At 35.1% G+C, this 144,179-nt stretch overlaps 1 protein-coding gene and 1 pseudogene across 3 annotated transcripts; one reads left to right on the top strand and one right to left on the bottom strand.

Annotated features, from left to right (window-relative positions):
* The first annotated feature begins 66,840 nt into the window (after positions 1 to 66,840).
* On the top strand, positions 66,841 to 88,108 carry LOC149843146 (protein CYTOSOLIC ABA RECEPTOR KINASE 5-like). 2 transcript variants are annotated; one of them, XM_089999618.1, is made up of 8 exons: positions 66,841 to 66,945; positions 67,814 to 67,995; positions 86,073 to 86,311; positions 86,461 to 86,587; positions 86,670 to 86,943; positions 87,134 to 87,266; positions 87,358 to 87,444; positions 87,680 to 88,108. In XM_089999618.1, exons 2-8 carry the CDS (start codon positions 67,902 to 67,904, stop codon positions 87,821 to 87,823), a joined length of 1,098 nt encoding a protein of 365 aa, XP_089855744.1. In that variant the 5' UTR covers positions 66,841 to 66,945; positions 67,814 to 67,901; the 3' UTR covers positions 87,824 to 88,108. The 2 variants fall into 2 exon arrangements, with proteins under 2 accessions (XP_089855744.1, XP_089855745.1); XM_089999619.1 differs by lacking the exon at positions 66,841 to 66,945 and having other exon boundaries at positions 67,620 to 67,995.
* Positions 88,109 to 104,880: 16,772 nt separating this feature from the next.
* On the bottom strand, positions 104,881 to 121,932 carry LOC149843145 (small ribosomal subunit protein uS15-like; annotated as a pseudogene). Its single transcript, XR_016431117.1, has 7 exons — positions 121,666 to 121,932; positions 110,104 to 110,308; positions 109,901 to 110,005; positions 109,633 to 109,705; positions 108,747 to 108,885; positions 108,456 to 108,646; positions 104,881 to 105,274 (listed from the first exon to the last, which is right to left on the bottom strand). The product of XR_016431117.1 is annotated as a small ribosomal subunit protein uS15-like (transcript).
* Between the last annotated feature and the right edge of the window lie 22,247 nt (positions 121,933 to 144,179).

The following is a 144,179-nucleotide window of genomic DNA, read 5'->3' as shown; positions in this document are numbered from 1 at the left end:
GAGAGAGAGAGAGAGAGAGAGAGAGAGAGAGAGAGAGAGAGAGATGGTAGGGGGCAGCTGCCAGAAGTTTTTTTTTCTCAAATTTGACATTGTAGATGTGTTTTACATATTTGATTTTATAGGAATGAACTCTTTGATGGTTTTACTTAGACACATGGATAGGTTTTTATAAGGTTTGAAAATTGATGGTGTATAATTTTTCTAAATGTTCAAGCTGAAAAAATCATGTTTTTCTAGAAAAAATATGATTCAAATGTTGTTTTCAGTGCATCTACTATTGAATATATCTCCAAGGTCAGATTTGTGAAAAACACCCTAAAAAATCCTATTAGGAGCTTACCAAAGTGGGGAGCCTACCACAAGCAAACAAGAGATTTCTTGTTATTTTTTATAAATTTGACCCTATTGATGGGTTCAACATGGTCGATTTGCTAGAAAACAACACTAAGATTATGTTTTTTTAAAGAAAAAATGTGAATTCTTCAACTCGAACATTTATGAATACTTACATAATGTGATTGTACAACCTAAAACTTATTTTTAGTTGAACAAACTACATATATCATATCCATAGTGCTTGGGTCTTCTATTGTCATGTCATTGGGACTTAAGCAGAATCAACATACAACGAACAATGAAAAATATTTGAAGAGATATTTTGCAGACAACGATGGAGGTGTAAATCGATGGTCAAATAGTTAAGTCTAGAAAGTGGAAAGACCATTTCGACCATATTTGACAAGTTTCACCCAAGTCATCCCATATGGTTTATGACTCGATCTCAAGAAGTGCACATCATGAGTCTCGTCTGGCTGATTCCTTAGTTTTGTCATCCACAAGTATGTGATAAAATTTGATACAGCAAAAAAACAATCAATTAGCATTTGGTGGCTAGATTCATATAAAAAGTGTGTTTCACTTTAAGGATGGTAGTTGCTAACCACCTTCTCAGTGCACCATGAGCGGACCCCACACATGATTATCAAATCAGCGCATAAAAGTTACAAAATTGACTTTTAGCGCAGTCGCTGACAGCCACTAAGGTGGTCTATGGATCCTTAATTTTGAAAAGCAAAAATAAAAGTTTTTCAGTGAAAAATATTTTAGAAAATAGATTTAAGACCTTGCACCTTTTCTCCTCCATTGAGCAGAGATCAGTCGGATCAAGGATGTCAGATCTTCATTGTTGGAGCTATGTTTTAAAAAGGGAAAGTACATCGAGCAAAAACTTTAAAAAATGAGTTTTGGGGGTGAGAACCACTGAAACTCGAAAAAGATACAAAAAATGACAAATATACTAACGCTACTCAAATTTTAACTTATAAAATGAGAAATATAAATGAAATACATATAAAACACACAAATCTCACCAAGGGCTATGGGTAACCTTCCTACAATTGATAAGTGTGACAACACGAACATCACAAATGAGTGTGAGTTCTAAAAGGTAGTGAGAGATAGAAGGATCTGGGTTCCTAGGATTGGTTCAAGTAGGTGCACCCTAGGCTAGTCGACTAGGCCAAGGTAGGCTAGGTGGGTCAGCTAGGCTAGGTTTAATCACTAGTGACGTTTCGGCAGAGTAACGATGCTTATGAATGTAGGGGTCAAATCTTGAAATAGGGGGAGCACCCCTATTTATAGAGTTTTAATGGATTTGAATACATTTTCCATATATCTGAGATCCAAGGTAGGATGGGTGGCTCTCATTCAAGGAGATTTGAATGATGGGCTAGGATTCGATCTTGGTGGGATTTCTTAGGATAGGTCGATAATTTTGTAAAGGGGATAAGGGGGAGGATATTCTGAAACTATTTTTGGAAGTTTAGGGGCAAGAAAAAAGATGAGAGAGCGATTTTGTAATGATGAGGGTCTGCCAACAAGAATGAATGTTATTATCATTTGCGACGTCAATGACAATGAATTTGTCATTAAAGCTAAACATTAACGACAATCTATGGACAAGCCAGACAATAATGACAATTGATGTATCATTAAAGATGCTTTGATAACACAACCATAAATGGAAGGTTACAGATGAAACATAGTGGGAGGTTTAACGACAATTCTAGGATCAATTACGGCAATTTTCTGGTACATGTGGATCCCTTTTATTTTTTAGAAAACAAAAACTGGAGTTTTTTCACTTCAGAAAATCGTTTTAAACGTGGTTCCAGAAAATTGGATCCGAATTTGAGCAGATATGGGGTATGTTCTTTAAGGTAAAAAGCTTTTCCTCCTCTGATAGGGAGTGATAGCCTAACCAGGAACTCTTGATTGTTGTATCTAGAGCGGCGATGTTATGGTGATTTGTACCTTTTGCAAATCTTATAAAAAAGTGAGTTTGGTGATGGAAACCATCAAAACTCAAAAAAATCATCAGGAAAATAATATACTAAATGTTAGATTATCCAAAACATAAATACATACATTAAATAACTAAAATAAACATTAAGACAAGAATCAAATCTCACCTCGGGCTTAGGTAACCTTTTATACGGTTGCCGAGCATGGGAGAGCATGGACAACACTTTGGCTAGGTGTGGGCTCCAAAAGACAGGTGAAATAGGGATTTGGGTCCTAGACAAGGCTAGGCTATACTAAGGTGGGCTAGGCTAGGTCGACTGGGTTCGGTCGACTAGGCTGGATTTTGTAGAGTTTTTGGCAGAGTAACACTGCTTAGGGGGAATAGATGTCAAATATTGAAATAGGGAGGGGTGGCTACCTATTTATAAGTTTTGACGTGAATCCAGATATGTTTCCTACATATCTGGGATCTATTTGGATGGATAGTTGGTAGGGGGATAAAATTTGGATAGATTTTAAATGGAGGGATGAGATCAAATCCAAGTTTTATTACCTCAGATGGAGAATCTCGCAAAGAAAGGATGAGGGGGGGAGGATGGCATTCCATTCTAGTTTAGGCAATTTGAGAAGGTTAATTTGTTAAAGAGATGCATTGAAAAATGGCAGCAAAGCATTAACAACAACCAATGTTAACGACAACTAGCATTGACAACAACTTGGGTTATCATTAGCGGTAGGTGCTAACGACAATGCCAGGCTGGGCAGACAATGGTGACAACTGAATGGGTACTGATGACAACTCAGTTTGTCGTCAGGGGTGGATGGTGTCACCTTCCAAAAAGAAGAGTTTCATTTGATGACAACTCAAGGTCAGTGGTGACAACTGATAAGTGTTGACGATAATGCTTGAGCTATGATGACAATGCTTGAAGGGCTGACAACAACTTAGGTTGTCGTTAGGGTGAGTGAATGGCATTTTGGCAATAACTTTTCACTCTAAATGTCCTCTACAACTCTTATGTTGGTAAAAAATCTGAAAAAAGGTCAATTTAGACAGCCAAAATCAGATTGAAGATGGTAAGACATAGATTTTTATGGAAAAAACATCTCGGTCAAAATTTGGGTGTCTACAGTATATTAACAACAATTCAAGGTTTGTTAATGATAAATGTTTTTGTCGTTAAACCAGAAAAATTGCTTGATCCATAACTTTTGATCCTGGTGTTGGATCGACCTAATTTTTTGTGAGTTTGAAAGCTAAAAGCATCCTCTTCAGCTTGTTTTTTGGTGAAAAACTTTGCAAAGGAGGTTTTGAAGGTCCAAAATCATATTAAAACAAGCATTGATAGAAAAATAAAGATTTTTTTAATGACAAATAACTCATAAGAGTTATTATCATTTCCAAAAACACTGCAAAATAAAAACACAAAAAAACAAAAAAACCCACATCTTGGAGTTGCTCTATAATAAAAAAAGGTTAATACTTGTCTACTTATTGGTGTAAATTAGGCCAATTACCTAATAGCCCTATCACTACAGACAAACAACACGAAATGAGATATCACTATTAAATATATGGTCTTGCATAAAAAAATTTGTCATCTTAGAGTTAAAATGGGATGGTATTGCGAAAAAGTCCATGGTGAGTTTTAGCTCTTATCAATTTGTAGGCGTATTTTGAGAATTCTCCCATATGTCATATTATCTGCCTTTGGAATCTCTCTTTGGTGCAACTTGATATTGTTTATTCATCACCTCTCGTAATGACGGTTCTAGTTACTTCTTCTCATGGGTTTTGTAGTCATCTCAGGCATCTATGGCAATAACTATTGTGAATTCTAAAATTGAGTATCTATATAATGCCCCTCTTAATTTATTATTGAGTATGCAGAGCTTGATTAATAACAAAGAAGTAGACACACCAGGTTGAAAAGAACGAAAGATTGATTCTATCAAAGTTTGTTAAAAATAAAGATCCTAACAAAGATGACTTGATGACGCAAGACAATGGCTAAAGGTGTGTACATAGCTTAATACAAGGGTCTCCCTATAATGCCTGTCATATAGATAGGGATGTCTGGCCAAACAAGGTTGAATTGCAGACTAAGCTAGTACCTTGTCCCACATGAGAGCTTACCCTTGAACTCGGTGCAACGAGCAGGAAATCTTTATTGAACGCAGTCAGACGAAGACGAAACAAGTGCCTTGTCACTCAAAAATCACACGAAAGATGACATGATTTTGGCAAAGATAGAGATTTTAAAAAAAACAAAGATAGAGACAAGTTTTTGGGGCAAAAGCATTAAAAGGACCCTTTTAAGATATATTTTGGATTTTTTGAAAGATGTAGAAAGATTCTGTTTAAAAAATTTATGCCTCAAAGAGTAAGGATTGGGTTTAGGACGGTTTATGTGCTCATAAGGGGTTACATATTGCTTCATCAATCTGTGGGACATTCGAAGGACCTAATGTCCATTTGACTGAGTTTCTACAAGAAAATACTCTAGAAATATGCATGGGATGCATGAGAGAATGCATGCACTAATGAGAAAATGATTTTCCAAGGGAGGGAGGCTCATTTGAGAAATCTAACAATAATGACAAATGATCTTTTCATTAATGATATGATGACGATAATTTTTTCCTTCGACAAGTTGCCCTTGTTGGGAAAGTGTGACGTTATCATTGCTTCCTTTTTCATTAATGATAAGTATTAGTGTTGTTAATGTGCTTTCCTTCTAGCTAACTACACATGGTCTTTTCCTAACATCTTTGTTAGAAAGTTGCCTTTTGAGCTGATGACAATCCATGAAACTGCCCTTTCTCTTAAAGACACTTGACCTCAACTAACGACAATCTGGATTGTCATTATTGAGTTTTTTGTGATCTTTTTTAGTCTAAGGTTTGTGTCCATTTAAGAACATCTGTGAGCCTTCTGAGTCCTATTTTTGCATTTTTTTTTATCCAGCCAAGGTGATGATTAATAAAGATAATGTTTTTTTCTGATTTGATGTTTCGGGACTAATCCATTGAGTATCATAGCATAGAGAAGGGGGATATGGTGAGACTATTGTTCTCTTTACTTCTCTTTGGCTCTTTTTCTCACTCAATCTTCCTTTCTTTGGATGTAGAATTCGCATAACATTGTTCCTTCTATCACTCCTCTTTCTTGGTTCACTGACTAGGTGACAGGTTCAAGCTTTATCATGAGGAGTATATGATCATGTTTAATCTATTAATGGTTGTTCATCTTTATAGCTTTAAGGTGAATGGTTCACTTATTTTGACACTTGTGAAAATATAGAATTTGTGTACCAACACATTTTGGTTTCCGATGGAGGAACTGACAATTACTCTGGATGAATGCATCACTCTACTATGCTCACTTCTCCTCCTCGAGGTGAAACCCTCCAAAACCAGTTCTTTTTTAACTATCCTCCTTATGATGTATGGACGGATTTATGGAATCTGACTGATGGGGGCCTAGTGGCTCTGTGCGGATTGCAATAAAGTTCTTTATTTGATTCTTTGATCTTTGTGGGAAGCATATTACAACTTGACTGACTGCAAGGACCTGTCCAAGCAATCTTTGACTAGGTTGAGGGGAAGTTTCACCTTGTGCTTGATTTATTTCATCATTCTTGGTGAGACTCGTGAGCTTATTAACCTTCATCATGTTCATCTTCTAAAGAGTCAGTTTCACCATGGGAGGTGCCTTTCACTTGGCATGGCGACTCTGGCCTACTTGTACATGGTCTAAGCTTATTTGCATACCGCCAAGATAAGGGCTTTATCGACAGTAAAGTCCTTTGGAGATCTAGTTATACGAGCATGTGGCAGATCTTCAACCTCCTTAGGTTCTTCAAATAGGGAATCTCTCAGAGAGATACACTGGTTTTGTAGGGGTTTAGAAGCATCAGTCTATGAAGGCTTATCGCAAGCTGATCAATGATCTAGAAGGCGAGTATATCATGTGAGATATTTTACCGACTGCAACTTTTGGTCCTCCCAAGTTTAAGATTCCTCTTCCTCAAAAGGTCCTCTGGTTGGCAGAACCCTACTTTATGATTATGTATCGCTCTGATTGATGTTTGTGTCAATTCATGTAGATTCAAGAGACCATGAACAATAAAGCTGGAGGAAGTGGATTTGGTATGAATGTGTGGGTCACATGCTTGGATTCAGTAAGCTTTTCTTGGAACATTGCTATGGCAACCTTGCAGGCTTCAGTGGGTCCGAGTATCACTACTGGTTTTAATCGTTGGTGGGAGGAAGTTCGCCCAGATTTTGATTTTTTTTATGTTCTTAGGGAAAACTCATAGTGATCCAATGTAAAGACACATGAATAATAATGAATGATGGATAATGCTATTTTTTGGTTTTTCTAATAAATAAAGATGTTGCTTTTCTGTGAACAAATGTAATTTTTATGCTTTTTATGAATGCATGCATGCAGAACTCAAAGAAAATGATATGAATGCATGAGAAATTCACTTTCTGGAGGCCTAGGAAGTTGTCTGGAGGTCTAAGAAGCGAAGACATGTTAACAACAAATGAGAAACCAATAACAGTAATTCTTGGAAAAGAAATGTCGTTAGCAGACCCAACGGATATGGGTCTACTGAGCCCAAAATGCAATATAACAATAACGATAAACCCAATTATCATTAAAGGATATGGATCAAGATCTGAGTCTTGCGACCTGAAACAATAATGACACTTGATGCTCGATGAATTTTTCGTTAATGCTCAAAACCGAGTAAAAGTTTGTCGGGGCGACTCTTCCACCATTTTTCAAGATTTCTTCTAGATTTTTTTATTTTTTTGAAAGATTTTGAAATTGATGGCATCGGCAAGCGGAAGATCGTTTGATTCGACAGCATCAATGGGTTCTTTACCCTAAAATTAGTTGAAAATAAGGTACAAAGAAAATTAACTTTTACTCGATTTTGATTCTCATTTTTTGGTGCATGAATGCCCAATTTGATCAGTGCAAAACCTTTTTAGGGTAAAAACGGCGACATGGGGGGCCTTTCACCATGTTAAAATATTGAAAAATGATAATAATCTAACGGTGAACCTTTCGTTTCCTGGAAAATTTTCATCCCATTTGGACAAAATTTGAATGAAAATCTAGTTTTTTAGGCTCACATCATTTGAAAAACAATTTAGAAGAGTTCTAGAAATGATTAGAAACCCAAAAATAGGATTAAAATGGTGAAAATCAACCATATATGGGACAGACTACTGTCGAAAACCCCCAGACATTAACAACACTTCGTTGTGAGCATCAGGGTGTTGACAACAATCTAAGGGTCTTTTAACGGCAATTCAAATAGAATGAATTGTCGTCAATGCTTCTCGACAAGAAGCTTATGACAAACTAATTTATCATCAGTGACCGTGGATGACAGGACGATTTGTCATTAAAGGTATGTCAACGACACCATCTTGTGCCACAAAGAGGATGCCAAATGGGATAAAAAATACTTACCAGAAGTAACACCCCAAAATTTTAACTTGAAAATACATAGAATTTTTTTTTCGGTTCAATTAAAATATGAGGTCCCAGCTATGACATTGCCTTAATTGAATCAAGCTCCAAGGAGTTAGCCTATGCAAGCACCGGAGTTTAATAGCTTTCTAAAACCAAATTTAAAAAAAGACATCCAATTGATAAAATCTTTTATTAAATAAATTTGAAGTCACAACGAAAACATTATTTTGAAACTGATTAACCATTTTTGGCGAGGTATAGGTATGTAAAACATCTCTACCAATACATAAACAAATCTAAATCATTTATTTCATAAATTAATTGTTTGAGTCTCGATTAAATAAAATAAACAAATATAAAAATCAAAGGTCTCCTAGGGATCAATAATTGGTTCTCATGGCATCACCGCAGCATCCCGCAACTACTCCAACTTAATTATTCTATATCATTTTAGTTTAAAATCTAAGGGTCAAACTTCCACAATTTTAGTAGGAAAACACAACAACAGAGCATATATATATAACATGAAGCATACGTGCACATGTAATCAACAATCATTTTTTCAGAACATACACAAAGCAATATAGCATTCATCATGCAATTACATAGATAACCCCAACAATTAAATGCATGAAACATATTATCAAAATATATCATATATTAAATATCAACCTCATCAACTGCAAACTCACAACACAAATATGATGGTAAATGTAACTGCACAACCATAAAGTGAACATATTCAACTATCTCATTATTTCTCTTATTTACACTCCTGTGGGTACTCGTAGGCTCACATCATCGCTTCAGCTAAGACCACTCGAGTGTTTATTATGCTTTCTATTTTAGTAACCTGAATGACTAATTGAAGTTAGCAATCCAAAATAGGTGGTTCACAAATAGGAGAAAGCCTCCAGCGGCTTAACACGAATAGGATCGATCCTATAACTCTACAGAGATAGGGACATACCACCTAGGATAAATTAGTGGTCTGACCCCCTAACTTCTATGACTGAAGACCAAGTGAGACATTTCACCCACAAAACAACAACAAGAGCTTGTACCTTCTACCCTCTCTAAGGTAGACTTGGGAAACTAGAACCCACACATTCTGGTACCCTTTGAAAGTACCATAAATTGTCAAGTGTAGGGTTATTTTTATTAAGATCATAGTTTAATAGTATTTTTATAAATTGGTGCACAATCAACACCCATGGGTTCTCACAACCCCCCTTGCTCACAACTGAGCAAGCCAATGTGCTTGCATGTCATGCACGCACCTTACAACGCAAGGATATCATTTGACCATATCCTCATAGTCTTGCACATACAGAGCATAATCCATATGAGCATATGCAATACATCAATTCGAGCTCTCAAGCACCGATTGGTTCCTTGAACCATAAGCTCAAACAAGAGCACTAAATCATGCATCATGTAATTCATATAACATAACATATAACAATAGTAAATATTCATCATGATGCATGCTTAGAATCATGTTGTAACATATGTTGCATATCATATTCATTTAAGCACGTAAAACATAATATGCATTCATTTAACTATGCAATTGAAATTTAGTATAACCATAATCATCACATATCATAAACATCATTAGAAGTGCACATTGGTCCACAACTATTAGTGAGTTCATCTGGTTCAGTTCTGGAACTAGGACTTGTCCAACTGGCCCTCTTTTAGAACTCAAACACATGTATCACAAGAGTTCTAATTCAGAATTGCAGGGACTGAATTTTTATTAGTCAATATAAATTTTGTCACGATCAAATTACAGTGGGTAAAAACTAAAACTTTTATAGTAGATGCATAGTTATGTTAGCTAAACATAGCCATAAATCTTGCCTTAATCGGAGTCCGAAGTAGGGAGAAATAAATAATTGACCAAAACATTTTTTCTGCTCCTAAACTGACCTATCTGATTCAGTTCTTTTGAAGAAGCATCGATCAAAATTTTTTCAAAAGTATAGAAATTCTATAAAAATTATTGTAGATAGGTGGACATGTCTAAAACAATCTCCCACTGAGATCAGGTCCAAACTCTATCCCAGATGTGAATTAAAATCCATGGACCACAGCCTATTCAGGTTCTTGGATAAGCAGTGTTCTAGAAATTTTCAGGTTTTAGAATCAACTTCCGTGATTTTTAACTCATGGACCATAATGAATTTGTGTATCAAATTTTTATTGAAAGTTTATCAACATGTAATATAAAATTTTAAGCCATAACCATGGAACAAATTAATAAAAATAAAATCCATAAGACAATGCAATTGTAAAAAGAATTTCTGTCAAGACAGAAATTTTATTCTGACTTACAAAGGTCGTATCTTCTCATCTAAACCTCGAATAGAGCTAAAATTTCTTATAAGACTTCCTCTATGTGTCTAGAATGTTCCTTTGAAATTTGAAAATTTTTGGCCAAAATGTTTTAGCAGACAATAAAGTTCTTAAAAAGTGTCAGTGCCCATGAAAACAAGACAGCATGTTATTTACACCAACAACCCATTTATTTTTAATATTTTCCATAAAATAATGCACATAAACATGATTTTCATGGTTTGATTCATCAAAATACAATCAATATCAGTTTAGACATACATCAACATAATTTTATGCTGCATATGAATTAATCCAATGCATGGAATCGTATTTGAAACACATCAGAACAGTTTTCTTTAAAACAAGCACTCATATACTGAAACATATATTGGAAAAATAGAAATTAATTCTGAGTAGTATATGAGTCATGAACATGCATATCAGATCCAATAAGAATAACAAAACATAGGCTAATGAAGAATTAATCATTCATAAAATCACAAATAAAGCCATATAATTCATTTTTCTAGAAAAAGGCTCTCATAAACGCTAATTGGTATGAACTATATGATTTTATTTATGATATTTAAATTCGACCATGTATAAAATCATGAATATAGTTTAAATCATACAGTACATGAATCTTAACATGAAACATAATATCATAAACCCTTAAAACTCATTTTTTCAAAATGAAACCCTGAATTCAAAAATTGATTTTCACTATTTAGTGTTTTATTTTCTTTTTTAGATTTTATTTTAATTAAATATCATAAATATCAATTTTAAAAAGATTAAAACATGTTGATCATATTAAATACACATTCATCATAATTTGAAAATATTAAACATGATTTCTACGAACTAGGAACCAAATTTTTTGTTTTTTCTAGAAATCATTTTTGGCAAAAACCCTTTTCAGGGTCTCATAGACCTCCAAAACCCCAGGTTATTTGTCCAAGCAATAAGTTAGGATTGATATCTCATCAAATATACATCCAAAAATTTATCTCAACATATGGATGCACCCTTGGTGCGATATATACACTTAAGTCTAAGGTTCCCTACCTGAAAAATTGGCTAGAATGGAAAAATCATTGGAAACAGTTGGATGTTAGATTGCTTCACCATCAATGGATGTACAACCTCACCTCCAAGCTCTAATGTCATTCTGATGTAAATGGTCGGGGCAGCCTAACTCCATCTTATCAATCCAAAATAGAAAAAAGAAAAAACATGCTAAAGACATCTATGAGGCCACATTGAGTGGACACAACTTGCGTCTATGATTTTCTAGCTAAATTTCATTTTTTGTTGACAATAATTCATGCAAATTGAAAGTACTACGTCTAAGGCTATACAGTGAAAATTGAGGACTCACCATGAGACGAACTTGGTCAACCTTGATACCAAGCCTAAATAACTAGTTTGCTCAAGACGAATATGTTCGTGTCACTTGACCAACTTGATTATGACTGCACCATTCAAATTATCACATTGAAGTCTTTGTCCATAATCATTTAACCAAACACTTGATTTGCACTATATGCAATTCAGGATTAGTTTCCCTGGCCAAGTCTCACACCATGTCAATCAAGATGCAGTCACTTGTCCTTGCCAAGCATTTTGAAACAGCTTGGATTCCAGTCCTAAGTCCAAAAGAGCATGCAGAATAAAAAAAAAAACTTTCAGGCCTTAAAATTTCACTTATGTCAAATGTACTATGTGCTTTAAAAGCCTTTTTTTTGTTCCATTCCTGTAAAATAATGTTGATGAAATGACAAGGATTATGAAAATTCATCATACAACATGATAATTAACTACGGTGATGGAAATCACTGAGACCAGGTCGTGTAATTGTCCTTTCCTTAAGTAGAATGAAACTGGAATTACATCTCAAAACAGAAAAGGAAAGAACCAAAATTTCATGATTTTGCCAGAGAGGCAGATTCTGATGAATGAGATTTGCTTGTACCAACCTGTCATAACAAACATCTGAACTTTATCAGTGGTCTGCCGAGAGCTGGACGTTCCGCTATATTGGGTTCCCAAAAATTTCATTCTCTTACAGTGTAAGTTTGAAGTTTGAACAATACAAAGCTCTCTTGGGGGTCTTGTCATCTGCGTGGACTTCCCTAAGAAGTGCTATAAACATGCCATGTTGTGCCAAGTCTGGGTGCCTTTATAGTGGGGTCCACCCTTTATGGACTTAATAGTCTGATCCTTGTCAGATCCAAAACAGGTGGGTCAATTTCTTAGGCTATCAACTAATACATATTATAGGATATGACCCTAACAAGGAGAAGTGGCCTGGTTCAGGATCCATTTGGATCCATCTTCTTTATTTGTACTTTATGTTATGCTTTAGTTTGGGTTTTAGGCTTTTGGATGCATTTTTTTGCATTTGGATCCATCTCAGATCTGTGGAAAGAGTTAAAGGTTTGGTAGTTTCTTTTTAAATACACTGTACAGGGTTTTTTTAGAGGGATAGATGAATGAATTATTCAACTTTTTGTTTTTCCTGTAAACCATAGAATAGGCAGAATAGATCATAGAGTAGATCTTTGCAATCGAGTTTCAGATTTGCATAACAAAGTACATTGCAGCAGCATATAAAGGGGTCGAATGAGATAGCTGGATGGTTAAGTCACACTATCGAAACCAAGGGGTCTCAGGTTCGAATCCCACTGGGAATATCCCCCAGTTTGTCTATCGAAAGAGAAAAGGATACCTTGGAGACATGATGCCTACACAAAACATTCTCTCTTTTTCCATCCAACTTGTTTGTGTTTGGGCAAGCCTATCCCTCAAAATTCATTTGAAAAGAGCAGGATTTATCATAATAAGCTTTTGATATTCGATAACTCTTGTTTAACATGTGAATGCATAAACCTAAAACATTTTGACCTATCAGGATCAACTTGATCATAAAGTTAATGTTTGTTATTAATTCATGTAAAATGTTAGGCATCTTTGAAACTGAATGGTTTGTGCATGTGCATCCTACCCGATCCAAAAAATCCTTACGGGTCCCACTTGGGTGTTTCAAATCTGGTTTTCCAGTCATGTTAAGATTGGACTCGGGACAATATCTAACCGAATTGACAGCCCCAGATATGATGATACAAAAACTAATGCATATGTACCTCTAAAAAGGACCATCATTTGCACCATCGACTTTGGGAAATCGATGGTTCCAAACATGGTGAGTAGCACTCTCCATGATGTCCAACAAAACGGAGAAAATTGACGACCATCAGATTTGAATCCAACGGTCCATACCAAGAGCTCATCCCAAGGCAAATCAGATCAAGGCTAGTATAACATGTGATCATCCTCTGTTAACTAAATAATGGAGAATCATTCTTACATTACTATAAAGATCTAATTCCCAAGAAAACTGTCCGGCACGTTGCACAAGCTCCAGGCTTACATGTCACCCAAGATTCTGTACCATGTTTCAATGCATAACAACTTGCATTTCCGTGATATTGTTTTGATAACCAAGCTGAAGAATCCCCAAGCCTTCTCAAAAAATAGTGCTTCTTTTCCATTATATATATATATATATATATATATATATATACATGCAATTCATCATTGCACTTTTCGTTTTTTTTTGTCACTGCCATCCTTCAATCAAAGAGTTTTTCTTTTTTCTTTTTTATGGTTCCATTGTATTGCAGTTTTAGAATTCTTGGCTAACAAAGCAAGAGAACCAACAAAGGGAATTTTTGGAAAAAAAACTAAGATAATGATGGCTAGTGGTAGCTGTAAGTTTGATAATAAGTCCTCAGTTTATAAAGATGTGTAGTTTTCTCCTTGATATCCTCTTTTACCTTTGTTATTAATGCTGAATATATTATGATTTTACACAACCCATAGCATGATACGATGGAACTTGACTTGTGAACAGCTAACTTTTCTAGAAAATGGTTCCCTGACAGTAAAAGTCAAGTTGAACAAAAACTGCAATTTTGGAATTTCAAGCTGCCATCTGTAAAGCTGTACCATAATTCTTTAGAAAGTCGTTTCAACCCTTTCCGTTTACAACAGAATGGTTTTGCTTGACTTGATCGATGTAGATTAGACATGGGCTAAAGAATAGGATCCAATGAGGTTAGAGGGTCAGATTTCAAAGGTGCTGCTCCTAGCTTTTGTGAAAATGATCGAGCAGGGATCCAAAGATCGGGTAAGTACCACGGCTATTTGACACAGCCAATCACATGACAGCATTTCATGTGGGGCCTACACTATGTAGCTGTGGGCCCCATGCAATGCTGTCATGTTATTGGCCAGTTTCGCATAGCGATGGCACTTAACCGGCTCCTTTTATCTCAACTCGAAAATGATCAGATTATTTCCAAACCATACAGGGCTCAAACCTGTGACCTGAATCAGGCCTGTCCAGTCTATATGTAACATTTTCAAGAAATAGAGAACTGTTCCAGCCAGCCATGTTTTCACCTTTCTTTTGTTGATGTTGATACCTGACAGAACTTATGTCACAGAGACATCGGTACGTTGTGGCATTCGACGGGACTTCGAGAGATATGTTAGTAAATATTTTTTTTATTTTTGAAAAATAAGACACGATAACATGTCTTTCTTAATTTTTAATCAATTAGAAGTATTTGTGTGATGCTTTTAACATATAAAAGTATTTTTATAAAATATTATTAGAAATAAAATCATTTCTCAAATTTTCAAGCTCAGCAGCGAGAGAGGCCAGGAAACCATTTTCCTCTTCATTAGGGTTCGCCAAGGAGGTTGGTAGGAAAAAAGGCAGTTGGGTTTCACTCACCCTATGTCATCCCCCATCTTAATACCTCTCTTAAATCTTATGATGGAAGTTGTTTTGATGAAATCTGTCCCTATAGATGGATCCAGCATGGTTTAATTATTTGATGAGAATTGACCCTTGGATCATCGTATTTTTTAACAAAAAAAATATGATTTTTTAAATCACAAAATTTTATATTTTGGAACCGTTGATTTTTTAATCGCCAAAAAATCTTGCACACAAGTAGGATTTCATAGATTTAAATGTCTTTCTTCACTAAATGAATGTTGTAGATCACATCTATGGAGTCCCATTTGATCAAAACAACTTGCATCAATGAAATCACAAAGGAAGTACGAAGATATGGCAATAGGGGATGAGTGGAACCTATTTGGAAGAAAGGTGTTGGCTCTTTGGGCTAGAAATTAAGGTCGAAGCTGGCAAATTATTTTATGGAAAGGAGATGGAACATAATGATTTTTTCTTAGTTGTTTTAGAACTCAAACAAAAGGGTGCTTTGGTCTTCCCTTTGGTGCCATTTTGGGATATATTGCACACGCCCTCTATGGGAAAAGGGAGAAACCTTACAGCATGCTGCTGCCAAAGCTAAAATTTGAATTAATTATTATACATAAACAAACTCAGAAAATTTAAAATTCAGATTCATACCCCAAAACTAAAAATTGGTAATTCAAAGCACATTCGTTTATTTTATTGTAAACCAAAATCATACCTAGAGTCAATTTCTAAGTTGGTCTTTCCCATATTCACTCAAATTCATATTTTTATATTTAAGAAAAAGTCAAATTTACCATCATGTATAGAGAGAGACAGAAAGATTAGTGAGGGTAAAGTGGGGAAATAGAAGAGGGTAAAACTGGTGTAGTATTTTTTGAATTTGTCAACTATTTAGTAAAGGGGGCGATGGTTACCAGGGGAACGGATTTTAATAACTGAACACAAAACTAGGTATGATTTGAGATTAGAAGTATTTCTGAATATGAACTTAAATTAAAAAAAAAAAGTCAGGTTGGTTTTTGTGTATTACCTTTAATTTTGTATAATCAAGTCTTCTGACGGTTGCAGTTGCAGCACATGGAAGGAGAACTTTTAGTACTGATCGCAGGATTAGTATGCCCAATGTGATTAATCCGCACCAAAAGGTACATTTGGCATGGAATATTAGCCAAGTTCTTGATAACGGTGATACTGAAATTTGATAAATTTGGTCATGTTTTCATGTAATAGTCAAGCACATTTTGATGAAGTTAGCGAGTCACCACCTGGATAGGTTTTGAATTGTCAATCAGTCAGGTACTGAGAACTAGACCCATTGTATACTGGCAAAGTTGACTACGTGGATTCCAAGATAGAGAAACCACATTTAGGCCTTCATAGTATTCTTTTTAAATGCAGTGATTTTGATATTGTCAAAGTAGGCTTTTGGACACAACAGAATTTGGATGCTCTCTCCCTGAAAAGTATAAATCTGAAAAAGAAAAAAGAAAAAAAGAAAATCAAGTGCTATATCTATAAAACTTTGATTAGAAAAAAAACAAAAAGAGGTTACCAACTTTCAAGGGCTATATCAGGGATACTATGATATTTCTTTTTTCTTTTAAGACACTTCCATGCTGCAGAAAAGAGAAAGAAAATTAGTTTCAACGTTTCTGTTAGGTGTACACGTCATTTCTACTTTAGTTTTGCCGAGTTTTCTCAATCGCGTATATGTTCACAAGCTACCAGCAGTCTGTCGAAATCATGAAGTGCTGAATGCATGCCATTTCTACTTCAGTTTCTGCTGAACACATGTTAGCCACTATTCTATCAAGTGTCCCCAACATAATTCTCTTGTGATCAATTGCGTACGGTGTCAGCCTGTTTTCGTCCTACCTTTCAAAAAAAAATTGATGGCATCTTTATGAGATGGTTATAAGTATGTGACATAAGTTCCTCTCTCAGAGAAAAAAAAAATGTGACATATCAAAAGTTGTGGTACTAACAGTTGGATATATGCTTGCTCCAATCGGTTGTACCTGCAACCTAGTTGGGCTCTCTTGTTTCGACTCAATTTAACCTCACCGGTGTGTTCAACATGATCGATTTAGTGAGAATCAATTTTTGAATCATTTTTAGATGTGACAACAAGCTTTTTTTAAGCTGGAAATCTTTAGTGCACTTAAAATTTTTTATTTTTGCATAGTATGTACATGAAATTTTATAGCTTTTGAAGAACCAATATCTTAAAAAGAAAAAATGACCATATTGTACGACAAAAATGATGCATTTCTTGAAAATCTTATCATTTTTGAAAATCTGCACAATGTCTAAAATAGCAAATGTCTAATGCTAAAATAACCATTTTAACCTTGGTGTGATAGAATTTCCTCCAAATATTTACTAAGTATTGCATCTAAGATGTATGACAGACTTTGTCAATGATTTTTGACCCAGAAAATAAAAGGTTTTGAAAAATATAAAAAAGAACAAAGAAAATAAACAGAAATACCTTTTCAATGATACTTGATTCACAGAAAAACAATTAACGGGTGTCGAGATACAACTCTAACAACATTTCTAAAATAGGAGATAAACAAGCGTGATTGTGCCTATAATGCCCCAAAACTTTAACCCAAAAATATAGTTAAATTTGTTTTTAAAGGAGAATGACGCAAAGCCTTATCGATGACAATGCTCCAACTTGACTAATCACTAGGAACCTACCTAAGCATAAGTACAAGCGTATAATAGCTCACTAGAACCAAGTTCGCAAAGAAGACATTAAAGGACAAGAACCCTTTATAAAAAAAATTTGTTTAAAGTACAACGAAAACACACATTTTGGTTTTTGTTAGAATTTTGGGCAGGTTACAAGTATTTCACTTGGCATGGTACTGGATCCAATTTTTTTATTGGACTTGAGTCCAGGTCTAAATCGTGGATCGATCCAAATCATCCAAAATCTAAGATAAAAATAAGACTATCATTCATGAATTAATTGAATTGTTTGAAAACATGATTAATGAAAACAACAAGTCTTAATAAATCATAATTTGTTTTCAGAACAAATCTTGAATCTAGATAGTTGGTTATTGGCATCACTTGCAGTATTCCACTATTTCTCCAGTTCATCTACTCATTATATGAATAGTTATGATATCGAGGTCGAACTCATCGAGTCTCAGTAGGAATACAATAACGATGCATGCATATACAAAGATAAACATACATAAAACTATACATTCTTTTAGAACATGTGTAATGCAACATTATATCATAATGCATTCCAATGAACAATTATAACAATTAAATTTGTGCAACATGTAACAAACTATGATCATGTCTATGATTATGCATGTGAATTATTATTTCATATTTCCAATACAAGATTAACATCATATGAATATGCTTAATTGTAAGGCTTTTGTTTTTCTTTTCACCACTTCTACGAGCACACACAAGATAAGTCAACGGATTAGAGGAGACCACTCGGGTGTTTATTATGCTATGTAGTTTAATTTTTTCGAGTGACTTACTGAAATGGATCCACCGAGGGTGGTTTATAACCAAGAGAAAATCTATAGTGGCTGAAATTCTGAGGATAGATCCTAAAACTTTTGTAGAAGACATGAACCTACTACCTAGAATACATTAGTAGTCTGGCCCCGTAACTCTAAAGATTGAGGACCAAGTAAGATGCCTAACTCTCACAAAAACAAATATAATTATCCAATGGAGTTTTGTACTGCTTACCCTCTTCAATGTAATCCTGAGTCTAAATGGGCTATTGGGTGTGCTTATTAAAGGGTTCATTGCATTTCATTAGATGTGCCATTTATCATTCAGTACTCTGTGACTCAAAAGCACAAGTACCCTTTCAACATAAATTTTTACATTACCTTATATGGCATGAGCATCATACTACCCAATCATGGTAGTTACACGATTTTATTTACTCATTCTTGTAGATAACTCATTTTCTATGCTTTGGTGCTTTTAAACTAGTCAAGCATTTATATCATCGCCTATCGCTCCAAGGTATGCTTATGTTATGTATATTTTATAACCTTGTGTCTTATGGCACTACATTGGTTATTTTAAATCACTCGCTCGCTCATGAGCATTCATGTGTGCATGCATATTTTTCATGCCTTATAGCACATTATCATCACATGCCATACAACATATTCGTGCACTTATGTCACTACAGTGGTTCTTCAAACCACAAGCTTATTAATAAGTATTCACTTGTGCATGCATGTTTTCATGTCTTATAATACACCATAATCACATTAAATAATATTGTATTGCATATCATATCATCATGTTATATATTATAATATCATATTGCATATCAATAACATCATGTTGCACATAAACATCATGCTATATAGTATAGCATTCATAACAAAATTTTAAAGCTTAGCATGCAATAGATGTTCACCAAAGATGCACAACCACACCACCTCAATAGTCTCACATAGTGTGCATCAGCATAACACATGTCCATCTAATTCATTTCTAGAACCATGGCATGCATTCAACAAATAGTCCCCTAATTCGGGACTGATATTACACAAATTTTCTATCATTAGAAATTATGTCATAAATCATACAGAATGATTTAGTCTCTGAAAAAAACGCTCTGAAAAAAACACAAACCTTAACTCATTACAAATCAAGAATAATTGTGAGACCACTGTATCTCCTTGAAGGTTGGCACGAGTTCCATAATTGTGAGACCTTATCGGTACACACACTTCCAAAAAGATGAGATTGAAAAACTTATAGGAGAGATGCTAATCCAAGGAATCATCCAGCCTAGTATGAGCCCTTTTTCTTAAATGTACTCTTGGTAAAGGATGATACCTGAAGGTTTTGCATAGATTATTGAGTTCTTAATGAGATCATGGTAAATGATAAGTTATCATTCCCAATCATCAAGGAACTGTTGGACGAGTTGCATGGCACAGGTTTCTTCACCAAGTTGGATCTCTGCTCTGAGTATCATCAAGTGTGCATGGATCATGAGAACGTGCATAAGATAGCCTTCTGTACTCATGAGGGCCTCTATGAGTTCTTGGGCATGCCCTTCAGATTGACCAATGTGTCAACTACCTTCCAGGCGATAATGAATGATGTCTTTAAGACAATGCTTCAAAAGTTTGTGTTGGTCTTTTGTGATAATATTTTGGTGTATAGTCGTACATGGGATGCACACTTGCAGCACGTGCATATTGTCTTGAGGACCCTATGTGAGCATCATTTGCATGCAAAGATGTCTAAGTGCCTCTTTAAATAGGTCAAGGTGAGCTACTTGAGTCATATTATTTCTCGCAGGGGAGTCCAAGCAAATCCAGGCAAAATTGAGGACATAAAGGTGTGGTCTAAGCTGGAGACAGTGAGGGCACTATGGGGCTTCTTATGGCTAACCGGATACTACAGAAGGTTCATGAGAGACTATAGTTTTATCACTCAACCGCTTACTTGCCTCTTGAAGAAGGATGGGTTTGTGTGGCCCAAAAAGGACATTGATGCCTTTAAGAGGATAAAGGATGTGATGTGTTGTGCCCTAGCTCTTGCCTTGATCGACTTCTCTGAGGTATTCATGGTGGAGACTGATGCTTGAGATAGTGGGGTTGCTGGTGTCCTCTTATAAGAGGAACACCCCATTGTGTTCATGTGCATGGCCTTACCCAATTGAAGTCGACCCTTGTCCACTTACAACAACGAGATGTTGGCTTCTTGCAGTTGAGAAGTGATACCCCTACCTCATCGAGCACAAGTTCATTATATGTATGGATCACTAGAGCCTTAAGTACTTGTTAGGGCAGTAGATCACCATCATCAACCAGTAGAGGTGAGTTGTGAAGCTCATGAGATATGACTTCGAGATCCAATACATAGAGGAAATGAGAAATATAGTAGCTATTGCCCTATAGTGGTGTTTTGAGGAACCCACAGGTTTGCACACCCTGACTGCTATTGATTGTTCTATTTGAGGCCAAGCTAGTGTTGCCCAAAAAGGCAATAGTGGCATCCAGAAGTTAGTGAGTGAGTTGACTTCTGACCTCGAGAGTCACCATAACCACACAGTTAGAGGTGGAGTCATGTTTTATAAAGGATGGCCCTATCTTTTGCCTAGTAGCGATGTACTTCAGAGTCTTTTGCATGAAGTGCATGATACTCCTTATGTTTGACACAGAGAAGTACCCAAGTCATACCAGTGGATAAAGCATTATTTTATTGGTCGGGTATGCTTATGCCTATGATTATGTGCAGAAGTATTTGCTATGTAAGGCAAACAAATATGAAGCTATCAAACCGCCCGGGTTGTCACGATTGTTGCTCATTATTGAGCATGTGTAGTAGGATATTTTCATGGATTTTATAGAGTCCCTACCTGTGTGTCAGTGGAAGGAAGTGATTATGACAATGGCGGACCAATTTTCAAGTTTGAACACTTCATTCTACTGCTCAGAGAGTACTCTGCCAAGTTGGTCACACACCAGTTTGTGAGTCAGGTGGTCAAGCTCCACAGTTTGCCTAGAAGCATTGTTAGTGACCGAGACTCGATTTTCCTGAATCAATTTTGGACCTCCTAATTCTCTTTGAGTGGTACCAGGATGAACTATAATTAATACAGTCCATCGTGCACAGATAGACAAATAGATGGAGATTGTAAACAATGCAATGGAGACATATCTTCGGTATTTTATGGAGATTGTGAACCAGAAAGTTTGGTAGTATGTGTTAAAAGAATCATGGTTTATAGGATGATGAAAAGACCAGATGACTATGTAAAAATAACTCATAGCATGTGTGAAAAACATCATAATTGAAAATGAAGGAAAGGGTGCATAGGTATGTGGGAAATAACCCATAGCATGTGTAAAAACTTCGTACTTAAAAATAGATGACGAAAAACCCACATGATTGACTATGTGGAGAAATAACCCATAGCATGTATGAAAACATCATACTTGAAGATTGAATTGTAAAGTTCACAAATTTTTCAAAATTTCTAAACAGATAAAAGAAAATTTTTTGTGAATTATTTTGTATTTAGGTTTGATTAATATCATTTTTTAGCAAGTTAATTAGCTAATATTGGTCGATTATTTAGCGATTGATTATTGTTAGTGTTTTGGCATTTATTTAAGTTATTTAATATTTAATTAGGGACTTACGAGGTTTTGTATGAAGTATTTGGATCTAGACCTTACTGGAGATCTACGAGGATTGCCTCACACTAACACAAGTTTGAACTATCTAAATGAACAGATAGGATCCATTGGATCTTAAGTTATTCAGAATTGGATCTTCGAATAATTTGGGTCAACCCATATGGATTTGGGTAAGGTCTAAACTCATATCCGGGTTTAAACCGGACCAAAAAGGAATTTGGATCTATTTAAGACCCAAATGGATCTCATAAAGTAAAATGATTTTTAGATCAATTTGGTGACCCAAATGGATCCTACTAAAGAAAAAGGTATTTTGGATCTATTTGGAGACCCAAATAGATCTCATAAACTTTGGATTCACTTAGAGACCTAATTGGATCCCACTAAGAAAAATAGATTTTGAATCCATTTAAGAACCAAATGGATCTTATTAAAGTAAAATGAATTGTTTGGATCCACCTATGGCCCAATTGGATCCTACAAAGTAACATGTGAAATTTGAATCCATTTGGAGACCCAAATGGATCCCACTAAAGAAAATAAGATTTTGGGTCTATTTGAAACCCAAATGGATCCCATTTAAATAAATAAGGTTTTGGATCCATATGAGACCCAAATTGATTCCATTTAAATAAATAAGATTTGGGTTCACTTGGGACCCAAATGAACCTATATATATATATATATATATATATATATATATATATATATATATATATATATATATATATAATAGGTTAGATTTGGATTTTGGGTCTCACCAAAATCCAAATTCAAAGCCCACTTGATTTTCGCCCTTAAAATCCAAAAGAAATTCAAAAATGAAATTTGAAATTTAAAGCAATTTGACCCCTTTATTTTCCCCCTAATTTTTCTTTATTGTTCTCCCTCTTTTTCCCTATAAATACCCTACCTCTCTCACTTGTAACGCATAACCCATGCCCCTCCTTCATTTTAACGGTGGGGTGAACCACCCACCACCACCATTATCACTTTCCCCCATCTTCTCCCCCAATCACGACCACCGTGGCCACCATGTGCCACCACTGTTAGCCTCCACTGTCATCCACAATCACCCCCACTAATTGAACCTTCATCTCCTCGATTTCTACCACATGGCACTACCTCATTGCTACCTCTCACACGGCCATCTTCTACCACTTGGAGCAGTTAGCTCCACCACCTAAACTATCCACCTCTCTTGCACTAGCAGCCATTTGTTGGTTTCTGTCAACCCCAACCACCATCGACACCACCACTACCTCCACCAGCCCTCATCTTCGTTCTTTTCTATTGAACCACCACCCGACCACTACACTATCATACAGATGGTTGGATATAAAGGTTTGAGTGTTGTGTGCAAAGACCACCAGAGAAAGTGATAGAGAGTTAGAAATGGTGTAAGGCCTTGTTCAGGGGGGATCGTTCTCTTTTTTTTTGTGTTATGATTCTTGAGCGAGAACCTCTCCTTAATATAGGAGAGTTGCTGGAACTGCTCCTCCATTCTACTGATTTTCCCTTCTTAGAGGGAGCGGTAACTGTAATACACTCCATGTCTATCCAGATGAGTCATATTTGAATATGCCTCATTTGAATAGGCCCACTACTAGGCGGTTCATGTGTTGGAGAGAGAGTGGGCCCACCTCTCTCTTCAATGCATGAATTCATGCATGAACATGGCCATCCATGGTCATGTATGACCAACATATTCCACTTGGCTATGTGAATAGTATCAGGATGCAAGATTTTACCTCCCACTATTGGGGTATTTCACTTGCATCAAGATTCCTAGAATGAGTTATTTTATTTGTTACTTATCCAACTATATGTCTCATTAGGCATATCTTAATCCCATATAGTATACATGTTTTGAGAACATCTTCTTTGATATGCCTTTTGTTAAGGGATCAACAATCATAAGGTAAGTAATTGAGTGATTTCATTATTTTCAATCATGTCATGAATATAATGATATTTTGTCATTATATGTTTACTTTTAGAACTATCCGCTCTACTCTTCATAAGAGAGATGGCGGCCTGATTATCACAATAAAATTATATTGGCCTGTTGGTTATGTCTTGCTTCAAATCATTAATGAAGTGACTTATCCAAACAGCAAATATAGCAGCAGCATTAAAGGCAATATAATCTGCTTCCTAAGTATGTTGATCTATGCAACCTTGTTTCTTGCACGATCAAGAAATCGCTTCTCCTCCATGGAGAAAATTATATCCAAAAGTGGATTTACTATCATTTCTGCTTCTAGCAAAGTCAACATTAGAATAACCAGTCAGTTCTAAGGCATCATCTTGAAAACACAATTTCAAGTTTATAGTTCCTTTTATATATCAAAATATTATTTTCACTCCTTGCCAGTTTTGCCAGTGAGGACAACCAGGATTACTTTGATAGCGACTAACGAGGCTAACAACAAAGATGATATTAGGCTATGTGCATAGCATAGCATACATCAAGCTTCCAACAGCTTGTGCATAAGGGATATTCAGTATTTTTTGTCCTTTATCATGCTATCATTCTTGCTTAATTTAACACATTTTATCATAGGCTTTCTAACAGGCTTGCAATCACTTATTTAAATTTCTTGAGTATATGATTTATATACCTTCCTTGATTCAAATTCAAAAGTTTAGAATTTCTATCTCGAGTGATTTTAATTCCAAGAACATAAGATGCTTCTCTCATGTCTTTCATCTCGAATTAAGAATTTAACCATGACTTAGTTTTGACAATCATATCATTGTTGTTTCCAATCAAAAGAATATCATCTACATACAGTGAGAGAATAGAGAATTTGCTCCCACTTTTCTAAGCAGAAACATATTGGTCAAATTTAATTGACACAAATCCTAATGAAGTAATTGCCTTATGAAACTTTAAGTATCACTGATGTAGAAATTGTTTGAGTCTGTATAGGGATTTTTTCAACCTATATACTTTATCTTCTTGGCCTTTAACAACATAGTCTTCAGCCTATTCCATGAAATTGGTTTTCTTAAGCTCACTATTTAAGAATATAGTTTTAGTATCCACTTGATGTAGATCTAGATCGTAATGAACTACAATAGCGAGGCTTACTCTTATTGAGGCAAATTTTGCAACATGTGAATATGTATCAACATTGTCTAACCCTTCTTTTTAAGAAAAACCATTATCTACCAATCTAACTTTAAATTTATCAATATTACCATCAGATTTGAAATTTTTCTTTAAAACTTATTTGCATACAATGGCTTTTCTTTTCTTAGTTAAATTAGTCAATTCCCAGACTTGGTTTTTCTCAATTGACTTAATTTCTTCGTCTATGGCTTTTACCCAGTCTGTTAACTCAAGTGATTTTATTGTCTCATTATATGACAGGTTACTTTCATGTCGTCAAGGTCTAAGTATAACATAGTTTCTCCGACAAGTAGATATAATAGTCATCCAAGTATGATGGGGGAGTTGCAGACCTTTTGCGGCCAACCTGAGTCTGATGAGAAGTAGAATGAGTAATAACAGTTGTTTCATCATTACCTAATTGTTCTTATGAATCATCAAAGTCAGTAGAAATCAAGTGGATCATCTTCATTTATTTCAGGAATGAATAGTTTCATGCTTTGATCTTTCAAGAATACAACATCTCCACCTTCAATTAAACCCTTATCAAGATGGTAGAATTTATAACCTTTAGATCATTTGAGATATCTAATAAAGATACACCTTACGGATCTGCTATCAAGTTTATCTCTTGATCACTCTATAACCTTTATATGAGTTACTAAACCTCATCTACGAAGGTGACTTAGGTTAAGTTTTTTTCTAGTTTATAACTCATAAGATGTAGAGACTATAGCCTTACATGGAACTCTATTTAGAATATATGTTGTTGTATGTATTGCTTCTTCCCAAAATACTTTGGATAATAAAGCATTAAACAACATGCAACTAACCATATCAAGAAGGGTCATATTATATCTTTTAGCCACACCATTTTGTTGAGTTGTTTCCAGAGTTGTAGTTTGAGGTCTGATCCCATTAGCCTTACAATATTCATAAAATTCATTTGAGGTATATTCTCCTCCTCGATCAGACTGTAAAACTTTAATTTTTCTACCAAGTTGGGTTTCAACTTCTTAACAATATTTTTAAATTTTTTTTTTAATTCTTTATACTTATATGTTATAAGATATATATATATATATATATATATATATATATATATATATATATATATATATCTTGAATAATCATCAATAAAAGTTCTGAAATATTACATTTCTTTATGAGTTTGGGTCCTTAAGGGACCATAGATTTGAATGGATAATTTCTAACAATTCAAATGCTCTAATTACATTATTTAGAAATGGTTGTCTGAGTCTTTGGTGTCATATATTCACATCCAAATTAAGAACACTATCAATATAAGCAAAAATAGATGAAATTTTATTCATCTCAGAATCTAAAATTTTAAGCAGTCCATGTTTTTTGTCAAAAACCCCATCAAACAAAACCCGACTGTGTTTGCCCATAGTAACCTTTCTAGGTAAGAACCTAACTTCAAACCCCTTACTGACTAGTGCTGAAACAAACACTAGGTTTTGTCTCATGGACGATACAAATAAAAAATTTGATAACAAAATAGTATTTCTTAGGGTTTCAATACGATAAGTCCCAACACCCATAACATTAGAGTAGGTGTTGTTCTCCATGTACACCCGATATTTTTTGGGTTTATACTCAACCATGTCCACCATTCCTTCCTTGCTCTTGGCTATATGTCTTGTCGCTCCAGAATCCACCCACCATTCAGAAAGTGCTTGATCCGTATATGAGCATTCTGATATCACACAGATTATATCATGCCTCTCCTTTTGCTTTTCATTTTTGTTATTTCTCTTGTTGTTGTTGTTCGGGCAACTACAACAATCTTTCTTTAAATGTCCAGGTTTTCCACACTTGAAACACTTCACTTGGGTGGTGGCTGCTTGCGGCTTGTAGAATATTGGACCATTTTTCTTATCAAATTTGCCATTATTTTTTAAGAACTTTCTTTTAAAATGTGGGTGCCTGAAAGGACAATGACTACTACTATGAGCATCTTTAGCGAAATATAATTCGCTCTTATTGTCTTGTTGCATATGTTGTTACTTGATTTTCAGCTGAGCTGGCAACTCTTCCAATGTCAAATTTTTAGAGCTCAACCTAAGAGCAGTTTGGACAATCTTCCATGAAGATGAGAGGCTATGCAGAATAGTGAATATCAGCATACGATCAGGAATCACATTCTCAACGTTGGCCAAGTCCTTTGCTATTACTAACATTTTATTCACATGGTCAACTATATTGTCATTTTCTTACATCTTACATAAATTATATTGCTCCAAGAGCAATTGAATATGGGTTTCTGAGGTAGTGTCATATTTCTTTGAAATAGTTTCAAACATTGACTTTGCAGTAGGGTAATTCTTGAACACCCTAATGAGATCATCATCCATGCATGTAAGCATGATCATTCTGGCTAACATGTTATTTTTTTTATATTTGATATAAGCATTTTTATCTGTTTCACGAGCCTTGTCACCAAGGTCTCTCATTTGGGCATTCTCGATGCCCTCTAAGGTCAAAACAAGAGGAATCCTCTTATTCGGGATATGAAAATTGATTATATTTAGTTTATCAGTTTTGGCTAACTCGGTAGCACAAACCCTGCTAGATATTTTTCTGATATTTGTTATTATATATTGGCAAGATATGATAAAAATATATCCAACATCCAATAAAAGGATAAACAACATAACATTAGCCATGAATACCTGAAATATCATGTTCATAATCAAGAAATACATTATAGAAGACATATTTATTAAAGCAAATATCAAAAAATATAAAAGAATATTAAGTTCTTATTTGTTGCAATCAAATAGGGCTTTATGAGGCAAATTGCACAAACTGACCACTTTTTATAATTTTAGAAAAGTTAGAGGTGGTTATGTGAAAAGACAGAAAAGACAAAACCCTTAAAAAATAAATAGAACTTTCTGAATTAAACAGAAAAGTTCAAGGGTCTTTCAACAATTTCCAGAAAAATAGAAGTCTGTCTCCGAATTTTCTAGAGTACAGCACTCTTTTTGTAATTTACCAAAAAGCAGAGCCTCTATTTAAAAAAAGGATACAAACTTAATTTGCAGAAAAGAACAAGGGCAAGAAGGTAATTTTATATCAAGAAGATACAATCAGTATTTTTTGAAAAATGAAGTGGCATTAAGGTAATCTCAACTTTACAAATGTATAAAACCAAAAAAGTGGGTTTTGGAAACCGAATCCTTTTGCTTTTTTTTTCGGCAACCATACCTCTGGCGCAACCCCCAACCAGCGAGAAAACTCCTCTAGAAAAGCTTCCTACAGGTAGCCTCCTCAATCCCCTTTTCCCCTTTTTTGTTTTAGAAAATAGGGGTCATCAGATTTTGGCAACCTGTTATGTTATTATTTTTTGTTGTCTTTATTTTGATGTTAAAGCAAAGGCCGCTAGATTCGGTGACCTTTTGAGATTTCTTTCCTTTTGTTTTCCAATGATAAACAAAAAACAATTTTTCTTTTGGATGTTGTAATACGGTAACGAAGGTCACTAGAATCCGATGACCTCTCTGTGCCTAGATGCAGACCCCGATTCAGGGTTTCACTTTTCTTAAAAAAGAAAGGGAACCCTAGAAGAAAGAGGGGTTTTCGCTCTGCCTCACATGGCAGATTTCGGCAGAGATCGACACCAAATGAGCCCCCTTTTTCTGATCAACTAAGGTTTAAAAAAGTTTTATGTTTTTGTTTTTTCTATTTGTTTTTTTATGTAAATACTATTCACTGAGGGGTTTTACCTCCTCCATTCTCAAAGAAACATACTCCAATTTGGGTCTGCTTTGTAACACCTGCGAATTTTGTTTTAACTTTTAAATTTATGCAAAATTCAAGTTAAAATTAAGTTAAGTTCAGGTGAAATTCAAGAGTTTAAATTGAACTAGGACTCTAGTTAGGTACGTTATAAGCCATAGATCTAATAGAAGATCCGATTCGGCAATTTTTTATTTAGGTGGGTTCAAAAAAATATAATTTCTTGGTTTTCTTGAAATTCTTGAATTTCTTGATTTTCTTGATTTTGAATTATTATGAAATTAAGTCTCAAGTTATAAAGAACATTACAAGAATAATTATAAAATTTAAATATATGGACTAAACAAGTAAATGATTTATATATTTTTAGATTATGGATATTGGATTTGGATCTAAATCCTAGCATTCGATCCAATATAGATTTGGACCTTAAATTAGGTAGTGGATTTAACTAATGGTATTTAGATCCAACCCAATTAGGTTGGATATAATTCATGACATTTGGATCTAATTAGGGATGAATTGGGTTAGATATAACTCAAAATATTTTGATCCAATCTCATTGGATTAGACCCATAGGGTGGGATGTTCACAATAATGTTATTATGATTTTGACAAAAATTTTAGCTGATCGGTGCCTTACCTATTAAATAAAAGTCAACCTCGATGTTTCTCATTTTGAGGGCATTGAAATCGATTATCTATATGTCCAAATTGGTGTTAATTTGCACTTTTTACCATCAACCAAAGTTTATGCCTAATTGTAGGTCAAAAATCAACATTTTTTGACATTGACTAAATTTTCATGCAAATTCGTGTATATACGATTAAATCTAATACCACCACAATGATCTATATTTTAAAGGCTATCAAATTGACTATTTAAACATCGAATTATGTTGAGTCTTTGGGTTTGTAGGCCTCCCAAAAGGTTACCATGTCACTAGAGCCTCAGTCAAGGTAAGAAGACCCTACATTTTTTCTCTAGCTTAATCAATTTTGAAATTTAATAAGTTGAGATCCATGATTTATTTACTTATTTTATTAATCAAAAAAAATAATAGATTTTAATTTCTTATATTAGAGATAAGACTCATGCCTAGGCCTATCTATAAATATAAGCCCTCATGATAGGGATGTGCATCTCTCTCTTCTTCTTCCTCACATCTCCTTCTTACTCCAAGCCATTAGAAAGTTTAAACCACTATTAAAGACCTGCAACCACCTTGGTGATGGTCTAATCCAGCTCAGAATGAGGTACGAGTGGAGAAAAAAGTGACGGTGTCATTGCAGAAAGCATGTTTTGAGTAAGAAATCTCTACCTTTATGATGTTCGGTTTTAGGATATATTAGCATACCCTCTTTTTTATTTAGCACTTGGATCTTCATGTAATCTATACCTAGAACATCTATGGCTATTAGAGAGATTTTTGAAGACCCAAAACAGTATTTTTGAAGATCGATTTTGAAAAAATGATTTGAAAAAAACTAGTTTTGAAATCCTAAAAAGCAAAAATCATGTGAATAGATAGATCTGTATTTTATTTGATTGTCATGAATAATGAATGTAGAAACATGTTTTTGAGTATTTTTTTCATAAATCTTGATGCTATAAATGTCTCTTGCATAGATCTTGGTTAAGAATATGCAAAAATTATTTTAAAGAAGGTTTTGCCAAAAATATTTTTGAGTTTTAATGTTTTATGATAAAAAAAGTTAATCTGATCATATATGGTAGATTAGGACATATATAGCATGATTAAACAACATATTATTAAATAAATAATCCATGATTTCATGTTTTTTTATGTCTCTTGTGATTCTTGCATAGATGAAATCATGCTTGAGATATTCCATGAATGTTTTATAATTTTTTAGATTATGTTTGTTAATGTTTTAGCAAGATTAGCCTAAATATGATCAAAGATAAGTTGTATGATGTTGTAAATGTGTTTAGAGCATCTAAAAATTGTGATTGTATGAGTTTCACCATGTTTCTTCTTCTTGCTTAATAGATCTTTAATGAGTTTGGATCTTTTTTATTCTATCTTTATTTTTTTGTTTCGACCAGTCTTAAAAAAATCAATATCTCTATAAAAACTAGGTCAATAAATATAAACAAAAATATTAGAGTATTTTACACATCCAGAGCTTAAATTTAGAATCTTGTTTCGTCCTGTTTGGTTCAGTTTGGAGGTCAAAACGTCCATTGCAACATAGCATAGATTTTCTGCCCTGTCAGCCAGACTGTTCCAACCAAAGATTTTGAAATCTCTAAAATCCTAATCAAAACTGATTAAAATAAATTGTAAACAATCTGAGTGAAAGGTAACATGTATAAAAAGATTCTATAAAAAGAATTTTGTCAAAAGATTTTTTTATAAATCTTGAGAAATTCTTTAAGATGTATTAAATTTCTACAGTTAACAAGATCTGTTTGATATTTTTTATAAACATGATTCAATTCCAAAATTTTCTTGATTTTATTACAATAAATTTTGCAATTCTATTTTATGGACTATGTTTCTAAGATGATGGGGCAATCCTGGTAAAATGTTGAGAGTTAAATTCGGTACTTATGATTTTTGATGAGTTTTCTAAAATCGGGTTAACAAGGATCCAAACTACACCGTACGTATGGCATGTGTTGATGTCGGGTTGTATTTTATTTTGTGCAGAATGTTTATTGATGTTTAAATGGGATATTGGACTGATGTACATGTTAACTGAATGCATTTTATTATTGATTGTATTGGTTGTAACGCCCCAAAATTTTAACCCTAAAATTTTAGAGAAAACATTTTTTTTAATAGCGAAAACAACATTTTTCTTTGGGTTAAACATTCTGGACGGGTTACAGTATAATCAATCATCATAACTGAATTAAAATGTGAACATTTAGATTTAGTTTAGTTTCAATAATTTAAAATACATATCATAGTTTTTTTATAACAATAACGATTTTTCTAAAACTATCCCTGATAAAGAAAAAGACTGACTCTCGATGCCTCCTAAGCATTCTGCATCCAAGAAGAGTTATAAGTTGTAACTGGGATTCATACAGACTAACACTCTTGAAAGAAGCTTGAGAAACTTTCAGAATCGAGGAAAGCAAAAACTCATGAAAAAAAAAAGAAAACCTCAGCCACAGAATCGTGATAAAAAAAGCAACTAATAAAAATAGAGTTTGACAATGGTGGGATGAATATAGGATCATCAGAATGGAAAGACCATGACAGAGTACATGGAATATCCCATAATCTCAAACCCCAAATTTCCTTTTGGCAACATCACACATTGTAAGCAAGAAGCACATCAAAGACTCTAATTTGTTGCCTTCATAAGGCCTCCCACCCCGCTTAGCCACGCCCCATGACACTCCACTAACATGCCCAATGACGAAAACTAGAAGAAAGAAATAAAAGAATGAGAAAACCAGACGATCACAAATCAGGGAAAAAAAAGCAAAAAAGCTTTGTAAACACCCCAAATTTTTTAAATCCACTCCGAACATTTCCTCCATAGACGCCAAACCCTTGCAGGGCCGTATCGAGTCTCACCCCTAAGATTATCTCAGTCTAGAGATCAATATACCCTCGTTTTATCAATAAAATTACCATTTTACCCCTAAGTCACCCTTAGCCTTCGTCTGTCAGACTTAGCCAAGCTCATTCTAAGTTCAGAAAAGTTAAATGTCAGTCATTTCTAGCTCCACTCAGCTCACAATGAGCAGTGTCGGCCCATTTAAGCTAAAATTAGTTTATTTCTCGCAAAATAAAACTTATTTTTAGCTCAAATTCTAGCCAGACTATCCCTGAGTTAGCCAAACCCAGTAGATCCTATCCCCAAGAGTCTAACATGAGTGCATCAAGAGTTTGAATGGTCCAGTTCTAATTCAAAATCACTTTAAAATACTCGAACCTTCATTTTAGCTCATTTTAGCTCATTCAAGCTCAATTTAGTCCAAATTGAGCCAGCCCCAGCTGGTTGAGCTAGTGTTCTAGCTCCGAATTTAGTTCATGTGAGTATAATCGGCTTTGGATTCAGTTCATTCAAAACCACTCCAGTTCAAATTAGCTAAGATCAGTCTAGTACTGTGTTTCTGCCCCTACATGGCAAAGACCAAAAAAATAAAAATTATTCGGGACACTGTTTCCAATCATTTTTGAACTGGGACAGACTCCAAATTCAGACTCAGATCAATTACTTTATTGAATATCTTATCAATATCCGAGATTCGATCCATTTCAATTCGGATATTGGATCCAATGCTGGATCTAGTGTCTAATTTCTTCCCGGACCTTGATATTTCATCTGATTCGTTCAGAAATCCATATCCAGAGTTCAATTTATTATTTGAACCTGAAATATCCCATCAGATATATAAGATCCAATTAAACCATTTTAGATCCATTTCAGTCTAGTTCCACCTTTTGATTCGTTCAGAAGTTTAATTAAATCAATTTCTGAACTCTGATTCGCCTTACATTTGAGATTTAGTATTCACTTCTTGGATTCAGATCTAGATCCAATTTCATTCTCTGAACTGGATTCCAGGTCCAAAATCAAAAACCTAATTTTTATTATGAAATTGGAAGTTTTCCAATTTCAACTCTTCAGAAACTCATATTCAAGCTTCGATTCCCATTTTTGAACCAATTTTTCCTTCAAATCGAGATCCAGATCTAATCTTTTTCAAAATTTCAGATCTAGATCCTTTTTAAAATTCAATTTTATCCTAATTTCAAAATCAATCTTTCGATTTCAAATTAAAATCCATCATTTTGCAAAAATTCTTTGAAAAATACCCTAGATCCAGTTCAAAATTCAGTTTGGATTTTGAAATGTCAAAATAGATCCAGATCTAGTTTCAAAATCCAAATTTTATTCAAAATCAATTTGGGGATTTCAAATTCAAAATCAAAATCTAATTTTTATCCCCAAATTCAAAAATAACCCTTGAATTTCAAAAATCCTTTGAAAAATACCCTAGATCCAGTTCAAAATTCAGTTTGGATTTTAAAATGTCAAAATGGATTAAAATCTAATTTTTATTCAAAATCAATTTGAGAATTTCAAGATTAAAATAAAAATCTAATTTTATCCCCAATTTCAAAAATAATCTTTGAAATTCAGAACTCAAAATCAGTATTTTGCAAAAAAATCTCAAAATTCAATCTGGATCCGGTTTTTGCCCAATTTGGATTTCACAATTCAAAATTAGATTTTTGAATCCAATTATTTCCAAAAATCCTCTTTCATTTATCATATTTTATTTCCCTTTTTATCTTAAATTCAAAATCAAAAGGAAAAATACTTGTTTTTTAAAGAAGGGTGCCACTTGGTATTTTCGAAAATCAAAATAAAAATCATTTTGAGAAAACCTTTAAAAACCCTTTTGCTTTGAAAAACCCACATGAGCATCACTTACAAGGTGATGCCATGTGTCAAAGTTTTGCCAAACTTCCCCTTTTACCCATTTAACAATTTTCAAAAACACCCACATGGGCACCCATTTGCAAAAGGGGTGCCACATGTGCATTTCTTAACAAATTACCTTTTTTACCCATTTTAAAAAAAGAGAATACCCACATGGGGGTGGCACCAATTTTGAGAAAATATTTTCAATTTTGATACCCAAAATGCCCCCAATTCAAGCTATAAATAAGACCCTTGGGGTCTCACCTTTCACAAGTTGAAAATTTGAGAATTTGAGAGAATAAAAAAGAATTCTCTTTTTATCTTCTCCTCTCTTCTCCTCTCTCTTAAGTGCTCAACCTCCTCTTTAATTTCTCTCTTAGTGGCTGGAGTGAAGAAGAAGAAAGCCCAAGGTAGGTTACTCTCTCTCCTCTTTTCTATTTTTTTTTCTTTTTCTTATATTTTTCTTTCAATTTCTCAAAATTGCCCCCCTCCCCCCTTTCTTCTCTTCTTTCTTGCAATTTTCTTTCAATTTCATGTAATAGCAATGTAGATCTACCTTAATTCCATGTTAATTTTCATTTTTTATGTTTTGATCCATTCAAATTATCATTTATTTTATGCATTTTTATTCTAGCCATTTAGAATTGGGATTTGATCTTCAATAGATAAAAATCCATATTTTATGGGCCAAATAAATTTTAATTTACGCCCCAATGCCTTAATTTCAATTTAGACGTTTTCATTTATATTTTTATATCATTTTTACTATTATCTATGATCTAAAATGATAGATCTCATGATTGATTATTGGATCAATTCATTTATATGATTCTATTCCATTTAATTATGTTGAGATGATATTTTCAATTCTAGTCTATTTTTGCTTTCAGCATTTTGCATATAATTAGATATTATTTTGATCTAATTTTTTTACTCCATCTTAATACATATATTTTCGGGATCTCCACTCAAAATCAGATCAATCGGAGTTGGTTTGATCCCTCAAAAAATCAAGATTCGGACCCTGCTATTTAGCCTCATCCGAATTTGGTCTGAAATTAGACCAACTTGTTGGAGAGATTTCTCCCTAACCAGAGATAATCTTTCAAATATGTAAAAAGGGATGTCTTCAACATTGAGTCTAGTTTGCTCACACCAAATTTCATTAATTTCTATGGTGTTTTCATACCCAATTTTGGTTAAAAACCGCAACCCTATTATATTGTGTCACTTTTAAGGTCTGGTTTTTTGCCCATTTGTCAGAGTCATATCTCCCTAATGGCATATCATTTTTGAGATATGTAAAAAGTCTTTTCTCCATCAGAATGTATAGTTCATATCAATAAAATTTAATCCATTTTTATGAAGTATTTATATTTTTTAGCATTTTAAGTTAGAACCTTGCCTATTTGCAATCTCAGGCATTGCTCTGCCCAAAACCAACTTGTTGCATTCGTATCTCCCTAATGGGAGATTATTTTCCAAATCTGTAGAAAGAAGTTTTCTCCTTAGAATATCTCATTTATGCATGCCAATTTTCATAAAGTTTCATCAACTTCTCATCTATCATTTCGACAAAAACCAAAACCTTGTTGATTTTTCTTTTACAGGCTTTTACAGGTTTTTAGCCAACTCGATGAGATTGAATCTCCAAAATGAGAGATCATTTTCTAGATCTGTAAATTAATAATTATTACTTATATCTCTACTTCATCTCCATAAATTTTTAGCAATTTTTATGAAGTTTTCATATATGATTCTGATCAAAAGTCGGAACACTGTCATTTTGCCTCTTTAAACATTTCTTAAATTTCATTTCAACTTGTTTAGATGTGTCCTCTCTAATAAAAATTTATTTTCAAAATATGTAAAAAGTGTTTTATTTAATTTTAAGTCTAGTTCATCCATATAAAATTTCATAAATTTCTATGGTCATTTGATCCTTCATTCACTTCATTTTCCAAAACAGATTTCACAATAGACATCTTTTATGTTAAAATAAAGTTAAATTAGGCATTTTTATAACTTTAAATTCAATTCTTAAATACAATTCATATATTTTATGAATTGAAAATATCTTTTATCAACTTAAAATGCCTTAAATTTATTTTAAATAAATTTTGAAGATTATTTGTTTTTTATTTCAATTATTTTCAATGTATTTTCATTAAAACTTCAATTTCAAGGTTAAATTCATTTTGAATTCAAGTTTTAAAATGGATTTATATGTTTTAAACCCCAATTTTGAAAATATAAAACTGTAAAAACATATTTTGAAATATTTTTGCCAAGTCCATGCATCATTTGTATTTTATTTGATTTTTCCTTTATTTTTTGAGGCATAAAAAGGCTAAATTATGATTTTTTTTTAATTTTTTAATAATTAAAGAAAATTCATAAATGCCTACATTTACTTCTAACATGTTTGCTCATTTTGCAGGATTTTTCTTTTCTTTCTTTTCAATTATTGTAATACATTCAAAGGTTGTAATAATTGTATTAATGAGACTTTTATTTTTATGCTTAGTTTAGAATGAATTAGCATATAAATCATTTTTATATTAATTCCTTACATTTTATTCTCTTTTATTTCTAAAAACACTATGAAAAACACGAATGGAACATGCACCATTTTAATAAAGGATAAATAAAACCAAGTAAAATTTGTATTTACAACCCTAGTCGAAATATGAATAATACTTAGAGTTATTATTCTTTATTAAATAAAAATTTGACCTACACTTTTAGGTTATTTTAAAAAATTATCATTTTTTTCCATAAATAATTCTTTTTTTCTTTTTTTATTTAAATTAAAATAAAAATTAATTCAAAATGTATTTATGGCGTTAATCATGAATATATTAAAAATTAATTTTGTTTTAATTCTATAAAGGCACAAAATTCCTTTTCTTTATTAGAATTTTAATAACGATTAATTTAAAGTATATTTGTGGCCTTAGTCATGAATATATAGAAATTAATCTTATTTTTAATTCTATAAAGTATCAAACTTTCTTTAAAATTTGAATGATTTTTCAAAGAAAAAACATATTCATCATTTAAGATAGAATTGCATCAATTTTTTAAATTATTCCAAGTTATTTTCAAATTTCCAAGTGATTTTCAAAATAATTTTCAAAAATAATTTTCAATTAAAATTTCAAAGTCATTTTTTTTTCATTTTTATGAATTCAAAGTTATTTTTTAATTTTCATTTTTTATTTTATTTAATTCAAATTTTATTTCGAATATATATTCACTTTCAATTTCCAATTTTCGATTTTATTTTTTTATTATTCTAACTTTCCATTTTCGAATTTTAAAATTTTAACTTGGAATTTCATTTTCAAATTCAAATATCAATTTCAAATTTTCCATTTTCAAATTTTAATTCTTAGTTTCATTCCAATTCTCAATTTTTATTTCAAATTAAATTTTGAATTTCATTTTGAATTTCCAAATTCCAATTCCATTTCCAAAATTTGAATTTCAATTTTAATTTCAATTTTAATTTCAATTTTAATTTCAATTTCAATTTCAATTTCAATTTCAATTTCAATTTCAATTTCAATTTCAATTTCAATTTCAATTTCAATTTCAATTTCAATTTCAATTTCAATTTCAATTTCAATTTCTATTTCTATTTCTATTTCAATTTCTATTTCTAATTCTAATTCTAATTTTCAAATTAACTTTCAAATTTCATTACATTTTCAATTTCAGATTCCAATTCTTCAATTTCTAAATCCAAAGTTCAATCTTAATTTCCAAATTTCAATTCTAACTTTGATTTTCAAATGCATTTTAAGAGTTCCAAATTCCAAATTCGATTCCTAAGTTTAATTCTGATTTCAAAATCAAATTTAATTTTAATATTCAATATTTAACAATTGAACTCTCAAATCTAATTCAACTTTAAGTTTTCAATTTGAATTTCAAGTTTTCAATTCAAGTTCCAATTCAATTCAACATCAAATTTTCAGCTCAAACTCAATCTCAAGCTTTCAATTCAAGTTCCATTTCAATTCAACTTCAAATTTTCAGGTCAAACTCAATTTCAAACTTTCAATCCAAGTTCAATTCTTTTTCCTAAAGGATATTTTCAAACTCATTTCCAAGTCACTTGGAAAAAATAGATCTCTGAAATTCTTTCAAAAGCATACACATTTTCAAAGTTCAAAATCATAGTACAAGCATGATTTAGTGTGCATTTAGGATTTAGAATAATTTCTTAGACAAATTTAGGCAAAGCAAAGGCATAAGTTCGATCCTTGGTTCAATTACCCTTAGTAAAGGCGTCAGGAACGGTTGAACCTCGTACCGATGAGTGAATCATGTCTCCCCATTTTCCCGCAAATTTCAAAACAGATGTGAGTTATTTCAAAATATTTTCAAAAGGTCAAGTGAGACCTTGCGAGAGTTTTTTCTTTCTTTCCTAAAAAAAAAGGAAAATTTTTGCAACGATCATAGATTTGGCGACCGTGATAAGACCCGTCTTCGTTTGGTCGAATTTATGCCTTTGCCTTTTTTAAATTTTGTCTAAGTCATTATTTCATAAATGTCAGCTTCATTTTCATGCAAAACTTAGGAGCCTAGACTCTGACCCAGCTGTCATAATGCATATAAACTTAAGTATGGTTTGGTAGGACCAAATTGAGGAGATTTATTCATGCTCACTTAGACCTAGGTCTAATACAAACCTCCTCAATCTCGGGATTGAATGCAAATAATGTATGCAAATCTGTGCTTCTTTATGGTTTTCAAAATTTTATCTCTTTAGGATTTTGCATTAGAGATATCTGGTTTTATTGCATGTTGATCATATTTTAAAACATCCCTCACCTATATTGTTCTGGTCTTCACGTTGTTGGGCTTTCTTCAAGAACCGTAGTTCGGAAAAAAGCCTCACAATTGGGGCACTTATTTGGGCTAATAACCCCATGCCACGTACTAAGGGCCCTAGTCTAAAGTATATCGCCAGGTGCTCAAGGTTGTTGGAAAACCATTACCTTAGAATCGAAGATATCTCTATGCCACGTACTTCGGGCTTCGGCTCGAGTATATCGACGAATCGTGATTAGATTTAGATAATCTAAACCTTAGAGTTAGGATCAGGGTCCTACAGCCATTTCAAAACTTGTGCATTTAGAGTCAGCTTTTAGGTTGTATTGTTTGTGCATCCTTGTTTGTACAACTTCAATTCTGTGTTGCTTGCGTACTTCTTATATTTCCTTACCTTTTTCTGAATAATTTTTCTCAAACCCTGGTATTTCTTTCAAAGTTTCTCCTCTATTTTCAAAAACTAGGTGTATATTTCCAATGTCTTCACTTCTTCAGATCAGTTTTCTCAAAAACCCTAGAAATCCATTTCTAAAGTCTCATCTTTTTCCAAAACTCCATGTGATTTTCTTTCTTTTCTTCCTCTCTTCTGGATCTCAAATTTCCAACCTTATTTTAATCATGCCTGCTATTTCCCTCAAAAATCATGTATTTTCCTCTTTTCTTTTTCTCCTAAATTTTGATCCCTATATTTTCAATCCTGCTATCTATTTTTCAAATCTCTTCACCTTATTTTTCTCATATTTTCCAGTAAAACCCCTGATCATTGCAGTGGGGGATTATCAACTTGATTATCAAATATCTCATTCATCATCTCTCTTTCTTTTAGAAAATTTTTCAATCTAAACCATTCTTTTATTTTGCAGAGAAAGCATTGGTATTACGGCATGGTTCAAACAAGGTCTGGGAAGAAGGTAGTTCCACCACAATACAACAGTGCAAAAGAAATGAATTCCCCCAGATCATCCAGGGGACATGATCAAAAGGTGGAAGATGATGTTGATCCCGCCATGTATAATTTATTTCAAAAAATGATGATCAAGATATAATCAGAACAAGCCATGGAAGGTTCAGGAAGGAAGCCATCCAAGAAGAAGTCCAAGGGAAATCTCATGAAGAAACTTGTCAAAATTACTAAGAAAAGGGTTCAGCTTGATAGCGATTCAGAAGGAGCAGTTTCCGTGGAAGAAGCCTCGGATGAAGAGCAAGAGGCATTTCTCTGAACTCCAAAGCCTGAGTTTACCGAACAGTTAAGGTCGCCGCCAACAGTTGATGATCCAATCCATCTTCAGTTGAAAGAAATGACCAAGATGGTTAAAGACCTGCAAGCCCGAGACAGGGGAAAGAAGGTATACACCAGCAAGGATTTTTATGACAAACTGGAAGGTGATGACAACCTGGGAGACCTCCTCAGAAAGTTTATCAAGTTTGATGGATTAGGTGATCCCAAAGCACACTTAACAATGTTCTTCGTTGAATGTGCCAAATTCAGGAGGGACAACAGAGTGCTATTTCTATGTTTCCCTTGCAGTCTGGAGGGAATAGCATCAAAATGGTATGCGAAGCACATCAATTCTGTAGAGCTGCGAGAATTTGACAAAGTTGTCAGCTTATTCATCGAGCAATTTCTCTTTAACACTGAGGCTCTACCCACACTAAACCATCTCTGCAACCTCAGGCAGAAGGAAAATGAAAGGCCAGGGACTTTATCCACAGGTGGAGATTCACATGCAACTGAATGAGGGATCTAATATCAAAAGGGCATGCATTGTCAGTGATCTTGAATAATTTCTCCCAACCGCTGAGAGGCCTGATCTCTACCTCCCCGGCGTGATCCTTTGTCAAATTGATAGAACGAGCTGAATGGCTCGTATATGAGAGCCTCACGCTCTCAAAGAGCTATCAAGACACCAAGAAGAAGGCACCTGTCACCTTTCCTATGAATGCTGCTAGAAGCAACGATGAATGCAAAAAAGGGGACATCTGCAGACAAAATGACAATCTGTGCCAATCGATCTCTTATCATAAATCAAAAACTCAAGAAAAATTGAAGCATGATAGCTGGAGCTTTACTCGCAACTTTACTTTCCTAGACCAGCCGCGCAAAGAAATCCGTGAGTACTTGCTGGCCAAAGAAATGATTAAGTTCCCAAAATTAATTGATCCTATTGTTGTCAGGGGAAGGTTTAAGGATCAATTCTGCGAGTTCCATCGGGCGTTCGGGCATGATACCGAGCATTGCTTCATTCTCAAGAACATCATTCAAGACTACATTGATAAAGATCTTCTGGTGGAAGACAATGAAGAGGATAAACCAGCCAGCTCATCAACACCTTAAGAGCGACAAGGCCAATGCTTTCTCATTTCTTTCACTTTGCTTTTGTCATTCTGTAGGGATAATGTAGTCCCATTTCTTTATTTAATTTGTCATTATTTCCTCAATATATCAATGAAGTATCACTTTTCTTCATGTTTCTTTCAATATCTCTTTTTGTTGCTATATTGAAACATCCCTTATCATAAAACTCTCTCTTCACTGCAAACATCCTGTTTTCATCAATTTCCTATTCTTTCCCCTTCAAGATAAGGGACAATCCTGAGATCATTCATAAGAGCGATAGGGCTACCTGTAGGGATCTTTCCAAAATCATGAAGATTTTAAAATATCTTGCAAAATCCCCACCATGATCACCTAGAGCTTTTTAATGCAACGGTCTTTTTTTTTTTTGTGAGTTGAGACTTTTTTGTCAAAAATTAATTTTTGCCAATCTTTTTCAAGATCAATCCCCGGGTTGAGTCTTTTACAAAAACTGGTTTTGAACCGGTCATTTCAAATCAACCCTCGTATTGATCTTTTTTTCTTCAAAAACTAGTTTCGAACCGGTCATTTCAAATCAACCCTCGTGTTGATCTTCTTTTTCTTCAAAAACTAGTTTTGAACTGGTCATTTCAAATCAACCCTCGTGTAGATCTTTTTTTTTTCAAAAACTGGTTTTGAATCGGTCATTTCAAATCAACCCTCATGTTGATCTGCTTTTCTTCAAAACTGGTTTCAAACCGGTCATTTCAAATTGACTCTCGTGTCGGTCTCTTTTCTTCAAAAACTGGTTTCAAATCAGTCATTTCAAATCAACCCTCATGTTGATCTTCTTTTCTTCAAAAAAATAGTTTTGAATCGGTCATTTCAAGTCAACCCTCGTATTGATCTTCTTTTTTTCAAAAATTGGTTTCAAACCGGTCATTTCAAACCAACCCTCGTGTTAGTCTTATTTTTACAAAAACTGGTTTCAAATCGATTATTTCAGATCAACCCTCGTGTTGATCTTCTTTTTCCAAAACTGGTTTTGAACTGGTCATTTCAAAATCGACCCTCGCGTTGATCACTTTTCAAAATCAACCCTCGTGTTGATCACTTTTCAAAAATCAATCCTTGTGTTGATCACTTTTCAAAATCAACCCTCGTGTTGATCTTTTACAAAAAATGGTTTTGAACCAGTCATTTCAGATCAACCCTCATGTTGATCTTCTTTTTCCAAAACTGGTTTCAAACCGGTCATTTCAAAATCAACCCTCGTGTTGATCACTTTTCAAAATCGACCCTCGTGTTGATCACTTTTCAAAATCAACCCTTGTGTTGATCACTTTTCAAAATCAACCCTCGTGGTGATCACTTTTCAAAATCAACCCTCGTGTTGATCTTCTTTTACAAAAACTGGTTTCGAATCGGTCATTTCAAATCAACCTTCATGTTGATCTTCTTTTTCCAAGACTGGTTTTGAACCGATCATTTCAAATCAACCCTCGTGTTGATCATTTTTCAAAATCAAACCTCGTGTTGATCATCTTCTCAAAAGCAGCCCCAGGGTTTATCCATCCTTTCAAAATTTATATTCTACTAGCCTTTTTCAAAATCAATCTTCGGGTTGATCCTCTTCTCAAAAATGAGTTTTTACTTATTTTCAAACTGAACTTTTTCATTTTACTTTAAAGATTCCATGTGCGGGCAGGATCAAACAAAATCTTTCGTCGATAATTTCTCATTAATTTCCAACAATTTTTCATCAATCTCCTTTTCATTTCCCATTCAAGATAAGGGATAATCCTGAGAACATTCATAGAAGGGACGTAACCTTCTATAATGGTTCATTCAAATGGCAAGTCTTCTTGGACCCAGCATTTTCATCACAATCATCAAAAAATCTTAGAGCACCAATATTTCGACAAATTCAGCTTACAAGCCAAAACCCAGTCCTCATATTGGCCATTTTCAAAATTTTCTATCATGGATCAATTCATTTTCTAAAAACCAGTCTCAACTATGGTCATTTTCAAAATATACAATCTTAAATCAAACACTTCTTCTAAGAATCCAGTCCTCACGCTGGCGATCTTCAAAATTTTGATTTTCAAACTAAATGCTATCCAACTTCCGAGTTGGTCTACTTTCCCTCAAAAACGAGTTCTGACTTGAACATTGTTTCAAAAATGAGTTATGACTCAGACATTGTTTCAAAAAAATGAGTATTGACTCGAACTATCTATCCAAAACGAGTTCCAACTAGGACATTGTTTCAAAAATGAGTTTCGACTCGGTCTATCTCTCCAAAACAAGTTCTAATGCGGACATTGTTTCAAAAATGAGTTTTGACTCGGACATCCTTTCAAAAATGAGTTTTGACTCGGACATCTTTTCAAAAATGAGTTTTGACTCAGACATCCTTTCAAAAATGAGTTTTCACTCAAACTTTCTTGAGTTTTGACTCGAATCCCTCTCAAAAACGAGTTTCGACTTGGAATTTCTATCATAACTGAGTTTTGGCTCAGACTTTCTTTCCAAAATCCAATTTCCAAATTAGGACTTCCTTCAAAATCCAGCTTTCGAGCAAGTCGAACTCCCAAATTCAACTTTGTGCTTAATGCCATATTTTTACAATCAGACCTTCGGGTCATCAATTCTATCAATTTCAAAACATTTTCCAACCTTCGGGTTACAATCTCATCAGTTTTATCAATTTTCAAACCTTCAGGTTACAATCTTATCAATTTCAATCATCTTTTCAACCTTCGGGTTACAATTTTATTACTTTCCAATCTTCAGGTCACAGTCTTATCAATGCCAATCATTTTCCAACCTTCGGGTTGCAACTTTATTAAATTCAAACCTTTAGATTAAGTCTTTCTCCTAAATTCAGTTTTTACACTGGTCGAACTTCCCAAATCCAGGTTACGCTGTTCGAACTACCTAAATTCAGTTTTTACACTGGTCGAACTTCCCAAATCCAGGTTACGCTGATTGAACTACCTAAATCTAGTTTTTACACAGGTCAAACTTCCTAAATCCAGTTTTTACATTGGTCGAACTTCTCAAATCCAGGTTACACTTGTCGAACTACCTAAATCCAGTTTTTACACTGGTCGAACTTCCCAAATCCAGGTTACGTTGGTCAAACTACCTAAGTCAAGTTTTTATACTGGTCGAACTTTCCAAAACCAGGTTACGTTGGTCGGACTATCTAAATCCAGTTTTTACACTGGTCGAACTTCTCAAATCCAGGTTACGTTGGTCGAACTACCTAAATCCAGTTTTATATTGGTCGAACTTCTCAAATCCAGGTTACGTTGGTCGAACTACCTAAATCCAGTTTTTACACTGGTCGAACTTCCTAAATCCAGGTTACACTGGTCAAACTTTCTAAATTTAGTTTTACACTAGTCAAACTTCCTAAATCTAGTTTTATACTGGTCGAACTTCCTAAATCTAGGTTGCGTTGGTCGAACTACCTAAATTCAGTTTTACACTGGTCGAACTTCCCAAATCTAGGTTACGTTGGTCGAACTACCTAAATCCAGTTTTACATTGGTCAAACTTCCCAAATCCAGGTTACGCTAGTCGAACTACCTAAATCTAGTTTTATACTGGTCGAACTTCCCAAATCCAGATTACGCTGGTTGAACTACCTAAATCCAGTTTTTACACTAGTCAAACTTCCCAAATCCAGGTTACGCTGGTCAAACTACCTAAATCTAGTTTTTACACTGGTCAAACTTTCCAAATCCAGGTTACGTTGATCGAACTACCTAAATCCAGTTTTACACTGGTCAAACTTCCTAAATCCAGTTTACGCTGGTTAAACTTCCTAAATCCAGTTTACGCTGGTCAAACTTCCCAAATCCAGTTTTACACTGGTCGAACTTCCTGAATCCAGTTTTACGTTGGTCGAACTTCCTAAATCCAGTTTACACTGGTCAAACTTTCCAAATCCAGGTTACGCTGGTCGAACTACCTAAATCCAATTTTTTACACTGGTCGAACTTCCCAAACCCAGTTTACACTGATCAAACTTCTAAAATCCAGTCTTCGCACTGGTCAAACTTCCAAGGTCTAAATTTTAGCCACAGATTTATCAATCTGACATCAAGTAACTCTCTTACAAAGAATTCCAATACATATTGCCAGTTTACTACCAAAAATATTTGTTGATTCCAAGATTTCATTACACAAAGAGAATTATCTCGAACTACCTTTAATATTCTCTCTAAAAAAGGCAAAACTTCTACAAAGAAAGAAAAAAATTCAAAGCTTTTTCTGTTGGTCAACCAAAAGGATAAAAAAAGATCCTCAATATGACCGACAGAGGAAAAATCAATGATGTTGAAAAGTCAGAAGTGAATCGATATTGATCATATCTATGACACATTCTTAAAGACGATCCTTCTGGCAAAAAGGCAGTGGAGATATTCTAAGTGGAAAAAAAATCCACTCAATCTCTTCAGTCATTCAAGCTACACATTAACTATCCACAAAAGGGATCTCTCAACTATCATGAAGGTTAAGACTGATGGATGAGTTAGACCCTCGGGGCCAAAGAACACTCGAATCATCTCTGAGTTGATGGAGCATGTGACGAGTCTTTCCAAGGAAAGTTTAGATCATAGCCAAGTTGAAGGCTGGTGTGATGAACCTCCCGACAAACCCTAAAAGATATTTGATCAATGTTATTATCAAGAGATTTTAATCAAAGAGACAATATCATCAATCTAATCCTTGGGGACAAGAAAGACTTTGATCATCTTCGAGTTGAAGGAGAATGCGATGAGTTCTTCTAGGGAAAATCAAAACATCTTCAAGATGAAGGATGATGCAATGGACTTCTCGCCAAACCCCAAGAAAACCGAATCTCTATGTCTCAAAAAGAGTGCATAAAGATCATCATGGGTACACCCCATATATCAAGCTGCCAAAAGTCATCTTTATCTATGTGAAATTATTTTATCAATATCTTTTCATCCAACTACTTTCATGAAACTGAGAATAATTCATCTCTTTTCATATCAAGGAAATGGATAGCCTCCTTGAAGAAATTCAACAGCAACAGATCTAAATTTGATTCTCGATTCTACGGAGTTAGCCCAATTAGAGTTAATACTCTAGGTGGAAGAGAGAATATATTTTTGCACAAATGTGCGCATTCCAAACATTTTGAATCAACTATAATTTTTATGTCATTGGCAATATTTTATGGTTATTCCAACATGAAGCAAGAACTTGATGTCCATTTTGATATATCCTGGCATTGTTCTATCCCTCGTTAGGACTTGATAACAGAAGTTGTCAAGATCCTTCCCTTTTGTTTGGTCTGAGCACCTGGGCTCTCAGATCTGCATATTTCCCTGTTGTTCCCACAGTCCCACCATAGACAGTTTATTTTTAGGTCAAAGATTGAGCCTGTTTTTCTCGCAAAAGGTTATTTTCAAAAGCTATTTAGTCTCAGTCATGAAACACCCAAATTAACTCCTTTTCAAAGCTTTAGGAACCCCCATTTTCTTGCCTTTTACAACCCCTTTCGGATTCTTTATGCGAGATCTAGAAGTCCCATTATGGTTTCTTCATTCGAAGATTCTATATTTTCCATTCTCGTTCAGGTAAGGGTTAAACCTGAACCTCATTTTGACAAGGTATTTCTCTTTCTCATTCAAGGGTAAAACCTGAACCTCATTCTGACGAGGTATTTCTCTTTCCCATTCAGGTAAGAGTAAAACCTGAACCTCATTCTGACGAGGTATTTCTCTTTCCCATTTAGGTAAGGGTAAAACCTGAACCTCATTCTGACGAGATATATTCTTTTGTTCCTGTTTAGGTAGGGGTCAAACTTGAGCCTCATTCTGACGAGGTATATTTTTTGTCCCATCCAGGTTAAGGGCTAAACCTGAATCTGTATAATTTTAAAAGCTTATCTTGCCTCAGCCGCAAGACTTCTCTATGATCAAAATTCTCCTTTTTTGAAGCTTCTTCAGGGACTTCATTTTTGCAAATCTTTTTCAAAATTTTCTTACAAAATTTAAAAGTCCGATCACAATTTTCTCATTCCTTTTATCCAACCATTTCACTCTCGAGGATTTCATCCTCCTCGTAGCCATTCAGGATAAGGTGCAAAACCTGAATCTCGCTCCATGAAAATCATTTTTAATTTCTTCACATGCAATCAGATTTTCCCTAACTGGGGCATTTTTATTTTTTAAATTTGGTGTGTTTTTCTTTACTACTAAACTTGCCTTTTAACCGGCTTAGCAGCAAAGAGGGGCATCTGTAAACACCTCAATTTTTTAAATCCACTTCAGACATTTCCTCCACAGATGCCAAACCTTTGCAGAGCAGTATTGAGTCTCACCTCTAGGATTATCCCAGTCTAGAGATCAGTCTACCCTCATTTTGTCAATAAAATTACCATTTTAAGCCTAAGCCACTTTTAGCCTTTGTCTGTCAGACTTAGCCAAGCTCATTCTAAGTTTAGAAAAGTTAAATGTCAGTCATTTCTAGCTCTACTGAGCTCACGATGAGCAGTGTCGGCCCATTTCAGCTAAAATTAGTTCATTTCTCACAAAATAAAGCTCAATTTTAGCTTAAATTCTAGCCAGACTATCCCTGAGTCAGCCAAACCGAGTAGATCCTATCCCCATGAGTCTAACATGAGTGCATCAAGAGTTTGAATGGTCAAGTTCCAGATTGAAATCACTTTTACACACTTGAACCATCATTTTACCTCATTTGAGCTCAATTCAGTCCAAATTGAGCTAGCCCCAGTTGGTTGAGCTAGTGTTCTAGCTCCGAATTTAGTTCATCTGAGTATAACCGGATTCAGATTCAGTTCATTCTAAACCACTCCAGTTCAAATTAGTTCAGACCAGTCTAGTACCATGTTTCTGCCCCTGCATGGCAAAGACAAAAAAAATAAAAATTATCTGGGACACTCTTTCCAATAATTATTGAACTGGGACAGACCCCAAATTCGGAGTCAGATAAATTACTTCATCTAATATTTTATCAATATCTAAGATCCGATCCATTTCAATTTGGATATTGGATCCAATGCTGGATCTAGTGTCTAATTTCTTCCCGGGCCTGGATATTTCATTTGATTCGTTCAGAAATCCATATCCAGAGTCCAATTCATTTTTTGAACCTGAAATATCCCATCAGATATACAGGATCCAATTAAACCATTTTAGATCCATTTCAGTCTGAATTCACCTTTTGATCCGTTCAGAAGTTTAATCAAATCAATTTCTGAACTTTGATTTGCCTAACATCTGAGATTCAGTATTCACTTATTGGATTCTGATCTAGATCCAATTTCATTCTCTAAACTGGATCCAAGATCCAATTTTATTCTCTGAACTGGATCCAAAATCAAAATTCCAATTTTCATTATGAAATTAGGGGTTTTCCAGTTTCAACTCTTCAGAAACTTATATTCAAGGTTCGATTCCCATTTTCGAAACAATTTTTCCTTTAAATCGAGATCCAAATCCGATCTTTTTCAAAACTTCGGATCCAGATCCTTTTAAAAATTCAATTTTATCCTAATTTCAAAATCAATCTTTAAATTTCAAATTAAAATCCATCATTTTGCAAAAATTCTTTGAAAAATACCCTAGATCTAGTTCAAAATTCAATTTGGATTTCGAAATGTCAAAATGGATCCAGATCCAGTTTTAAAATCCAAATTTTATTCAAAATCAATTTGGGGATTTTAAATTCAAAATCAAAATCCAATTTTTATTCCCAAATTCAAAAATAACCTTTGAATTTCAAAAATCTTTTGAAAAATATCCTTGATCCAATTCAAAATTCAGTTTAGATTTTGAAATGTCAAAACGGATCCAAATCCAATTTCAAAATCTATTTTTTATTCAAAATCAATTTGAGGATTTCAAGATTAAAATCAAAATCTAATTTTATCCCCAATTTCAAAAATAATCTTTGAAATTCAGAACTCAAAATCAATATTTTGCAAAAAAATCTCAAAATTCAATCTGGATCCGGTTTTTGCTCAACTTTGATTTCACAAATCAAAATTGGATTTTTGAATCCAATTATTTCCAAAATTCCTCTTTCATTTCTCATATTTTATTTTCTTTTTTATCATAAATTCAAAATCAAAAGGAAAAATAATTGTTTTTCAAAGAAGGGTGCCACTTGGTATTTTTAAAAATCAAAATAAAAATTATTTTGAACAAACCTTTAAAAACCCTTTTGCTTTTAAAAACCCACATGAGCATCACTTACAAGGTGATGCCATGTGTCAAAGTTTTGTCAAATTTCCCCTTTTACCATTTAAGAATTTTCAAAAAGACCCACATGGGCACCCATTTACAAAAGGGGTGTCACATGTGCATTTCTTAACAAATTGCCTTTCTTGCCCATTTTACAAAAAACAATACCAACATGGGGGGTGGCACCAATTTTGAGAAAATATTTTCAATTTTGATGGCCAAAATGCTCCCATTTCAAGCTATAAACAAGACCCTTGGGGTCTCTGCTTTCACAAGTTGAAAATTTGAGAAATTGAGAGAATAAAAAAGAATTCTCTCTTTTTCTTCTCCTCTCCTCTCTCTTAAGTGCTCCTCCTCCTCTTTAGCTCCTCTTTTGGTGGCTGGAGTGAAGAAGAAGAAAGCCCAACGTAGGTCCCTCTCTCTCCTCTTTTCTATTTTTTTTCTTTTTCGTTTTCTTTTTCTTTTGTTTTTCTCTCAATTTCTCAAAATCCCCCCCCCCCTTTCTTCTCTTTTTTCATGCAATTTCATGTAATAGCAATGTAGATCTATCTTAATTTCATATTAATTTTCATTTTCTATGTTTTGATCCATTCAAATTGTCATTTACTTTATGCATTTTTATTCTAGCCATTTAGAATTGGGATTTGATCTTCAATAGATTAAAATGCATATTCTATGGGCCAAATCAATTTCAATTTATGCCCCAATGCTTTAATTTCATTTTAGATATTTTTATTTAGATTTTTTTATATCATTTTCACTATCATCTATGATCCAGAATGATAGATCTCATGATTGATCATTAGATCAATTTATTTATGAGATTCTATTTCATTCAATTATGTTAAGATGATATTTTCAGTTCTGGTCCATTTTTGCTTTCATTATTTTGCATATAATTAAAATTTATTTTGATCTGATTTTTTTACTACAGTTTTATACATATGTTTTCAAGATTTCCACCAAAAATCAGATTAATCTGAGTTGGTTTAATCCCTTAAAAAAATGGGATTCGGACCCTGCTATTTAGCTTCGTCCAAATTTGGTCTGAAATTAGACCAACTTGTTAGAGTGATTTCTCCCTAACCAGAAATGATCTTTCAAATCTGTAAGATGGTATGTCTCCAAAATTGAGTCTAGTTTATTTATACTAAATTTCATTAATTTCTATGGTGTTTTCATGCCCAATTTTAGTTTAAAACCGCAACCCTGTTATATTGTATCACTTTTAGGGTCTCATTTTTAGCCCATTTTGTCAGAGTTATATCTCCTTAATGGGATATTATTTTTGACATCTGTAAAAAGGCTTATTTTATATGAATATATAAATCATTTCAATAAAATTTCATCCATTTTTATAAAGTATTTATATTTTTTTGGCATTTTAAGTCATAACCTTTCCTATTTGCAATCTCAGACATTGCTCATGCCCAAAACCAACTTGTTGCATTCGTATCTCTCTAATGAGAGATTATTTTCCAAATCTGTAAAAAAGAGTTTTCTCTTTAGAATGTCTAGTTTATGCAAAACAATTTTTATAAACTTTTATCAACTTCTCATCTGTCATTGAGACCAAAAACCAAAACCTTATTGATTTTTCTTTCATAGGCTTTTACAGGTTTTCAGCCAACTTAATCAGATTGGATCTCCAAAATGGGAGATCAATGTCTAGATCTGTAAATTAGTAATTTCTTATTTATATGTCTACTTCATCTCCATAAATGTTTAGCAATTTCTATGAAGTTTTCATATATGATTCTGATCAAAAGTTAGAACACTGTCATTTTGCTTTTTTAAACATTTCTTAAATTTCATTTCAACTTGTTTAGATGTGTCCTCTCTAATAAAATTCATTTTCAAAATCTATAAAAGGGTTTGATTTCATTTTAAGTCTAGTTCATCCATATAAAATTTCATAAATTTCTATGGTCATTTGATCCTTCATTCACTTCATTTTCTAAAATTGATTTCACAAAAGACACCTTCTATGTTAAATTGAAGTTAAATTGGCCATTTTTATAACTTTAAATTCAATTCTCAAATATAATTCATGTATTTTATGAATTTAAAACATCTTTTATCAACTTAGAATGCCTTAACTTCATTTTAAATAAATTTTGGAGTTTATTTGCTTTTTATTTCAATTATTTTCAATGTATTTTCATTAAAACTTTAATTTCAAGGTTAAATTCATTTTGAATTCAAGTTTTAAAATAGATTTATATATTTTAAACCCCAATTTAGAAAATATAAAACTCCAAAAACATATTTTGAAATATTTTTGCAAAGTCCATGCATCATTTGTATTTTATTTGATTTTTTTCTTTATTTTTTGGGGCATAAAAAAGGCTAAATTATGAATTTTTCTTTAATTTTTCAATAATTGAAGAAAGTTCATAAATGCCTACATTTACTTCTAACATGTTTGCTCATTTTGCAGGATTTTTTTTCTTTTCTTTTCAATTATTGTAATTCATTCAAGGGTTGTAATAATTGTATTATTGAGAATTTTATTTTTATGCTTAGTTTAGAATGAATGAGCATATAAATCATTTTTATATTAATTTCTTATATTTTATTTCTCTTTATTTCTAAAAACACTATGGAAAACAAGAATGACACGTACACCATTTTAAAAAAGGATAAATAAAACTAAGTAAAATTTGTATTTACGACCTTAGTCGGAATATGAATAATACTTAGAGTTATTATTCTTTATTAAATAAAAAATTAACCTACACTTTTAGTTTATTTTCAAAAATTATCATTTTTTTCATAAATAATTCTTTTCTTCTTATTTTATTTAAATTTAAATAAAAAGTATATTAAAATATATGTATGGCCTTAGTCATGAATATATTGAAAATTAATTTTGTTTTAATTCTATAAAGGCATAAAATTCTTTTTCTTTATTAGAATTTTAATAATGATTAATTTAAAGTATATTTGTGGCCCTAGTCATGAATATATAGAAATTAATCTTATTTTTAATTTTATAAAGTATGAAACTTTCTTTAAAATTTGAATGGTTTTTCAAATAAAAAACATATTCATCATTTAAGATAGAATTGCATCAATTTTTTTAAATTATTCTAAGTTATTTTCAAATTTCCAAGTGATTTTCGAAATGATTTTCAAAAACAATTTTTATTTAAAATTTCAAAGTCATTTTTTTCATTTTCACAAATTCAAAGTTATTTTTCAATTTTCATTTTCGATTTTATTTCATTCAAATTCTATTTCGAATATTCACTTTCAATTTCTAATTTTTTATTTTATTTTTTTATCATTGTAACTTTCCATTTTTGAATTTTAAAATTTAACTTGGAATTTCATTCTCAAATTCAAATATCAATTTCAAATTTTCCATTTTCAAATTTCAATTCTTAGTTTCATTCCAATTCTCAATTTTTATTTCAAATTAAATTTTGAATTTCATTTTGAATTTCCAATTCTAAATTCCAATTCCATTTCCAAAATTTTAATTTTAATTTTAATTTTAATTTTAATTTTAATTTTAATTTTAATTTTAATTTTAATTTTAATTTTAATTTCAATTTCAATTTCTTTTCAAAATCTTTTCAAAAGGTCAAGTGAGACCTTGCGAGAGTTTTCTCTTTCTTTCTTAAAAAGAAAAGAAATTTTTTTGTAATGATCACAAGCTCACATTCTGAAACAGAAAACCATGAGGGAAAAGATTAAAGATCAGAATCTCAGAAGATAAAAGACATTGTTAGTCATTCACAGTAAGATCTCTTAGAGTTTGATGGTATCTTTGTTCGATCATCACAGCCTGCTTGCTTGCATACTTCGTAACTAAGTTAAACAAAAATACAAAACAAAATGAAATAAGAAAAAAAGAAATGATGAGAGGGATGACCTCAGGGTAAAGCTAGAGAGATAGGTCATGACCGATGATGTTCTTCGATGGTACAGACAATTTGTTTCATCACAGCCCCCCCCACTGATAATTTGTTTGCTTCCTGCTATTCTTTGTGAAGGAAAACAGAAGAAAAGAAAAATAGAAAAAGAAAACACCATCAAACGAAATAAATCATGAGAGAGAGAAAGATGATAGGAGCTCCTTTCTGATAGAGAGAGAATAACTGCAGACAATTAAGCTCTACAATAATGCAAACAATATGCTTGTACATAGTCAAGGTAGGGTAATCATTGATATTTAGGCATGCCCAATATAACACTCTTAAATTTTAACCCTAAAATTTTAGAGAAAACTTTTTTTTTCTTTTTAAAACAACGGAAATAACTTTTTTCTTTAGGTTAAACATTATGGGCGAGTTATAGTATAATCAATTATCATAACTGAATTAAAATATGAACATTAAGATTTAATTATGTTTCAATAATTTAAAATACATATCAGAGTATTTTGATAACAATAATTATTTTTTCAAAACTATCCCTGGGAAAGGAAAAGACTGGCTCTCGACACCGCCTAGGCATTCTGTATTCGCTCTGCAGCTGCTTATCATAATCTACCTGAAACCCCATAAAACAGGTTAGACTAATGAAAGCTTGGTAGACAATAACATACTTGCAATAAATGCACAATATCATAATACATTTGAATACAATCTCATAAATCAATCACGTAACACATCTTAGCAGACAATAATTATAAAATCATGCTAGCAACAAAATAGAAAGTCAATTTAATGCACATTTATTTATGCTAAGATTTGTCTCAATACAATAAATTATGCACATGCATGAATATTTACCAAATATATGAATATATACAATATGCATGAACTTACCATTCCAGTGTTGTGAGTCATTCATGCATGAATAGCTTCTTATCTTCACTTATTATTTTCTTGCTTAAATGATGCATGTCATGTTCTATTTATATGCAATTCACAATCTTGTTTAACTTGTCAATATCTGTCTGTGGGTACAACACTGACTCTCCCAGATGGAGGTACGACGCAGGTTTATATTTTTAAACAATTATCTTATTGACCTGTGTGACGTCCCAACTATGCATACACTAAAGAGGGAATATAATTTTATAGAGAGAGTTTCCAACTTCTGTAATCCCGATATATCAAATTTAACTCATGAGTCTTACCTACCACACTGCGAACAAATCATGATAGTTCTCCTGATTATTGGTCATGTGGATGGGAGACAAAAGCAACCTTCTGTACTAAACCAAATATCTCACAGAATTGTCAGTACCATGCTTACTCACTCAGTAAGCCCCAAGAGAATTAATTTCATTTTGATTTATTAATTAACTCTCTTATTAATAGTGTAAATGCAAACATGCAACCACATTCAGGGTTCATATGCAACAATATTCATGACACTCAATGCATGCATTCAATTAGTCTCTATTATAAAATCAATACAATAATGCAATCAATATGCATGTACACAATCAAGATAGGCTAATCATTGATATTTAGGCATGCCCAATATAATCAATAATGAAATGCATTCAGTTAATCTCATTTAAACATCAACAAACATGCTGCACAAATAAAATACAACTCGACATCAACACGTCATATGGTGCAGTTTGGATCCCTGTTAACCTGGTTTTGGAAAACTCACCAAAAATCACAAGTACCGAATTTAACTCTCAATATTTTATTGAGATTCTCCCATCATCTTAGGAACACGGTCCAAGAAACAGAATTGCAAAATTCATTGTAATAAAAGCAGGAAAGTTCTGAGACCGATCTCTATTCATAAAAAATATCAAACAGATCCTGTTAAATACAGAAATTTAATCCAGTTTAAGGAATTTCTCAATATTTATAGAAAAATATTTTAACAAAATCTTTTTTACATAATCTTTTTATACAACAACCTTTCACCCAGATTTTTTACAATTTATTTTGATTAGTTTGGTTAGGTTTTAGAGCTTTCAAAATCTTTGGTCAAAACAGTCTTGCTGATAGGGCAAAAAATTTATGCTCTGTTGTAATGGATGTTCGGTCTCCAAACTGAACCAAACAAGATGAAACGAAATTCTAAATTTAAGCTCTAGATGTGTAGAACACTCCAGTATTTTTATTTTTATTTTTATTTATTGACCTCATTTTTATAGAGATATCATTTTTTTTAAGACTGCTCAGAACAAAAAAATGAGGACAAAATAACCAAGATCCAAACTTATGCAAGATCTATTAAGCAAGAACAAGAAACATGGTGAAACTCATACAATCATAAATTTTAGATGTTCTAAACACATTTACAACATCATACAACACATATTTGATCATATTTAGGCTAATCTTCCTAAAAATATTAACAAACATAATCCAAAAATCACAAAACTTTCATGAAATATCCCAAACACGATTTCATTTATGCAAGAATCACAAGAGACATAAAAATAACATAGAATTATGGATTATTTATGCAATAACATGTTTAATCATGTTATATGTGTCCTAATCTACTATATATGATCAGATTAACTTTCTTTATCATAAAACATCAAAACTCTAAAATATTTTTGGGAATACCTTCTTTAAAATAATTTTCACATATTTTTAACCAAGATCTATGCAAAAGACATATTTATAGCATCAAGATCCATGAAAAAATACTCAAAAACATGTTTCTACATTCATTATTCATGTTGAACAATCAAATAAAATACAAATCTATCTATTCACATGATTTTTGCTTTTTAAGGTTTTGAAACTAGTCTTTTCCAAATCGTTTTATAAAAAATGATCTTCTAAAACACCGTTTTGGGTTTTTGAAAATCTTTTTCATGTAGTTCTAATAGCCATAGATGTTCTAGGAATAGATTACATGAAGATCCAAGCCCTAGATAAAAAAGAGGGTATGCTAATACATCTCAAAACTGAATATTATAAAGGTAGAGATTCTCTATCGAAAATACACTTTCTGTAATGACACCATCATGTTTTCCTCCACTCATACCTCATTTTGGGCTGGATTAGACCTTTACTAAGGTGGTTGTAGGTCTCTAATGGAGGTCTGGACTTTTCTAATGGCTTGGAGTAAGAAGAAGATGTAAGGAAAAAGAAGAGAAAGATGCATATCCCTATCATGAGGGCCTCTATTTATATATGGGCCTAGGCAAGAGTCATATCTAGTATAAGAAATTAATATCTATTAAAAAAATTTATTAATAAAATAAGTAAATAAATTATGTGTCCCAACTTATTAAATTTCAAAATTGATTAAGCTAGAGAAGAAAGGTGAGGTCTTGTTACCCTAACTTGGACTTTAGTGACATGATAACCTTTTGGAAGGCCTACAGACCCAAAGACTCAACAGAATTCGATGTTTAAATAGTCGATTTGATAGCCATCAAAATATAGATCATAGTGGTGGTCTTAGATTTAATCGTATGCATATGGATTTGCAAGAAAATTTAGTCGATGCCAAAAAATATTGATTTTCAACATATAATTAGGCATAAACTTCGATCGATGATAAAAAGTTCAAAACATATAGATAATCGATTTTGATATCCTTAAAATGTGGAACGTCAAGGTCTGCTTTAATTTAATATGTAAGGCACCAATCGATCAAAATTTATGTCAAAACCTTAATAACGTTGTTGTTAACATTCCATCTTATGGGCCCAATCCAATGATTTTGGATCCAAATATCATGAGTTATATCCAACCCAATTCATCCATAATTAGATCCAAATATCATGGATTATATCCAACCTAATTGAGTTGGATCAAAATACCATTAGTTAAATCCACGAACTAATTTAAGGTCCAAATCCATATTGAGCTGAATGTTAGGATTTAGATCCAAATATGATATCCATAATCTAAAAATATGCAAATCATTTACTTTCTTGTTTAGTACACATATTTAAATTTTATAATTATTCTTGCAATATTCCTTATAACTTGAGACTTAATTTCATAATAATTCAAAATCAAGAAATTCAATAATTTTAAGAAAACCAAGAAATTATATTTTTTTGAACCAACCAAAATTAAAAATCATTAAATTGGATCTTCTATGAGATCTACAGCTTATAATAAACCTAACTAGAGTCCTAGTTCAATTTAAACTCTTAAATTTCACCTAAATTTAACCTGATTTTAACTTAAATTTAACTTGAATTTTGCACAAATTTAAAAGTTAAAACAAAATTTGTAGGTGTTACATGCATGATCCTCTGATGTCAAGGCAGACACTGATTCAGAAGGAGAGGAAGGGGTTCCCGCAAACCCTTGAGGGTTCTCCCTCTGGCTCAAATGTCAGTTTGTCACAGCCGGAGTTCAACGGGAATAGGCTCCCCAACACTATTGGTCAAATCAAAACTTGTTTTTGATTTAGTTCTCTCTTTTTTTTATGCTTATCGAACTCCGTTGAGAAGGTAGCAAGTTTCTCGGTGACAACCTCAAGAAACAAAAACAATACTAACTATTCTTTTGCTTTCCTGTTTTGATTTCTGGTGTGTTCATGTGAATGACAAACGACGACCCTGAGCAACAATATGTAACCCTGAACAATGACCAACGAACTTGAGTTACGACAGAAGCGATGTTGATGGGTCTTTGCACGCAGCAAGAACCCAAGCTCTGATACCACTGAAGGATCGCGTGTTGTGTGCCAAGACCACCTGGGGAAGGGATATAGGGTTAGAAATGGTGTAAGGCCTTCTTCAGAGGGGATCTTTCTCCTTTTTTTTGTATTATGATTCTTGAGTAAGAACCTCTCCTTAATATAGGAGAGTTGCTAGAACTGCTCCTCCTCTGGGTAGTTGTTACCTAGCAAAGATAAGGATTCTATTGATTTTTCCTGTTTAGAGGGAGCGGTAATTGTAACACACTCTATGTTTATCCAGATGAGGCATATTTGAATATGCCTTATTTGGATAGGCCCACTAGTGGGCGATTCATGCATTGGAGAGAGAGTGGGCCCACCTCTCTCTTCAATGCATGAATTCATGCATGAACATGGTCATCCATGGTTATGTATGACCAACAGGATAACCATCGGCAACACCTGCCAGGTGCCACCATCACCCTCTTCGTCTCTGTTGTGCGCAAACTAGCACCACCTAACCTTCACCCCAGGCTTCCTCTTCTTCTCCTCTAATTTTCTGAGCACTTGCAGTTTTCCCTGTTTTTTTGCCACCCACAACAGCAACTTCAATTGATGCGCTTTTTTGTTTCCCCACCACCAACAACAAGAGCTCCAGTTGTTGCTCCTTCTTACCAACAACAATAGTTGTGGCTGCTGGTGGTTTTCAGCAAGGGCAGCAGAACCCTTGTTGGCTCCTTTGTTTCCTATTTCAAAGAGATCGTTGCCACCACCATCACTGGCGATCTCATCGCCATTCGGACAAAACTTGGCCCAACTGAGTGGCACTCGATGTAGTTGAGTGATGGAGATACCACTTGTATTTTGCCCAAATCACTTAGGCATCGCCGCTTGTAGCCGTCGACGCCGCCAACTCTGCCGCTTACGAACCATCGCCTTTGTCGCGACCATGTTCTTCATTGCCATCATCAGACCAGAAACCGAGGCCAACATACATGTCCTTTCTCATATTTGGATTGTCAACACAATATGGACTATGTCATGCTTATCGAGGAGAATCTCTAAGAGCATTTTTGAGATTTCTTTATTTTTTGTGAGAATGCACACACTTCAATGTAGGTTTATAATAAATATTTGGATTTATATATTTATGTAGTTTATATATATATATAGTTATATATATATATAGTTTCAGAAATTGTTTGTGTTACACGTTTCACAAGAAAAATATATATTTATGAAACCATTGGATTTTACGCGCATAATATAAATATATATATATATATATATATATATATATATATATATATATAGTTTTGGAAGTTGTTTGTGTTGCATGTTTTATGAGAAAAATATATAATTATGAAACCATTGGATTTTATAAGCATATATATATATAGTTTCATAAATTATTTATATTGCATGTTTTACGAGAAAATTGTATATTTATGAAACCATTAAATTTTTATGAGCAAAACTATATATGTGCACAAAAAGTTTCAAAACTTTACATACACGAGTATTTTGAATATGTTTCAAATGAAAATACGTATATGTTCAAGTTTACGAACATATTTTGATATGTGTATTTTGAATTTTTATGAACAGTTAAATACAAGTGTATTTCAGAGTTTTATGAACAAATGTATGCAGGCAGTTCAGGCTTTTTAATATGCATATTTTTGCGTTATTATACAATCATATTTATTTTAAAGCATGCATATGAATGAAAAACCAGTTTTTTGATGAATGAGTACAATCTGGATTTATGACACATGTTAGCATGCTTATGACATGATGAATGATGAAATGCATATTGAATGATGTATGTATGAATTGCATAATATCCATAATGAAGAACGTGTTATGCAATTATTGTTTAATGAAGGCTCGAGCCCAAATGGGTGGCTCTCGACCTTGTGCACGGTTAACTTGACTGATATGCGTTAAAATGCCCTGAATGGGTGGCCAAAAACCTTACGAAGGTTTAATGTGAAATCATACATATTTTAAATATGTTTATGCATGTATGTCAAGAAAATTGATAGTGAAATATATGCATGTTGGCTATGTGGACTTTCAATGAGAGGGTAAGCAGTACTTTTGGCTTTGTAGGATATTGTTAAGCACAAAGGCTAGCCACGGAGATCAGGGATAGTTGTTACTGGGTGATATTGGGATTGTTTCAACTGAAAGTAATTCTGATATATCAGGTCAAGGTAGTGGAAGCTCTCTCTTTACACAGTCGTCTTACACCTAGAACTGAAAAAGATGAACAAGGCTAGGGTAATAAGCCACAAATTGATTAAATGTACCTCCTGGGTCGAGCCTCTGATTTAGATATTGTCTGCATAATAGCCACAGAGTATCGTGAAAGAGAAACGAGAGTGTATTGTGCATATAGCGAAGCATGACATGCATCATTTAAGAAAATAAATATAAATAAAAAATTTATAAGTTATCTATGCCTATTATGAACACTTTACTTGCACGAATAAGTCATGCATGATTGAATGATCACACATAAGTATTGCATATGATATTGAATTGTTACATTTCAGTTATTGACTGTACTAATAATTATTTATTTACATGAAAAAGAATGTTATTTCATGTATGTTTGTTTTTATGTAAATATGTTTTGTTATTGTATTCATATTGGGACTTGTGGATATTGAACCCCTAAAAATTGCAGGTATTGAATAGTTGCAGGTGCGTAGCGGGAAGTTATAGCGACATCGAGAGCCCGTCATCTTTCTTTCTCAGAAACTGGATTTTTGAGTACTTGTTTGTACTAATTTTGTAAAAACCTTATGGTTCATTTTGGAATGAAAATAGTTTGATTTTGTATCTGAATCATTTATAAGTGTTATTATGTCTTATTATTTTTTATCAAATCTGTAACCTGTCCAAGGTTTTCAACCAGAGTCAAAATGGTTATTTTTTTTGCTGCTATACAAAAGAAAGTTTTATATGTATTTTAGGGTTTAAATCTTGGGGCATTACATGAATGATGGATAAGTTCACATGATTATATGAGAAATAACTTACAACATGTGAGGAAAACATTATACTTAAATATTGATAAAACCCTTGCAAGTATGCACTATTTATTTGGTGCATATTTTGTCATAAAATGTTATATGTGATACTTGATGTTCTAGTTGTGATATAATATGATTGTTCATTTTGTATGGCCAAGTGAAAGATATTGGATCTAGGTAACGGACCCAATGCAACCATAACAGACTCACAATTGGAATCCAAGGAGCCACAAATGGTGAGCTCGTAACTCACATAAAACACAAAATGTGTGAATTAAAATTCCATTAAAACAGCAAATTAAAACTGAAAAAATGGCTATCCTGGGGAGAACTATATATCCCCAGCCCCCTGCGCATTGCAGGATTATAACCGAGCAGCATCCCCTTTGAAACAGGTCGTCTACCGAATCCCCTCTCACTCTTCTTTCCTTTGTTTTCTCCTCCCTTATTGCGCACACCCCAATCTTAAAATCCAGCCACCAGCAGAGTGGGGTGGAGGTGGGGGCTGATCAGAGGGTCCTCCCCAATAAACCAAGTTCTCAACTTGGTGAGAGAGTTTTTTCAGTTAGTCGGGTTTTGGTGTCACACAAACAATGCCAAAACCTGGTTTTAAGCCTAAAACGGGGTTTTGGGCGTGTTATCCAAAGGGTACCATATTTTTTTTTTCCTTTTCAAAATGAAAAGTAATTTCTATTAATGTAGTTTCTACAAAAAGTTTGGGGGTCCTTTTAATGTAGAAGTCTAAAGGAACAAGTTGCATATGAGGCGACAGTATACGTGTAATATTGTTTGAAAAAATGTGTCAGCTCTTGCAAATTACAAAGTTTTCAAGCAACCAAAATGCTTGTAGATCTTAGAAAGTGAAGACCATGCAGAGGAACTATGCATGAATAGACATGAAAGATTATATATACTTGGGTTTCACTAATCACAACTTACATGTATCCCAGTCCTTCTGTTGGTTATTTAGCTGACACTGACAACCATGCATGGCCATCCTGTGTGTTCCTTTGTTGAGTATTAACGTCAGTCGGTGATTTACTAATTTAGCAGTTTTAACCAATGTTGTCAGTATCGGAATCGGACCTGCATCGGTTGGCCAATGATTCAGGTGAATCGGCTGGCCTATCAAGTGAATCGTTCTGAATCGACCAAAAAATAATTAAAAAATATTACATGACACGTGTTAAAGGCATTAAAATAATATTAAATGTAAACTATTTTTTATATTTATTAAAAAATAACCGATTCAGGTCTCTATTTTCTGGCGATACGATGCTAATCAACTGATTCAGGCCGATACGACACCACCCAATACTGACCACACTGGTTTTAACTCAAAATTTTGTTTTAATTTAGCAGTTGAAAAGCATGTAAAGTCTTGACAATCTTATAATTCATTAATTTTCTTTCTGATGTAGATTGTGATTATACGCGAAGAGTGAAGCTGTTATCTGGACTGACCAATATCTTTGATTCCTAACTTCCCAAGGCTGTTTTTTCACATATTTATGTTCATATATCATTCCTATGGTTACATGTAAGGCTGGGAAACAAGACATTGGCAGCCACCCGTTGTTTGGCTCATGCTCTGTACATAAAGAACTTGTTTCAGCAAGCTGGATACAAACAACACGTCCTGTTTGTCTCAGCTCGGCTTGTACAAGTTCATATTATATTTTACACAATTTAGAATAAACGACCGCAGATGACCCTTGTTTTTATTGGAAATACCATTGCTAGCAGTAAGTCGGAAAATATAACGACCACTTTATTGTTTACATGACACTTTTTCCCTTTGTCACCTAAAACTTTTGTTTATTTTTCAGGCGTCAACTTACGTGACCAAGGCGTCTAATTTGTTAGATGACAAAAAGGTAAAATTATCAAGTGGCCATGTTTGGCATATTTTGAGTAGTGAATTGGCCATGTTTTGACATATTTCTCTGGTCTAGGCCTTTTTAGTAGAATAAATTAATGAAAGTGTTTCAGATCCAAGGGGTTTGGCGGATGGAGCCTAGACCGTTTGACGGGCAGTCTGGGTTCAAATCCCATGGGCGTCACCCCCTGCGTAAGATGAAGCTTGTTGAGTCCCTGGGGTCGAGGTGTAAGCCCTTGGAGTTTTACGCTGACATGGATAGAGACCGTAAGTATGTCTGGTGAGCCAGCACGGTTAGGTCTCTATGCTTGGAGCAGTTTTTCTGAGTAAAAATAAAAATAAAAATAATGAAAGTGTTTAGCTAAGAAAAAAACAGGTTTAGAGTTCAAATATTATTATTTCTTTCAGTGGTCGAACAATATATCTTTTCTCTAAACGAGTAAGTATGAGCATTGCTCAACCGGTCTAAAGTTCAAAATTATACTACTTCCTCATTTTGAACAATGTATTTCTTTTGTAAAAGCGCCAGCTCAAACTTGGTTCATTTAACTCGAGCCCACCTTGACCACGAGCTCAGTTTGACTTACCACAAAATGAGCCAACATCAAATACCTAATATTCACTTGGTTCAGCTCATTTTGCCAGCTCTAGTGATATGGCCTTTAATATGTGTGTGGGTGAGAGCGATATTATAGAACTTACATAACAGGAGTAAAATGGATTTAAAAGTGAGAAAGACTGATAAAGACTTGGAAAGGGGTTGGGTGAATACTTTTAATGATTAACCAAATCCATATGATTAGAATCGGGTTTGATTTGATTATCATGGTAACAATGACACACGTGCACACACACACACACACATATATATATATATATATATATATATATATATATATACTTGCTAAATTTGTTTTTCTTCTCTTTAGGTATTTTTTTGCAGATATGTGTTTTCAATGAAAAGAAATGATATTTGGAGCCTCAAAATTTTATAAAGATTTTGGACTCTTGATTTTTCGAACATTATAAAAACACACTCATGTGTCACAATCAAACACTTCAAGAGCTGATCCTTATAAAATCAAGTACATATATCACATCGGTAAGGTCAGAATTTAAAATTAAAATAAAAAAAAACTTGAAAAACTCATTTAGCACAGACCCTATAAGGTTACACATACCTAACCTGAATCAAACCCTATAAGGTCCAGGCATGGTGATAAATAAGAAGACCAGAGTCTGAACCCAAAGGTCCGATTAATACATGGACCTGGGGTATAGTTTGTGAAATTTTATACCAGACTTGGACTCGACCCAAGTTTTGATTAAGACCTGTAAGCTTTCAATATAAAAATGATAAAAATATGGTTTTACCAGGTATGGTTTGGGTTTAGTTCATGTAGTTCTTATAGGGTCTAGGTATGTTTTTTCTTATAGTAGTCTCGATTAAACTTGGGTCTTAACTAGATACCATACCCAAAAATCTGGTCCAAGTCTGGTTCTACCTGGGTCCAAACCAAATCCGACCCATTGACACGTATGAGAAAGAGAGTAGCTGACTATACTGATTTGTGCCTACCACTACTTACGAGGATTCTTGAAGGTTCACTTTCATGTTTTTCTCAAATCTGATCATACAAATGTATTTCACATGTTTGAATTTATAGGAATGAACTCTTGCATCATTCGATTCCAATGCATATTTAGGTTTTTATAAGGTTTGAAAATCGACGGTGTAAAATTTTTATAAATATCATAAATATTTAATGATGAAAAGATCATATTTTTTTATAGAAAAACACGATCCAAGTTTTCTTTCCTAGCAAATCCACCATGTTGAACCCATCAGTGTGGTCAGATTTGAGAAAAATGACTCAGAAATCCCTTTTTGCTCATGGTAGACTTTCATAGGCACCTAAGCTCTAGAGCTACTCCCTTTATATATATATGTGTGTGTGAAAATTAGTAGCCCTTAAACAATTTTAGTCCTAAACACCATAAGCAGTCATTAAAAACATAGTTGTAGGTGTTTAAAATCACTCTTTAAAAAACATTATACTTAATCCAAACTTATAGATGTACTTATCGTTCTTTATTTAGTAAAATCACTCTTTAAATTAAATAATTTTAACCAAAAATTTGGTTTTTATTTCATCAAGTTTTAGGTCCTATTTGGATGACAAGGGCAAAACCAAGTTCATGAGAAACCAGGATTTGCCAAAAACCTGTATGTTGAAGTGTTTGGCTGAGCCAAAACTATGGTTTTCCATGTTTGGGGATTTCAAAAATGGAAGAAAAAAAGATTTGGAGGGCCCAACCATTTTTAGGCCACTATTGACCGAGAAATGGTTGGGCTGGTGTCACCAGACAAGGCTTCCACCTAGTGATGGCATTAGATGGGGGTGGGGGACACCGCCCCCATCTCAAAATTTTGCCCTCCATCCCGGCATGAATTTTGATTTTAACCTCCATCTTCGTTTCATGTCCTTCATTGCCAGTCCAAACAAGGCAAAGAGGGGGCAGGGCAAGGTCTCCTTTCCTCTATCCTTTTGTTGCTGCTGCCTTTCACTGTTAGTAGAAGAAGATGAGAGAAATGATAATTTGTGCAGCTCGTTAGAGGAAGGAGAGAGGAGAGGAGAGATTCAAGAAAGGGTTTTAAGTTAAGGTTATATATATATATATATATATATATAAAGGTATAATAATAATTTTTTAAGAATGATAGGAGACGGGGTGGGACGAGGCAAGAGCAAAAGTCAGTCCATCCTTGCATGGGTTTTGATTTTAACCTCCATCCTCGCTCCACATGTCCTCCATCCCCCATTCCAAACGAGGCAAGGCAGGACCCTGTTTCCTCCCCGTCCACTGCCATCCCTACTTCCACCATCCTAACTATTTTCCAGCTAATGGGTGTATAAAAAAATGGCACAGACTAGTGCAGCATGACGATGGCGACACTAGCTTTTCGATCTCTCTTGCCGGCGGTCGGCTGGACACCAACGGAACTGGTGCCTCCCTCCCACGCTACGCTAGCACCGGTTCGATTATTTTTCGGCCGGCCACCGGCTGAAAATGGCTAGACCAAGGAAGGGGTGGTGGGGGTTCATGTAGTTGAGGGTGAAGAGAAGTGGTGAGACATTGAGAAACACCTTCCTTCCAATAAACCGGTCAAAAAAAGAGGGGGATGGTGTTTTGTAAAATTGGGTTCAAAACCCAGTTTTGCAACTCAAACCAAGTTTACCAATGCTTGGTGGCTTCCAAACAGCCACCAAATTAGGTTTTGCATGCAAAACTTGGTTTGACACCCAAAACTAAGGTGTCATATAAGTTGATATTTTATCATTCTAAAAATGCATATAAATATAAAAATATCTAATTTAATAAATGATATTTTTTTAAATTAAATAAAAATGTATTAAAGAGCAGCAATAAATGCTTCTAAGTGATAAGCTACAAATAACGCACCTAAATATAAGCTACAAACAAACTACAACATTATCACTAGTAGACAAAATATCTCTAACAGGACAGATCATCTCATAAAACTCCCACCACCGCCCTCTTATGTGTCACGCGGTTTCCTTTTGCCACCTCTCTCTCTCTCCAGGGAATAAGAAGCCACGACCGATCGATCGAAATCATCAACGTCGAAGCCACCGAAGGATTCTTCCTCCTAAAAGGACAGGCAAGAATTTCTCTCTATCTCAAAATATTGATTATGAAATTCTTAGAGGCCTTCTTTTTCTTCGTTCCTATTGAAATCTTTCGGTTTTCTTTAATCGTAAGGATCGTATTCTTTCGCCCTTCCGCTTCCTTTTCCTTTTTGAAGCGTTTTCGTTGTTTATTCTGTCGTTGGTGTTCGAAATTTTCGTTTTCCTCGCATATCCATTTGGCTATCTGTTGTTTTTTCCTTGGCAAAATAGGTAAGGAGTGCTCATTCTTGGAATTGATTTTTTTTTTTCGAATTTCCTTGGATGGGCATTGGTGTTTCGCTTGACACTTTGATGATTTCTCGAATTTGTTCTTTCAAAGAAAGAAAAGATTTCTCGAATTTGTGGGTTTGGGAGATGTTCCGATGATGATGTGGCTTGTTTGCGGGGGGGATTTTTTGCGAGTTCTTGTATAATAGAATATGGCGTTTAGTGTAACCGATTTGCTTTTGGAATTTGTTTATGAATTAATTGGTTGGTGGTGTTCCATTGGATCTATCCTGCTTTTACAATTAACGCGTACTTCACACGGTCATCTACTTCAAAAATATTGAGGGCATGGATGCCGACTTGGCATTGATTAGGCTGTTCTTTCTTTCAATAGATACCATTGATTTTTTCTTTTGGTTGCCATCTTCTTGGTGTTTGCACAATTGGGTTCTTCATTTCGTCTTGTTCTTTTTTTTCTGTCTTATTTTGTTGGGACGTTGTTTTGGTCTGTGGCTGTTGCAGGCATGTGCCTGCAACAGAAGTATTTGAGCTGTTGTACCTCTTCATCTTTGTTGGCAGATGTTTAGTGGTATTTTAATAGAGTATGTGATTGTATGTTTCCTTCTGTTGCAGCCACATACATGCATGTTCTCCTTGCTTCTTTGCATGTAGGGACGATTGCTACATTGAACAATTAAGATATATCAAGAAGAGATGCAAGATGAGGCTGTGGCTTTGCTGCAGTTGTCAGGTGGAAGATCCATACATGCCAGATGAGAACGATCCACTAAAAAGCCCAAAGAATGCTGCATATGGTATTTTATTTCTCCCTGCAACTTTTGCTGTTCTATTGAATCCCTCTTGTGAGGACCAATGTGCTAGGAATCTCTTCTCAAAAAAATGAATAGTTTAGAAACAGAAAAAAAAGTAAATCATGCTGGTTGTTTGAGAATTCTTCTCATTTCAAAAGCTTCTTTGCAGATTTTGTCTTTGTTATTTTTATATCTGTACAAATAAGATTCTCTTGTTTCTGAGCTAATTTTAACTTTGCCACTGTTACACCCTTCGGATTGTCCGATGTAGAAGGTTCGAAAGAAGGATCGGAAGGTAGGTTCAGATTCGAAACGGACGAATACTGTAGTTTGAGCCCAACAGACTCAAAAAGATCGAACCTGTGATTTTTGGGTTGTGGGACCTGTGGGTCACGTGTCTGGGGTACTGAACCATGGTTGACACGATGGGAGAGAGGTCTAAGGTTTCTTATGATTGCGGTTGAGGCGAAATAGTGAGAAACAGGGTCAAATGACTAATCGGGTAGGTGCAATTTGGGTTTTGTAAGTGGTTCGGCTAAGGTTTTTGTTCTAGAACTGAAAGGACTTGGTCCATGAGTTTTAGGGTAACCTAGGAACGTGTGTAACGGGCCTTATATACGTTATAGAGCTCAGAGATATCAGGCTGGGTCGTGGAAGGGGCTGGTGACCTCGAACGGGACAAACTATGTATTTTTCTGAATCAGTAGGATGTTGTTTCGGTCTTTTAGTTCTAGAAAGCAGGTAGAGACTTAACTAAGGCTGAGATTAGCGCCTAGGATATGTTTGAAGGTCTGTAGCAGGTGTAAGCAGAGTTACCGAAAGCGCCTAGGCGTATGGGGAAGCGCGCTTCTCCGAAGCGCGTTTCGGAAGCGTGAAACGTCGCGCTTCTGAAATGTACAGGGAAGCGTCCCCTTTTTTGGTAAGCATGCTTCCCATAAATGGGAAGTGCGCTTCCCTTTTATGGGAAACACGCTTCCCATTTATGGGAAGCGCGCTTCCCCCTCGCTTCTCCCTTTTTTCACTTTTTTTTTGCATTTTTTTTATTTTTATTTTTTTTTGCTTCCCCCTCGCTTCTGGTTTGCTTCCTAGACAGTTCGTGATTCGCTTCTAAGTCGTCCCACGCTTCCCGCTTCTTAAAATTTTGAAAGTGCCTCGCTTCCCGCTTCCTCGACTGGCAACCATGGGTGTGAGGAGTGGCTCACACATTCAAGGGAACGGGCACACGATTCACAACGAGATAACTCCGATCAGATTGCCGAAAATGCAAAACCGCACACTAGGGGTGTCAACGGGTTGGGTTTGGTTCAAACCCAGGTGAAACCAAACTTAGCCCAAATTTTCAGGTATGGTATCAGGTTCAGACCTAGGTCTAATCGGACCCAACATAAGAGAAACCGTACCAGGACCCGATAAGAAATACATGAACCAAACATGGGCCATACCCGATAAAATAAACTTTTTTATCATTTTTACATTGAAAATTTGTGGGTCTTAATTGGAACTTGAGTCGGGCCCGAGTCTGGTATAAAATTTCACAAACTATACCCGGATCCATGTATTAATCGTACCCGGGTCTTAATCGGGTCTTCTTATTTATCACCATATCCGGACCTATGTATTCAAAAGTGTTAGGCGGTGCCTAGCCGGTTGACCCCTAAAAAGACTAGTCGAGGACTAGGCGGAACTAGTTGGTACCCCAATTAAAATATAAAAAAGTACACAAAATATACATAAAAATATGTTTAATTCTTTTACTAATAAGATGTTTTCATTACTCAAGTACAAAATTACGCATGCTTTCACAAAATATATTAATATACATAACCAAAATATGCAAATATATAATTGTACACACACACAAATAAATAAATATATATATATATATATATATATATATATATATCAATTATTCATAACATATTTAGTATAATCAATAAAATATGCTTTCAACCTTTCACAAAATCTCAATAACACATACATAACTCATAATACTAAACGTGCTTCAGGTATAGAGAAATCGATCAAAAACAAAGGAACACTCACATATATAAAAAACATAATCAATTAAAATTAACTGTGCATGCTTTCAATGTTTCACAAAAAAATATCAAAAGCAAAGTAGCACACATGCACATATATATAAATATAATAACTAAGCATGTTTTTATGATTTTACAAAACAAATCACACAAACATACACATATATATGATTATATATATGCAAAAATTAACAATATATATAAGAATAATAAATGACTAAACTGCCTTTGTGCCTAGGCAGAGGCAACTTAGTCGTCGACTAGGCACCTTAGTCGGTGCCTAGTCGGCAAAATTGGTACCTTTTAAGGTACCACCTAAGAATTGCAAAGTCTAGGCATTTTACGTACACCTAGACCGACTAGGCGGACTAGTTGGTGCATAGTTGGCGCTTTTGACTATAGATCTGGACCTTATAGGATTTGACTCGCTACACCCGCTCCATTGGAGCAGGAAATCGAGGCATCAAATCCAACTAATCAATAGGACATCTAATCAAAAGCTATGATAAAGTGTTGCTTCAATGCTTGTGGTTGCCTAATGGATATCAAGATTCTAATACTATGAGTCTACGAGCTGGAATTTTCCCACATCATTGTGCCAATCAATTCTTCTGTTTTTTATGTAATTCAAGGCTTCATTCCAGATTCTGTATATGTTTGTAATTCTAGTAAACATGTTGGATGTGAATTTGTATTGTGCTTGATCTCATTATGCATATTGAGTTGAACTGCATTTCTGGATATAAGGAGAGGACAGTGTCAAACAACATTAAGCATAAGTTCATATGACATGTAAAGGAGAATCTAAAGAGATATATTTTGAATGGAAGAATTTGATTCGACACCTAAATTTATAGCAACTTTTGAAAATTAATTGTTGTAAGCATGTGGATGGGATTTTTTATTGTGTTTGAATTCATTATACATGTCAAATAAAACTGTTTTTTCTGGATATAAGGACAGTGTTAAACAAAGTTTCCTGCATAAGTTCATATTGCATGTAAAGGAAAATCTAAAGAGGTATATTTTGAATGTAAGAATTCGAATAAACACCTAAGTTTATAGCAGCTTTTGAAAACACAGTTGAGTTCTAGAAAGTTCAAAAGTTCACTTGACATTCATCATGGTTTAAGAGAGTGGGAGTAGGGCAGCGCCAAATGGTGGGGAGTGCTAATTTTTCAATTTTTTTGGTTCCAAGTCTATGAAGGTGCCTAACTCACTCTCCATCTTCTGTTTTCTACATTTCCCTTGTGATTTGGAACGCTTTTTATGGAAATATATGAGGGTATCTTTTGACATAGGGAGAAAAGAGAGAAATATTTTAGTTGGTGAGTTAATACCAAATTCTCTCTCTCTCTCTCTCTCTCTCACACACACACACACACACACACACACACAGTGGCAGAGCAAGGATTGTCTAGCAGGATGGATAAGAAGCCTAACACATGCTAAGAGAGAGAGAGAGAGAGAGAGAGAGAGAGAGAGAGAGAGAGATCATCCATCTTCTTCCTGTAAGGAGAGTGGATAGTGGAAAGTCTAGTAGTGGAAAAAGGAAAAAAAATGACCAGGATTGAGGAGAGAAGAAAGCTACGGTGGGGAAGCGGGAGAGAGATGGAAAGAGGTGTTAGGGTGAAGTGCATGATAAAAGGGGGATGGGGTTAGAGTGGTGAGGAGTACTTTTACATCTAGGATGGTAAAAATAGATTGTTAAGCACAATCAAGGTAATAATAACCTGAATTATCTTAACAGAAGCATGATGTTGATTACTCTAAGAGAATCTATGTTAATATTTAAAATTTGCGAAACTTTGATGTGTCCCTTTGAAATTGCTAAAGTATTAGGTTCCTTTCTAAGATTCTCTTTTATATATCAATTAAACGAGGATTACTTTAATAAATGTTAGGGCTGTGATGCAGCGAAAGTGATCGAAGCTTCACGTTAATGGGTGCTGCGTTGACCCGCCTTGATGCAGTGAGGGAGTCAGCGCAATTACGTTAATGGGGGTTATCGTTGATGCTGATTATCCAATGCACGATGGTGCAACACACAGTAACTCAATGGCACATTGAATCAAAGGCTTGGATCAATGGGTCCGAGCAACACGTTATTGAAAGATTGACAATGCTTATAGGGAAAAGAAACCATTAACTAATAGGAAAATGACTGGCAGTGATTGGAAAGGAAGAAGAATATAAAAAAAATGATAGCAATAGACATCAGGCTGTAAAGGAAGACAAAAAAATAACGAAAGAAAACCGCTGAAGAAAATGGCTGCTGCAATGTTGAATAATCTATGTCCTGCATGCAACCCTAGGAGGGCCTTTTAAAGGCTTCAACTGGATTCGGGTCTCAGGTCTGGTCCTGGACCCGAGACGAACTCTGCTTGCTGTATGGATCTGGGTCCATCCTGCTCTGCATCATTCTCCCCTGGTTGGGAAGAAGTCGGCTCTGACGACTTGTTGTCTTCACAGTAAGCATTTAGATCAGACACATTAAATATAGGAGAAATGTGTCAATTTTCGGGCAGCTCAAGGAGATAAGACCAGTGAAATAGGCTCGCGAATCGGGGAAACCCGGTCTCCTTGGTGGGAAGAAGAACTATCTTATGACCCTTAAAGATAAATGTGTACGTGTTCATACGGCCATCATGGATGGTCTTACTGTCAAACTGTCAGGGACGTCTCAAAAGGATGTGACACACACTCATAGGGGCCACATCGCACCACACTTCATCGTGGTAATGCTCCCCCATGGAGAACCGAACTAGACAACAGAGGGTGATAGGTATCTCGTTCCCTTTCTTGAACCATGCCATCTTATAAGGTTGGGACAATTTTTTCGTTCTTAGGTTCAAGGTGAACACGACACTTTCGGACACCACATTCTTGCACGCTCCGGTATCAATGATAACATCACACGTGCGCCCCTCATAGTTGCACCGGGTTCTAAAAATATTATTCTGCAACCATTTTGTCGGGGCCGACTCTCGGGATGTGGTCAAAACATGACGGATGGTTAACAAATTTTCATCTCGTCATCCCCCTCAACAAGCGACTCACCCTCGCTCTCACTATCTGACGCTGACTCAACAATGCCCTCTGCGAGATGGGTGTTCTTGCTCACAGTAGGACACTTGGATGCACCATGACCTAACTCTTTGCACCTAAAACAACGAATGACAGACTCACTGGGCTTACCTTTGAATCTGGTGTGGTACGCGGGTCCTGACTGATCGGGATTGCTAGGGTCGACTCTAGGGGTGGACTTTGAGTCTTCTTTCCCAGGGGAGCTCGCTCTCGTGGTCGGGAAACTCGACTTGGGTTGACTGGACTGATCACTACGGGATGTCCTATGTTCCTGTCTCTTTTTCAATTTTTCTTCACATTCATGGCATAACTGCTTGACTGATCTAATGACTCGACTATGATACAACTAAAGTCGTCAGAAATAGCAGGACGGAGACAAGAAATATACCTTGTGACCTCCTGGCGGGCAATCTCCTCGATCTGCACTCGTAGGGAAAGATGATGGAACTCAGCAGTGTACTCCGCCACAGTACTGGTGCCTTGATGCAGGGTCAGGTACTCCTTGTAGGCCCTCTCAGCGTGATCTGACGGCACAAACTTAGACTGCATCAACCGCTGCATCTTCTTCCAAGTCTGTACGCGCTCTAGTCCCTGCCGCTCCCTTTTCCTTTGCAGCTCAACCCACCATGTTTGTGCTAGGCCTCTCAACCGAGTAGAGGCTAGAGAGACACGACGGTGCTCAACGACATCGTGGTAGTCGAAGAAGAACTGGACAGCATAAGACTAGTCGAAGAACTGCTCCGCATCGAACCGGCCTGCGAACTCTGGAAGCTCCAGCTTCACCCCGTACGTGGAGGGGCGCTCTAGTGCTCTTTGCTGACGGGCCTCCACCATGCCTGTGGGGTACTAATTCTAGAAGGCATCATCATCCATCACGATCTCATCTCCTTCACCACGATACTGCTCTCTTGGTAATTGATGCTGACGAACTTCGATGACTTTTGGTCGGCGCTTTGGTCGCGCCGGTCCCTGCTGAATCTGCACAGGAATCTATCTCGGTCTAGCTTGCTCGTGAGGGGGCGCCATCTGCGGCCTGCGTTGTGGCACCAGTATGACAGGTGGTCCTGCGATAGGTGGAAGGGCTGGTCGGGTCTCGGGCTCTAGGTGGGTAGGAATTGGATAGTACGGGTTTGGGTTATAGGTCGGGTTAGGACAGTGGTATTGGGTTTTGGATCTAGAATGGGTTAATGGGTTGGTTCTGGTTCGAGAATTGAGTCTGGTTGGTATAATATTGGGTTTATTCGCCCGATTGGATATGGATCGGGTCCAGTCTTAAGCTACTCGTCGGACCCAGATTTGGGTAGGTTGGATCGGGGATCGAGTTGTGGGGATAACATGCTTGGTTTGAACACGATCCATATGATTATGGGCTGACTGTGACCCGACTCAAATTCAAACTGGAGCTCCGTCCGGCTTCGATATGGGTTTTAGTCGGTATTGGACCCATATTGGGGTTCAAACATAATGGGTTGGGTTTGATTCGAGGCAACCCGCGAACCAAACCCAACTGGGTAGGCTGGGTAGGGGTTTTCGGAGCTCGGACCCGCTCCCAAGGACCCAAAGGATGGTCCTCGAGACCCGGGCCCAGTCCCCATTTTCACGAACTTCAGGTCTGGACCCTCTTGGGTCCTGACCCATCCGCACGGGTCCCCCTACTCCCGCCCGCAGGTTTGCTGCCATAGGGCCTCCACTCGCGGGATCAGGGGGAAGGACCAACTCCTTCTCAGGTTGGGTTGACTCACCCGGGCCTACAGCAAGGCCCAACGTGTCGCTGGGGTCCTGCAGACCAAGCCCGGCCTGCGACACACCCATAGGGAGTCGCGGCCTGGGCTGGGGCACACCCGTGTGCTGCGGAGTTCCAGCCAGGGGTCCCGTACAGGCCTGACGCGTGCCCATTGTTACCGGATCGAGGTGGAAGGGGGGTACCAGGTGCGCGCCAATGACGCAGTCAGGCAGAAAGTGGGTCGGCTGGCATGTTCCCGTGAACATTGCAGTCACCCGATTTGCTGCGTCGTCCACCAGATCTGCTCATGTTTTCAACATTGAAGCCATGCGCGTACCTCCGGATGACTCGACGGCCCCGAGCCGTTCGTCGATCCCGTCCACGCGTCTCGACAAACCCGCAACCTCTTTGTTGATGCGCTGCAGATTTTCCTGAATTTGGGTTACTGCGTCAAGCAACCGCAGCATCGGATCGTCAACGGCGGTTTCCTCCCGCTCTTTTCCACCGGTAGGATCATGCCTCGCCTCTTGAGCCATCCCGCTGCCAAAGGAGGACGCCTGGGCTCTGATACCACTTTAATGCAACGAAAGTGATCAAAGCTTCACGTTAATGGGTGCCGCGTCGACCCGCCTTGATGCAGTGAGGGAGTCAACGCAGTTACGCTGATGGGGGTTATCGTTGATGCTGATTATCCAATGCACGATGGTGCAGCACACAGTAGCTCAATGGCACATTGAATCAAAGGCTCAGATCAATGGGTCCGAGCAACACGTTATTGAAAGATTGACAATGCTTATAGGGAAAAGAAACCATTAACTAATAGGAAAATGACTGGCAGTGATTGGAAAGGAAGAAGAATATAAAAAAAAGTGACAGCAATAGACGTCAGGCTGTAAAGGAAGACAAAAAAATAACAAAAGAAAATTGCTGAAGAAAACGGTTGCTGCAATGTTGAATAATCTCTGTCCTGCACGCAACCCTATGAGGGTCTTTTAAAGGCTTCTGCTGGATCCGGATCTCGGGTCCGGTCCCAGACCCGAGACGAACTCTGCTTGCTGTATGGATCTGGGTCCATCCTGCTTTGCATCAGGCTGGCTGTCAAAGTAAATAAATGAAGATATTGTAAGCTATGTCTTCTTATTGGCATGATTCTGGACCCTCTCGACAATGGTCCGTTTTTGAACAATCCTAAGAAAATATATCAGCTTTATGAACAAAATATTATCATGGATGAGTATCTTCATTATCATGATGTTTTATGAGGCAGGGTTCCTATCTTGATTGTTTCATTCAGCATATGATGCAACATGTGGAAGCTCAATCATTGAAAATTATATAGTCAACCATAAATACCCAAAAATTTCTCATAGTCAATCCTTATTATGTGCTTTTTTCTTCTTACTGAAATTTATTTTTGTTTGAGAAAAAAAAGTAAAACTGACCTGTTAGGTGCCTAACCAATACATCAAAATGCCCTAGGGTGATTAAGGTGCATAAATCAAGCCCTTAAACCGCCATCCTGACAATCCACCACGCTCTGCATTTAACGTCCTCGGTAGCCCACTTTAGGATGACACTTGCTCTGGCCTTAACTCCAGGTAGCCCTTTCCATCTTTGGTGGTTCTCATTCTGGTCTAGGTAGCCCTTTTCCAAGATCACCCCTTTTGGCACGTGCTGGTTGCTCTGATGTCAATTGTTAGGTGCCTAACCAATATACTAAAAGGCCCCAGGGTGATTAAGGTGCATAAAGTCAAGCCCTTAAACCACCAGGAGTTTAACATGACCACATGGAGAGATGTTATGAAGTATGCAATCAGAGATAGTCATATATATGAATTTTGATACTTTTCAAGTACATGGGACCAATAGCCACAGGACCTTACAAAAAAAGCAAGAGAAACATTGAAATCCTAACCTTTCTATAATGTCTCAACTTCTTTAAAAATGCTCTTTGAAGCAGTTCAGTCTTTTAGATACTTTTATGAAATTAAGCACTATAGTTTGAAATTTCAGACTCTTAAGAGGGCGTTTGACTTGCACCATAAACATAAAGCATGGAGAAAGGTAACATATTATTGTCAAGAAAATCAAACGCTGTCACATGGAACACTCTATGTAGGGTCCCATCTCTGGGAAACACAAGATGAAATGACATGCAGACACACTACAACACATGGACACACCAGGTGACATGCTATGAAATGTTCAATTTTTAAGTTTTTCATGGTATTTACCAGAGTTACCGGAAACGCTTAGGCAAGTGGGGAAGCGCAAAACGTCGCGCTTCCGAAACGCGCTGGGAAGCGTGTTTCCCTTTTATAGGAAGTGCATTTCCCTTTTATGGGAAACGTGGTTCCCCCACGCTTCCTCCCTTTTTTTATTTTTTATAATAAATCAAGCTCAAGCTCACTTCCAGTAAGCTTGAGCAGAGCCAAGCCAGATGTAACATATTACTTGATAAGGTAGAGGAAATGAGAATGGAACCTGTCATCTCTCATTTAAAACGAAATGTCCTTGCACTATGATTCAAAACACTTTATAGACTAATTTACTCTAAACAAGTTTAACGAACCAGGCTCAAGCTTGAGCTTATTGAGCATGTTTATTAAATGAAAGAGGTTGAAGCCAAGTCTGAGCTTCTTGCAAGAAGATCAACACCACCTTTTTGGCAGCAAGACACCCATTTGATTTTTACTCTGTAAGCAATCACCTCAAAACTAACCATAATACTTCAGATGGTAGTCACTGTCTCACTATCGTGGAAAAGAAAAAGAAAAAGAAAACTATGGAGAAACATTACACACATATATATATATAGTTAGAGAGAGAGACTATAGGATTACACTCTCTTAAAGACCTTTAGACAGCATACACCATCAGAGATTGGGCATTGTGAGATCAAAAGTGGGATCTGTGTGACATTCAGCTGTAACCAATAATCAAAAGGAAGTATAACAAAGTGAATAATAAAAGAAACAAAGAGATATCAGGGCTATTATCACATATATCAGTGGTAGTTTGCCTGTATCAGCTATCATAATACACACTCAAGAGTAAGTTCTTCGACCAGCATGTGAATCAAGTACCACCAAGTAATCAACAGACAAAAAGTTTCATATGACAGTAGCCATAAATGGGCATAGAGGCAGTAGGGTATATCATCTAAAGGTTGAAAACACAAATCAAACGGGAATATTCACAACTAAGATATGTGCCACCAAGCAAACAAAATAACCATTATACACAATTCACTAGCTGTCAAAACAATGTTTTATCAAATGGAATCTGATATGAAAAAAATGATTACTTTCACTAGACAATGTTTTTTCATTTTTTTGTTTATTTATTTATTTATTTATTGCTTATTTTTTCTCTTTTTTTGCTTCCCCTTCGCTTGCCCCTCGCTTCTTAGGTCACTTCCGGTTCGCTTCCTAGGTCACTTCTGAGACGATTCCTGATTCACTTCTAAGTCATCCCACGCTTCCTGCTTCTTAAAATTTTGAAAGTGCCTCGCTTCCCGCTTCCCGCTTTCGCTTCCCGCTCTCGCTTCCTCGACTGGCAACCATGGTATTTACAGTAATAAATATGGTTTTATGCATCAAAATATCAAAAATATAAATTTTTTGTCAGTTAAGAAATAAAAATCCATGTCCTCATGTCATGGTTTTGAAATTGGATATTACTGTCTCATATCCGTTCAAATCCATGTCCCTCTTTGTGTCCATGTGACATAGATGAAAAGATTGGAATTGCTTTATAGATATTTTAGGCAAGTTTAGCAATCAATTAGAATCTAAGAAAAGATGGCTGTCATTAGTATAGTGTTTCATTACAAGGACCTGTTGCATTTTTAGATTGTTAATGGCACAAGAGAGAGAGAGAGGCACAATAAAACCCTTCTTCATTAAGAGAGAATAAAATGAGGGTTACAACAATAAAAAAGGGGTGTCGATCCCCATAGAGCCCACTACAAGACAAATTACAAAAGTAAAGTAGTGGGGTACATGATAATTTACAGTAATACCCCTATACTAGAATAATATGTACAAAATGATTCAAAAAGAAATCAAAAGGGGTATTACACACAACTAAACTAAGGCATTTCCCCAACACTCCTCCTCAAGCTTGAGGTGACGAGAACACAATCAACCCAAGCTTGAAAAGGAATGATTGGAATGCCTTCAAAGACAAATTTTTGTAATATAAACCAGAGATATGATTCCATCTTGATATGCCTGACACGTAAAGTGACAATCTATCTCAATATGCTTACTTCTTTCATGAAATTCTGGATTTTTGGCAATATGAATTGCACTTTGATTATCACAATCTGTGTAGTCAAAAGCCCCGACTAGGCACTGCCTAGTCAGTCTAGGCTAAGTAAAATGCTTAGGCTTTGCAATTCCTAGGTGGGTACCTTAAAAGGTACTAATTTTGTTGACTAAGCACCGACTAAGGCGCCTAGTCGGCAACTAAACTGCTTTTGCCTAGGCACGGGGGCAGTTTAGTTTTATATATATCAAGGTTGCCAAACTAGGAAGCGGAAGCGGGAAACGATATGGGAAGCGGAAGCGAGAAGCGAGGCATTTTAAAATTTATACGAAGTGGGAAGCAAAGTTTCAATTTAAAAGCGAAATATGAATAAAAAATGAAGCAATATGGAATCAAACAATAAACAAATAAAAACTAAAATAAAATTGATCATTCTTATATTTCATGATTTTTCTGTAAAAGAGTTAAATTTTTGTTAAAATCTAACAATGATGGTTACCAATTTAAAGAAAATACATGGAAAGTAAGTGAAAGCGTGAGAGAAAATACATGAAAAAGATGAAAAGAAACGTGAGAAAAGTATATACTATGCATAGACCATGTGTATGAGAAGCATAAAAGAAGTGTGGGGGAATTGAGCTTCCCATGAAGTTTCGGAAGCGAGGAGTATCGCGCTTTCGAAGCGAGTTTTCGGGAAGCGAGCTTCCCACCTACTTAAGAAGCTTCTGGTAACTCTGATATATATATATATATATATTGTTATTTTTTGTATATATATATATATATATATATAATTATATGAAACATTGAAAGCATGCACAATTAATTTTAATTGATTATGTTTTTTATATGTGTATGCTACTTTGTTTCTAATGATTTTTTCTATAAAAGCCTGAAAGCATGTTTAGCATTATGAATTATGTAATATGATATTTATATATGTATGTGTTATTGTGCTTCTGTGAAAGGTTGAAAGCATATTTTGTTGATTATACTGAATATGTTATGAATAATTGAAATATATATATATATATGTATGTATATTTTGGTTCTGTATATTAATATATTTTCTAAAAGCATGTGTAATTGGGGTACCGACTAGTCCCGCTTAGTCCTCGATTAGTCTTTTTAGGGGTATACCGACTAGGCACCGCCTAGTGCTTTTGACTACATAAATCACAATGTAAGGTAGTTGCAGTTGCTATGTTCACTACCATATCCGGCAAAAGCCACCTCTACCAAATAATCTCTGCAGTCACCTGAGTCATAGCACGGTAATTTGCTTTAGTAGTGGATAGAGCAATCCTTTGTTGTTTCTTGCTCTTCTATGATATCAACGACTCACCTAAGGAAACACAAAATTCAAATGTGGAATGCCTATCCTGAGAAGCTCCCCCAAAATCTGCATCACAATAAGCTTTCAACTCCAATGATGATGTAGTAGAGAAGAACAATCCAAGACTACTGCCAAGTGGGATGATCTAAGGGTACTCATGAATTGACTTGCCATGTGAACTACCAAGGTAATGTTCGGTCTTGAGATAGTCAAATAAATCAAACTCCCAACCAGCTGCCTATAAACCGTAGAATCACTGAGTAGTTCACCATCAGTGTGCTTTAATTTGCAGTTGGCTTCCATAGGAATGTTCACTTGTTTCCTATCATCTGAAAATCTTGCTTTACTAATCAAATCAACTGCATACTTATGTTGAGTCAACAGGTACCCTTGCTTAGAATATGCAACTTCAAGACCCAAGAAATATTTCAACTTTCTCAAGTCTTTCATCTCAAAATTTTGGGCTAGTTGTCTTCATTTTGGCAAGCATTGCCTTATCATTTCCAACAATGATCATATCATCTACATAAAGCAAATGAAAACATTGGCCCCTATCAGAAGATGTCACAAACAAAGCAGGCTCATGATAGCTTTGTCTGAATCTCAAGCTCACTACTGTTTTACTGAATTTTTCAAACCATGCCCTTAGGGCATGTTCGAGCCCGTACAGGGCCCTCTTCAATCTGCATATTCCTCATCAACCACCCCTTAAGGTAATTCTATATACACTTCTTCCTTCAAGTCCCCATTCAAAAAAAAAAATTAACATCCATCTGCCACAATTCCCATCCCCTAATTACAGTCACTGCCATCAAAGTTCTAATGGTAGTCATGTGAGCCACTGGTGCAAAGGTCTCAGCAAAGTCTATCCCATACTGCTGATTATAACTTTTTGCTACAAGTCGAGCCTTATATCTCTGAATAGATCCATCTGCTTTTGTCTTGATTTTATATACCCACCTGCACCTAACTACATTTTTTTATCTAGTGGTTTAACTAGCTCCCATGCTTTCATTCTCTCCAAAGCCTCTAGCTCCTTTGACATTGCCTTTTGCTACTCTGGATTTGACGCAACTTCAATATAGGATTTTGGCTCATAATAAGATTGAATGATAGCTAAGAAGACTTGATGAGTAGCATAAAACGAATCATAAAAAACAAATCTAGGAGGAATAGAGGGTCTAAAACTACTGCACACCTAAGTAATAAGAGAAGATGAAAGTGCTTAATCATTAGAATCGGTCTGAGGGACATTGGGACTTGGCTCTGGCAAGGGCCCTTCCTCTGGATCATGTTGATCAAGAAATGACCTTTTAGAAGCCTCTAATGGTCTCCTGTTATATGTAACCCATTCCCTGCCATTACCTTTATCTGGAGTCTCTTAGAAGGGTACCAAGAAGGACAAGGTAGACTCCATGTTCTCCTTTAGATCATACTAACTGTAAAACAACACATGTTCCCATAACTCATGTCTTTATGTCTATACTTTCCTACTCACATGATCAAAGCATTTATAACATTTTTGTCCTTCAGGATACCCTATAAAGTAGCATTTCACAGCTTTATGGGACAATTTATCTCTGAATTGTTGCAGAACCAGAACAAAGCATGTACTCCCAAATATTCTCAGCATGTCATAATTTGGTTCTTTTTCAAGCAATCATTTATAGGGAGACACTTTCCCAAGTGAATAATTAGAGGGTATTTGATTTATCAAGTGCATAATTGTTCTTACTGCTTTTGCCCAAAACTCCTTAGGCATTTCATCTAGTGGTTTTCAATGTGTCTATTCTTCCTTTCTGCCACTTCATTTTGCTATGGAGTGTAAGGATAGGACCTCTGGTGCACAATCCCTTTTTCAAATACAAACTCAAGCATCTCTTTACTCATGTATTCTCCCCCTGAGTTAAAATGTAAGGTTTTTATTTTAGTTGCAAATTGGATCTCAACAAACACAAAATCTTTTGAAAATATCAAACAATTCACTCTGATTTCTCATAAAATATATCCATGTATATATGGTAAGATCATCAATAAAAGTCACAAAATACACGAACTCTGCTTTGAATACTATAGAAGGACCCCATACATCAGAGTGAACTATCTCAAAGGGATGAACAAACTCAATTTCCTTAAAACTAAATGAGAGAGCATGATTTTTAGATAACGTACAACTCTCACAACACTTGACATCACTCGAGATACCTTGCTTACAAGTATTTCTATGTAAACCAGATAATAACATAAATTGAAGCCTAGAACTAGACACATAACCCAAACGTCGATGCCATACTACCGAAGAGTCCAAAACCGCAACACCAGCTCTATAACCAGCATTATCTTCTTGATTCTGATCAAGAAAGTAAAGATGACCCCACCTATGCCCAGTCCCAATCCTTCTTCCTGACGATCGATCATGCACATAACAACCATCGGGAGTAAATATTACATCACAATTATACTGGGTTATTTTACCAACAGAAAGCAAATTCTTGGCAAGAGAAGGAACAAGAAATACTTTTGGGATATTGAGTTTTTCATACGGATGAGACTCAAAAGTAACATAACCAACTTTTGAAATAGTTATTAAGGAGCCACTTTTATTGCGAAAGGCACCACAACATGGTTTTCAATTGGTTAATATGAACTCATTTTCAATCATATGACATGATGCTCTTAAGTCTATTAACCAACCTGAAGCCAAGTTAGAAATATCTGCATATGCACAACCAGATGTAAAAACAAACAAGTTAGAGGAGGTAGATAAAGAGAGAAGGTGTTGGACTTGCTGTGCTAGCTGGTCAAGTATGGAAGTGACAAAGTCCTGAGCATCAGAAGAGGAGGTAGAGGTAGAAGCTGCAATTGCGGCTTGATTTTCTTCCTTTCCAACACTTTTCTCCTCTAGCAACCCCTGACATTGTTGCACTTCCTTCCATCTTCATCTCCTTTTTTTTAAGTATGGGACATGATTTTTTCATGTGTTCCATTTCCTTGCAGTAGGGACAACGTACACTACTCATATCCTACTTGGGAGCTCCCATCCTTGTCCCTCCATAATTATTGAATTGTCTGGCTGCCAACATGACTAAGTCATTAAAAGAGTAGGATTGAAGTGATTTCATCTTAGTTTCTTCGGCAATAATTTATGACATGGCCTGAGTAACCTGAGGAAGAAATGTTCTGTGAATAATAGCACTTCTGACATTATCAAATTTAAAATGCAATCCCATGAGAAACTCAATCACTCTTACTGTCTCTCTAGATTGCACTTATGCTTCCATACATGCCTTGCGCTTCTCACACTTGTTATTATCTATCAAGGCTAAGGAGTCTCAAATCAACTGCATCTTAGAATGATATTCTTTCACTAACTTACTTTTTTGCTTTAAAGCTCGAGACTCTATATCAGTTGATAATGCCTTGCCCAATTCTCCTGCATATAAACATGCTTGAGGTATCCCCAAGCATCTTTAGTCTCTATGAGTTTCAAGATATTCATAGCAATTCTTGGCTCTACAGAGCCAAGGATCCATGACTTAACCTTGACATTGTTCATCTTCCACTCCTTGATTGCATTCTCATAGTTTTGGTCTGTAGGTTTGGGCTTCACTGTAGTTCCATGTGGAGATCCCCCTAACTCTTTGCCATCAACAATGGCTACCATGAAATCAGACCAAAATGAGTAGTTGGTCCCATCCAACTTCACCGGAGTCAGCTTAATAATATTTTCTTTCTCCGTTCACACCAACCCCAAAACCTAAGATCAAGCTGCACAAGTCACAATTCCACAACAAGGCAATACACAATAGATTGAATAACCAATCAAGTTCACTTATTATGGACAATGCTATACACAATAGATTGAATAACCAATCAAGTTCACTTATTATGGACAATGCTATACTAAATGCAACAATTGTATCACAAGACAATACAACTCTTTCAATTAAACAGTCACAAGACAAGGCACAATCCACACTTCCAAGGTAAAGTTGCAGTCTCAAACAGTCAACAAGCCGATATTTAATGATAGAATGAACCAGCACAGTGAATACAAAGATAGATTCCACAACCTGCACTTCAACAATCTATATATCAGCAAGCTGTAGTCAATTGATATCAATATTAACCTCCACTCCTTACTCAAAAACGACCCTAGAGGATTAAAACAAAGGATTAAAAGCTTTCGATATGAACACAAGCGAAAATCCCAAATCTGGACACTATTCACGCCAATATCCAGAAATACTCAGAAAATCAAGAATAAATCCAATGAACCCAATTCTTGATTCCAAAGACTTCTAAAATTAAGGGATACCCGCTGGTTATCTCAGATTATACGACCCAGCCTGTCCGTACCACTCTGTACGATGGTGCTACCCTTGCACGAACATCGAGAAGAAACCCTTCTCAGCTCTGAGAATGAAGTCGAGCAGCCTCCGAAGAACAATCTCAGTCTCTCCTTCTTGGCTCTGATACCATGTTAATGGCACAAGAGGACCGAGAGAGAAGATGGAGAGAGAGATAGAACAAAGTGAGGCACAATAAAACCCTACTTCATTAAGAGAGAATAAAATGAGGGTTACAACAATAAAAGGGGATGTCGACCCCCATAGAGCCCACTACAAGACAAATTACAAAGTTAAGTAGTGGGGTACATGCTAATTTACAATAATACCCCTATACTAGAATAATATGTACAAAATGATACAAAAAAAAACAAAAGGGGTATTACACACAACTGAACTAAGGCATTTCCTCAACATAGATCATCATCCTGATTATGGAGGTTGCTTCCTTAGTCATCAAAAGTGCTAAGCATTGGCTAGGTGCTAGGCTCCTAAAAGCCTAGTCAACACCTAGACATCAACCAAGGACCCTTCGGAAGTTCAAGAAATAAAAGAATGCTAAATAATTATAAAAAGACAGAACATGAAGAAAAAGAAGAGAGAGAGAGAGCACCCCTTTTTTCTACTATTTTGTTTAAAAAAGAAAAAAGAAAATCCATGTTACCTAGTTGTTAATTGGGCAAAAGCCCATCCACTTGACAACTAGGTCACCTGGGTGCAACCGGTTGGTCGACTACCAACGAGGAGGCTGAGACTAGTTGGTCAGCAAGTGCCTAGGCGGCCTATGCTAATGGACAACTGGTCAGTCAGGCATTGGACTTCATAGGTTGCTTCTCAATAAGTCTACGACGAGACCAAGTTGAGTTGAGGATTGTGGTTTCGTCAAGGATCTTGATCTCCCTGAACTTGGACTTTCCCAATTTATGCGCCTTTTCATGCTGATGATTGCTTGATTATCATACATGCAATGGGTGAAAGAAATTGTTGGCATTTACCACCCAAAGGGTTGATGTGGTTAGCAACCAAAAACCAAAATGACGGCATAGCTCCACAGAATGAGTCAATATGGTCCAGTAGTGGGAAGGGAAGATGTCCATTAATGGAGAGGGATGGGTGACATCCTATTGACTTAGTCACTGCCATGGCTGTTATCTGATAACTTCCACTAATATTTAATTCATTCCCTTTCTCATCTCTTTTATTAACTATTTCTTATTTGACCCTTATTCTCTAAATTTCCTATATTACTGCTGTTTGTGTCTCCGGAATGCGAGGTTCGAAGCCATCTGCACTGGCAAAAGATGATCCGCAAAAAGTGCCGCCAATTGAATTACCTGCATTGTCTTTAGATGAACTGAAGGAAAAGACTGACAATTTTGGGTCCAAGTCTTTAATCGGTGAAGGCTCATATGGCAGGGTTTATTATGCAACATTAAATACTGGAAAAGTTGCGGCCATTAAAAAGCTTGACGTCTCAAATGAACCTGAATCCAACACTGAGTTTTTTATTCAGGTAGGCCTCAGCCTATTAGACAAAATAGTTTCATGAACAGACCTTTTCCTTTAAAATGCAAATTTAAACATAACTCATTCCATGGTTCTTGTCGTAAGATGTCAGTACTGTTATTTTAGTACTAATTGTTTGTTCATTACTGATTTCAGGTCTCTGCAGTCTCAAGACTGAAGCATGAGAATGTTGTCGAGTTGTTGGGATATTGTGTAGAAGGAAACTTACGTGTTTTAGCATACGAGTTTGCTACAATGGGTTCCTTACATGATATCTTGCATGGTATACCAGATCACCTCTTGCTTCTTTTTCCAAGGATTTTTCCGCATGAAGCTGACTAACCTGTGATTTCTTCCAATTTCAGGTAGAAAAGGAGTACAAGGTGCACAGCCTGGTCCTGTGCTTGACTGGATGCAACGAGTGAAAATTGCTGTTGATGCAGCAAAGGGGCTGGAATATCTGCATGAGAAAGTTCAGCCCTCAATAATACATAGGGACATCAGATCCAGCAATGTGTTGCTATTTGAGGATTTCAGAGCCAAAATTGCAGACTTCAACCTTTTAAATCAGGCTCCTGACATGGCTGCTCGTCTTCATTCAACCCGAGTATTAGGAACCTTTGGCTATCACGCACCAGAGTAATTCTTAAAAAATAAGAGTTCATGTTCTCTTTTGTTTTTCTTGTGTCAAGCAGAAATAGCATTCAAACAAGTGAATGCTGAAACATTTTAATTGGTCTTTTACATCAGAGCTAGGGATGGAGGGGACTCATTTGTGTTCATGAATATACTTGGATATATCGTGATTTTACTTGGCATTCTGTTGCAGGTACGCGATGACGGGTCAGCTGACTCAGAAAAGTGATGTATATAGCTTTGGTGTTGTTCTTCTTGAGCTTCTATCTGGAAGAAAACCAGTGGATCATATGATGCCTCGAGGGCAACAAAGTCTTGTCACTTGGGTACATACGCCATGTCTCAAATTTGAAGTCATAAAAAATGGTTGCACTTTAAATGCTAGAAACTGACTTGACATTTGCTTTCGTGGGTTAGGCAACTCCTAGGCTGAGCGAGGACAAGGTGAAGCAATGCGTGGATCCAAAGTTGAAGGGGGACTATCCTGCAAAAGGAGTTGCTAAGGTTCTCTCTCTCAGTTGCTATGTATTGTATGGTGTGTTTGGTTTGTAGTGAACTTTTAACTTGCATTTCCCATTCTGAGGTCACATCTTGATTGGACCTGAGCACATAATGAAACTGGAATTGGTTTTACTTGTCAATTCTGCATAAATCACAAGCATACTTTGGCTTTCCTGTATAGTGTGCTTATTTGTATGCACTGTGCTATAATATTTTGATTCTGTTTGGTGCATTGCAGTTAGCAGCTGTGGCAGCACTGTGTGTGCAGTATGAATCGGAATTCCGGCCAAACATGAGCATTGTTGTTAAGGCACTACAACCACTTCTGGCACAGAAGCCTCCCTCTGCTCTGCTCCCTCCTACCACTGAAACTCAAAGTTGAGGATGCCCTCCCCAGACTTGTGCTTGCTGCTGCTCCCCATTGTTAGCCTATTCTACTTATCTATCGAGGGTTCTGTTTCATCTGGGATTTGGTTGTTCTGTCTTCATATTTGGCATGCTTGCACCAAATTTCAGAGCTTGTACATGTTTCCCAACTTATGACTCTTGTTGTAGGCGGTTTGCATTGCCTGCACCAGAGTTGCTATGAATTTCGATGAAAACAGGAAACATATGGTTGAGTGATTTAATTGTGTATTTTGCTCATTATATATTCTATTTCTTACTTTATTCTGTTTCTTCATGTTGGGTATGTGACTTAGCCCTTATTATATCTAAAAGTTGCCCACTGTTTTTAGCTCTTTCTATTGTTCTCTGATAACGGCAACAATAATAGCACCAATGAGAAACGCTATATTTAGAGATGGACTTAGCCTGTTCTGCCTACAATTTGGTAATTGTTTGTCCAGTTATTTCCTTGCAAATCTTTATAAATGCCATCAAGTTCATGCAACTGCAATTGAGTTGGTTTGTGAATCTGACAGGATATGAGCTAGGTAGACGAGGTTTTTGGGGCCAACCAAGGTTATTCTACGGAGACGAAGTAGGCTACAGCCCAGTCCAGGCTAGAAAGCCTAGACCCAGAATACCGGATCTAAGCTAGGCAAATCTAAGCTAAGATAGTTAAAATGTTACAAAATAGAGCCTTAATTGGAGATTATCCTCCTGTTGGTAACCAGATATCTTGAAATAGGAGTAGGACACCCATATTTATAGGCCTTTCAATTGGATATCCTGAATCTAGGATCCATATTCAGAGTACATTAGGAGTGTCAACAGGTCGGGTTTGGTTCGGACTCAGGTGGAACCAGACTCGGACCTGATTTGAGATCATGTTACCGGGTCCAAACTTGGGTCTAATCAGACCCACCATAAGAGAAATCATACCTGGATCCTATAAGGATTATATGAACCGAACTCGGACCATACCCAGTAGAATAATATTGTCTTTTTTACATTAAAAAATTGTGAATCTTAGTTGAAACTCGGGTCGGGCCTGGGTCTGGCGTAAAATTTCACAAACCATAGCTGGCTCAATATATTAATCAGACCCAAAGGGTCCGACCCAAATTCTAATTGAACCTTATTTATCACCAAACCCTCACCCTATAGGGTTTGGTACGGGTAGGTCCGGGTCAAACCTGACCGATTGACACCCCTAGAGTACGTGCAATAAATAGTCTGCTCCTCATTCGCAAGCAAATCAATATAATGAGCAACTTTCTTTTTTTGGGTGGGGTGGGGGGGGGGGGGGGGCGACTAGGCCAAGGAAAAACCCCTCAAGTTGCCAATTCAAAAAAAAACCCTCAAGTTCGCATGTCTCCATTTGGTAAAACCCTTGCTGGGGAGCACACCCAACTTGGACCTTGCAGTAAGGGATCTAACCCCTCCCTCTGCACTTTACTGTGGTCTTCCCATATCAGCTGACAAACCACATAATGAGAACAAAATTAGGTGCCATACTTGCATTCAGGAAAAGCAAAAAGGTTAAGTGCTGCCTGGTTATATAACATCTGTTCAATTCAGACACTGAACTCCACAAAAGTAAGCGGGTTCTTGACATGTTTCTTGGGATTGAACAACATGCCAAGATAGAAAGTCACTTTTATTATGTGCAATTATGTTGCACCCGATCCCAACTTCATTCCTAATTGGCCAGATTGATACACTGGATGTTTGGATTATTTAGGGTACGTATGGTTGTGTTTTTGAAAAGTAAAAATACAGTTAAAAAGAGATTTACTTTCAAAATCTTATGAGATTTAATCTCATAAAACCTCATGAGAATCTCACACACATTCACTTTCTAAATCTTACTTTTGGGTTCTATGACAACTCACTTTTTATAAGATTTGCGTTTGGGGTTACGTTTTAAATATCATGTGATTTCAAATCACATGAGATGCAACCAAACGTACCCTTGGTTCTTGGTATAAAAAGGCCATTGAAAGGTTATTTACATAAAAGCATTGGCTTCATGTGGTTGGAAGATATAAGTCAGGCTGATTCGGCATTCTTCGGGTGGTTGATGATGCACCACAAGTTTTTGTGGACGAAGTTGGTGATTGGGAAGGATTTGCAAAGCAACCTAGAAAGCTCGCCAAGGGGTATTTTGGAAGAGGGGACCTAAACAAAAAGCAGCTTTCAGTTGCCATTATGATAGAGGGGGATATGTTGTGGGTGGGGTAAGTTGTTGTTTGCAGGTGGTGTCCCTCCTGAATTCTTAGTGCATTGCAAACTCTGTGATGGCATTTGATCAGGAGAGTAGATAATCAATGTTTTTTGTTCCACCTAGGTAGCTAGATGGTTGTAGTCACCTCAATTTTGACCAAATCATTTCATGTTAGGAGTCATATGTCAAAATCTAGAGCCTTCGACTTATTTTAAAGTAATTCTAATTTTAACTTTATTTTTAACCTCTAAAATGATATCTTTAAGGTTTTATCTAAAAGAACAATTAAGTTAAGTTAGAGGATCTTAGCTTTCAAACAAAACAAAAATCAGGTCAATGTGACATCGGAGTAAAAAAGTCTGACCAAAACAAGGTGACATATTCATTAAAAGTCTTGTTTTCATGTAGGGCCTACCAAAACAATCGAATTTGATTTTACACTTAAAAGATGAATTAAAGTAGAATATGTTCATTTTTAAACACATCAAACCATGCTTCGATTTGACGTTTGGATAGAAAGTTATAGCAAAACAAGTTAACCTGTTGGCCTTGTTTCAGCCTGTCGTTAATGACGATTAGAGATTATCGTTAGGAACCGGTAATGACACATTGAATTATTGTTGTCAAATCTTGAATTATTGTTAGCAATTCCTTTCAGTGTCGTTAGTAGGGTCCAACAAATCATGAATCATTGTTGAGAATAATGTATCGTTAACCATTCATTTGGTCTAGATTCATGCAGAAAATGGAGATAAGTCTCTAGAAACCTCTCATCCATATCCCATTGAATTTAGTAAACCTACCCTACATTCTGGAATCTTAGAAAACCTGTCATGTCTATCTTCTTATCCCAGTTTCTTAGTCCATAAGCTAGGTAGCTTTGGCTAATCAGAAAGAGACCATCAATCTTTTAACCAATAGGATTGTGTCATGTCATCAACAATCAAATCTAGATATTTAGATCCAATATTCATGGGATTAAGATCCAAACCTGTTAGAAAAACTATAAATAGAGACCCCTTTTCAATAATCTAGCATCTAGATCTAGACCCTGAATAGAGATACCCTGTTGCACTTACCACCCAACACCCAAACTTTGCCCATGCAAGCCTAGTCTGCTATGCTTTTGTAGCCTAGTATAGGTCTAGATCCTCTATTTCTTTCAGATTACCAGAGTCTATGCCTAGCTAGAGTCCCTACACGCTCATCAATATCTTTAGGAAGGGCTACTCAAGCTTGAGGTGAGATTTAGATTTTTTATATTTTTTTATAGCATTTATTTCCTCTATAAATTAAAAAAATATAGACTTTCCTAATGTTTATCATGTGTTTTTGTTCTTTTTCAAGCCTTGATGGTGGATCACACCGTGAAGCTCACCTTTTTGAGGATTTGCGTATGAGCTAAGCGTCCCTTGCAAGCTAAATCCCAATCATTAAAGATTTTGAAGTTTCTAAGGTGGTTGATCCTTGCTCATCAGAGAAGGAAAGGTGCACAACTTGAAGGGTGGGTCCCACATCTCTTGTGTCTCAAATTTGAATCTTGTGTTGGAATCTAAATCTTTTTAGACTACCTATCTTTTCACTTTCAAAATTTGGGAATCCACATAATGAGAATTATTGTGGGATCATTCACCTAAAATTGGAATAAGAAAACTTTGGGGGTTTAGCATTACAAGGTCAATTTTGTCATTTTTAGTAATTTTGGATATTGGATCCACACCGGATCCAAAATACTTTTATACTTTATTTTCATATATTGACCCTACTTATTGGCAGAGGCATATCTCCGCGTCTTTGAGTTGTATCATCATGTGCTAGGAGTCATTGGAAAATAGAATTTCGAGGATACTTTTCTCATTTTCAATGCAAATTCATATTTTGCCTATAAGGCCTTTGAAATCACACGAGAATTGAGGAAATAGTCAGTTTTCTGCTATTTTCCATTGGCAAGTTTTTTCTTTATAGGTCATATCTCAGTGTCTCAACTTCAAAAACTAGTGTTTTTATAATCATTGGAAAGCTGAGATTTTGACCTAAAAATTCTCTGTTTTGGATCAGAACCGAAAAACCCTTTAGAGTTATTGTTTATGGGTTCCAAAACTGTGGTAAACTTTTGGCTTGCAATCAATAATCAATAGACAACCTATTTTCTGAGTGTTGCATCTCTCCAACTGTACATCAAATCGATGTGATCTTGGTGTTGTTGGAAAGCTGGTTTCCTTATATTTTTCTGTTATTTTTATTATTTCCTTAGATTTTTAGTTCTGGTCAATGAAAAATAAATTATAAGTGTTAGAATAGGTACCTAGGTTCCTTTTTCACTTGATATAGGCGCATTGTCGGGATTGTATCTCATTATCCATCTATTATTTTTCAGTCATCTTAGTGTCATTGTAAATGTCTCAAAGTCCCATTTATTTATTCTTTTAGGTGTTTTCCTAGATTCTTCTGTTTTGTGTTCCCAAAATCAGTGTCAAAGTCTAAAACTGATTCTAAATTATAGAAACTTTTTAGTAACTTGGCTTTCGAATCATGTTTGTTTTCTTCTGGCAACAAAACCCAACGATTCTAGCACCCTTGGGTCATGGAATGTCTTATTATTTTGGTGTGCTCTGATGTTTCACTACGATCTGAATAGATCACTTAGAGAGGGTCTCTTTAGAATCTAGTTTTTGATCCCGTGAGAAAGTTGTTTCCTGTGAAAATAAACTTTGGTTTTCAAAACTTTTTAGATTGAAAAAAATATTTTTGAGTGCCATTTTCTTGCTTTCCTAGGTAGAGAATCTATTTAGAATTGGGTGTTTGCTTACTTATTTTGTATTAGGAAAATTGACTAGACGACCTTGTTTGAGCAAATCCTGTCAAGTAGAATTCTTAGAAAAATATCACAATCTCCAACAAGTTAGCATTTCAAAATGATTAAGACATTGTTTACATCACCTTTGATTCTCTTTTATTTATCCTTTTTTCTTAGGACTTTGATTATAAAGCTTCTATTTTCTTTCTTAGTTTTTGAAAATCTCCATTCTATACTACTTTTTGAATCTTCGAATCTTTCACCCATACCAGGAGTCATCAACTCGAGTCTATTATTGATTGTCCAAGGAGGTTGAGTACTCACTTGCACGTACCTAGAGCCATAGCTCAGGTATATAGTGAAAAATCTGACATGAGTAAACCTTACCCAGTAGAACCTTATAGAGTAGCCTCACAGATTCATGGAGCATTCAAAGAGACCTAGAAAATCCATTATTTTCAAAGTTTGATTGTGTGCAAGGTGCTTTTTTTTGGACTCTTGTTTATGGGTAGAACCTAAACCAATGGTTAGGGATACAAATAATGATTCCCAAGAACCTCCTAAGAATCCTAACCAATCAAAGTCAAGACAGGTTCCAAGAACCTTGACCCAAATCTACAATTTGGGTCCCTAGTCCAAGAACCACCCAAGCGTCTTGGTAAGAAGCCCAGAGGCACTAGGGAACTGCAAAACCTATTAGGGATGGTGACACTCTCGCCTGAGGTGGGTATTTTTGACCAACTAGAGGGGGGGGGGGGGGGGGGGACAAATCTAAATGATGAGGAAGAAGAGGTTTAGTTTGTCCACCATGCATCAGGTAAGGGCAATGAGATAGCTCAAGGATCTACAAGCATATCCACCTATGAGGATCTATAAAATAAAAATATTTGTCTAAGGATAATGATGGGAGAAATTCAATATAAATTTATTAAAAATGAACCCAAGTTTAGAAATATCAGGTAGGTAGAGTCATAGAACATAATATTCATGCCAGACAAGTTCAACTTATGTACCTTCCAAAGGTCATAATATCCATAAATCAAATTCCAGATCCTCAGCCCAATAAATATGAAGAAAGGATCTGAAACTTAGAAGAAGGGATGAAAAACATGAACAATCTGATACGAAGTTCCAAGGGTGAAAGGAGATCCTATGAGATCTAAGATTTTATCTTGGGAATAAGCAACGAACCTCTAAGAACTACCCCATAAAAAATGTTAAGTTCAATAGGACTGGAAACCCAAAGACCCATGTGGCTCTGTTCTTGGACGTCTACAAGGATTGTCTAAATAATGATCGAGCCTTGATTCAGTGGTTTCCCATGAGTCTAGAGGGAGAGGCCTTGACTTGGTTTTCAACCTTGGATATCCACTAAAGTAGGGAGTTCCATACCCTAATGAATTTGTTCATAGAAAGGTTTTGGTACAAGGTTGACACCTTGCCTACTATAAACCAATTTTATGACTTTAAGTAGATGAAGGATGAGGATACTCAAGACTTCATTATTTGATAGAAATTTGTATACCATCACATGAAGGATCCAACATGTGAATCTCACATGCTTACCATCATCTTAGACAACTTTAATCAACCTCTCAAGGGCCTCCAAGCTACTAAGAGGTGTGAGACCTTTGTTGATCTAATTGATGTCACCACTTGGATGGAGGACAACCTTAAAAGAAACATATATGATGACATTTTGGTTATTATTGGGTCTGTAAAAGATAGGCCCAATAAGGAAGAATCACCAAGGAGCAAGGTTAATGTGGCAACTCCTCGAAGAGAAAAGAGAAAGTTTGAGTCTTTCAAGAAAAACTAAGAGCAAAGTCAAATCATAGATAACCTAAAGACATAGAGTTCACTGAGATCCAACATACTCAATCTCAAGTCCTAAATATTTTACAACAAAATATGGATTTTAAAATGTCCAATATGTCAAAACTTCCTCAAATTAAAGGAAAGTACCCAACAAAGTATTGCAGATATTATCAAGCATTGGGCCATGATACTTAAGAATGTATATGTCTCAAGTACATAATTTAGGACCGCATTGACAAAGGTGAACTGATCATGAAAAATCAAGAAGCTTAGGAAGAGCCAAGTTGCATTCAGAATGAGGAAGTCCACATAATTAACAAAGTTGAACTAGTATCAACATTGACTTTGCTTATTAGAAAAGAACCCTACAGTTGTCTGAATCACCACAGTCAACTCACACTCAAGTTCATCATGTGAGACTCAAGTCAGGGAGAAAGAAGAGAATGCTTCCACCTAAGTCCTTAAAAAACGATTTTTTATTAATCATCCATTGAGGCTATCGTTAAAAAGGAGAAAGAGGAAGGTTCCGTCAACGCTCTAAAAGAAGAGGTGTTTGAAAATCCTATGAAGAGGAAAACCTTAAATATGTTGATGCGATGAAACATTTTGTCTCATCCAATTGGGTAGAGGCAAATAGCCATGTTGAGATGAATTATCTAGATCACATCATGAGGTTTGTACCACCTTTCCTTCTCCAAGGAAGAAAAGCGATCAGGATGAATTTAGTCATCTCATTGAGATCAGGAAGGACTCAGCCATCTCTGAGAGCATGGCTTCACTGACGCCTCAATTGGACCCATGATCCCAAGGTTATCTTTATTATTAAGTCATAGGTCACGTTTCAATGCCATTATCTCATAGGATAACCCTCTCATGCCCTTATGCACGCATGACTCAAACAAATATGCTTTGATGCATAGTATATGTCATGATCCATTTATGCCCCTATGCATGAATCATTGAATTCAAAATTCATATGCATGATACATTCATTATATACATCACATGCAACATTTACTTTTAGCCATGCAATCTTATCAATCACACAATTCAATCATGCATATGCGCACATGTACCTGCAAAAAGGCATTTCATATTTCGCTATCTAAAATCATATCAAACATGATCTCTTGAACCACAATAAAAGAATACTTCTATTCTCATACTTTCAAATCATTCTCAGCATGATCTCCGAACTACAATCATAACAATCCTAATATCTACAAGTGTTATGTGTATGTATATCATGTTTCATACAACCATAGATCCTTTATCGTGATGCATTTGCATCACAAACACTTACCACAAGTATTTACCCAATTTGCATAATACTTTTCATTTTATGTGTATGACCTTTTTAGCCGCAAGCGATACTTAGCATTTATGTATCATTTATTTTGTATCTGCATGCCAATTTGCACACTATAATATATATTTTTAAGCATTTGTACTATTAAAATTGAATTGATAAGTGCTTCTAAACACTTTCTATTTATGAACACAAACTATGCATGTGCACATGTGAAAACCGCACTTGTAATGCACATGTTAACATGGTTAACTATGCACATTCACGCGCACTCAAATGTATTTTTATGACGCAATCAGCATCATCATAACCATGATTTTCATGCATAAAATCTCTTTCAAACTGAGTTTTAAATACACATGATACATATTTTAAAATTGATTTGAAATCACATTCGAGACCGCTTCCAAATATGAAAAATATGCTCTCTTGGGCATTTTACCGAACATTTAGCGTGCTGCATAATTATCAAAGCATAATCTAAATTTTCATAATTATGATCATGTTATACATAATTAAATCATCTCATTTTATCATGTTAATCATATGCTAATTAAAATCAATAATCAAATCATGAAATAATCAATTAATTAAGTATCTCAAAAACCTAATTTGCTCACATGGTACTTATGTTACATGTTTAGGCTAACATGATGCACAAATACACTAGATTCTGACCAAAACAATACAATTGTGCATTCAACAAGATTAGTTTAGGGATCCTACCTTCATAGATCGAAGAAAGAAATATAGTGAAACCCTAAATCTTAAGGAGTTTCACAAACTGCAATGAATTGCCACTTTGGCAATTCACTGAATACTTAGTGTGTAGCACGCAACACCACGTATATACACAGCAAGAGTGGTTCAGCTGAGGCATTCTCTCACTGACGAAGAGTGCTACAATGTTGCATAAACAACGAGAAAGTGTCGGAAAGCCTTTCTGCACAAAATCCAAAATAAAATAGAAATTGGGTATGCTGATTTCACAAGAAACGAAATAAACAATACCCAAAACAACAAGGTTGAATAGAGCTATAGTGTGGGGGAGTCTCCTCTATAGTGCATGCACTCCAAAATGCCTTCAATATGACAACACAATTCCTGAGATACCCAATTCCAAGGAAAAACCAATTTCCTTTGGGAAATCGATCCGAAACAAGGAAAATCGAAGAAGAAGGTAAGGCAAGTGAAACCAATGTTGTTGCTACTGACAGAGGTGGAGTCACTACAGGGCATGATTCCCAAGACTGGGAATCAGATACACAAAATAAGAAAACCCTAAATAGGGTAAATCGGCTAAAAACACTCAAAATTCGAAACAAATTCGAAGAAGATGGGGATGAGAAAAAAATAACTCACCTAATCATGCCAACAATGATGTGAGGGGGCACAAAATGGGTGGTACATATTCTCAATATTGAAATTATGCAAATCCCAAGAAATTTCCAAATTAGGGGAAATGGCTAAGGCTCAAACCCAAAAAGAATGGGGAAAGAATGTGGTTGGAGATGAGGATACTCACCTTTGTGTTGTTGTAGATAGGGTTGGCATAAATCTCAAGGTGCAGGATGACACAAATTCCAAGGTAGTCGACCAAGAAGAAGAAGAGGGAGAAGAGATGAGGTTTTCTCAAAAACCCAAAATGAAAAGAAGGGAAGAAGGAGGGTGTTGACCCCTTCTAGGGAGTGAAATGAAGAGATAAGGGGGGTTGGGGTGCCCTAGTGGGCCCCACCCAACCTTATTTATGTGCTAGGCCCAGACTGGGTCCCATTTGGATCTGGTTAGGATTCAAATCAACCCAAAACCCTATTTCGACTTCAAAAATAAAAACTCAAAACCAAAATAACTAATAAATGTTATATTGCTACAATTGCTATCTAAAGTTCAATTTATGATTAAATATAATTTTATTTACTTATTTAAAACCCATAAAATCCTAATTTTGGATCAACCCATTTGGGTCTTCATGTCTCTTCGGAGGGAGAAGAAAGTCATATTAATGAGGTTTTCCATGATAGCCAAAAAATTTTTGAGAAAAGATTCAGTCTTGTTATCCTCATGTTCATTTACAAATCCACATGTAGGGCTAGGGGTGCACACGAGCCAGGCTTGAGCCGAGCTTAGGCTCAAAAGCTTGGCTTTAAAAAAAGGTATGTTCAAGCTTGGCTAGCGCTCGAGCCAAAATTGAACACCTTGGTTACGAACTTGGCTCGACTCAAGTTCGATCCAGACTCGTCTCGAATTGAGCCGAGTTGATTTGCTGTCAAAAATTTAAAACAAACGTGTAAACGACAGGAATTGAACTCCGCCCCTTATAGAATAACACATTTAACGCCCTAACCACTTGGGTGACGCCAACTCTTGTGATTTAAATGGTATAAAAATTATACATATAGTAAAACTTTTCATGACAACTGCATTAATCGAGCTCGACAAGCTTAATCAAGTTTTAAAGCTTGATCAAGCTGAGCTCGTTTATGTTTAATGAGCCTGATCTTTTGTTCAAGCTTAGCTCATTTACTTACCGAATGAATCTGAGCCAAGCTTAATCGAGTCGAGTTCAAGCTAGCTCAGCTTGTTGTGCACCCCTACATAGGGCAATGTTGGAGCAAAAGTCCAAATCATAATCTTTTAAAAGATCGAGGTTAGAAAAGAGGATGACATAATTGCAATATGGAACACATTATACCTCAAGAGAAAGATGTATCCTCAGGACATTTGCAATCTGTTGCTGGGGTAGATTTAAAGCATACCTTGTTGTCTACATTCGGTCAAAGCGTCAAAGGATGTATAACAACACCATCTAGACCAGGTTTGCTTTCAACTTCTTATAGTTTAAAGTCATGAATTCATCATTCTCACATCTTTTGAAATGTGAATAACTTGTTTTGATTCTTTTGTAAATAGTTATTTAAAAATCTCAAAAAAATCAAAAAATCAAAAAATCAAAATAAAAAATGCCCTTTTTGTTATAAAATTTTTGTCATTCAAATGGATTTGCCAAGAAGTTGTTGCATTTAGAAAAAGTTTAAATACATTTTGTCTCACTTTTTGCATCATTAAGTATTTAGTTTTTTTTTTCATTATTGTGAAGAGGAAGCTTGAAAGTAAAGCCCTCTATAAGAAGGAAATGTAAAATGAATAAGTTTGGAGTGAAATAAAAGGATAAATCTTTTTGTAAAACCTAAAAATAGCAAATGATGAGTCATACAAAGGCATGTTGAGTCTCATGTTCTATGAACATAGTTTAAGACCATGATGATCCACTTAAAGGAAAAATATTTCAAGCTTAAAGATGTCAAGACTACCTTCTACTTTAACCTTGCTTCTCATCTCATTCTTTGGTTTATCCTTTGGTCGGTCATGTGAATTTATCCATCTTATGCATTGGTACATTTTGCTCTTGATCTTTATTTTCAATATCCTTGAAAATGACTAAGTTGATTATCTCATTGTACAAAGCAAAACCTACCCATTCAAGCCTTCTCCTAGAAAACATTTTTTTACCCTATGAAGGAGAGTATCAAGAAGAAGAAGAAAACAAAGCGCTCACAAAAAATGTTGCAAAAAATGAGAAAATACAAAAAAAAATAATCATGTCATCCTCTAGGCTTGGTGGTTCTCTATACAAATTTCACCAAGTCTTAGGTCCTGGTGGCAATAAAAAAAAACCATTATTGAAAAAAAAAGTGAAAAAATGAAGTTTCAAAAAGTTGTAATGTTTTCTTTGTGATTGAAGATCTCAAGCAAGAGACACACACAATCCCTTACTCCTTTGTTGTTTCTTTGGACCTAACATTCAAAAATATTGTATTCAACCTTCTTTGTTAGCCCTTTTAAGCCTCGTGATACCTAAAAGTTCAATTACCTCATTACACAAAAAATGGCATTACCATTTCACTAATTCTTGTCATCATTTTCGTTCTCTTCTTTAATTTCTCAAGTCTAATGATCTATGTCCTATTGTTCCTTCAAAGCTTTTGAAAAATGGTTGGATACTTGAAAATATTCAATATGGATAAGTTTGATGCAAACTTTGACTAAGTAGGTTAAAGTGCATTAGAATTGAAAGTCCCAAGCTTTTATGCACTTGGAGTTCTTATTTTCAGGTTTGGATGGCAAAGGAGTCATACTCATTTGAAAGATTTTAAATCCTTAATCTTTGTGGGGTTAGATTAACAACTATTAAAGCATGAGCTTACATATGCGCTTCTATGACTAGTTGCTTTGAAGTTTAACAGTTAAACAAGAGATTTATTCTAGTGAAAAAGAGCAGGCATGCTTATTTTATGATGACTTCAATTAGAGGCAAAAACTAAAATGTGAAATTGGACCAACATTAAAAACTAATCGGATTGTTGCTAAAATATGCAAGTTGCACATACTCTTTTTGCACCCACTCTTCTCATATTTGAAACATGTTTAAAGGCAAATATCCAATCACGTGATGATAATTTTTCATTCTTAAAATTTATTTCCAAAATTTTTAGCAAGGGGTGGCTTTTTTCTTTTGAAAAAAAAATGGTAGTCATTTTAGACTTGGGTCATCATTCATATTGTATTTCATAAGTCTTATTAAGCACTATGTCATGTACCCTTGTCAATCATAAATGTCATATCTTTCTTGTCATTTGTTTGTCATGAAGTTCTTTAACATCGTAACTTTATTGTCTCATCAATAACATTCAGATTGCAGACAATTGTTTAGGTTGTCTAATTTGACCCCTTAAAGGTCTACAAATTGATCCTAAAATAAGATTTATTTTAATATATTTTTTTGCAATCTTTGTTGATTTTATTCAAAGATAGGTTTTTCACAATGCAAGGACCATTGTCATAGATTTTGCAAGAAGTGTCATTTTAAGTTCATTTTTAAAAAATATGTCATTGTTCTGCTGCATTTCGTCTTGTTTATTTCATCTTAAGACCAATGGTTGATCGTTAGTGAGACCTTCCACTTTAGATGGCTATTCATGAAGTCAAAGAGACCGTCGTGTGAAACAAGGTTTTGGTTTTGTCTTAAGACTGGTGGTTGGTTGTCGGCAAGACCCACCACCTTGAATGATTATTTATTAAGTTGGGAAGTGTGGAACACTTCAAAATACATTTTGTCAGCATAATCATTTTTTTTAAAGATGTTAACATTGACTTTAATTAAGCTAAGCTTAAATATCTTCTGCATTATTTTCTAAAAAAGCTTATCTTTCATGAGTTTGAAATTTCATCTTAAGAACTTGCTTTATGATTAGCGTGATAAAAAAAGAGTCAAATTAAAGCATTTTATGATGCATTAGGATGTCATGTGATATACATTTTACCAACTAATTTCCTTGTAGCTAAAATAGTTCTTAGAAACCCAATTACTTATTAGAAAAAATCTATTTGATCCTATATTAGGATTATTCTGTCGATAGATGAACATTAGGTTTATAGGTTATCCTAGGAATTGATGGAGTAATATGATACCCATTTGATGAGTGCATAACCACTTCAATCTATAAGTTGTGTGGATCAGATGTATCTCACCTACAAATTTTAAAAGTTTTGCCCAGAAGCTTGTCTTTGTTCTTGTCTTTTCAAGAAGCCCCTATCTTTTTTGAAAACGTGTCAGATGTCTTTTATATAATCTTATATGATAAGGCACTTGTTTTATCTTTTATCTGACCTTACTATGCGAAAACTTCTCTCTCACCAGACTGAGTTCAAAGAAAAGTTATCATATGAAACAAAGTATTGGCTTAGTCTTCCGCCTAGGTCATTTGGCCAAGACCTCTCTGCTCATATAAAAGAGCATCATAAAAAGACCCTTGCGTGAATCTATATATGTGCCTTTAGCTATAGAATGTACAATCTGTTGCTATGTCATTATCTTTTCACAAGACTTTTTTGAAAAGCTTAGTGTCAGAGTCAATTTGTTGTTTTTTCAAAATCTATGTGTCTACTTTCTTTATTATTGATCAATCTTTGCATGCTCAGTAATAAAGAGGGGCATCTATAGACACCCCAATTTTGACCAAATCATTTCATGTTAGGAGACATGCCAAAATTCAGTGACTTTGGCTTATTTTAGAGTTACTTTAACTTTAAATTTATTTTAGCTTTTATAATTATTTATTATTTATTTTTTATCCAAAAAAACAACTAAACTAGAGGATCTCATCTTTCAAACAAAATAAAAATCAAGTCAATATGACATTGGAGTATAAAGTTATGACCAAAACAAGGTGATGTATTTAGTAAAAATTATTTTTTTCATGTAGTGTCTACTTTAAGTAAATTTTTAATATAAAAATGATTGAATTTGATTTTATACTTAAATGATGAATTAAAGTAGAGAAAGATAGATTTTCAATGAACCAAACCGCACCTCGATTAGACATCTTGATAAAAAGTTGTGGCCAACACAAATTAACTTATCAAGCTTATTTTAGCATGTCGCTAACAACAATTAAGGATTGCCGTTAGAAACTATTAATGACACATTGAATTGTCATTAGCAGTTCTCTGGAGTGTCGTTAGTAGGGTCTAAAAAACATGAATTGTTGCAAAGAAACCCTAATGCATCGTTAGCACTTTCAATATGTCGTTAGCATAATGTGTTGTTAGTCGGTTCATTTGGCTCATTTGGTTGAGATTCACATGTACAATGAAGATAACCCTCTAGAAACCCCTCATCCCAATCAGAAGCTCAGAATTCAATGAACCTAGCCTATATTCTAGAATCCAATAAAACCAATCATGTCTATCTTCTTATCTCAATTTCTTGGTCCATTAGCTAGGTAACTCTGGCTAATAAAAAAGAAACCATGAAACCAGATTGTGCCATGTTATCAGCAGTTGGATCTAAATATTTGGATCCAATGTTCATGGGATTAAGATCCAAGTTTACTAAAAAAACTATAAATAGAGACCCCTTCTGCATAGTCTAGCATTTAGATTTAAACCCTGAATAGAGATACCCTATTGTACTTACCACCCAATCTAGCATCTAGGAGCTCAACACCTAGACTACCCATGCAAGCCTAGCATGTTGTGCTCGCCTAGTCTAGTATAGCGCTAGATCTCCTATCATTTAGTCTACCAGAGTTCACGCATAGCCAGAGTGTTGTTTTATGCATCTGTCAACGTCTTTAGGAATGGCTACCCAAGCCCGAGGTGAGATTCAAATTTTTTACATTTTTTATCACTTTTTTTTTATAAATTTTTTTTTACATTTTTTATCACTTTTTTTTTATAAAAAAATATATATTTTCTTAATGTTTATCGTACTTATGGCTTACACCATCAAGCTCACCTTTGCAAGCTAAAGCCCAACCATTGAAGATTTTAAAGTTTATGAGACTGATGAACCTTGCTCAGCAAAGGAGGATAGGTGCACAACTTGAAGGGCGAACCCCACATCCAAATCTTTTTCGGACTAACTTATCTTTTCGCTTTCAAATTTTGGGGATCAACAATGGCATGAAGAACATTTTGGTAAGGTGCCACCCTCATAATTTTAGTCTCTGTATATGCTTGTTTTCTTGTACATGTTCATATTCTTCAATAAAGGGTAGGGGCCCTCTCGCCAGGATTACTCGTCCCAAAAAAAACAACCCTCTTTGCACGGTTGTGATTTCAAAATGATCATAACACACTGACAGCAATCTAATTACAATCCAACTTTTCATTTTTTTTAATAACGAACTAAAGATCTTTAACAAGTCTCTTAACTACAATATAACAGTAATTGCGGCATTTTTTAATGAAATGTTTTACTTCTCAAAAAGAGAAAAGAAAACAGTACTGAAAATCATTGACCACACAATATAGACATCTTGCAATGCAGGTAATAACTTCTACTTTGTTGTAAATTTGTTTTTGACCGCAACTTTTCACCCTAAGATGTAATTCAAGTGATTTTATATTGAAAAGTTAGCAACTTGCAGTTTATTCTTCTCACGCAAAATGAGAACACTTTACTTTTATCTCGAAAAAACAGAATTAAAGAAAATGAACCATATATCCAGATTTTAAAGTTCTTAATAATAACCTATTGGGATGTCGAAACAATCGACTTCTCACTTGGCCTAGGCAGAAGATGCCATGAGCTTGCATGAAGGCATGCGAAAGGCCATGTAGCTGTCAAACTCTCCATCCTAACATAAAAATCCTATGACCCGAACCAACTCATTTTTTTCCTGGTGCAAGCCACCTGGAAAAGCTATAAATTATTCAAAATACTTGGCATGTTCCCAATTGTTTAAAAATGCTTCCTCTTACCCTCCCCTCAATCAAAAGCAGTGAAATAAAATGTGAAAGATCATAACCATGATCCATCAAACTTTCAAAATAGAGCAGACTATCTACAGGCCCATCCAGGCATTTGAGACCAGAGTTTAGGCCACACAACAGAAGAGTTTATACGTGAAATCTGAACCTGGAAATTCCTTTTTCATGATAAAAACCAAGTCTAAGAAACACGCTTGATTACCATTTGATTCAACAAAATCCAGTAACAAATCTGATTATTTAAAATGCCAGGATATACCAAACCACTTTATGAGTGAAAAGATCAGGTGCAATATGATTGCACAAATATTTGTGCATTAAGCACCTGATCACCCTCCATCTTGGGGACAGGGCCTGTCAGTTGTGGGGGCCAAGGCCTGATGGAGGGCGCCCAGGTGCCTAATGCACAAATATTTGTGCAATCATATTGCCCCCAATCCAGACTCACATTATGAAGGCAGCATATCATGGACAAAAACAGCGGGACGGATAATCAAATGAAAAACAAAAGCATAGCATATTAGGCTGCCACTGGTACTGAATTTACAAGCATGGTGGTACTCATAATCTGGACAAACTCATTATTTAGGACCATCAGAGTGAAGGTTTCGTTTAATAGATGAAACAAGGTGATAAAAAAAATCAATTGCATTTAATTTTCAAAAGCCAGGCGGCCCAACAGCAGTAATTTTAGGTTATCTACATGTATGAGATTTCAAACAGTTACATATCCAGATGCTGATCAAGATAGATATTTCTACCCAGAAATTCCCATTTCATTGTAAAAACCAAACAAGACTCGGGTGCACCTAAACTCTTCACTGTTCAAGTAAAAATCTAGCAAGTTGGATAATGGTGGATAAAACTGAACAAAAATTGATGGCACAAATCCGCCACAATATAATATCCATCCGGAAAAAAAATCATTGCAAGTCTAATTAATTCTCAACCTAATAAATTGAATCCTTAAACTCTGAAAGTAGACCATTTCTATGCGACAAGAGCATTCACATTAGCAGCCTCACTGCAAGAAAAGAATAGAAGCATGAAACATCAGTTGTACTGAAGATCTTGTTCAATTAGGAGATAAACAGAAATAGAAAGCCTAAACTATAGCAAGTAAACATAATAAATCGCAGTGAAAGAAATCCCGATTAAGAGATAACTAGAAGCATAGAGTCGCAGTCAAAGAAATCTCGATTAAGAGATAACTAGAAGCATAGAGTCTATAATGGCAACCAAAGATGAGTGCACAAAGAAAACAGCAAAATCTCCAACCATAACCAAGCAAAAGGTTAAACGATATCATAGCCTTCTATGATCCATTACCAGTAAGATCTGGCACTTCTGCAAATTTCAGGTGGACAAGACTTGGTGAGGTTTCTATTTCCATTTATCATTATCAAGTACTGTAACTCGGTAAAATGGAGCTAGGGGCTGGATACTAGTGAACACCCTAAAGTTAGGCTCCTTTCAGTCTTTGTTTCATATAGAATTTCTTTTGAATTATCGAAACACTAAAATCGCTACCAGAATTGATATTGGCAGCTTTCCAGGTGTTGACACATCAAGTTCAGAAAATAATCCTAAGAATATGGTGCATAAATATTCGCCAGCTTTAACACATGTAATTTGTGACAAAGTATGTTGACCAACTGAACTGCAACTTTTCCTGTTAGAGAAATGCTGCACCATAGTAGCAGGGAAGGACCTCTTAGAGTGAGGCCCATGATGCCCTTGCATTTTAGAATGTACAGAAAAGAAAGGAAATGGTGATGAACGACAATGAGCTACAAATGGTACCCATCACTGTAGAAATGTTTGTGTTGTTTACACACTCATACCCTTGTTAAACCTATGATGATGAAGTTGGGCTATAAATGGACAAGCAATACTGATAGCAATATCGCACATAAGGACACTCTTGGTCAAGGACCCCACACCTGACCAAGTGCGAAATTTGAGATACATCCAGTGGCACCCTCAGCAAAATAAAAAGAGAACAAAGAAGTCGATGGAAAATTATAAGCAGCATACTAGAAGCATGGCAAGAATTGAGACTCAAGAAACAGCAGTTGAGTGGTAGACCACATATATTTATATGTTGATGAAGCTTGTGCAAGGAGCAACTATTCTCAAGTAGGGATGTCAGGTCCAACACAACATCAAACTACAGTAACTTAGTTTTACATTCATGAAGGACACCATCACACCAGCCTATACTTCGTCATAATATGGGAACATTCAGCAGCATGGTAGACAAAATGAACCAACAGTGCTTTATCACTCTGTAAGACAAGACAGAAGCAGAACAGAAAGGGATAAAATCGCAAACAACAAAGATACCCTAAAAAGTAAAAACTATTATATTACAAAAAAAAAAGAAAAATAAAACAAACAATGAACATGCATAAGGACAATGATGTACAACAGAAAATGCATAAGGGTACCTTCGCACTAGAACAATGACATAGCATCCATAGTTTCCTTGTGGAAGTGCCTAGGCGGGCTGGGCGCAAGGCTACCACCTAGGCTTATGGACCTAGGTGGTAAGGCCCTGTTTTCCCGCCTAGGCTGACTCCGCTTAGGCCATGGGGACATGGTTGTCATTATCTTTTTGTTCTTTTTTTCTTCTTCCTCCTCCTGCCCCAAACCCTTTCTTTTTTCTTTTCTCCTTTTCTTCTTGTTCTTTCTTTATTTTTTCCTTTTAACTTCTCCTTTTCTTCTTCCTCCTTTTGCCCCTCCACCTTCTTCTCTTTTTCCTCATCTTCCTCTTATTCTTTGCCTTTTCTTCTATTTTCCCCTTGTCTTTTTTCTCTTTTGAAATTTCTTTTTTTTTCTTCTTCTTCCTCCTCTCGCCCCTCCACTCTCTTTCTTTTTTTGTTTTTCTTCCTTTTTTCTTTTTTCCTTCTTTTCTTCCTTTTTCCTTCTGTTTTATTTTTGCTCTTTACATGTATGTCCATGTTTTTCACACACACACACACATATATATATGTGTGTGTGTGTGTGTGTGTGTGTGTGTGTGTGTGTAGATACATTATACAATATAGATATGCTTTATGTTCAATGCTATGCAATTTTACAATATTTTACACTGAATTACACATGTATGTTTAATTCATAATTACAATCATATCTTTGTTACTAAAATTAACTATTTATTGTAATGCTTATGCTTTTCATGATATTTTGTTTTTTTGGTCCCGCTTAGGCCCCAATAGTCCTTCTTTGGAGTCGTCCGCATAGGCACCGACTAGAGTTTTGACAACTAAGGGATAGACATGTACAACTACAATGTCCTCTATAGAGAGGATAGATATTACAATAGTAACTGATGGTCTTACCACCAGAGGAAGCTATAAATTTTGAAATAATCTTGAACTATCAAGAAACACTGAAATTTTTAGAGTTTTACCAGTTTCATCCAAATCTTCTTCAGCATCAATGATATAAGAAAGTTTATACATCACTTTTGTTCATTCATTCATCTTCAACATATACACTTGTTCACACCGTCTATTTTATTGCACTACTTTTGTACATTTACTTCTCAATGCCTAGACTTATCTTGTATTTTTTTCCTACCAGATCCATTATGTCCACTTATTTGTTTTGCCTTCCTTCAGATTCACCTCTAGATCAAGCAGAAGCTTCCCAAACACTAGCTTCTTATAAGAAATGTATTCAATCAGATACCAACTTCAGTTCCTCATATTCAATGAGTTTATCTCATAGATCAGTTTGTAAGGTCAATCCTGAACATCAGAAATCAGGTTGGACTAGAAGTATAGGTTGAAAAAGCCAAGTTGGTGTCCTAATTTGCACACAAGCTTATGAAGCCAGGACCCAATTGGAGAAATGTGTTTATATTGCAATGGCGGATGTGTATGTCATGCTATGTTAAGCAGAATTCTAGATGGAAGTAGATAATTTGCTAGGCATACGAAACAGCAAATGAAAGAGTTTCACAAGGGAAAAAAAGGACAAGAGAAGGTTATATGCTTCAGTTAGGTGTTATCATACAACTTAAGCATAGGAAAAGAGGTTCGAGAAAATTGATAAAACAAATAGAGAGTGTACGAGTTATTTTAGACTTGTATCAAAAAAGTAATTATCAATATAAGCACATTAGATAGTCTAACATTGAAAATATATCAAAGATATCAATATGATACCAACTACTAGGCAGATGAAACATCAATTACTCGCTATTTCCAAACTGGTGCAAGTTTCTTTGTCAGCTTGTAGTAGCGAACCAAACGATGAATCCTACTCTCGACCAAAATCAACCTGAACTTGGAGTCCTTATCTTTCTGGCTTCTCTCGAGGTGCTTTCTAATTGCCACTGCCTTCTTAATTAAACTGTACAAATCCTCAGGGATTTCAGGTGCAAACCCTGCATTACAGTATGCATCCAACATGAATCAGAAACTGCAAAACCTAAGCAAAAATGCCCAGAAGAGAAAAGAAAACGAATGTGGATATAGAAAACAGACCATGAGCTTTCAGAATCCTTAGAATCTTGCTGCCAGTAACACTCTTGACCTGTGAGATACCATGGGAGTCACGGAGAATCACGTCAATCTGTGAGGGGGTCAACCCTTTATTTGTAAATTTGCAGATGGTCTCTTCAATCTGCACAGCAGATAGAATAACAAATTTCACATGTGAAGTGAGAAAAACAATGTATGCTCCATCAAAAAGCATGAATAGACAAAAATATTGCAAATATAATTAGCCTTGGCTCAAGGTAGCAACAGAGGTGTTACACCAACCAAGACAGAATCAAATAACAGAACCAACAAATGTAACTGTTCAGAACCAATGAGACCAAACTTGCGGGAAGTGAACAATAAAACCCTTTCCAGACATAGAAAGAGGTAACATCCATAAAAGAGCTACAACCTGTAGCCGGAGTCTGGGCATGTTTGGCACTAATGACTCCAACTCCAGAAACACCAAAAAAAAAAAACTATTAATCAAATGCACCATATAAAAATCATATCAAATAAACCAGCAAATAAAGGTTTGAAGTAGTACAGAAGTCTTAATAGCTCGTATACCTAATCAAAGAAACAAAGGAAGAATAAGATTTCGAAAAAATACTGAAACAAAATCCATCTTCCCATTAACAAATATCTCGAAACTCAATCGAGTTAAACACTATGACAAAACACACGTTCTCACTTGCATCACACTCGAGCTTTCATAAAAAAACAGACGCTAAAATAAACACCCATCTTCCCATTCGTATTGAACTCCAACTTCTATCAATTTTTGGTACTAAAGCAAACATCCATCTTGTCTTCACGTTCAAAAAGAACAAAAAAACAAAAAAATCTGAATGGGTGCCATAGAAACACGAGAAGGAAGCTATATTACGTCCTGAGCCTAGATTTTGAGCCAATTTGGGGGCGTCCTCTTGTACGGCAAAGCCGAAGAGGAGATACCCTTTCTGCATGGAAGGAAAAAAAAAAGCAAAACATAGAGAGTCGTTAATCATTGAACAAGTTATAGATTGAATTGAAGATGAAAGGAAACAGGTGATGCATGAAAAAACAATAACAAAGATCTCTCTCTCTCTCTCTCTCTCTCTCTCTCTCTCTCTCTCTCTCTCTCTCTCTCTCTCTCTCTCTCTATGAGGGATTACCCACGACTGTGCATGCGACCCATCTTGGCAAAGAGCAGAATCAGAGCCCTCTCTCTCGCGCACGCGCGCCTTCTCTAGTCCTCTCCTCTTCCCTGTAAATTAAACCTACCAAGAATAGCGAAACCCTATTAGAGATTAGGGGTTTTGATGTGGGAGAGAGAGAGAAAGAGAGAATTAGGATTTTGAGAATCGAGGGTTCGTACTTCCTTGGTTTCCCTCATGCTTTTGGGATCTGGAAAAAGGTCCAACCGGACCTTGTAGATGTGTTTAGCATAGCAGTTGATTTTTACCAATGGGGCTCCGCTTGTCTGGCGGGAGTCACGTCACCATGTGTTGGGACATTGCAAGTTCGAACCCCAAATGGTATGATTGTATAACTGGTAGGGGTCTGCCTAACCCAAGATTGCTCTGTCAAACAAAAAAAACAGTTAATTGTTTAAGCTTTATAAAAATATGCCTACATGTCGTAATCGATCAATTCAAAAGCAGATTTTCACTAAGCAAAACTCATAGATCACTCTGGAAGGTTAGTTTCATTAAAACAATTAAAAAATGTTTATACTTCATATCGTTATTACCAAATGTTATCCTTGTATAAAAATAATTAGGAGCGTGAAAAAGTATAAAACTAAAATAATAGTAATGTTTCATAAGTCATGATATTTTAAAAATGAAAAATAATTATACAAAAATGATACATTTCTAAAAATACCCTATAATTTTTAAAATCCACTTGATGTTCAAAACAGCAAATGTTTGGCATTAAAATCATCATTTTAACCTTTGCATGAGTCGATTTCTTCCAGACATGTGAATTTTCTCTCAAATATGTGCCTAAGTATTGCATCCAAGATCTATGATAGACTTTGTCACTAATTTTTTAGCCTAAAAATGAAAGATTTCAGAAAAATACAAAAAAGAACAAAAAAAACTAAATAGAAATACCTTTCCAATCTGATTTGCTAAAAAACGATGAACGGGTGCTGAGATACAACCCCGACAACATTCCTAAAACAGGAGATGAACATGCGTAGTTAAGCCTATCACGATTATTCTATACTATTTTTTAGGCACCTGTGTCAAAACTTTGAAAAAAATAATAAAAACAACAAAAATAGATCTAGGTGTTAGCTTTTCAATGCCACCAAGATCACCTTGATCAGATGAGCAGTTGAAAATAAACTCCATCTGCAAGATAAACTGTTTGGTTGTTTCAGCTTGCAGAGCATGTTTTTTATTTTGATCTTGAAACTCAGAAATGGGAACCCTAGAGGAGTTTTTCGTTCTAACTTAAAACAATAAAGTTATAGGCATGTGTCTCAGTTTTTAAAGGTCTATAAAAATGCAAGTTTTTGATGCCGGATTGGAGAGATACTGGTCTAAGAACCGAGACTATTCAGTAGAAAATATATGAATATGTGAATTTCCTTATATATATGTAGATTTTCTTATATATATATATATGAAAAGTTCTTATATATGTGGATTTCCTCCTAAATATGTGAATTTTTCATATATATGTAGATTTTCTTCTAAATATATGTGAAGTTCCTCTTATATATGCAAATTTTCTCCTATATATAGATTTCCTCCTAAACATAATTTTTTTCTCAAAATATGTGAATACGCATATTTCCTCATATATATGTAGATTTCTTCTTAAACATATGAATTTTCTCATATATATGTGAACTTTCTCCTAAATATATATATGTTCTTCCTATATAAGTGGATTTATTCCTAAGCATGTGAATTTTCTTATATATATATATATATATATATATATATGTGTGTGTGTGTGTGTGTGTGTGTGTGTGAATTTTCTCCAAATATATGTGAAGTTTCTCCTATATATACATATTAAATCCAAACTATATGAATTTTCTCTTAAAATATGCAAATATATGAATTTTCTTCTAAAATATGTAAACATGTGAATTTTCTCTTAAATATATGTGAAGTTCCCCCTATATATGCATATTTCTTCATAAACATATGAGGAAATCCACATATATATGAGGATGTTTGCATGTTTATGCAGAAAACCGCATATATATGAGAAAATTCACATATTTTCTATTAAACAGTCTCTATTCTTAGATCTATAAACCTGCATTTTTATAGTCACTGAAAAACTAAGACACAAACCTGTAACTTTACTATTTTGAGTTAGAACCGAAAACTTCTCTAGGGTTTTTCTTTTTTAGTTCTAAGACCAGAACAAAAATATGCTCTACAAATTGAAACAACTGAATAGACTATCTTACAACGGATATTTCTTCTCAACCGTTCATCAGATCAAGGTGATCTTGATAGCATTGGAAATCTAATGCCCTAATTTGTCTTTATTTTTTTTATTCTTTTTTTGAATTTTTAGCGCAGGTAGCTAGAAAATAGCATAGAATAATCAGGATACACGCAACCGTGAATACTCATCTCCTATTTTAGGAATCCTATCAGGGTTATATCACTATGCTCATTCATCATTTTTTAATGAATCAGGTGCCATTGAAAAGGTAATTTCGTCTAGTTTTTTTGTTCTTTTCTGTATTTTTCTAAAATTATTCATTTTTTGGGTAAAAAATTAATGACAAAGTCTATCATAGATCTTGGATGCAATACTTGGGTATATATTTGAAAGAAAACTCACTCAATGCAAAAGTTAAAATGGTCACTTTATTGGCAGACATTTGTGGTTTTAGACATCGGGCAAATTTTTGAAAATTATAGGGTTTTTCGAAGAAACACATCATTTACCATTAACAACATTAGATTTTTTGAGGTTGTATTGGATCTTGAAAATATTGTGACAAAAGTTATGATATTTTCTAAAGGGATAATACAGGTTGCAGTTGTGGGTAAGGAACTTCTGATTGGAACTCATAGTAGGAAATTGTTTTAACTAAAACTAACCCTATGGATGTGGTCAACATGGTCAAAATTGTAGGAATCAACTCTTAGATCATATTTTTTTGACATAAAAATACAATTTTATGAGGGTTGAAAATTTTGTATATTATATGTTGATTTTTCAACCCATGCAAAATTTTAAATACCCAATAAAATAACATGATCCAAACACTGATTTCTGCTAACCTAATCATGTAGACCATATATAGAGGGTGAGATCATATTAAAAAATAAAAATTGTTAAAGTTTTTTACTAGGGGTTCCTTACACAAAAAATAATATTTTTACTGGCGCTAAAATAGTGCCAATAAAAGCCTGTTGTGCACCAGTAAAGATTTTTACTGAAAAGTGCCAGTAGTTTCATCAGTATAGATTATGCTAATAAAACTTTTACTGGTGCTAACTCATAACGCCAGTAAATGTTATTTTTACTGGCACTATTTTAGTACTAGTAAAAACATTCTTTTACTAGCACACTTTTAGTGCCAGTAAAAATTGTTTATTGGCATGCTTTTAGCCTCAGTATAAACTATTTACTAGTGCTAATTTAACACCAGTAAAGACTTTTAATATATTTTTAAAAATTATTATATTTATTAAAATAATTTTTTTTGTATACGCATACATTAATCCATATGTAAACATACATTCATCCATATATAAGCACAACATTTATCTTTGTATATGCATACATGCATCCCTGTATAAACATATATTCATATACATTATTCACATACATTCTTGTACACTAATTGTTGCCTATATTCAACGATGCATAAACACAAAATTCAACGATGCATAGACACAACATTCACATACATACAACCCTTCATCATTCACATATTTAACCTTGAAAAAAACACAACATTTACACATATATTTATCTTCCTTCAACCCTTTATAACTTCACAGACACATTATATATATATATAACCAAATACAAAGTCATAGACATCATTAGAATCTTCCATTATAACAATTTACCTAAAGAGCATGTGAAGAACTTGATTGATTGTTGTCCGACATCCCCAACAATAACTCCACCATGCTTACCTCAATTTTCAAACCAGAGACTCGCGCTTGTAATGCATCTATATTTTTGCGATACACATTATTTTGATACAAGAGTTCCACTCTACTTGGACCTAAACCGAATACTTCTTTTATGGATACCCCCATGCCAAACATTCATACACGCCCATATTTGTCTGTTCTCATAACCTAAGAGAGGACATTCTTGCGTGATGGGTCATCCACAGATCCATCCAACATTTGAGACAGTTGAGCTAGCTTGTCTCTTGATCGATGTCTGTAAGATAATGTATTAATTCATTAATCAACGTATTTTATTTTCATATATCATTCTTTTATGAATAATAATGAATCTTAATAAAGTAAATAGGTCAGGGTAGGCCTAGGAAGACATGGATGGAGATGATAGGAAAGGATATGTATGCTTTGAACCTCACCGAGGACATGGCATTGGATAGAAATGATTGGAGGAGAAGGATTCATGTGGAATACCCAGAATGATTTTCTTTTTTGGTTCATATCGCCGACCCCAATTGTTTTGGGATGAAGGTGTAGTTGTTGTTGTTGTTGTTGTTGTTGTTAATAAAGTAAATAGGCCTTACCATCATTTGATTTGTTTTTGCATTGATAATTTCATGTTTTTTGTTGGTACGGATCATGCAAAACATATTTCCTCGAAAAGGCTTCACTCCATCATCACCAACCTATGAATAAATGAAATATGATTAAAAAGTATAAAGTCCTATACATGGATGACAATCATGTGAAATTATATCCATACATTCGCTTCTTAATATCGTACAAAACTCTTCGTGCTCGTAGTGTGCGAAAGTTTCTATATGGTGTGATTGGTTGTGTTCTTTGCACTTAGTGCCTACAAAGACATGTAAGTAAGATATATATGCATTGTTATAATTTTGTATAATGAATGCATACAATATTAACATAAAATGAAAAATGCAAACCTTCGATTGATGAAAATTAAAATAATGCATAAGGATTTTTTCACTAATGAGAAGGAACGTAAGGTGGACATGCTGCCAAGTACTCATTAAGAGTTAAGGTGTCTGGTTAGGATATCATGTGACAGTTTATATAAAGCTACTTAGGTATTGTGCCTCTTGCCCAATGGGGTGGTCATACTTATTAATAATAACCTTATGCTTTTATCTTGGGGGAAGACCTGTAATAGCTAAAGCATGAGTATGACCTCTTGCTCTCCTAGCTATTGTATTGAAATGGCATGCATTGATAATTTGTTAATTACTATTAACAATGCATAGTCAATATGACATAACAAATCTTAAAGAGTCAACAGGTATTTCAGATTTTTGCATTAATGCTTATGATGATACACGTTCATGAAACATCTGCTGAAAATTGAACAATAAGTTAACAATATTTATAACAAAATAAGCATGCATTCATTCATTAAATTATAAAACCCTAAAATCTAAAGCATACATGAGAAAAGAAATCAGATTTAACATGAATTCACTAAGAAAATTGCAAAAATATGGATTAATATGCAAACCTCTAAAAATTATAGCATACTTGAAAAAATATCAAATTTAGCATGTATTTACTAAAAAAATTATAAAAATATGGTTTATAAACTAAACCCTTAAAATTTAAAGCATACTTAAACCCAAAAAATCAGATTTAGCATGCATTCACTCAATAAATTATAAAAATATAGATTAAAATGCAAACCTCCTAAAATCTAAAATGTACATGAAAAAAGAAATCATATTTAGCATGAATTCACTAAGAAAATTGTAAAAATATAAATTATAATCCAAACCCCAAAAATCTAAAGTATACATGAGAAAAAAATCATATTTAGCATGCTTTCACTAAATATATTAAAAAAATATGGATTAAAATGCAAAACTTCTAAAATCTAAAACATACATGAGACAAAATCAGATTTAGCATGACTTCACTAAGAAAATTGCAAAAATATGAATTATGAACTAAACCCCTAAAATTTAAAGCATACTTGAAAAAAATATGAGATTTAGCATGCATTCACTCAATAAATTATAAAAATATGAATTAAAATGCAAAACTCCCTAAAATTTAAAGCATACTTGAAACAAAAAATCAGATTTAGCATACATTCACTCAATGGATTACAAATTTATGGATTATAAACCAAATCTCCTAAAATCTAAATCATGCATAAAAAAAAATGGATTTAGCATAATGATTAAAATGCAAAACCTCTAAAATCTAAATTAAACATGAGAAAAAAATTTGAATTTAGCATGCATTGACTAAGAAAATTGCAAAAATATGGATTATAGTCTAAACCCCCAAAATCTAAAGCATACATAAGAAAAAAAATTAGATTTATCATGCTTTCACTCAATATATTACAAAAATATGAATTAAAATGCAAAACCCTTGGAATCTAAATAATACTTGGCATAAAAAATCTGATTTAACCTAATTTCACTTGATAAATTATAAAATTATGGATTATAATCCAAAACTCCTAAAATCCAAAGCATACTAAAAAAATCAAATTTGGCCTGCATTCACTCAATAAATTATAAAAATAGTAATTAAAATACAAAACCCCTAAAATCTAAATCATACACGAGAAAAAAATTAGATTTAGCATGCATTCACTTAATAAATTATAAAATTATGGATTATAATCCAAAACCCCTAAAATCTAAAGCATATATAAAAAAATAGATTTAGCATGCATTCACTCAATAAATTACAAAAATAGCAATTATAATGTAAAACCCTTAAAATCTAAAGCATACATGAGAAAAAATTAAATTTAGCATGCATTCACTTAATAAATTACAAAATTAGGAATTATAATTTAAAGCCTCTAAAATTTAAAACATACATAAAAAATTGGATTTAGCATTCATTCACTCAATAAATTACAAAAATAGCATTTATAATGCAAAACCCCTAAAATCTAAAGCATATTAAAAATAATGTTACATAGTATTCAATGTTACATAGTATTCAATGTAACGTAGAGAGAAAAGCATACTGCATACATACAACATGTTACCTTTGTTCTTATTTATGGTATTTTCAAAAAAAGCAAAACTTCCCTTTGATGCACTTCAAGTAATTAAGGCCTTACAAAATTTTATACTAATTTCTCTTGGCTTCCTTTGTTTTTAGTGCTACTCTGTTATTCAGGTTTTATCATTTAAAAAAGTCTATGTGATGGCATCTCCTAAAATGAAACCTGTTTAAGGCAATTAGTAGAATCATTTGAACTTCAAGGGGTCAACATTGCACTCTTCGTCAACTAAACCAAATCAAGTTCAAGCTTGGATGGACAAAAGAAAGCACTTGTTTTGGATTCCTTGTGCTGCACACTGTGTGGATTTGATGTTGATCATTTGACAATCTTCAAATTTTTTGGTTAATTTCTCCTTAGGTACAATGTTTTGGAAATCAGTTGATGCATCCGATGAAGTTAAAGATGCAAATTTGCTTTTTGAAATGTTTTAGTGAGATTGTTGAAGTTGGTGAAGAAAATATTGTTCAAGTTGCTACTGATAATGCATCCAATTACCTCAAAGCGGATATAATGTTGATGGACAAAAGAAAACACTTGTTTTGGATTCCTTGTGCTGCACACTGCGTGGATTTGATGTTGGAAGATATAAGAGAGTTACAATATTTGAAGAATGTCATTGAAAAAGTGAAGCAATTGGTGTTATTTATATAATACCATACCCAAGTGTTGAGTATAGAGAACCTACATAAGCCAGCAGTAACAAGGTTTGCTACTAGGTTTTTGACCCTTGAAAGCATATACAAGTACAAAAAAAGATTGAGGTCTATGTTTGTTGGAGATGATTGGTCCAAAAGCAATTCCCCAAAAACATCAGCTGGCAAAATATGTGAAAGTATAGTTTTGAGCACAAAATTTTGGAAGGGGGTGAGTCATGTTCTTAAAGCAATGTCTCTTTTAATTGATGTGCTTCGAATGGTTGGCAGTAATGAAAAGCCTGATATGAGTGACATATACGAAAAAATAGACTGTGCAAAGAAACAAATGAAGGTATAATTTAAGTTTTTTGTATTCTACCAAGTGTAAATTTCGTTTTTAAGTTATAATTTAGCTTCTATAATAGTTAATTTCAATTTTGTAATTTAATAGGTAAATTTGCAGAATGATGAGGGAAGATATTGCCCAATTTGAGACATAATCGATAGAAGATGGTGTCATCAATTGCATAAACCTTTGCATGCAACAGGCTTATATTTGAATCCAGCTATATATTATAAGTATGCAAATATCGAGTCAAATGAGGAGATAAAAAATGGTTTCTATGATTGCATTAACCGTCTTGTTTGAAGTGAAGATGATCAAAGTGAACTAGTAGGCCACCTGATAAAATATAGAATTATTAGTGGGCCTTTTGGCATGAAGTTAGCAAAGAAGAAGAAAAAAGTGTATTTCCCAGGTAAGTTGATTAAATTTCATATAATTTTAGCTTTGCATTATTTTTATAACTTATATACTTTAATTACATTTAATTTGATATTTTTTTCTTTATAATGGATTGGTGGATTTCCTTTAACATGGGTTGTCCCCAGCTCTAAACCTTTGTTGTTCGGATCTTAGGCCTCACATGTAATGTTATCAGTTGCGAACGTCCTAGTTGGCAAACTCATGACTCAGAACTGGATCACTTGACGCTTGACTTGCACGTTAGCAGGTTGACTTGGTAACTCGAACGAGTTAGGACATGAATTTTTTAGTGTTAAGACATGGAAAAATCAAATTCCAAATTATATAATCACTAAATTTAGCACATGAAGTATTCAACTATACATAATTGTTGATATTTATGATTTAAAAATATATGATTCTTTATAAAAATTATCCTTTTATATGCATTATGTATTAAAACCACAAAAATACATGACAAGAGACACATAAATGGCATGCGGATCGGTAGTCCTGAATCAGGCAATTCCCGAGTGAACTTATCGGGTTTGCCAACTATGGCGAATGTAACTGGAGTACTTTTGAAGCGGTAAACTATTATTTACTACTAAACAATATTTGCTAATTTGTATATATTTTAACTTTATATTATTTTGTAGATTTATACAAAGAAAAAAAACTGAATTTTACACAAATGAATGATTTGGTTTTTGTGCAATATAATCAGAGATTGAAGTAAAGATACGAGGAGCGAACGAGCAAAGGAGATCTCATTGACCCCATCATCTTAAGAGAAGATGAAAAAGATGAGGCAGTCTTTGAAGATGACACTTCACTTACATGGTCTCTTGTTGATAAGGCATCTAAAGCATCGAGGCATGGGGGCCCAAAAAACCGTGAAAAACAAGGCATAAGAAAGAAAAGATCAAAAAAAGGAAAGAAGGTGATGAGGTCGGAAGAAGAAGAGGAAGAAGCTAGTTATGCAAAAACTGAAGAAGAAGACCAATATATTGATGAAGATGATTCGGATGATGACGATGGACTTTCAAGTTCATTATCTAAGGATTAGATTCATTAGAGTAGAGAGTGAAGAGTTTTGGACTAGCTTGCTAGTTGATTCATGTCTTTTTTATATTGTAAACTTATTGGGGTTTTTTGACCCTTACCTTTTAAACTTATCATTTTGGATTTGACTATTTTAGATTTTTTTTATTGTAAACTTATTGGAGTTTTTTAACCCTTACCCTTTAGACATATATCAGTTTGGATTTGACTATTTTAGACTTCAATGCACTTATGTTGCTTTTTTAGTAATTTGAATTATGCATAGGTATTGTTGAATATTTTTATTGAATAATGCATATTTTTTGTGTTGAATGTGTTGCATATTTGACATGGTGGGCCATCATCATGTTTTGTATGTTGAATACGCAACCCCGCCGCCTTTGACAACTAAGTTGTTTGCTTATTTTTTTCCTTTTTTTATTAGTTAAGTTTATTATGTGTGTGTAGATTTGTTGTCAAATATGTGTATGTATATATTTTTATTTGGTAGTTAATTGGTTATGTTTTATTTTAGATTTTTCAATGTCGCCTCACGTTCATGTCGTAAAGATGATCCTGTATGAAAATACTACATAAGCATTGATAATGAACCAAGGTCATTGAGATGTGTGTTGTGTGGTGCTATTATTAGAGGTGAACAACATAGATTTAAGCAACATATTGCAGGTCGCCATCAATTTGTACATCGATGTCATTCTCCGTCTATTCCTGTCACTTTCCGTGTTGATGTTGTTATTGAACTAGAAAGAATTGAAAGAAGAAGAAGATTGCAACAATGCAAAGAAGAAATTTCAGTCGTTGTTCCAGATTCTGAAGATGATGATGATGATGACCCACCATGGCAAAACTCGATTAACTTCACTTGCCAAAAAAAGGTGTCAATATGAAGAGATGGTGACACAACAATTGGATGCAACAATGAGGATTTTCTGTCCAACTTGACCTATATAGTTTAGTTTTAGGATCTTTATAGTTTAGAGATGAAGATTAGCATATGAGACATTGGTTAATGTGATGTTTTTATTTATCATGAACTATTAGTAGTTCAGTTATGACTTATGACATTTTAGTATGACTTGGATGTGAATTTATTATTGTTAAGGCTTTAATTGTGTTTAAATTATTTAGTTGACTTTTATTTACATTGCCAGTTGCATGGTTTGTTTATTCAATTGTTCATTTTTTCTTCTTATTTGTCTATTACTTATTTCATGTCTATTGTTGTTATTTTTTTTTGTATACATGACTTTATTTTTTGTATATTGTTTATTCACATTGTTAATTATATGGTTTGTTTATTCAATTGTTCATTTATTCTTAATTTTTTTGAGCAGGTTATTTAATATAATTGTTTTACAGTGTTTGATGACATGTGTTTTGTCTATTTTAATTATGAAAACAGACATTCATCAAGAGTATATATACAGAATATAATGTACATTTGCACATGCATGCAGGTCGAACGAAATAAATTTGCAGAATAAAAGAAAAACGTAAGATAAAAACTTCACTAGCTTGCATCATATCATCTTCTGTGATCTCCCTTCCCATCAGTCTATCATCCATAATTGCTGAAGGTCAAGGAGATCGGGAGTTTAGAAGGAAAAAGGCCCTTTAGTCAAATATTTCCAAGGCATGCGAGGGGAGTAAATTACCTACACAAAGTGGCAGGATGCACAACGGAAATTTTGAAAAAAAGAAAGAGAAACAATATGGGAAAAACATGGCATGCCAAAGAGAAGTGATTTGTACCGGAAAGACTACTATTCTGAACTACAACCGGTAATGTAAGGAAAAGAGGGTAATAACATTTCATATTATCAATCAAGGGCCAGAATTGATAGTTAAAACCTGGAGAGGCTTCAATTCTCCTAACGAGTCATTGTCATCTGAACCATTTCATCGTTCCTCTTGTTTCAAAAAGGTTTTCTTCCAGTTTATATACTACGAAAAAAAATTTAATGCATTATATGCTTTGGAAAAAATAACGAGGCAATATATCTTACACTGGAAGGTCCTCTTTTCCCCCTCGTTCTCGCTATTATTGGTGAGATTTTCAAAAAGAAAAAATCCAGAAATATGGCAAAACATTTTTGAATACTGCAAAAATTTCCTTTGATGCTAAAGACAAGAATAGAAGCACAAAAGAAAGCAAATGAGAAATTTCGAATTTGGGTTTATTCACATTCTTTAGTTTAATGCTAGTTTTTAATCCAACCTAAAAATCAAGTAAGAACATAACGTGCCCATTTCAACTCCACCAACAAAAATTTTGCATCTAACAACTAAATAAAGAAGAGAAAAGAGAACCGACCTCGAGCTATCCTGTTAGCCTCCCTTTGGAACTCTGGCTCCACTTCCCGCTTCGTCTGAGAATATCTCATGTCCGGCCACCAACCCGGCAAACTCTCCAACTTTGGAGCACGCTTCTCCTGCTCCTCCTTCGCTAATCTGACACTCCGAACGGCCGAGAGCGGATTCCTCTCGTCGAAATCCATCTTACCCACTTTCCAATCACCACTTCTCCTCCCAACGACGACCTCCCTCCCTCCGAGACTCCTATCCCGCCTGACCAACCCTTCATAACCGAATCTACCCCGGAATTTCCCGCTCCCAAACCCCAACCCCAATCCCAATCTCACCAAGGCTCGACCAACAGCAACCAAGCAAAGCGAGCACAGCAGAACCGTTCCTAAGAACTCCAACGACGAGCGACGGTAGGCGGCGACGATCACCCTCCGCTCGCGATCGAAAGAGACCAGAGCCCGCAAATCCCGAACGGCTTGTTCTCCAGCCTAGACGAAGCCCTTGAAGGCGTTAGAGACCCTAGCCGTAGCCTCTTCGACATCAATGACCATCTGGAATCTGGGATCGTCCTCCGATGCCGGCGGCGGGTTCTCCGATGGGCGAGCATCTCTGCGGCGACGCCGCCTGGAAGATGGCAGAACCCGGCGGCAGAGGGGAAGAACCCGGCGGGGTTTGGCCGGAAACCGGCGGGAATAAGGGATTGACAGGTATCTGGGGAAGACGGGAGAGGGAGGGAAGAGATCTTGGGGAAGAAATTGATCATCTCATCATCAGGGAGAGGAGGAAATGGGAAGCATTCCACTTTTATAGCAGAGCTTGGGTTGCACGAGCGCTGCACTCACCGTTTCAGTACTCCCAGCTGATTCGGATCCCTGCCTTCTGAAGGGGGAAATGATTGGCTTTTTCTTTCCAACCTTTGGAAAAAAAAGGTGGGCCCCATTCCGGATAGATGGACCTACACCCCCACTGGGTTCGGATCCCCAACTTGACTCCACTAGATTCAAATTCCTATATATTTTACCCATACTAACCTGAACCCTCTTTTTACGCGAACTCGTTTCGAAAACGGGAAACTCTTAGCTTCCTCGAAAAGAGAGTTTTTAAAATCTGGCTTTCGAAACATCAGAAACTCAATTCTCATTAGTTAGTGTGCAATTTGCTTCCTCCTCGTTTTCAACATTTTTCCTTTTAATTCTTGTCATTTATCACTCTCTTTTTAATTTCTTATATTTTTCATAATTTTTAAATGAACGTTCACATTAAAAAATAATTATTTTTATAACAAACTTACATGTTAATTTTATATGGTTTTATACTTGTGTTCATGTCATCTCTTATTTGCTTCTGCTCGCATTTTATATGGCTTTTTATGTATTTCAATTTCAATTTTCATGTGCTTGCATAATCCTTTCACAACCATACACCACCTTTAGCTTCATGTTACTTTTTTAACACTCACTTCACTGATTCTGCTTTCACGCATCACTTCTTATATCCATTTTGTTTTTTGCTGTGGGTACACACGCGCGAAAGGAGGTATCATCGGAACCCCTTTCGTAAATTCAAATCGAACATGCACTCAACAGTGCACGTGTATTTTTTTTTGCATTTTGGATCCTTTAACAGCGGTCCAAGACAGCAAGGGTCTAAAACACAAAAAAAAAAATGATGTCCCATCAATTTCTAGTAAATCAATCATGCTGAGGTAGGGTTAGTACGTTTTCAATCCAGTAGGTTTTCATCTCTCTCTCTCTCTCTATATATATATATATATATATATATATATAAGTGCATGATCACTTCCGAACATGACCATAACAAACTTGCACTCAGCATCAATAGTCCTCAGCACAAGTTTGCATCAAATAACACCTTTAGCGGCAAAAAAAAGTCATTGATAAAGGTATGGGACCTTTAGGAGTGACTTTTTGTCGCGCTAAAGGTGTTAAGTGAAAATAATGACATTGAGCATCCATCGCACGTGCAATGGATGCTCAATGCAAGTTCGTTCTAATCATGTTCGAAAGTGATCATGCACTTACACACTACTCTCTCTCTCTCTCTCTCTCTCTCTCTCTCTCTATATATATATATATATATATATATATATATATATATATAAGAGAGAATGAAAACCTCTCCGATGAAAATGGTTTCAAACCTACCAAATGAAAAAAAAATGGTATTTTTTTCAAAATTCTAACTGCATAGATGTGTTCAACATGATTGATTTACTAGAAATTGACACTTGGGTCATGAATTTTGGATGAAAAAAAATGATATTTGGCGCCTCAAAAATTTATGAAAATACGTTGTTGATTCTTGAAACTTATAAAAACCTATCTATGCATCAGAATCAAATGCTCCAAAAATTAATTCATATAAAAACAAGCATATAGATCACATCCGTATGGTCAGAATTTTGAAAAAAACATCAAAAATCCAATAAAATATGCATTTGATAGGTTTGGGAGGGTTTTCAAAATCCTATATGTATGTGTGTTTCTCCGCCATCTATACAGTGTGGACGCTTTTGAATTTTGTTAATTTCTTAGATTCATTTTTTAATCTAAACTTACAAATATGGTTTACATGGTTTGTTTAGTATGAATTAATTCTTGGGTCATCCGATTACAACATTTGAGAAGATTTTTATAATACTTCAAAAATCAATGGTCTGAAATTTTCATAAGTTTCAAGGATAATAAAATCATATTTTTCATCAAAAAAGTATAGTCCCAACACTCGTGGGAGCATGAGCAACACTTCGGCTGGGTGTGGGCTCTAAAAGGGGGTGAGATAAGGGATTTGGATCCTAGGCTAGGCTCGGTAGGTTCAACTAGGCTTTGTCAACTAGACTGTCACATAGAGATTTTGGTAGAGTAGGGACGTGAACACCATATGGGACTTCAAATATGAGAATAGGGATGTCAGATACTGAAATAGGGGGTGACCCCTTATTTATAGTTTTTTGGTAGATTCAGACCAGTTTTCCACATATCCAGTATCCGTTTTTCAAATTTGATCCAAATTATAATGGACGACTCCTAGTGGGCAGTTTTTGAACAAAGCATTGAGATCCGTCCAAGGCATGTTGCCTTATTGTATATGTGTTTATAAAGCATGTTTGTAAGATAACCAATTTGGATAATTGTGGATCCCTAAAATTTTGAAAAAAGAAGGGTTTTTAAGAGAAAAAATTAGAAAATGAGTCCAAAATATCAAATCCGAATTTTAGAAATTGTGGGTTTTATTCTTCAAGGTCACATGCATTTTCTAATCTATTAAACAGGGATCAACCAAGCCAAGTGATCAAGATCTTTGTTTTAGGGGCCGCAGCTTGCGATACATAGATCCTTAAAAAATGAGATTAGTGGCGGGAGCCACCAAAACTCAAGAAAAAATATGAAATTAAGAAAATATATGAATGTTATGACTTTTAACACTTATAAAAATGCAATAAATGAATAAAAGAAATAAACTAAATCTAACCTTCACATCAAAAGGTGTGAACGATGCATTGTAAGTGCTAACGATAATTCATCATTTTTGGACCCTCCTTATGACACATTAAAAAATTGTTGACGATAATCCCAATACTACTAATGATAATTTAATTGTCATCAACATTTTTGGTTAACTGCTAACGACAAATTTATTTATTTTTAGCAAAATCGGGTAAAACAGACCTGACATGTTAACTTTTTTTTGTCATAACCTACTATCCAAAAGCTAGTTTGAGGTGATTTTTTATGCTAAAAGTGCCCCCTATCTGAAAAATAGTTTTTTTTACTAAACAAGTCACATTGTTTTAGTTATAACTTTCTACTCTGATGTCATATTAACTTGATTTTTTGTCGTGTTAAAAAGTTGCGATTTGCCAGTTTAATTGATATTCTGGACAAAAAACTTGATAATGCAATTTTGGCGGCAAAAAATAAAGTTAAAGTTAACATATCTTTAAAATGGATCAAAAACATTGAATTTTGGTACACAACTCCTAACATAAAATGACTTGGTCAAAATTGGGTTGTCTGCAATAATATAATTCATGATCATGCATTCAATGCAATAGTAGATCAATTATCTATTATTGTGTGTAGTTGTATGTAGTTTACTAAAATAAATCAATTTGAGTGTTATTGTAAAACTCGGTTTAAAAAAAAAAAGATCAAACCCGGGTTGGATCCGGATCCAACCCAGATCCAGACACAGGTTAACCCCCTGCCTATTAATATGCATGCAAGGGAGGGGTTTCCTCTTATGCAGAAGAGGAGACCCCCCTCCCGACGTTTCTCTCTCTCCCCGAGTTCCCCCTCTCCTGCCTCTCTCTTCCCGACGTCGGTGACACCTTGCCGGCATCCTTGCCGGCATCCACCACGTTTCGTCGGAGACACCCCTCATCGGCAACCTCCAGGTTCGTCTTCTTCTTCTTTACTTCTCCTATCTCTCTTCTCCTCTGTTAACAATAGAGGGGAGGGCACTTCCGCCCTCTCTCTCACCGTGTTGGGTTCGTAGGGGAGGGGCGTCGCCCCCTTCCCTACTCCCTCTGCCTTCTCGATACACAGGGAGGGGTCACCCCCTCCCTGTTCTCCCTCTGTCTTAGTTCGTAGGGAGGGGAGCTGCCCCCCCCCCTCTCTCTCTCTTTTGGAGGGGCACAACCCTCCTTGTTCTCTCTCTCTCTATGCAAGGGAGGGGCGTTGTTCCCCTCCCCACATCTTGTTTCTTTTATCCAGGGAGGGGTGCCCCCCTCCCTCCTCTCTCTCTCTCTCTCTCTCTCTCTCTCTCTCTCTCTCTCTACAAGGTGGGGCCAAGCTCGACCAGGTTATCGAGCCCACCCTAGACCCTTGGGCTTTGATGGGTGGGGACGGGCTCGGCCAGGTTGCCGAGCCCACCCAGCCCATTGTGTTTTTCGGGTTGGAGCTGGGCTCGACCTAGTAGCCAAGCCCACCCCACCCTTTTTCCTTTGTTTGTTGAACCGAGCCCAGCTTGGTTGAGGCTGAACCGGCTCACTCACCCGAGTGAGCTCAGTGCCCTCCATTTTTTCTAACTCGGCGCTCACTGACCTGGGTTAGGTCGGGTTTCGCCCTTGTGACCCGAATGTGATACGACACATGATACTTTCTTTTTTGCGCAGTTCAATGAACCTTTTAGCGAATCGCTTCGATGCAATAGACTCTATGCGCGTACTGAGGCATGAGCCACCCATCACCTACACCCAGAGACATCAGCAACTCTGACAATCTCTGAGGTAGGGAAAAGTTGTACAAAGGACAATGGATGAACTAAATTAAGCATTCAACATTTAAACAGAAATAATATATATATATATATATATGCATTTTAACCCAAGGATGCAGTTTTGTGATCCTTGTCCTTTCCTTTATGTCATTTATTTTTCTGGAGCACTTTATTGCACAGGATATTGCTTTCGCATTTATTGCTTTTTGTCATTTACTTTGCCATCACGCTTTAGTGCACAAGCTACCTCCTTTCACATTTATTTAGCTGAGGTACAATTTTGTACCACGTGCACTGCTTACACACTTATTTGCTTATATTTTTGTCATTGTGTTGCAATATGCACATGTTGTATTATGTAATACATGTACTGCTTACGACATGCAAGTGTGTATTCTTTTATACTTGTTTTTCACTTGCCCTTTTCTCGAAGGACACTGGTTTGCACATGGGCTTTAAAATTTTAAAGAAAAGGGATTCCTTGCGAGAATCTAGCTTTCCAAATGCGTATTTTTGTAAAGCAAAGTCTGCTCACTTTTAAGTTTTGAAATTGCAAACTAAGCTTTCTCAAGTCGGCGTATTTGGGAGAAATGTTTTACAACTTTGGTTTGAGCTTCCGATATGACTCAGATAATCCTGGTTGGGGGCATGAGCATGTGTTTGGGCTGGGTTCTGCTGAGAAACCCATACCTTGTTTATCACAAGCAGTATCGCAAGACATACATAACATGCTGATATTGCGATAAATGGATACGAGATTTGTGGCCATCTCATATCGTGCAAATTGCACAAGGATGTACAAGTGTTTTAAAAAGGACTAGATCATGTCAAAATAAATATTTGTTGCATCGTTTCTTTTACAAAACAATGAAGTTGGGGTTTCTTTTGAGAAACCAATACCCCTCTCATCATAGCTATACTTTTAGACAGACACGACATGTTAATATTATGATGATTAGATGAGAGGTTCGTGTAACCTCGAAGCGTGCGAATGGTAGATTATGAAAATCATTTACATAGTGATGTTTTGCCTTCATAGGCAAGATGCTCGTGTTGGTTTAAAGGACCAAAACATGTCAAATATAAATTGAAATGATTACATCGTTTCTTTCACAACACATTAAAGCTGGGGTTTCTTTCTAAGAAACCTATACCCCTCTCATTGTAGCGGTACTTTCAGACATACATGACATGTTAACACTACGATGATTGGATGAGAGGCTTATGGTAAGCTCATAACGTGCAAAGGCACAATGATGAAATAAAAATCACATAAATGGTGATAATCACCTTCACAAGCAAGATGCTCGAGCTGGTTTGAAAGACCAAAGCATGTAGAATGGGACTTCAGTTAAATAAAACCTGACACACTCATTCGCCCTGTTGTTTTTCATCAAGGGAGAGGATGGGATGATACAAAAAATCTGATTGACAGGTTGTTAACAACCACCCTTCAGGCAAATGACTCGGTGTCCCCAGTCATCGGAGTTAGGAGACAGGACTACAAAAATTATCCTAGGTGGTAAATCTCATGGACTTCTGCAAAAGTTAAATGCATCCCTTGAATGAGTGCCCTTTGAGGAATCTTCTCTCGGTCACCAACCGTCCCCTTAAGAGCAGACTCAGCTAGCTATTCGGGGTATCAAAAATACATGACATAATAAACCCTTGAATCAGTCTCAGTTGTTTCTACATTTTGCACCTATGCGTACCCGCATGCCAGCTAATATCGAAACAATGTTATCTTGTTCAGAGTACTTGTTGAATTGTGCATCGTGTATTAATTAACTATTTATGCTTGATTTGTCATATTACTTGTTAAATTGTGCATCATCTATTAATTAACTGCTTATGCTAGATTTGTTGTATTACTTGTTGAATTGTGTATCATATATGGATTAAATGCATATGCTAGTATTGTTCTATATTGTCTTACTTGTGCACCTACTAGTTTTTTATGAAACTAACCAATTTTATGGGTACATGTGATGATTATGTTTATAAGATGAGCGATGTCGCGATTGCAAGATGGCTTCAAGATCCCACTGTTTATGCTGGCTTTCTGCGTCTTGGATACATTTTGGGCTTTTGCATTTTGTATAAGGGTTTCTTCGAAAAATCCCATTTTATATAAACTTGAATTTTTTTTCTAATACAAATGGTTTCTGAATGCTTTCTGAAGATTCAATCTATTGTAAAATGAAGGTTTTTACGCTAATGCACCTAAGATTGTTGAGTTATTTTTTATTTTCAAAAAATCATTTTCGCTGATTCAATAAAACAAAAACTCTAAAAAATAAAAGATTTTCTAGTCTCTTTCAAGTTTATTTGAAAGGTATACAAGTTTAAAATTTTAGGGCGTTATAGTTATATTCAATAATTAAATTATGATGTGTGACTCGTTTTATGCAAATTCTATCATGATTGCAAGATCCGCAGCCACAAAGAGCAGGGGATCCAAAAAGCCTTATGCATCAGTTATACTAGTCCCAAGCACATGAATGATTCTTAACACTATCATAGGATGCAAAGGGCTGGCTAGATTGAATGCATTTTCGATAATTCTTGGATGTTACACTATGAAAAATTGGTCATAGTCTTGTAGATTCTATGGTGCAGTTATGGAATCCAGTAATGAATACATTTCAATTCTTCAATTTTGAGATAACCATCATCTTGAAAGATGTGGCATGTATCACAAGATTAAAGTGTCATAGGGAACCAATGAATGCACCTTGGTTTGGAGATTTCAAGTATCAGTATCAAGTTTTATTGGGAGCACCCAATGATGCATTCAAAAGTGAAGGGTTAAAGTTGTCATGGTTGACGAAGACATATAACAACAAGAAGATGAGGATAATGAAGGAGAAGATATCTTTTGTTGAAGGGAAGGATGGTCCTAGAGTAGACAAGGAATTGAGGGTATTCTTATTCTACTTTTTTGGCAACCATGTATTCATTGACATCATTGAGAAGTCGATCCATGCATTATATGTGCAACTGGTACAAGACCTGGATCATGTCGATAAATATGTATGGAAAGTAGCTTCACTTACACACTTGTATGCAAGTTTGAGTTAAGTGAAATATGGAAGAAAAAACTTTGTCGGCATGTTGGTTTTATTGGAGGTATAAATATTGATTCATTGATTTGATTTGATTTATATAAAAATATAATTTTGTTATCTTTATGTACTAATTTGTGAATTAATCCTTGTAAGTTTGGGTATGGGTACACATATCCATTGGAAGGCCCCTTAGACATTATCAAGTCTCTAGGTTTTCATATATTGTTGTGTGGAGTAGGTCACACAAGGAAGAAAACTTAGATGAAGAGGAAGATGGGAATGATGGAAGAGGGATGGGTCCTCAGATGTGAATGACCCTTTACACTACAAAGTTCTGTGTATTGACTAAAACACATGTAAGTATACATGAAAGAAGTGATTATATTTTTATAAATAATGTAATATAGGACTCTGACCATTTGTTGTCTATGGATATATTGACAGGGTTCTATGTATGGATGTATGTATAATTTATGGATGCATATTTAATTTGTAATAAGTTTTTTTTATACTGACGACATGTAAATAATGTGTTTAAACTGTATTTGAATTATGACATTGTTGACATCAGAGTGTGTGAACATGAGGACATTCACGCACTCTGATATTAACCCTATCAATTAGACGACATTTACACATTAAAGTTTGTGAATGTCCTCATGTTATTCACACTATGATATTAACCTTATCAATTGGATGGTATTCTCACATTAGAGTGTGCAAACATCAGGACATTCACACTCTTTAGTATTAATGCTATAAATTAAACGACATTAATACATCAGAGTAGGCAAACATGAGAATATTCACATACTCTGGTATTAGTTAACATTGTCACATAAGAGTGTGTGAACATAAGGATATTCACACACATTGTCTTGCGAACATCATCTAATCATAAGGTTAATCAAATGAACGAAAGTAAGGATATTCATAACATATGTTTACAAAGTTTAAAAATAGATTTGTGGAAGTTAGACTTGAACCGAAAGGAGGTTCGGATACAATCAACACATATTTGCAAACTCTAGCTTGTATTTGCAGACGTCAGTGTTCAACTTAAGCGAATGTATACTTAAAGGAGGTCCACATGCAATGAACGCACGAAGGTCCTTGATTTCATAAATATGTGATGCGAACATGTGAACCTCATAATAATCATAGAGTTGCAAAGGTATGGATGTTCACAGCATATACTTGCAAACTCTAGCCTGTATTTGCATATGTCAATGCTCAACATAAGTGAATGTATACTTAAAGGAGGTTTGCATGCAATTAATGCATGAAGGTTCTCAGTTTCAAAAATATGTGATGCAAACATGCGAACCTCGTAATCATCACAGAGTTGCAAAGGTCGGGATGTTCACAACACATATTTATAAACTCTGACCTATATTTTATGATGTTTGTACTCAACTTAAGTGAGTTTATACTGAAAGGAGGTCTGCATGCAATAAACACGTGAAAGCTTCTCACTTTTGCAATATATTATGCGAACATGCATACCTTATAATCATCACAGAGTTGTAAAGGTCGAGACATTCACAACACATATTTGTGAACTCTGACCTGTATTTGTAGACATCTGTATTCAACTTAAGTGAATTTATAATTAAAGGAGGTCTGCATGCAATAAACATGTGATGGTCCTCAATTCCGCAAATATGTGACACAAACATGAGAACCTTATAATCATCACAGATTTGTGAAGGTCGAGGATGTTTAAAGCACATATTTGTGAACTCTGGCCAGTATTTGCGGATGTATGTATTCAACTTAAGTGAATGTCCTTCATTTGCAAATTGTGACCTATATTTGTGAATGTCCTCTGTTTTGCATACTGCAACATGTGAACATCACTGATTTATGAGGTTAATGACCTCTACGAATGTCATGAGTTTATGGTGTGAACGTCATTCAAAACCTACTCTTATCATTTCTTTGTTACCATCATCCACACAGTATCCACAAAAATGACATACCGTCATAACACATGTTATTATCATGAATTCAAAACATGTTATTTTACAAGCAAACTCATGTTTGTGTAAAATTTATAATATCTTCCAATAAATTCATACATATTAGTCGCAAAATATAGAAGGTAATGTATATATCATACATATCAATGTTAGTATAAAATTTACAAAACATCCAATTTTCAAAATTACAAATATCAATGAGGATTCAGAAAATTACACATCTCTTTAATATCAACTTCCTCATTACAAGCCTTCGACTTCTCCTCCTTTGTCTTTTGTTTGGTCTATGGACCTTTTCTCATGGTTGGCTTTGCTTTCATTTCCTTTGTTTTGGCCCTCAAACCTTTTATATTCTTTGTCACTATATTTTTCTTCACTTTCTCATAGTATTTGACTATGAACACCCTTACGTGTGTTGCATCATCATGAAAAAATGTTATTAGCAAACAACTAATTAGCTTACATCTTAAACACCTAACAAAATAGGATATATGATAGTGTATCTACATGAAATTGAGTTTCATGTTTCTGCCCAAGAACTGCATGTACAATAGGACAAATATATCATAATCATACCTGCAATAATCATATACAAAGTAAAAAACATGTACACATACATATTGAGTTAATAATCATATACAAAGTAATTACTCGTTATTTTGTTGAGAAATCTCATCCACAAAATAAGCTTGTCAATTAAAGTAAGTGTCGTAGCCAAATGACTCTGCAAAAAAATAAACCTAAAATCCAACATTAATCCTACTTAATATGAAGGAAAATTAAAGATATTATTGAATAAGTAATAAGTTCATACTTATCTTTGATGTCCTCATTTGTATGAGTTGTGGCTCCCATGGAATTGTACAGTATGAACACCCTTTCTTTCATGTGCATCTCCTAGAAAACCCAATGTTGATTACCCCAGTTGAAAAGAATTAAGTTCTGCAACATAAATTGAGTTGAAGACATAAACACACATCGTATATAGTGTAAATATAAATGTAAGTATGCAATTTTGTTTAACGAATACCTTGTTACATTCTTCAAAATGATACATCAAGTGTTGGTTCTCCAAGAAAGAACAAGCTCCTAATCGTGAAGCGAGAGAGACAACCACTTGTTGTGAACAATTAATGTTAAGTGATTAGTTTCTGTTAATCGGTAAAAAAATACGAGGATTATTGCTTTCGGGACTCACCAAGAAATACGTTGTCAAGTAAATGGTCTTTAGTAGTTCAATTGCTTCTGTCATGTCTCGTTTGTGTTTTTCCTCAATTTTGCCTATGAATCTTTCTAAATACTATATAATCAATATATGTGATACATTCATGTTAGATTTAAGTAAATCTACATACAAACATAACAAACATGCAAACCTAACATGATCAACTCTCCAATATACAAAACAAACAAGCAAACATTCAAACCAAACACTTACATCATTGCTTAACAAAGTGTCCAAGAAAAAATCATGTTCGGGCAGCTCTTCTGCTTCATAATTATTTGGTTGGTTTTCATAAACTTGTTTTTATGGCCAATTATAAATGAATATAAATATACACATGTAGTACCACTAATTGTATACACACATAACTTTTTTTATCATGCATCTTACCACGGTTGGATCTGTACTTAGGGATATGGAGTTGGTTGCCTTTTTGTTGTCATGTTTCTCTTTAGGTGCTATATCCCAAAAGACATAAGATATACATAGAAAGAATACATTATAATAGTTCATTAAACAACTCTTGATAAATACATAGAAGTAATTCATTCAACAATTCTTAACAAACAAACACACATAAAAAATCATACACAAACACACATACATTTCACAAAAGAGGTATTCAAACATATTGTTATGCATACTTTCTCCTGTTATGGCCAACCTCACCACATATACTTCATTTGTATGACACAACATCCTTTGGTATTATTTTTTGTCTCTTCACCTTAGGTCTTCTTAGTTTACACACTACTTTTGGTGGATAGACTGAAATAAGAGTCAATGGAGGGTTGTGTGGGACATTATCCACCATCGAAAAAATACAAATTTATGATATGTGATATATACAAATCAACTTTGAAGTACTCACTACAGTAATCTTCTGGTAGCTTACCCTCATACAAAATGCATGTGATCGCATGTTCGCATGAAATCTCACTCACTTGCCACTCATTACAAGAACATCCACTCTTCTCAAGATGAATACTATAACCTTGAGATCGATCGCAAGCCTCATACAAATATTAGTGGAAATGTCTGACAAACATAAGTAGTTGTTGTGCCTTTTTCTTTAGTGTCTCTATATTTTCTTTTACCTTGGGCACAACAATGCCTAACATTTTCTCCTTAATATTCTTTCTTTTTTCAAACAATGTCATTAGCATGAGACAAGGCCTCTCAAGAAGAGGCACTAGAGTCTTTTCACGTATAGAGAGAATCCAAAATTGAAATATTTTGCTATATTAGAAGTTAAACACCCATATATTTTTTCTAAAAAGTGAGATGTAGCTCAAAACTCTGGTTTCACATCATTAACAATATAATCATATGTGGCTTGATCTTGCTCTCAAATTTTTTCAAGAAAATATATGCATTGTTGTTTCGTGGTTGCTCGAGTTGTGCTCCACCAAAGTACACAAAGTAGTGAACTAAATTTCTTAGCAAAGTTTTTTGTCAAGTGCTTTATGCAATATCCAATATGATATACAACAACCCTGAGTTTGTGCTTTAGACACTCCGAAAACTACACCCATGACTTCTTGAACTCTTTATCTAAAACTACAAACAATATCAGAAACATCTTACCACAATGATCAATACTATGACCCGACAATAATATACCCATATATTTTTCTTTTAGAAATGTGTCATCTACCATAAGAATTGAAGGGTACCCTTTTAAAAAATTACAGATGCATAGACAAAAGGATAAGAACTGGTATTTAAATTGATCTCTCTTATCAGTCTCAATGATCACTATCGTTCTTGGGTTTGTCATCATCAAATGATTCAAATAGGCATGAAGCATCTTGAAGGACTCTTCATATGAACCATATAGCTCTTCCTTCGTATGCTTTTGTTCATGCCATGCTTATTTATAACTAATCTCTATATCTTTCTTGTGCATGGTGTCATTGATAATTTCTCTTGGAGTCATTTTCAGGTTATCATGTAGGTGTGCACCACATACATGCCCTCCAATCCATGCAGAAGGCATGTTTTTCACTCGAAGGTTGCCTAATGAACCATCACATACATGCTCTCTTTCATACTTCTTTACTTGAAAGAACATTGTTTTGTGTACCTTTGTATAATGAATCTTCTAGGAATAATCACCTATAGTCTGTAGGTTCTTTCTCGTGCATATGACAGTTACTCTATTACTGCAACTCCTCAAGAATTTAGTTTTAAAGTTATTTATGATCACATGATATTTTAAGAACTCATGACAATATTATAGATCATTAAATCTTTGATCGACAACAATGTCTCCATGATTTAAGCTTGCAGTTGGCCACTGAAAAGATTCTCAGTCATTAAGCTTTTCATTATGCAACTCGTCAATCATTTGAGATGCCTCAACTTCAATGATTTTCAATCGCTCTTTACTGTATGAGAATCCATTGAACGAGAACTTATTCAACCATGTCTCATTAGTATAAAAATAAAATACAATTCTACTTTTCAATCAATGTTTATATAGCTTATACAACATACCAAGAGTTTTTCTTTTCAATTGTCAATTGTGCATCATCTGAATATGTAATTATTTGTCACATGTTATCATCAGTGTCTTCGTTCTCTCCTACTGTTTTAAAGTTATTCTCATCCGACATGGTATAGTCATCATCACCATTCAATTTTTCTCTAAATACATGATCATTGCTACCACTAATTGGTCGTTCGAGTGCACAAGCTAAATCAAAGGTTATTGTATTTATCTCTTCACTTACTTTTATATATGCATCATTCCTATATTTTTAAATTTCATAATTAACCATAAAAATAATACCTTTATCATCACACTTACATATCAACCATAAATTACAAAGTTTAACTTGTACCTAGTTATGTCATCTTCCCTGAAAGGTTGGATGTTATCCACATTGTTGCAGTGAATATCAATAACACCGATTTGCTGACATAGCTCCACATCATTTGAAAACATCCTCTGATCATGTACAACATTAATTTTTCGTGCAAGTTGTTCATTGTCTGCACATACAACATCTACATCCCTAATTAGTTGGGACAACTACGTACCCTCCATGTGCATGTTATGAACATCAATATTGCTAATTGTTTGAGAGAATTAGATGTTCATCTCAGGGTTGAGCTCAACAGGTAATGCCTGAAATAGATGCATATTCTCCATATGGTTCCCATCATCGCCTCTTCGGTGGGTATTTTGTTCATCAACTACTTATAAATCGCTTTCAATTGCTTCTTATTTAAATTTGTCATCTTGTATGACAAAAGCAATTAAGTAAACATCATTACTATATAATATTGAGTTTATATCATCATCATCCAAAACTTTTATCCATATTTCTTGGCTTCTTACATTTGAAAAATAACTATACAAGAAGCTTAATAACTCTTCTACATATCCAATTTTATGAGACATAAAAGCCATATATTTCTTAAAGTTACTATTTTTTAACACCATTATAGATCTCCAACGAGGATAATCAATGAGACCAAGGTTGTTAAATGCGATGAGGCGAAACGCGACGTTGAGCCTGTTATGAAGCGAGGCATAAGCCTCGAGGCGTTGAAGCGTAAGCTTCATGATCAAAATAATAAAATATATAATATTAATAAAATAATAAAAAATTTAAATAAAAACTACTAATAAATGACAGTATAAAATAAATACTACTTTCCTATAATTAACTTGTATTATTCATTTTCTTATATGCATGCACATGTAAACCACAATTAAGTTAGACTCATAGTGCAAGATAAAACAAGTTATATCTACAATCATGAAATCATATTGAATACAACGAGGGCTCCGCTTGCATGGTAGAAGCTGTTAGTTCACGTCACCATGTGTTAATACGTTGAGAGATCAAAACCTAATGGAATGTTGTGTAATTCCAACATGCAAACACGAATACTCATTTATCCAACAATTCATGGTAAAGATCAAGTGCCACCAAATAAAAGCTGAAGGAAGCTACTTCCATTAACACATCTAGTGGCTGGTGGTTGGGCTTATGTTCAGTTCTTAAAGAGTTTGTTTGAACTAGTAAAATGGGTTTGGTGAGCCGAACAGCAGGTGTTGAACTCAATTCGGCTCTTACATGCTACTTGAATAATAAAGATTGTATCTTAAATATATTTTACATCCCAACAAGTTCAAATCCTATTGCTTAAAGTCTTGAAACAATGCAATTTCTTTGGCAACTGAGCCAACTTTGAGTTCACCCAATATGTCTAGAGTTAACTACCTGATTCGCAAACTTGATACTCCCTCAAGTCCCCAACCGCCACTCAAAGAGTCAAAACCCCAAACACCAAAAGCCCCCCAAAACACCTTTCACCCATACCCCATTCAAACCTCAAAACCCTAATCCCCACCATCCAAACAACCCCATCCCATTTGCCCAATTATGCAATTCTCCTGAACCAAAACCCCTCACACCACCACCAACCAAAACCATAAAAAAGAATGGCTACCAAAACCCATATCATCTTCAAGACCCTCAGCCCCACCACCATCATCACCACCTCCTACAAAAGGATCACCACCACCCTATTCTTCCTTCAAGAGCCGCAACTCCAAGAACCACCAATAACAACAATGCCTCTTCCACCGAACCCATCAATAGGCAGCCCTCTGTACCAGGAGAACTGGTGCAGCCCCCACTCGAACACCCTCCTGTCCCAATCGTTGGTCCCTCTAGGACTCATCGACTAGACGTTGTCGCGGTGAATCCAGGCGTTCTCGCAGACACTCGACCTCGCCAGCCTCATTAACGTCTTTGCTGACTAGATGACCTCGCAGCGGTGGTCCGACCTTGAAGCACACGCCTTAGAAGCGAAGCGCACCTTGATGTGAGGCATGCGCTTCACCCATGTGAAGCATGCGCTTCAAGCCTGCAAATGCCTCATACAATGCCTCAGTACCTTGAGTTTGCGCTTCACCTTTGGGGGCGTACGCTTCAGGTACTGAGGCATAAGCCTCTCACAACACTAAATGAGACAATAGTGTACTTTAACTCTTTTCGATGTCATCATTAACTGCATACACCAACTGTACAATATATAATTCATTAAATGAAAATAGCATGTAAGAAAATGTCATCCAAATAGCCATTATACATTCAATTAACACAATTGCCTATAACCACCACTCTAAAAACCAGTCACTTCAACCATACCACCATTAACCCTATTGAATGCTTGTCCATAGTCAACCCCAACCCCAGTACCCTAATTGAATGCTTCTATACAGTAAACCTTAACCCCATTGCCCCCAAAACAAAATAACCAAATATTAAATAAAAGTCAAGAAAACAAACATAAATTATTCATATTCAAACATAAATACTATAAGACCAACAAGTATATATATTTATAATAAACAACCCTAAATATAGTCATCCCTAAACATACAATTAGGTACCAAGTATTAAATAAAATACAAACAAACAAACATAAATTATCCATGATTACAACAAAAAATAAATACCACAAGTCTATTAAATATACGAAAAATGACTATACTATACGACCAAAATAACACGTTTCTCAAAATGCTCTTTAATTTTTTAAATCGACCCCATGTACACATTTGCAAATGGTTGACTTTTTTAGGACCTCTTTACCCTTCGCACACGTGAACCTCTTGAGGTTCATGCGATATATAGGTATGCTATTCCAATCTAATAACCTCTCACTAAAAAGTACATTTGTTTGATTATTTTGCAGACTTCACAAAGTTTGCATAACCAAATTTGTGAACCTCTTGTAATTGAAACCTGTGTACCTTCATAAATTGTTATAAAATTCACATATATAGATGACATTTGTGAGCTACTGTGTGAATCTCCTTTAAGTAATTGATCCTCAAGGAGATCCACAAATGTGTGGCGACATTCATATATTAATGTTTGTGAATGTCCTTGACTTTCGCACATTGGTTGATCTCCACAAATAATCTACATTTGCATATGTGCTTGGGAATGTCCTCAAGGAGGTTGTAATAGCCTTCTTAACGACTTCCTAATTAGGTCGAAAGGTGAGTTTCATACAAATAATATATATATATATATATATATGTGTGTGTGTGTGTGTGTGTGTGTGTGTGTGTATATTTTATTTCATTCTAAACTCTTTATTTTTTATAAACATGAGCATTTAATAGTCTTGAAATACGTGTGTTTGGTTGTTGTTGTGGATGTTTTATGTATATTTTCTTGTATTTTATTTAATATTTGGCATCAAATTTATCGTTTAGTATTTTTTTATAGATATATATTTGTTGGTGTTATAGATGATTTATATTTATTTACTTGTCCTTTATTTAATATTTGATGGTTTTGTCTTGATGTAATTGGGCTAGGATTGACTACACATAAGCATTCAATTAGTGGGATGGGGTTGGGGTTGACTATACACAAGCATTGAATAAGGTTAAGGGGTATTGTGGGTAGTTGATTTTTAGACTGGTTACTGTAGGTAGTTTTGTTAATTGAATGTATGAAAGGTATATGGATGACTTTTTCTTACAAGTTATTTTTATTAGATGAATGATATATTATGTGGTTGGTGTAGGCAGTTAATAATGACCTCTTAAAGGGTTAAAGTACACTATTATAACACTGATCACCCTACTTGAAGATCTATATTGGTCTCTAAAAATAGTAGCTTTAAAGAATTTATGGTTTTGATGTCTCATAAAACCAGATATGTAGAAGAGTTATTGAGCCTCTGGTATATTTATTCTACTAACGTAGGCAGCCAAGACATACAGGTAGATGTTTTAGACAATGATGATGTAGAGTCGATGATATTTAATGGTGACATTTACTTAGTTATTCACACAGTTAAACAAGAAGTAGTTGGAAGTTATGTACAAAAAGTTGATGAATGAATTAATGAGAAACATGTGGAGAATATGCATCTATCTTAGTCACTATTAAGCTTAGTTATTTGGAGAACATCCAATTGTCCTAAACAATGGGTGATATTGATGTTCCAAACATTAAGTTCAGGCACGCGGAGATATGCAATTGTCCAAACCAATTAGGAATATAGATGTTTGATGTGCATGCAATGAAGATCTTTCATGGACAATTGATGTTATACATGATTAGAGAATCACTGCAGAGGATATGTAACTATGTGGGCAAACCAATGCTACAGATCTTTATCGCAGTAATTTGAATGATATGCAGCCTTTTAGGGCAGATGACATAACTAAGTAGAAGTTGTTGGACTTTGTAATGCATGCTTGAGATGTAGGTGTAATGATGAAGGTGTTATTTTTATGATTCATTTTGAAAGTTAGAAATGTAGAAAAGTTGCATGCATAGAATCAAAGAAACCAATAGATATAATGAATTTTGATTTAGTTTGTTCAACTAAACAATCAATTAGTGGTAGTAGTGATTACGTTGACAATGGAGAATCAGATGATATTGATAATGATGACTATACCATGTCAGCTAAGTCGAACAAAGACACTGATGACATTAGACAAATAATGACAGATGAAAATAATGCCTAAATGGCAATTGAAAAGTCAAACCCTTGGTATGTTGTACAAGCTATATGAGCATTTGTTGGATAATAGAACTAATTTATGTTTTTACACTAATAAGATATGGTTGAATATGTTCTCGTTCAATGGATTCTCATACAATAAAGAGCAATTAAAAATCATTGAAGTGAAGGTATCTCAGTTATATGACGAGTTGTGTAACAAAAAACTTAATTATTGGAAACCTTTCCAATGGCTAACAATAGGCTCAAATGATCAAAAAATTGCTTTCAACTGAACGTTCAATGATCTTTAGTACTATGACAAGTTTTTTAAAGATCATGTTATTAGAAATAACTATAAAGCAAAATCCGTGAAGAGATGCAATAATAGTAACTGTCGTATGCACAAGAAAGAACCCCATAGACTGGTTGCTTGCCCCAAGAAGATCTGCTGCACAAATATGCATGGAGCAACATTCTTTCAAGTGAAGAAGTATGAAAGTGAGCATACATGTGGTGGATTATTGAGAAATCTTCTAGTAAAAAAAGTGTCTTCCATGTGTATTTCAGGTGTTATTGACAAATGTCTGCATGATAACACAAAAATGACTCCAAAAAAAAAATCATGAATGACATCAATCATGAGAAAGGTGTGGAGGTTACTTATAGACAAGTATGGCATGAATGAGAACAAATGAGGGAGGAGTTATATGGTTCATTAGAAGAGTCCTTCAGGATGCTTCCTACCTATTTGAATCATTTTATAAAGGTGAACCTAGGAGCGTTAGTGTATATTCAAACTGATAAGAAAGATCAATTTAAATACATGTTCTTATCATTTCGTCCATGCACTGATAGGTTTTTGAAAGGATTCCATAAGTTCTTATGGTAGACAGAGCATTCCTAAAAGAAAAATACATGGGTGTATTATTGTTGGCTCATAGTATTGATCATTGAGGTGAGATATTTCTAGTAGCATTTGCAATTGTAGATAAGGAGTCGAAGAATTCATAGACATGTTTTTGAAGCATCTAAAAGAAGAACTTAATGCTTCGATGGGTTTAGAGAGATATGAGTATTGATAGTTATCTTATTTAGGTATGTACGGCTCAAGTATGATGTTCCCCATATATGGCCTAGATGTCATGTTGGATATTGCATGAAGTACTTGATGAAGAAATTTGCTAAGAAATTTGGTTCAACACTTAGTGCACTTTTGTGGAGCGCAGCTCGAGCAACCACGAGACAACAATGAAATTATTTTCTTTTGAAAGTCCAGAAGCAAGATGAAGCCACATACCATTATATTGGCACCAATATGGATCTAAAACATTGGGCTAACAATTACTTTTCAGCAAGAAGATATGGGTGCTTAACGTCTAAGTAGGAAGTATCACCCAAAGTGTAATTTGTCTTTTTTCGCTTTTCCTATTGAGTTTAAACAATAACACATGGTGTGGGTGTGGTCCCCTTCGAGACAGTCATTTCAATCATCATTTTATAATAAACAAGTTTAGAATTTTTTACAATATCAAAACAAGAAATAAAGGTAAACATGCAGACAATAGAGACAAAGAATAGGCTATCAAAAAAATATTATAAAAAGTATAATAGGCTATTAAAAATACAAAAAAAGAACTCAAAAATGATGTAAGTGTTCCCTACTCATGTTTATAATACAATATATACAACAAATAAACAACCAAATATGAGAATAGAGGCATACCAATCATTAAGGAAATAAAGCGACAAATAGACACACACTAACAAATGATTTAAACAAGGAAAAAAATAGAATGCACTATTGAACAAGCAAAGATAACTTAAAAACCATGTAATTCTTCTACAACATAACTAACTCATGCCAATGATAGACATATTTTTCTTTGCATCCCAATTCCAACGCACCAAACCTCACCCAATTCTGAGTCCGGGGTGCGAAGTTATGACCATTTTATGGACCACATGTTTAAGGGTAATTTGGTCTTTTTATTGATTGTAGGTTTGACTTGACTCAGTCTAGGCCAGAACTGAGCTTGGTCTGAGTTTAGTCTAGATTTGATTGACTAGGGCCAAGTTCAACTAATACAAGGCACACACACACACACACACACACACACACACACACACACACACATATATATATATATATATATATATATATATATAAAAGGTTCACCCAACTAGGTTTGGGCTCTCACCGAGACCATGCGGGTTAGGTTTCAGAACCAACCGAATATGACCCTCAACCTCTCTCTCTTTGTTGACCCAACTAACATGGTTTGGGTTTAGTATGAACCAAGTGGGTCTAACCCACTTCTATCATTCTCTCTCTTATTATCTTTCTCATTTTTTTTTCGTTTTACTTAAGTCAACCCAGTCCTAGCTTGGTATGGGTTCAGTCCAAACTAAACATAAAGGTGCTCAATTTCTGTATCTCTAGTTAAGCAAACTGGATCTAGCCCTAGTTTGGTACAAACTGGTCCCAGATCCAGTTTGGTCTGGGTCTAGTCTAAGCTGGACATACAGCATTTTCAAAATATCTGAATCTGAACCCAGACCCGGTCTAGTATGGGTTTGGTTCATAACCAAAAACCATGACAATCTCTGTCTCTTTTTTTTTATCTCACTGATCTAGTCTAAGTCTTACCCAGACAAATCTAATCTGGCCTCAATCCAACCAGACTTGGTCTGGGTTTGCACCCAGACCGATTCAGTCTAGCCGACTCGATCTGGTTCAAACCCAAACTAAGTCGATTTGTGGTTTACAAAACACAACTGAGAGAGGACCTCTCTCTCTCTCTCTCTCTCCCGACTGAGCAACGCCGACAACCATGGTGGTTGCCAGTGGTTGAGACAGAGGTACTCACCCTCTGTCTCACCCTCTCTTTTCCACAGAGAAGTCACCACAACCAAGGTGGTGGACGGTGGCTGAGACAGAGGGTGTCACCCTCTATCTCGCCCCCCTCTTTCTAACAACCCGATTCGGGGCCTCGCCCGAGTTTGTGGATGTTAGTTCCTAGAGGGAAAATACTCAAAAATAACTCAAAACCATGCCAATTTTTTTTATTTAATAATTGAAGGTTCATACATCCAGTTACAATATCATAACCATCCAAAGACAAAAGCAGAATAAAAAGTAAAGGTGAACCATACTTCTGATATGGCAGAGTCGCAGTCTGAAACTAGGTCCTGTGAGTGACAACAGTTCCTGAACCTACAATTGTAACCAAAAGAAGGGGGTGAGTCTACAACCTAATAAGATTCTATTTACAAATTGACATGACCATTACAACTGTAGTGACCTTTAAGCTCCTAATCTTAGTTTAGTTTGCTTCTTATGCACATATGTTATTTATGAGTTTTACCCTCTTTTTATCGTCCCTCTAATATTATTCTCAAACACATCTACTCTAATCGGCTACTCCAGACATAGCCTTCTCAAGTGTAGCAACCCAAGTAGACAACTCAGAGTCTACGATGTTGGCCAGATATATGAACCACTCAC

The sequence above is a fragment of the Nuphar pumila genome, chromosome 3 (genome assembly GCF_984573655.1).
Source record: "Nuphar pumila chromosome 3, dmNupPumi1.hap1.1, whole genome shotgun sequence".
Lineage (NCBI taxonomy): Eukaryota > Viridiplantae > Streptophyta > Magnoliopsida > Nymphaeales > Nymphaeaceae > Nuphar > Nuphar pumila.
The sequence above is the reverse complement of the archived record's forward strand: the minus strand, read 5'-3'. Positions and strand labels throughout refer to the sequence as shown.

Coding starts and splice junctions, on each gene's coding strand:
- LOC149843146 (XM_089999618.1), top strand. CDS start 67,902: ATGAGGCTGTGGCTTTGCTGCAGTTGTCAGGTGGAAGATCCATACATG. Junction 86,944..87,133: donor TTTGGCTATCACGCACCAGA/GTAATTCTTAAA, acceptor ATTCTGTTGCAG/GTACGCGATGACGGGTCAGC. Junction 87,267..87,357: donor AACAAAGTCTTGTCACTTGG/GTACATACGCCA, acceptor TTCGTGGGTTAG/GCAACTCCTAGGCTGAGCGA.